Source organism: Zeus faber (genome assembly GCF_960531495.2).
Source record: "Zeus faber genome assembly, chromosome: 3".
Taxonomy (NCBI): Eukaryota; Metazoa; Chordata; class Actinopteri; order Zeiformes; family Zeidae; genus Zeus; species Zeus faber.
The window spans coordinates 39,459,321-39,603,499 of record NC_137190.1 but is presented as its reverse complement, the minus strand read 5'-3'; positions in this window follow the sequence as shown (position 1 = coordinate 39,603,499).

The window sequence follows — 144,179 nt, the reverse complement described above, 5'->3', positions numbered from 1 at the left end:
TTGGATGGAGTAATTTTTTGGAGAAGCTTCCGCATTGCGGGAGGAGAACGTCTGAGAGAAGCACACTATATTTACCCTATCTCCTCATGCCGTGACTGTGCCCAATATTGAAACAGCAGAAGAAGAACGGGGGCAATAAAATGGATATAGAGTAAGTGCACGAAAAAAAAATGTTTTAGAAAGTTAACTTTTCAATTGTTACACGTTTTTGCTGTTAAATGCTAGCAGTTTTGTGTTATAACACGATATAACACGGAGAGATTATGCATGCAAAAGTTAATGACTTTGTTTTATTTTATAAAGCCGTTTTTAACATGCACAGTATCTAGCTTTAGTTAAATGTGTGTTGGAGTGGAGTGTTAACTAGCATTTAGATTTAGTTTACTGTGTGTTGGGGCAGGGAGACGGTACTGTGAGAGAGAGACGGTTTTCAAACAGACAGACGGACCCGCTAGCTAAGTTTCACTTGATCGGTTCTCCACCAAAGCGTGCTGAGAGAGTCCGGACTGTTTTTTGCCAGTTTAGACTTTATTTGAAGGTACAATGGTACCTCGACTTATGACTGCATCTACTTACTAATCCAAGATACGATAGTCGCGAAAATTAGCATCGTCTTACGACTGACTGCTCCAAGATACGACCGTGGAAATTTGTAGTTGGCGCGTCGGCGTCAGTCAGCGGGCGACCTACATCGTGTGTGCACGTTGTTCGTGGCTTATCGATTTTTTTTTCATATTTACTGTGTTTGTGCTGTGCATTTTGTTTTTTTGTTTTTTAACTTATGAAAGCAATATGTGCTCTCTGTCATTTGGGTGGGCCGGCTGTACAAGTGGTTGCCTGCTGAAATAGAATATTTTCTGCAATGATATCTGTTATCCTCGGGCAGTGCCTGACTTTAAGGATAAACAGTAAAAGATAACATTTATAAAGTCGCGATCATGTGGGACATCTGGAACAATCACAGCATCCCATTTTGCTGGTTCATACACATTGCTGTATGGAGGTGATTTAGCAGCATGAGAAATGTACCACTGAATTTTGGAGTCCTAAATAGTTGTAACTGGTTCTAATGTTGTGGCTGATCGGTGTGTATGTTGTTGTATGATGTTGTTGTGATTTTATTTTTTCCTATTGAAATAAAAAAAAATGAAAGTCAAACCTGATTTTAAATTTCACTCATCCTTTGGTCATGAAATGGAAAAATAATTTTTCAATTTTGATTTTTGTATCTCCAAAAAAGCAAAATTTGAAAACCACTCATACCCCATTTTTTCCATTTCTGATTCTGAATTGAGAATAGAGTAACCAAAAGATACAGCGATTGAAAGACCTGGTCTACACTCCTAATTGTATTTGTCCTTTTACATTTCTATTTCTATCTTAGAAATCTCTGAGAGAAGGAGGTGGTTACCTGAGGAGGTCCATGCGGTGGAAAAGAACCTGAAGGCTTTCATTGAAAGTGGTAAAGTGCCGGGAAGGACTGAGTGTGATGCATGTATTAGAGCTTCACCTGAAGCTCTAAACCAGCGAAGCTGGACTGCATTGAAGTACTATGTAAAAAATCGTATCACTGCCATCCAATGCGAAAGTGCGAGAAGAATTTATTAATAGAGTTGTTAAAGCATTTGCTCAAACATGTTGGTTCACGTTGCTCAAAAATGTTGGTTCATTTGATGCAACTTCATTTTTGATGATGTTTGTGTTGTTCGTTGGCATCCTGAGTACCCAGGTATACACTGGAGTTCAACTAGTTATTGATTTTATCAGGCGAAAACATTGATAATTAGTAGTTAGGTGCAGTCAAAGGCCGCAAGTCAATTCATCTGCTGATAACAACTGACTCTACGGTGGCCAACGGGAAAACTCTGCAACTAAAGAAAATACATGTAAATAGACAAAACGCAAGCAAATTTAGAAAATGTCATCATCAATTTGACAACACAGGCAACAACACAATGGAAAAGTTCACGAAGGAACAAACTTAAAATAAAAACATCAAGAAATGTTTGTGTATCATATCTGATATATTCCCCAAATGAAGTGTCCGTGGTGAATTGCTTTTAAGTTTGTTTCTGTGCAAATGTTTCCATTGTTTTGCCTCTCTTGCCTGTGTTGTCAAATTGATGATGATGTTTTCTGAATTTGCTTGTGTTTTGTCTATTTGCAGTGAGTTTTCGTGCCGACCACCGTAGGGTAGGTTTTTATCAGCAGATTAATTGAAAATGGATAGTTAGGTGCAGGCAAAGGCCAAAGGTCAGGGTTTACCACCATACTACTCTTCCCCTGCGTGAATACATTGCACTTTTTCTTTGTTACAAAGCATATCAGGAGACTTACTAAGCCCTGTGTGAGCCCTTGTTTGTTTTCTTGTGCCATCTGCTCCTTTTTATTTTATAATAAATAATTGTAATTTTTTATCTACCTTTTGTACAGTGGGTGTAGGTTTATTCCCCGTTCGATTAAGTTTGGAAGAAAATATTATACTGTCAAAACCATCAAATTCAATAACAATTGATTCTGTGCTCTCTTTTAAAGTATATGTGGTATTTGTCATACTTATCTGGAAATCAATTGATGAACCGGTATTTAAGTCGAAAATGATCTGCATAATATGCTCAAATTTACTACATTTACTTACAGCGTGCTTAGGTAGAAAAATAATCTTTACTTTCCAATTTTTGATATGTTTAAGTGGTGTTGGCCTGAGGCCTGATTTCTTAAATTGGTTGTATATCCTTTCAAATTAATAATTATACTTTTGGAAGGTTTATATTTTTCAATCAGAATCTGACCTATTGATTAAAAAAAGTGTTCAGTGTCAAAGTTTGCATGTCAATAGACCATAACATGGTGGGTCCCCTGTGTAATCAAAAAGTCAGGTGGGGTTCCCATGAGGCTCAAAAATTCAGGTCTAAAATCTTTTTGAGGGTTATCATTTTTTAAAGTAGTTTTTGTATCATCAAAAAATGATCCGTGATTTATGTACTCAACACTAAACATTTTACGAGACACAAGGACGCGTTAGCATGGGCTATGCCACGTGAAAACCCCAGCATGCAATGGGGGGCGTACCTTCGTATTCCTGTCTATTATTTGTCCGCATTTTGTTAATTGTTTATATTCTTGTTATTTACATTTACATTTACATTTAGTCATTTAGCAGATGCTTTTATCCAAAGCGACTTACAAGGGAGAATAACATTCAAGCTACAGCTATTTCTCTACATTCTGCTGGTACTTGTAGAGTTAATTGACTAACCGATATGATGGTCTATAGACCAATCAATAGAAAAAATAGTTTCACCTTTACAGCCAGCAGTAAGGTTTTTGGATGCTTTAAATTGCAGTACACTTGTTCTAGAAAATGATCAGTTTCTAAGTTATGGAGCCATTTCAAAATGTTATTGTCGAATTAGTGTCTTGTGCTGTTCTTATTTATCTATTGTGCCTCAACACTTTTAGAAGCCTCGTGGAAAGTCAGTAGTATTTATTTTGGGTTTTTGTCTGTTAAGAAACAGGTGATCACCAGAAAGTGCGCCTGTAGCCAATTTCCACCGTGACTGGACGAAGCCACAAGCTGGTCATTACAGCAGAGTCTCCAGATAAGAAGGTATTTTTGTTTGATTATTTATGAACAATACTTGAAGACAAAAGTTGTGATTTTCATGAAAAAAAAAGACTTTCTATGTTTCTAGTTTGTACTTCTTGTTGGTGACTCCCATCTACGGAGCATTGTGGATGGATTTGTGAAGATGCCAGGGGACCGAGGTACTGAATGCTTTTTTGTCTCGGAGACCTGACGCAGTTTGTGTTGTAGCCCCTAGCAGCGACTTGACGGCCAGCAGGACCATCGACGAGGCAGCAGTAGACTTTCGCAGCCTCCTGGTCAGTGTCTGCAGTCGCTGGCCAAAGTTACGCTTCATGTTTAGTACATTTTTGGTAGTATTGGTACTATTAATACTTTTGCTTTGTGAGCTCTGCAGAACATATTTTACATTTTGAAAACAAATGTACTGTAATAAACACCTTTTTTTTTTTGTGTGTTTGTATAGGTGTTTGTCCTGGACTTCCTTCCGCGTCTGACTATTTGCTCCGTGAGGAATACCATCCTGTGGCGGCATGCATGGGAAGCATATTTTAATTTTAGTACAGTTAAATGTATAACGGAGTATATATTTTTAGACAAACCAATTCAATAAATATTTCTAATGAACAAAGTTGACATCTATGTATGCATATTTCTATTCGTCCTAATCGTTGTTTTAAGGCATCAAGTACTTTTCTGCAGCCAACCACTTCCCATTGAACCACCCAGAGCTGTGAAGCAGAGATGGTGTAAGTACAATTGTACAATTTGTTGTCATGTCACGTGATGGCTATTTTATGAATAACTTTGCTATGTTGTGAAACCATGGCCCTGTGACATTGCTGTGAAATGCTGCTTATCGCCAACTGGAGACAACAGCGCCGCCAACAGCACGAAAGTCAAAGGTTTCTCCCGGCAGGTCACTTCCAACATTCTCTCCAAAAGTGGTTGTGAAGGGAGAGCTCATCGTGCCTCATCCTTCACCTAACCCTTTTGAGTGGAGACTGGTTGGAAGGGGCAGAAAGATAATCGGTTGCACACTGTTATTGTTGGGGTAAGACCCTCTGGAAACTGTGATAGTCTCTGATATTCACTCAAAGTGTACCGATTTTCATTAAACAATTTTAATATGTTTGTTATGTGTGTAGTTGGCCTTTTGTCAAGACATTGTCTTAAATCGACATTTTGCTCTATGATTTCACAGGTGGACACAACACCAGTAGCGTCGCCGGAATGATCCATCCCGTTATCAACTTGTTCCATCGCATCTTTCTAGCGCTGTCCAGTGTGGAGAATTTTATATTGTTTTTATATCAACAATTGTATATCAATTTTATATCAAGAAAATTTTGCTTTGCTTACATGGGAAAGCCACGGTGGGACATTGGCAGAAAGCTACTGCCTCCAAGAGGACACTGGGAACGGAGCAGGTTTGCTTTGTTCGTTGTTTTTCTTCTTTTTTCAATGACATTTTTGATAGTAGTACTTCATTTTAGTTTTATTTTGTCCATGCATTTCATTCTCTTGCTTTTTTTTAGGGGAAGGCAGCACCAACCGTTGTGGAGGTGTCTTCAAAGCCACACCTGCCAGTGATGTGCCAGTTCTTGTGAAGGAATAGCAGCGCTCTCAAACATTTGTCAAAGGTCAGAGTGATGCTGCTCCTTATTATCCTGATATGGAGAGTGCTACAGTGTTTTCTGATGTTGCAGCAGAGCTTGACGCTAGCAGTTCTGTCATGGGAACAATTGATGTCACTTCTATCAGCGGAACATGTGATAGCTGAGAACATTTTTTAACAAAGAAAAACGTAGAACACTTTCAGTGCCGGGAAAGCATACGTTGAGTGTTTACACAAATGGTCCTTTTACGATCTAGAAAAACTGAGATAACGACTAAAACTTTCGTGACAGTGATATACAGGAATGTAAGATCTCCTGTGAAAGAGTCGGGCGTCACCAAACAAACATATGCCTCAGCATTCAGACATCACTTGGTGGTAGAATTATATCATTCATTAACATTGATCATCATTTTTCTCTCACACTCCCTTCTGTTGTTCCCAGTGGAATGATACAAAAGGAAAATGCAATAATGCTTAAGTATAATATAATTGAGGCAAAGGGATCAGAAAATGATGTATAAATTGAGTACAATACATTTATACAGAGATATTGTTTTATCTGTGTCCTTTTGATGGAGGGGCCAAGGAAAATGATGACCATATAACAAGGTGGGAAGTGGCCAGGTGTAATCAAATGTGGAGCAGAAGTCCAGCGGTGGAGCCGTCTGTGGGGCGCCAATGTTGGTGTAGAAAGCCCCTTCGATAACTGCTTCCAAAACACACATTTCTTCGGCTGTGGTAAGGGGAATGGCAGTAACCCAAGTAGCCTATGTAGGTATGGTTGAAGTGGTTCCATCGCAGTTGCAGGGTGAGCAGCGTTCAGCGTACACTCACGTTGTCTCCTCAACGAGTACCTAGAGGGGAGTAGGAACTTTCTTGCGATGAGATACGTGTATCCATATTGGTCGTTCTACCACCTTAACTGCTGCTGCAGTGGTCCCTAACCCTGCTGGAAAGGTCCTAGGAATCTGGCAGAGTTCCAGCTTTTCCTCTGTAAGTCGCGATCACCACCCATTCACCTGGTCAGCGGCCGTGTAGAGGTCCTTCAAGTGGGACGGGTAGGGCTGCTTTGACCTGGGCACATAGACTTAAACACTTGGGTGAGAGACACATTTTGACAACATTGTTTGGTATAGGTCCAAGATTGTTAAATGGGCGTTAAATAGTTGAATAGCAGACTACAGGCTCAGTACAAAAATGAATGTATGCACACTCGTGTAACAACAGAATAATATTATCACAATGTCTAATATGTAGGAGATAATAGGCGGCCATTTTGACACGCCCATGCATGGCACCACTAGAATATCAAATGACACACTGGGACTGACGAGTGTGCAAAGATTTGTGAATTTCCAAGTATCTTTTGGAACATGAAATTGTACGTGTTGCCACGCCCACACCGTGTGCCAAAATATATATGTATTTTAATAAGTTTTAGCTGTGAAGGTGTCTTGTAGACACTCGTCAAGTTTGAAGTCGATCCGATAAATCGCCAAGGAGGAGTTTCGCGAAAGTACAAAGCATAAATATGACTAAAAAGTCAGGAAAATTCAAAATGGCCGACTTCCTGTTGGGTTTCCGTCATGGCGGAAATATATATTTTTTCCAAGTCTAGAGAGGTTACAAATGTGTACCGAATTTTGGGAGTTTACGTGGAAAAAGGTGAATAGGTCAGAAAATTATTATTTTATTTTCTAGGGTGGCGTGGCAACACGTAAAATTTCATGTTCCAAACATACTAATTCACGAAACTTTGCGCACTTGTTAGTCCCAGTGTGGCAATTGATATTGTATGAGTTGCCTGCATGGGCGTGGCAAAATGGCCCGACACACCCTGTTGAAAATTTCAAAACATCAAACCTATTCACTTTTTACCATGAAATTCACAAAATTCGGGACACTTTTGTAACTTCTTGGATTAAATGTGTAATTTTAGTCACTTTCCGTTCATTTTCTCGCTTTGTACTTTCGTAAACTCCTCCGAGGCCATTTATCTGGCTTCAAACTTGGCGAGTGTCTACAAGACACCTTCACGATTAAAAGATATTAAAAAAAATAATAATTGTCACACGATGTGGCCGTGGCAAAGCGTTGGATTTCGTGTTCCAAAAAAAGCTGTGTTTTTGTAATATTTTATCCACTTTTTATGCTTTGTACTTTCGTGAACTTCTCCTGGGGGATTTTTTGGATTGAGACTCATTGGGGATTTAAAAGTTATTAAAACATTTTTTTTTTCGTCACGATGCGGGTGTGGCAACGCGTTGAATTTTATGTTCAAAAAAACAGTTTACGTGACTTTTGGGGCCTTGAGAAACTACAAAATTATTGCAAAACTTTGCACACTCTTCAGTCCCAGTGTGGCATTTAATATTCTATGGGTCCTATACATGGGCGTGTCAAAATGATCAACTAGATGCAGTTATCGTGGATGAGGATGTCGGGGTCCTGGTGCTGGGGAAAGGAGGCCCATACCTATAGCAACATAGGTGTCGCCACATTCCTTCTGTCTCAATGCCATGTACGCTTGTATTTCTGGTTTTCCCAACGCAGTCATGATGCATTTTTCACTAGAGTACAAATGCATGGTATACAACAACATCCACATACAATTAACAGAGCAGCAATGATAGCAACGTTGATTATGCATGATAAAATGAGGCCTTTTCATTTGGAAAACATAGAGTCCAACCAACCAGTGATGTGATCATCCATTCCTGCATTTTCTTTTAGTTCTACGCTCCGTGAGTGGAGTAGCAATTCCTCCTACTGGTTCCTGTGTTTATAAGCACATTACTCCATGCCCCACAATCAATATGGGTACCTTAAACCTCGTCCAGCCACCAGTCACTTGTTAGTCTAGGGTTGGTGGACCACGCATATTTCTCATTCCACTGGTACTGCTCCTACCCTGTGGAATCACACTTTATTATGGAACAGAAATCAACATTGAATGCCAGGATTTGTCCTTCATAGGCATAAATGACAAGAACTGTTTCTTTCATTCGGCCCCACTCTTTGACCTTTGTCATATACTGGTCATACGATAATTGGGGTCCCACTTGGTAAGAATATGTATACTGTGTAGGGTCCAGGACTTCTCCTAGGGCAAACAAAAAAAATATTATTTTTTTTTTACATGGTTAATTACAGAATGCTTACGTCTTTCAGCTGGATCCTTGTTTCTGTGAGAGTTCTTGCGGGTGGGGTGACAGGGGCGCAGTGGGAGAGGTGGTGACAGGGAGCACCAGTTTTATTTTTGAGCTTTACTGCATGTGAGGTGGCCAACACTACCTCCCAAGGTCCAGTCCACCTTGGCTCAGGCCACTTCTGTTTGTGGACCTTGATGTGGACCCAGTCTCCGGGGCTGACCACCAGGGTGTGGGGCAGTCTGGGGCAGTGTTCTTGACCTGTGAATACAAAACTCGAGATACTGCGGTTAGTGCTTTGACATATTCAGGTAAACCTTCCTGGAAATCATCAAAAGCGGGTGATTTAGCTGGTAGGTTGTGAGGACCTGGCATGGGGCGGCCTGTTAATATCTCGTGTGGGCTAAGATGTGTTTGACTATGGGGAGAGGTCTCGCATGGACATTAATGCTAGGGGTAGGGCATCTACCCACGTTAGTTTAGTCGTTTTTGTGATGTTCTGTAGAGACATACTGAGTTGCTGTTTTGTCTCTATCAGCACCTTGGCCATTTTTTCTTTCAACGTCTGGTTTGCACTTTCAACTAGGCCTTTTGACTGGGGGTGATAGACTGAACCAGATCTATGGGAGATACCTAATGCCTGTTCTACCTGGCTGAGTTTTTTATCGCTGGTAAAATAAGATCCATTGTCCGAGCAGATAACTGTGGGGTAACCCCACCTAGGAATGCGTTTTTTCCATAACCATTTAATCACAGATACTGCTTCCTCTCTTTTGCAAGGGACTGCTTCTACCCATTTGGAGAATCGATCTACCATCACGAGTAGGTATCTGTACCCTTGTACTCTGTTGTCCCTGCCCATGCCGGTGTAATCTATGCATATTTCTCTGAAGGGGTAGGGGGGCACTGAGAATGTTCCCAAAGGTCTTTGGTAGACTGTCTTCTTATTTAGCTCGTGACAGACGACGCATTCTGCAATATGGTTGGCCACCATTTCCTCCAGGTAGGGATGCCACCAGTCCTGTTTGAGCCTGTTGGTGGTTCTTTTGGGTCCTTCATGAGTCTGTCCATGTGCATCCTTGATGAGGTAGACCAGGAGTGCGGCTGGTGCTACTGGGCGCCCATCGTGGCTTCTCCATAGGCCGCTGGTGCATGTGGCTCCTTTCTTCTGCCACTGCGAGTGTTCGTTCCATTTCGCTTCTTTCTGCACTTCTTTCAGATGTTCCTCTGACAAATTGAGGGCGTTGTCTTCAGTAAATACAATCATCATTGCTGCGCTTTCTTTTAGGTTCCCTCCTGCTTCTTTTGCTGCTGTGTCGGCTGCGTTTGAATTTCCTTTGGAGTGTCCTTTGCATTTGATGATCTGGATTTTTCGGGGGAGATGTATAGCTTCCAGGAGGGCGAGTATGAGGTCTTTGTGTTTTACCGGGGCTCCTGCTGACGTTTGGAGTCCTCTTTTCATCCATATGGCTACATCCACGTGAGCTGCAGCGTGTGCGTATGCTGAGTCGGTGAATATGTTTGCATTTTTGTTTTTTGAGATTTTTAATGCTTTCACCGAGGCGTCGAGTTCTGCTTTTTGTGCTGATGCTGGTTGTTCTATCATCCCACTTCTTAGGGTGACGTGGTGTCCATTAATTTGTTGAATGGCTGCGTATGATGCTCTATTTCCCTCTTCTTCTTTGAAACAACAACCATCTATAAACAGGACAATTTCTGCATCGGGGTCAGATGTTCCATCCAAGTCTGTGCGGCCCTTTGCTTCCAGTTTCATGAGCTGTACGCAGTCATGGGTGCCATCTGCATACTGTAGTCCGCCGGCCAAGTTGATTCCATCGGCTGTGTACAAGACATTGTCTCTTTCCAGGGTGACATGCAAGCGCATCTTGTGTTTTGGTGTGGTAAAGGTGAAATCCGTTTGATCGAGGTAGGATTTGACTCCATGAGTGGTATGCACGATGGTGGGGTGGTAGAAAGTAATGTGGTCGGTTCTCGTAGGGCGTGTGCGATGGCAGCCGTGTGTCGTCCACATCCGGAGAGTCCATGTTCCACTGTGTCGAGTTTGCAACTGTGGTGAGCCAGGATCGCGCGCTCACCGTGTCGAGGCTGCCAGAGCACAGCTTGACAATTCCGTGCTTTTCAGTAACGTCCAAATGGAACGAGGAAGAGATGTCTGGGGTGCATAGGTGTTCGGCCTTCCCCATGAGTTGTTTCAATCTTATGAACGCTTCCTCCGCACTTGTGGTCCAGTTGAGTGGTGCCTTGACGTTCCGATGGCCAGCTTCCGCAATGGGTTCGCGTGGGGGAACAGTGTGGTCCACATAATCAGCTATGTGGTGTCTGCTATAGCCAGTGAGTCCCAGGAATGCTAGCATTTGCTGCACGGTGGTGGGTTTAGGGTACTGGAGCATTGCCTGTTGTCTTTCCGGGTTGATGTATCTCTTATCTCCCGTGATCCTTTTTCCCAGGAATACCACTTCTGTGCGGCAGACCTGTGCTTTTTCCTTCCTGATTTTGTAGCCACATTTTGCGATGCGCCGTAGCAGGGATTTGGTGGCCGTGAGGCAATTTTCTACTGTGGTGATGTCCATGAGGATGTCGTCGACATACTGGATGAGTAGGAGTTCCTTGAGATCTGCCTTCAGGCAGGCGTTGAATATGGTTGGCGTGCATGTGAATCCTCGTAGCATTCTTGTGTAGGTCTAAGAGCATTTTTTAAATGTGAATGCAAACATATCTTGACTTTCTTTGGCCAAGGGGAGGCAAAAAAATGCGTTGGCCAGGTCGATGACGGTGAAAAATTGATGACTCGGGGAGCCTGCATGCAGGGCGACATGGGGGTTGGGCACTTTTTCAGTAATGGGTTGGACCACCTGGTTGATACGTCGCAGATCGTGGACCAGGCGCCATGAGTGTCCTCCAGCCTTGGGTACTGGTAGAATTTGTGTGTTCCACGGTGAATCCGCTGGTCGTAGAACTCCTGCTTGTAAGAGGCCTTCAATGGTGGAGGCTATTCGAGCAGCTGCCTCGGGCTTGACCTTGTACTGACCTTGCCAAATGGGCACAGCGTGGGCTTTCACTTTGATGTGTATATTGTGGTGTGGTGTGCAGCCAACGTGATAGGGGCCGGTGGTCCAGAGGGTTGGCGGTAGTTGGGCGAACATTTCTGCTGCCAGGGGGTGTTCTTCGATGCTTCCTTGATAAGTTCTTTCCAGGACATTTCTTTCATATATGCCTTGTTCGTAGCTGTTGTGTCCTATTCTCCAAACCGATTTGTCTGGCGTGTGTTGCAACAGGGGGTTTGTTGTGTGGCGAGGGCTCTTTTGACCATGGGGCCCAATTGTTTGGCTGCATGGTTGGCTTCTACGGCTAGGGTCACATGTGGAACTGCGGTGTCGTGAAGTAGATACCAGGATTGTTGGTCTGGTGTCAGGCGGACCGCTGCTGCAACTCCTTCGTGGCCCAGATAGAAGTCTGTTGTCTGGAGTCGTTCTTGTCGTCCCTCCTTTTTCGCTTCCCAGCCTTCGTCATAGATGTCATCACGGTGGCGTGTGAAACAGAGAGTGCAGTGTACGGGTCCAGCATCGACTTTTTCCAGAGTTGGTAGGTTTACAAAATGCCACCAGCCGGTGAGTGTGGGGTCGGGGGTGGTATCAGGAGTTCCACCTAAGACGAGTATACGTTCGAGGGGTATTAGCTCTTCTTTTGGCTCAGAGAAACTAACTTCCAGACCGTGGAGGTTACATATCACAGATGCCCCTGTTCTTCGGAGAAGGTCCCTTCCCATTAGGTTGGTGGGGCAGCTTGGTGAGTAGAGGTATTGGTGTCTGACTTTGTGAGGACCTATCTTGGTAGGGAGGGGTGCGGTGAAGGGTTGGACTTGTGTCGTCCCAGAGAATCCAACAGTCCGTAATTTCCGAGTGGATAGTTGTATGTAGTACGTAGTATGTTGCCGGCCAGGTTCTTCAAGCAAGACACGTGACAGTGACAGTGACAGTAATTCCTTGGATTGACAGTGATTCCTTGGATTGTACATGGCACTACTGGTTCGGCATTTATTTTTGTCTGTACCACCACTTCCATGTCCCCTGGGCGCCTCTATGCTCCATGCCATGGCGGGGTGTCCATGCGGGGTCCTCCCTTTCCTCTCGAGGAAGCTCCTCTTCCTCTCTGAGGGGGGCGGTAGGATCCTCTATATAATTGCTGGGGTTGTTGGTTCTGGGGGCATTCCCTTGCCCAGTGGTCACTTTGGCCACAGATGAAACATCCTGTAGTTTTCTCGGGTCCTCCCCATCCTCTAGAGGATTGGAATTGTCCTCTCCCTCTCAGTTGCTGCCATTGGGGGGGGCCTTGGGGGTATGAGGGTGCGGGGGCCCCGGGATACTGCCGCTGGGGATATTCATAGGGAGTCCAGGCCTGCTGCCATTGGGGTAGGTGCTGGGCTGGTGGGTAGGCGGGGGTTACAGTTAGGGGCTGTGGTCCTGTCCATTGTAGTGGCGCGGTTTGGGGCGGGGCCTGTGCTTCAGGGGTGGTGACTACTGCTTGCACAGTTGCTTTCTTTTTGTCCGTATTGACTTCATCTTCCAGTTTTTTTACCTGCATTTTTAGTAGTCTGGTTTGTATGGAATCTTTCTCCAGGAATTCGTCTTCTTGCTTTTTGATGTGTCTTTCCAGGTGATGGATGAGATGGCTCTCCCACTGTCTCTCGGTCATGTCTGACAGTCAAACTGTGTCTGCGAGCTACAGCCTGACATCTCCTGGGAGGCCATTTTGGCATTTGGCATCTGCATGTACATGGGGAGACCCACTAGGCAGGGGTCATGACGTTCTACAGTGCTATCACTCCAGAGCTCCTTTGCTCATGTGAGATAGGCGTGTGGTTCTTCCCCATTTTTAAATCTCAGGCCTGCCAGGGCCACTGTGTTGCGTCTGGTCGGCCAGGTTTCTCTCATGGCTGTCCATATGTCATTCCGCATGTGGTCGAATGGGTGCTCGTGTGCCATGGTGAGGGTTCTAACTTCTCTTTCCAGGGAGGTCAGGGTGATGTTTCCTGCTGTGGCGCGGAGAATGGCTCGCACATCTCTTAGGGCTAGTGTGTCAGCCGCTGTGTGGTTTTCGAAGATTCGGATCCATGCTGCAGCTCCTTTGTCCAACGCTGATAGGTTGCCTTTGAGGGCCTGCATGTCGCGGTGGTACCAGGGAACAAATGTTTCTCTTTTGGCGGACTGCTTTTGTTCCTCCTCTCGTTGTCTAATTTTCGAGCGGGTAACTATCCCTATTGCTGACGATCTTCTGGCCTGGCTTTTGGATGATGCTATAAGGGTTCCTTTTCTTCTGTTGTCGTTTGTGTACTCTCCCCGGGAGCTGCCACTGTTTTTGAATGACCACTTTTTTGTCTTAGTCTCGTGGTCTGACATGGGTTCTTCTTCCCAGGAGCGGAGGGGGGTGGGGTGTCTTTGTTTTGTTTTCTTAAAGGTGTATTTGGGGACTACAGGGGTAGGTGAAGGTGTGGGCTGGCTTCGGGTCTTTTGTTTTTCTTTGGGTTGTTGTTTGGCTGTAGCGTCTGCAGGAGGTGCTATGAGATGAACATGGGTTGTGTTGGCATCCTCTGGTAGTGGGCCACATTGTCCAGTCAGTGTGACAGTTGCGTGGCTAACCCTTGTGGTACATTTCTTTTTCCTTTCTTGATGTCTTTTCGTGGTTTGTAGGACTGGCAAGTGCATTCGTCGTCCTCTGTATTAGAGGAGAGAAACTCTTTGTGTCTGTTTGATCGTTAGGGGGCGATGTCTGATCATTGTCCTTGTTCTCACTGTCAGATGGCTTTGGGGAGGGCTGTACTCGGAAATGGATTTGGATCGGGCCTTCCATTACTAATACGGGTGCTTGTATTTCTGGCGGGGGTGGGGTGGCTATTTTCTGGTTGCTCAGCACAGGGGGCGCTGTTGCTTCAGGTGTGTGCTCGGTCTTAGGGTTGTACGGAGAGGGGGGGTGCCGATGTGTTTCTTCATCGGCCAGCAGGGAGGGGTAGAGGGATGGGGTGGTGTGTGGTTGGAGTGGGGTGTGACCTTGGGGGATGGGTTCGGGGAGGGGTGGTAACTTGTCTTCTTGTGGGGGGTAGGGTTCCTTCTGGGCTTCTACCACTGCCTTGGTTGCGGCATTTCTGATTTTATTGCGACGTTCGACAATCATTTCCGCTCGAATCCATGCCGTCATTATGTGCTGAACCAGCGCCCATTGTGCACGCTGCTTGTTTAACTTGCGCTTTCAAGCCCCCATTAATCCAGGGTTGTTTTTTGCATCCACTCCTGCTTCAGCCAGCAGTCTTTTTTCTTCCTCTATCACCTTGGTGCGGTTTTCTGCTGTCGGGGTAGTGTCTTTCGACCACCACCCTGCTTTGATCCATTTTTGTTCATATTTATGGAATTTCCAAGTTTCTCAAGCATGGAACTTTGGCTCTGTTCTGTTCTTGAGCTCAGCTACAGCTTCAATACGAATCTCACTGGTGCCGGGTCTGGGGGATGGGGTCTTTTCCATTATGTTTTTGAATGGCAGGAGAACAAAAGACATGGGAAGAAGTGGGAGGGGGAAACCTCAAATGTTCGGATCTCAATGTGTTTCTGGTGCAGCTACGCCACTAGTGGTCTTTTAGGTTATTACAGGTCAACTTTTTTTTTAATTTGTATTTTTTTTTTATATATTGCCCTTTTATCTAGGGCAATTTGAGGAGGTTGTTCATACACATACACACACAAAACCTCTAGCACACATGCACAGACTCTATCAAACACACACTCTCTTAAACACAAAGACTGTCTCAAACACACACACGCCCGCGGTCTCTCTCACATTCACACACACGCATGGTACCTCTCTTTCCACACACACAAGGTACCTCGTTGCGCACACTCTCACTCACACAGCCGGCAATACAATTTTACGCTAAGTCACGTGAATTGGGCCTTTAACCCTTTAATATTTGGTTTCTCTAAGAACCGGGCCTTTAACCCCTAAATGCTTGGCTTCCTTTTTACTTTAAAAATGATTCCGGGCCTTTCACCCTTAAATGAAATTACCGACTATCGACTACCCTTCTGAAGGCTGAGTTTAACATTTTTCATCGCCAGACATCACTTAGTTTAGGCATTTCGGAGGTCTTTTCAACAACCGGGCCTAAACGGGATTCGGAATTACTTCACGAGTTAAACATTGTTCATCACCAAAACGTCGCTCAGTTTAGGCATACTGGATGTATTCTCTACACACGGGCCCAAACGTTACGTGGAATTACTACGCAATTTAAACACACAGCCGCTTCGAAGGGGGGTTTCCTAACCCGTTCCCTTAACTTACCTTACTACCGTTCTCATCAAACAATCCAATTTCTCCTCTCCACAATATTTAACAATTATTATTCATGCATCATTCAACAATACATCCCCAAAACCACAAAGTTGTTCGTCCAGCCTTAAACAGTACAACACTTCCACCTAAAATATTCCTATCTAATCTATGCAGACTTCATGAAATGGCTCTGCTCACCTTTTAGCGGGTACCCATGGAAGTATCGCAACCGTTCAGGCTTTCGGAACTCCTCTGCAGTCTTGTAATGGGATCACGTCGGGGTCACCAATTTGTCGTGTTCAAAATTTCCAAATCCGGAATGATGGGATGAAACTGGAACTTTGAGCTACGGAGAGTTTATAGGACGGTTTGAGAATCTACCAAAAAATAAAAAACGTTTTACGTCGACGTGGTTAGTCCTAAGCTGCGTGTCTCATCTAGCATACATTTCACCCAGGAGTCTGCAGAAACTTTGTTTCCTCGTCACTTTGTTACAAACGACAGACCCCCCTTTGCGAGGCGGTCCCGCCTTTGTTATTTCCCATCTCCCGAGTATCTAGTTTCAGACTCCCCGCTGTGTGTGCGCCAGATTAACCGTTTCAGTGCCGGTTTCTAACTGGTTGCGTAGTTACACCCAGTGTCTTTAGACATGTTTTAATTTTGGCTCTGACTGATCAATAAAACTGTATTTCATAATTACCCACTATATGAATGATAGTAATGTACATGAATAAATTTATTTAATGTATACTGTAGTATACACACATATAGTTTTGCTATCGAGGATTAGTTCAATCTGTAATGTTATAGTTATAGTAGTATAGTTATATGTAGTACGTAATAGTTATAGTATATGTATATATATATATATTTTTTTTTTTCTCACAAAACCCAACAGGAAGTCGGCCATTTTTAATTTTCCTGACTTTTTAGTCATATTTATGTTTTGTACTTTAGCGAAACTCCTCCTTGGCGATTTATCGGATCGGCTTCAAACTTGACGAGTGTCTACAAGACACCTTCACAGCTTAACATTATCAAAATATATATATTTTTTGGCACACGGTGTGGGCGTGGCAACACGTTAAATTTCATGTTCCAAAAGATACTTGGAAATTCACGAAACTTTGTGCACTCGTCAGTCCCAGTGTGGCAATTGATATTCTATGGGTTCCGTGCTTGGGCATGGCAAAATGACCGGACACGCCCTGTTGAAAATTTCAAAACATCAAACCTATTCACTTTTTAACATGAAATTGGGTATATTAATGTAACATCACTAGACTCAAAAAAAATTATATTGCCGCCATGACCGACACCCAACCAACAGGAAGGTGGCCATATTGGATTTAATGTGCGCAAACTCCTAGGGGATTCATCAGATCAACTTCAAAGTTCGCGAGTGTCTACAAGACACTTTGGGGATTAAATTTATTAAAACATTGGGTTTTCGTCACACAATGTGGGCATGGCACTGTGTTGAATTGAAGTGTTAACCTGACTTTTGGGGCCTTAAGAAACTCGAAAAATCACAAAACTTTACACACTCAAGATCAAACCTATTCACTTTTTTAGTATCTCCTCCGAGATCTGCATAGAATTCCGGCAGGTTTTCCTCTTGTCTTTCTCCTCCGTCGGCGTATTGGTAAACACAGTGGCGGCAGGACAAAGAGATCTTAGTACGTACTCCGGTAAGTTGCGAAAAAGTCCGTATGAGGTGTCGAACAGACGTCCAGGAGTGCTTGTCATTCATATTGTAATAGCGACAGTGCACTGTATGCAAAAATAAGAACAATACAAATAGTAATAAACACAAAACTAAGAGTTGAATGCAGAGCCGGTGTGTCCATACTACGGCGCACCCGGAAGTTAGTCCGGGTTAACTCATAAGTTAGCTAGCTTCCTCTGCTGAACCAATATTTTACTAAAATGACTTTTACAACTCTCTTTGCTCCAACTTCCATCCTTAACAAAGAATCCCAAATGCATCATTTGCTAACTTTCCCACTTTCATTGTCTTTCACATCAACTTCCATAATCATTTCAGCCTGTCAACTAACTTTACAGCTCTCTCGCCTTGTTATATTTTTTTCAAATAAATTTAAAGCCTTACAGTATCCTTTCCAGAAATCCTACCAGATATTTAGATTATAACGCTACTTTTAAACCAAGGACTCATGTGGGAAACTAGTTTGACATGTTGTGTACAACACACATACTATGCTTACTGTATCTCACATTTATACATTTGCTTGTTTTTAATCGCGATTTTCATCAGCCATGTAGCTAAACATACCCCGAGACACTGATAAAATGTCTCCGAACTCATCTCATCCATACGTGCTCCAGAGTGATCCATCGGCCAGGCGGTCACACGCCTCAAACACCATTTCAATCACCCAAGGATTCATTCATTCAACGCTTTTGCTAGGATGGGTCAAGAATAATCTATAATAATCATGTATTTAATAATGTCGATTTTATTATTGGATAACATAAAGCAAATAAACAGACAAAAACCACGATTCTCTTGATCAATGCAAAATTGGCTACTTCATAAGTAAGGCATACATTTTTAATGTACAACACATCTCTGAGTACTTAAAAAAGCCCTCTATATAATACATTTCTCTTTATTCTTCTTCATAATATTGTTCTTATACTGTAGCTAACCAATAATAAATGAAATACTTTTTACCATTAATGCAACTTCTGGTGCTCCTTCGTTTTGCTGATGGCCTTCTAGTCTGGATCATACGTTGTGAGGTTAAGCTTAATGCAGGCGTTGAGGCTTCCATCAGTTAAACTTAAGCGTAGGATGGTCTTAATGTTTCTCAGATGCGAGAAAGACTGCTCACATGCATTTGTAAAGCCAAACATGGTCAATACGGCATTACTCACACGCTGCATTGTGTGCTGTGTGACGGGACGCTCGTTCCAAGTTTTAAGAATCAGCTGGTCTTCAGTTTCAAGTTCAAGTTCAAGTTCAAGAGATTATTTGTCACATACATATTGAAGTTTTTTCGACTTCTGTCCACTTTTGTTCAGCTGATTGGTCCGACTCGAGGCAGGGAGTTTTCTTAATGTTTGTCTGTCTTACAGAGGGGATCGGCGCATGGGCTCGTAAGCAGTCCAGCAGTGGAACGCCATTCCTCCTGCTCCCAAGAGGATCATTATTATCCACAATTATTATAATGATCCTCAGTGATACATATAATTGTGGCCTGCGTGCCGCAAGTTGAAATGAACAGTAAAACTTTCACTATGTCGGCGCACCACAGCCATCTCCTTCCCTAAGCCCTTACCTGTGGGCAGAGACTTCCACAAGTTGCGCCTGAGCAGAGACCCGGTAGGGGCAGGGCGCCGAGTAAATGGCGCCCCGGAGTCTTTATGTTGTCCGCAGCCGGTGCTTGACTACTTTGTCCGCCACATTTATATTTTGAATTTTATTTTCAAGTTGTAATTTCTCTTACCTGTTTTACTTTAAAATGACACAGAATAATAATTTATTACTTGTTAATTGTGATGAAAAATTTTAGCTCAAAATTGTATGCGAGCCATATACCGTCATCAAAAGAGCCGTAATTGGCTCGCGAGCCATAGGTTCCCGACCCCTGCTCTAGATTGATTCAATCTTTAAGCTTACTCAGATCTTCCCTGATCGGAACAATATCTCAGTGAGTCGTCACCTTCACTTTTCGGGAATCTTGTGTTGCCTTTGCTGGACCTGTCCAGACGACTCCTTGTTGGATATCTTACGGCCGGTCTCTGACTGCCGCTGGGCACACAACCTGGACATGAAGAGAGTCTCATCATCGTCGCCAGATTGTTGGATAAATTATCCTAGGTGGTCGGTGAGGTTAATCTGCCCGCTACAGGAAAACAAAACTGAGAGTATTAAAGATATTTATTCTGCAAAATAAAGAGAAAGATACCGTCATGCTTCAAAGCAGTGTCTGATCAGTCTACCCCTATTACTGACGAAGAGGGCTTTATACCAAAGAGAGGTTGTGTGTCAGGTGTCATTTACAACTCTGATCCTCAGTCATATCCCTGGGTGTTCCCCCAAACAGTGATTTAACAGTCAAACTTCGGTCACAGACACAATCCTACTGTACCATAAAACAAACACACAACGCTCTTTTAAGTCCCTCTTGTCCTTATCCTTATCTCCACACAAGGTTAAGTGAAGGATGGAATGTGGTCTGGTTTTTCCAATACTACAACTGAAATGTTTTAGACAGTTTTTACACACAGACACACACAGACAATTTTTTTGTCTCTTTATATTAACTCTGAGTGACTCATAAAAACCCATAGACAATGAGTTTTATAACTAAGTAACATACAAAAGGCTGTTGTCCTGTATAAAACATGTAAAACCTCATTCAAATAGTTGATCATGTGCATTTTTCTCTCACAGCCTACATACGTGCAACTGCGGCTCTAGCGCATGCCACTGTGATTGCACAGACGTTTCACCTTCTGGACTTGATAGACCTGCTGGCTAATTTAAGGGTCTTATTGGCCCGACTTAATGGCCTTGTTGGCCGACTTGAAGGACCTGCTGGATGCGTTGCCAAGCCCGCTTTGCGCACTCAAAGTTGTACTGCCACTGCGGTCCAGGCCTTTTGCCTGTTCCTCCAAGCCTGGCTGTCTGTTTGGGCCCACGAGTTCTGCGGAGCCTCAGCCTTCCGAGGGGTCTGAGGGTTCCGTGGGCCCTGGGTGTTCTGACATCATTGCTCTCAGCAATGCCTTGAGGTGAGGCCAATCTTTTTACTCTTAAGCCCTCACCACATGTAGCTGTACTTGGCTATACAGCGAGCTAAACACTCTTGCAATAAGTACCCAGAGACAGGAGCGCACTTTTGGTATCGTTAATGAAAGCGGTGTAAAACTGTGGAACAGTAGAGAAATATGCAGATAAACGATCAATCTCTATGCAGATGTAGATAACGTGTTAATACGTTGTCATAGCTCCCACATTGTATACATACAACAATAACATGAATTATCTCACAAATTGTGCTTTCTCAAGGGCAGTGAAGAGGCTGATGGAAGAGATGTTAATCCGGGTCTGGGACATGATCAGATTGGCTGAGTGTGCCTTGATCTGTTTATGCCTGTTCTGATTTTACTATTATATTATTATACTATCATCCAAATGCTATGATGTTGCAATACTGACTGCCCGGGGGGCGCACCGGGAGGCAGAACAACCGTGTTTTGGTTGCATCTAAATTTTTTAGTATGGCTTTTAAGTTGGTTTTTAACTGTATTTCTGTGTTTGTATTGGAACTGATTTTTTTAATCTGGCTTTTAAATCAGTTTTGAAACTGTATTTCTGTATCAGGATTGGGTCTGAATTTTTGGGACACATCATCAGTAGTGGACCCCAGGACCATGGGGTGTTTGACCATTATCACTAGACACCCTCGCCTGAGGAAGGCCCTCCCGTGGTTGATCAAGCCTCGGAGTGTGTCCCATAGCCAATTGGAGTTCAATTTGGGTTATGCTCGATTGTGGGTAGGCAAAGAGTTTTGCTAAGCATTAATTTAGAATGATTTATGTTAAGAGTTTTGCTAAACATTAATTTTGAATGACCAATTTACTAATGCTTCATGCAATTATGCCATGTCAAGGTTGGTATGGTAAATTATAAAAAAAAAATAAAAGGTTACGTTTAATAGGTAAGTATTTAGAGGTGTCTTGTGTTCCTACTTTGTGTCAGGGTCTTCTGTAGGTTCAGAATGAAGTTAGCTCCTCGGCACATCTGAATTTATGGGGCATAGCTCCACCCATTTTTTGGAATAAACTCCTTTTATTTTCTTTGTTTTCTTCCAATAAAAATCCTAATTGGTTTTAACCAATTGGGGATGGGGGGATGGGTTTTAACCAACTTCATCTTTCATTTTCATAAACGTCCTTTACTTACTCAACTTACTACGCCGGATCGAGCTGTACACTCTACCTTCATCCACTCCCTCATTTTCATGAGGGAAAGGAGGATAGAAGAGAGAAGATAGAAGATAACGTATTGTCAGACGATTTAAAATGCTGAAAAGGCGGTTAGGTTAAAAGCTTGTATGTGCGCCCCACACTGTGTTGGTGTGGGGCGTGGTTGTGTGTTTGGGCGCCGCGCCCCTGCATCGATCTGGTCGCGATTCGCCTATCTCTCCCAGTGCCAAAACTTATATTCACAAATACACCACACAATAGGCCTAGGGCTTGCGGGATGGGTGGGGTGCAAGCTATATAGGTGGGGATGCAGCGGGCAGCTGCCATCTTGCCTGTCACGCTCCTGCCCCAGCGTGCTTCTCGTCCGTTACGAAATGTTAATCCGACTCATATTGGCTTAGAATGCATACACTCGCACACGAATCCTACTCCAAGCAACACTCCACCAGACCAGGGTCTGCGGGGCAGGAGGGGTGTGAGTGATTCAGGGTCGACCTGCCTGAAGGACTTGCATCCCCAACCCGGCAATTTTGACTGCAATAGGCAACAGTACACATTTAGCACTGGGGTTTTCCGGGATGGACAGACAGGCGGTCCTATCACACACACACACACATGCACACACCACCACACCTTCTTTGAATGCACCCCAGCAGCCTTCTGGTTGCATTACTCTCCTTTTCTCCCTCATTTACTGCCATAACTATGACAGGAAGAGGCCAGGTGACCATTTGTCATTCCAGTTTTCCTGGACCTAATCAACTGTTTTTCATTACATGTTGTCGTCCAATGTTAATTTTTTTGTGTAAATGTTTTCAGGTTCTATGTTTAATTGTCTCACCGGCCATGATTCTCTCCCTCTTGGGGTAGTGATCAGTTGTTTATAGACCCAAACATGATAAATAGTTTTCCAAAGAGGGGGGTTGGTGGTGGTTCTCTTTGACCAAAAACTGTGCTCTTGTCATCCTACAGGTCATCCACTGGACAGAATTATTGCAGCAGTTCTTGATGATTTAAGAATTAATAAAGTGTTGCATTGCAGGTGGAGAACTTGAGCTACACTTGCGGACTAACTCTGTCCTAGATGCAATGGCATGCAAATACTCTTTGTTGTATGCCCAGCATGCTGACAGGATGGGTTGAAAATAAATAAATAAAAAATAAAATCTCCACGAATTACTCTGTGTGGCAGGATCAGACAAAAGGTCAAACATGTATTTGTCGAGTTAAAAAACGCATTTTCAGCCCATTTAAACGTCGAAAAGGCGGATCGGTTAAACGCTACAGTCATTACTCTGTGTGACAGTGTCAGGCAGTTTAAATACTATAATGAACTAGTATGTGCTGCTAAAGTGTTGTTTGTCAAACAGTTGTAGGTCCTTCTAACATTTATTTTTCGAGTTATGATCATTTTCATCATAGTGTGCACATGTGGGAAAAAACGCATTTTCAGCCGATTTAAACGCCGAAAAGGCGGATCGGTTAAACGCTACAGTCATTACTCTGTGCGACAGTGTCAGACAGTTTAAATACAATGATGAACTAGTATGTGCTGCTAAAGTGTTGTTTGTCAACCAGTTTCAGGCCCATATAAAATGTATTTTTCGAGTTATGATCATTTTCAGAAATTTGGACGATTTGCTGTCTAGCTGAATTTGAGAAACACTGAACCATTGCCTCTTTGTAGGTGCATGATTTAGAATGCTGCAGTACACCATATAACTTTAATTAATATGAGGAACAATTATGTGCTTCTTATGTCTTTCGCAAAGACAGTTTAAATACAATGATAAACTAGTATGTGCTGCTAAAGTGTTGTTTGTCAACCAGTTTTAGGCCCATATAAAATGTATTTTTCGAGTTATGATAATTTTCATCAAAGTCTACACATGTGGGAAAAAACGCATTTTCAGCCGATTTAAACGTCGAAAAGGCGGATCGGTTAAACGCTTCAGCCATTACTCTGTGACAGTGTCAGACAGTTTAAATACAATGATAAACTAGTATGTGCTACTAAAGTCTTGTTTGTCAACCAGTTTTAGGCCCATATAAAATGTATTTTTCGAGTTCTGATAATTTTCATCAAAGTCTACACGTGGGAAAAAACGCATTTTCAGCCGATTTTAACGTCGATTTGGCGGAACGGTTAAACGCTTCAGTCATTACTCCATGTGACAGTGTCAGACAGTTTAAATACAATGATGAACTAGTATGTGCTGCTAAAGTGTTGTTTGACAACCAGTTTTAGGCCCATATAAAATGTATTTTTCGAGTTCTGATAATTTTCATCAAAGTCTACACGTGGGAAAAAACGCATTTTCAGCCGATTTTAACGTCGATTTGGCGGAACGGTTAAACGCTTCAGTCATTACTCTATGTGACAGTGTCAGACAGTTTAAATACAATGATAAACTAGTATGTGCTGCTAAAGTCTTGTTTGTCAACCAGTTTTAGGCCCATATAAAATGTATTTTTCGAGTTCTGATAATTTTCATCAAAGTCTACACGTGGGAAAAAACGCATTTTCAGCCGATTTTAACGTCGATTTGGCGGAACGGTTAAACGCTTCAGTCATTACTCCATGTAACAGTGTCAGACAGTTTAAATACAATGATAAACTAGTATGTGCTGCTAAAGTGTTGTTTGTCAAACAGTTTTAGGTCCATATAAAATGTATTTTTCGAGTTTTGATCATTTTCAGAACTTTGGACGATTTGCTGTCTAGCTGAATTAGAGAAACACCGAACAATTGTCTCTTTGTAGGTGCATGATTTTGAATGCTGCAGTACACCATATAACTTTAATTACTATGAGGAACAATTATGTGCTTCTTAAGTCTTTCCTAAAGACAGTTTAAATACAATGGTGAACTAGTATATGCTGCTAAAGCGTTGTTTGTCAAACAGTTTTAGGCCCATACAACATGTATTTGTCGAGGTATGAGCATTTTCAGAACATTGGACGGTTTGCTGTCTAGCTGAATTAGAGAAACACCGAACCATTGTCTCTTCAGAGGTGAATGATTCAGAATGCTGCAATACAGCATTGAAATTTAATTAATGTGATGAACTATTATGTGCTTCCTAAGTTTTTCTCTCAGATTTCTATGCCCATCTAACATGTATTTCTGGAGTTATGATCATTTTCAGAACTTGTGACGGTTTGCTGTCTAGCTGAATTAGAGAAACACCGAACCATTGTCTCTTCAGAGGTGAATGATTCAGAATGCTGCAGTACAGCATAGAAATTTAATTAATATGATAAACTATTATGTGCTTCTTAAGTGTTTCTCACAGATTTCTAGGCCCATCTAACATGTATTTGTGGAGTTATGATCATTTTCATCATTATGTGCACATGTGGGAAAAAACGCATTTTCAGCCGATTTAAACGTCGAAAAGGGGAATTGGTTAAACGCTTCAGTCATTACTCTGTGTGACAGTGTCAGACAGTTTAAATACAATGGTGAACTAGTATATGCTGCTAAAGTGTTGTTTGTCAAACAGTTTTAGGCCAATCTAACATGTATTTGTCGAGTTATGATCATTTTCATCATTATGTGCACATGTGGGAAAAAACGCATTTTCAGCCGATTTAAACGTCGAAAAGGGGAATTGCTTAAACGCTTCAGTCATTACTCTGTGTGACAGTGTCAGACAGTTTAAATACAAAGGTGAACTAGTATATGCTGCTAAAGCGTTGTTTGTCAAACAGTTTTAGGCCTATACAACATGTATTTGTCGAGGTATGAGCATTTTCAGAACATTGGACGGTTTGCTGTCTAGCTGAATTAGAGAAACACCGAACCATTGTCTCTTTAGAGGTGAATGATTCAGAATGCTGCAGTACAGCATTGAAATTTAATTAATGTGATGAACTATTATGTGCTTCCTAAGTTTTTCTCTCAGATATCTATGCCCATCTAACATGTATTTCTGGAGTTATGATCATTTTCAGAACTTGTGACGGTTTGCTGTCTAGCTGAATTAGAGAAACACCGAACCATTGTCTCTTCAGAGGTGAATGATTCAGACTGCTGCAGTACAGCATAGAAATTTAATTAATGTGATGAACTATTATGTGCTTCCTAAGTTTTTCTCTCAGATTTCTATGCCCATCTAACATGTATTTGTGGAGTTAGGATCATTTTCATCATAGTTTGCACATGTGGGAAAAAACGCATTTTCAGCCGATTTAAACGTCGAAAAGGGGAATTGGTTAAACGCTTCAGACATTACTCTGTGTGACAGTGTCAGACAGTTTAAATACAATGGTGAACTAGTATATGCTGCTAAAGTGTTGTTTGTCAACCAGTTTTAGGCCCATCTAACATGTATTTCTGGAGTTATGATCATTTTCATCATTATGTGCACATGTGGGAAAAAACGCATTTTCAGCCGATTTAAACGTCGAAAAGGAGAATTGGTTAAACGCTTCAGTCATTACTCTGTGTGACAGTGTCAGACAGTTTAAATACAATGGTGAACTAGTATATGCTGCTAAAGTGTTGTTTGTCAACCAGTTTTAGGCCCATCTAACATGTATTTCTGGAGTTATGATCATTTTCATCATTATGTGTACATGTGGGAAAAAACGCATTTTCAGCCGATTTAAACGTCGAAAAGGGGAATTGCTGAAACGCTTCAGTCATTTCTCTGTGTGACAGTGTCAGACAGTTTAAATACAATGGTGAACTAGTATATGCTGCTAAAGCGTTGTTTGTCAAACAGTTTTAGGCCCATACAACATGTATTTGACGAGGTATGAGCATTTTCAGAACATTGGACGGTTTGCTGTCTAGCTGAATTAGAGAAACACCGAACCATTGTCTCTTCAGAGGTGAATGATTCAGAATGCTGCAGTACAGCATAGAAATTTTATTAATATGATGAACTATTATGTGCTTCTTAAGTGTTTCTCACAGATTTCTAGGCCCATCTAACATGTATTTGTGGAGTTATGATCATTTTCATCATTGTGTGCACATGTGGGAAAAAACGCATTTTCAGCCGATTTAAACGTCGAAAAGGGGAATTGGTTAAACGCTTCAGTCATTACTCTGTGTGACAGTGTCAGACAGTTTAAATACAATGGTGAACTAGTATATGCTGCTAAAGTGTTGTTTGTCAAACAGTTTTAGGCCAATCTAACATGTATTTGTCGAGTTATGATCATTTTCATCATTATGTGCACATGTGGGAAAAAACGCATTTTCAGCCGATTTAAACGTCGAAAAGGGGAATTGCTTAAACGCTTCAGTCATTACTCTGTGTGACAGTGTCAGACAGTTTAAATACAAAGGTGAACTAGTATATGCTGCTAAAGCGTTGTTTGTCAAACAGTTTTAGGCCTATACAACATGTATTTGTCGAGGTATGAGCATTTTCAGAACATTGGACGGTTTGCTGTCTAGCTGAATTAGAGAAACACCGAACCATTGTCTCTTTAGAGGTGAATGATTCAGAATGCTGCAGTACAGCATTGAAATTTAATTAATGTGATGAACTATTATGTGCTTCCTAAGTTTTTCTCTCAGATATCTATGCCCATCTAACATGTATTTCTGGAGTTATGATCATTTTCAGAACTTGTGACGGTTTGCTGTCTAGCTGAATTAGAGAAACACCGAACCATTGTCTCTTCAGAGGTGAATGATTCAGACTGCTGCAGTACAGCATAGAAATTTAATTAATGTGATGAACTATTATGTGCTTCCTAAGTTTTTCTCTCAGATTTCTATGCCCATCTAACATGTATTTGTGGAGTTAGGATCATTTTCATCATAGTTTGCACATGTGGGAAAAAACGCATTTTCAGCCGATTTAAACGTCGAAAAGGGGAATTGGTTAAACGCTTCAGACATTACTCTGTGTGACAGTGTCAGACAGTTTAAATACAATGGTGAACTAGTATATGCTGCTAAAGTGTTGTTTGTCAACCAGTTTTAGGCCCATCTAACATGTATTTCTGGAGTTATGATCATTTTCATCATTATGTGCACATGTGGGAAAAAACGCATTTTCAGCCGATTTAAACGTCGAAAAGGAGAATTGGTTAAACGCTTCAGTCATTACTCTGTGTGACAGTGTCAGACAGTTTAAATACAATGGTGAACTAGTATATGCTGCTAAAGTGTTGTTTGTCAACCAGTTTTAGGCCCATCTAACATGTATTTCTGGAGTTATGATCATTTTCATCATTATGTGTACATGTGGGAAAAAACGCATTTTCAGCCGATTTAAACGTCGAAAAGGGGAATTGCTGAAACGCTTCAGTCATTTCTCTGTGTGACAGTGTCAGACAGTTTAAATACAATGGTGAACTAGTATATGCTGCTAAAGCGTTGTTTGTCAAACAGTTTTAGGCCCATACAACATGTATTTGACGAGGTATGAGCATTTTCAGAACATTGGACGGTTTGCTGTCTAGCTGAATTAGAGAAACACCGAACCATTGTCTCTTCAGAGGTGAATGATTCAGAATGCTGCAGTACAGCATAGAAATTTTATTAATATGATGAACTATTATGTGCTTCTTAAGTGTTTCTCACAGATTTCTAGGCCCATCTAACATGTATTTGTGGAGTTATGATCATTTTCATCATTGTGTGCACATGTGGGAAAAAATGCATTTTCAGCCGATTTAAACGTCGAAAAGGGGAATTGGTTAAACGCTTCAGTCATTACTCTGTGTGACAGTGTCAGACAGTTTAAATACAATGGTGAACTAGTATATGCTGCTAAAGCGTTGTTTGTCAAACAGTTTTAGGCCCATACAACATGTATTTGACGAGGTATGAGCATTTTCAGAACATTGGACGGTTTGCTGTCTAGCTGAATTAGAGAAACACCGAACCATTGTCTCTTCAGAGGTGAATGATTCAGAATGCTGCAGTACAGCATAGAAATTTTATTAATATGATAAACTATTATGTGCTTCCTAAGTTTTTCTCTCAGATTTCTATGCCCATCTAACATGTATTTCTGGAGTTATGATCATTTTCAGAACTTGTGACGGTTTGCTGTCTAGCTGAATTAGAGAAACACCGAACCATTGTCTCTTCAGAGATGAATGATTCAGAATGCTGCAGTACAGCATAGAAATTTAATTAATATGATGAACTATTATGTGCTTCTTAAGTGTTTCTCACAGATTTCTAGGCCCATCTAACATGTATTTGTGGAGTTATGATCATTTTCATCATTGTGTGCACATGTGGGAAAAAACGCATTTTCAGCCGATTTAAACGTCGAAAAGGGGAATTGGTTAAACGCTTCAGTCATTACTCTGTGTGACAGTGTAAGACAGTTTAAATACAATGGTGAACTAGTATATGCTGCTAAATAGTTGTTTGTCAAACAGTTTTAGGCCCATGTAAAATGTATTTGTCGAGTTATGATCATTTTCATCATTGTGTGCACATGTGGGAAAAAACGCATTTTCAGCCGATTTAAACGTCGAAAAGGGGAATTGGTTAAACGCTTCAGTCATTACTCTGTGTGACAGTGTCAGACAGTTTAAATACAATGGTGAACTAGTATATGCTGCTAAAGTGTTGTTTGTCAACCAGTTTTAGGCCCATCTAACATGTATTTGTCGAGTTTTGATCATTTTCATCATTATGTGTACATGTGGGAAAAAACGCATTTTCAGCCGATTTAAACGTCGAAAAGGGGAATTGCTTAAACGCTTCAGTCATTACTCTGTTTGACAGTGTCAGACAGTTTAAATACAATGGTGAACTAGTATATGCTGCTAAAGTGTTGTTTGTCAACCAGTTTTAGGCCCATCTAACATGTATTTGTCGAGTTATGATCATTTTCATCATTGTGTGCACATGTGGGAAAAAACGCATTTTCAGCCGATTTAAACGTCGAAAAGGGGAATTGGTTAAACGCTTCAGTCATTACTCTGTGTGACAGTGTCAGACAGTTTAAATACAATGGTGAACTAGTATATGCTGCTAAAGCGTTGTTTGTCAAACAGTTTTAGGCCCATACAACATGTATTTGTCGAGGTGTGAGCATTTTCAGAACATTGGACGGTTTGCTGTCTAGCTGAATTAGAGAAACACCGAACCATTGTCTCTTCAGAGGTGAATGAATCAGAATGCTGCAGTACAGCATAGAAATTTTATTAATATGATGAACTATTATGTGCTTCCTAAGTTTTTCTCTCAGATTTCTATGCCCATCTAACATGTATTTCTGGAGTTATGATCATTTTCAGAACTTGTGACGGTTTGCTGTCTAGCTGAATTAGAGAAACACCGAACCATTGTCTCTTTAGAGGTGAATGATTCAGAATGCTGCAGTACAGCATAGAAATTTAATTAATATGATGAACTATTATGTGCTTCTTAAGTGTTTCTCACAGATTTCTAGGCCCATCTAACATGTATTTGTGGAGTTATGATCATTTTCATCATTGTGTGCACATGTGGGAAAAAACGCATTTTCAGCCGATTAAAACGTCGAAAAGGGGAATTGGTTAAACGCTTCAGTCATTACTCTGTGTGACAGTGTCAGACAGTTTAAATACAATGGTGAACTAGTATATGCTGCTAAAGCGTTGTTTGTCAAACAGTTTTAGGCCCATACAACATGTATTTGTCGAGTTATGATCATTTTCATCATTATGTGCACATGTGGGAAAAAATGCATTTTCAGCCGATTTAAACATCGAAAAGGGGAATTGGTTAAACGCTTCAGTCATTACTCTGTGTGACAGTGTCAGACAGTTTAAATACAATGGTGAACTAGTATATGCTGCTAAAGCGTTGTTTGTCAAACAGTTTTAGGCCCATACAACATGTATTTGTCGAGGTGTGAGCATTTTCAGAACATTGGACGGTTTGCTGTCTAGCTGAATTAGAGAAACACCGAACCATTGTCTCTTCAGAGGTGAATGATTCAGAATGCTGCAGTACAGCATAGAAATTTAATTAATATGATGAACTATTATGTGCTTCTTAAGTGTTTCTCACAGATTTCTAGGCCCATCTAACATGTATTTCTGGAGTTATGATCATTTTCATCATTGTGTGCACATGTGGGAAAAAACGCATTTTCAGCCGATTTAAACGTCGAAAAGGGGAATTGGTTAAACGCTTCAGTCATTACTCTGTGTGACAGTGTCAGACAGTTTAAATACAATGGTGAACTAGTATATGCTGCTAAAGTGTTGTTTGTCAACCAGTTTTAGGCCCATCTAACATGTAATTGTGGAGTTATGATCATTTTCATCATTATGTGTACATGTGGGAAAAAACGCATTTTCAGCCGATTTAAACGTCGAAAAGGGGAATTGCTTAAACGCTTCAGTCATTACTCTGTGTGACAGTGTCAGACAGTTTAAATACAATGGTGAACTAGTATATGCTGCTAAAGTGTTGTTTGTCAACCAGTTTTTGGCCCATCTAACATGTATTTGTCGAGTTATGATCATTTTCGTCATTATGTGTACATGTGGGAAAAAACGCATTTTCAGCCGATTTAAACGTCGAAAAGGGGAATTGCTTAAACGCTTCAGTCATTACTCTGTGTGACAGTGTCAGACAGTTTAAATACAATGGTGAACTAGTATATGCTGCTAAAGCGTTGTTTGTCAAACAGTTTTAGGCCCATACAACATGTATTTGTCGAGGTGTGAGCATTTTCAGAACATTGGACGGTTTGCTGTCTAGCTGAATTAGAGAAACACCGAACCATTGTCTCTTCAGAGGTGAATGATTCAGAATGCTGCAGTACAGCATAGAAATTTAATTAATATGATGAACTATTATGTGCTTCTTAAGTGTTTCTCACAGATTTCTAGGCCCATCTAACATGTATTTCTGGAGTTATGATCATTTTCATCATTGTGTGCACATGTGGGAAAAAACGCATTTTCAGCCGATTTAAACGTCGAAAAGGGGAATTGGTTAAACGCTTCAGTCATTACTCTGTGTGACAGTGTCAGACAGTTTAAATACAATGGTGAACTAGTATATGCTGCTAAAGTGTTGTTTGTCAACCAGTTTTAGGCCCATCTAACATGTATTTGTCGAGTTATGATCATTTTCATCATTGTGTGCACATGTGGGAAAAAACGCATTTTCAGCCGATTTAAACGTCGAAAAGGGGAATTGGTTAAACGCTTCAGTCATAACTCTGTGTGACAGTGTCAGACAGTTTAAATACAATGGTGAACTAGTATATGCTGCTAAAGCGTTGTTTGTCAAACAGTTTTAGGCCCAAACAACATGTATTTGTCGAGGTATGAGCATTTTCAGAACATTGGACGGTTTGCTGTCTAGCTGAATCAGAGAAACACCGAACCATTGTCTCTTCAGAGGTGAATGGTTCAGAATGCTGCAGTACAGCATTGAAATTGTATTAATATGATGAACTATTATGTGCTTCCTAAGTTTTTATCTCAGATTTCTATGCCCATCTAACATGTATTTCTGGAGTTATGATCATTTTCAGAACGTGTGACGGTTTGCTGTCTAGCTGAATTTGAGAAACACCGAACCATTGTCTCTTCAGAGGTGAATGATTCAGAATGCTGCAGTACAGCGTAGAAATTAAATTAATATGATGAACTATTATGTGCTTCTTAAGTGTTTCTCACAGATTTCTAGGCCCATCTAACATGTATTTGTGGAGTTATGATCATTCTCATCATTGTGTGCACATGTGGGAAAAAACGCATTTTCAGCCGATTTAAACGTCGAAAAGGAGAATTGGTTAAACGCTTCAGTCATTACTCTGTGTGACAGTGTCAGACAGTTTAAATACAATGGTGAACTAGTATATGCTGCTAAAGCGTTGTTTGTCAAACAGTTTTAGGCCCATACAACATGTATTTGTCGAGTTATGATTATTTTCATCATTGTGTGCACATGTGGGAAAAAACGCATTTTCAGCCGATTTAAACGTCGAAAAGGGGAATTGGTTAAACGCTTCAGTCATTACTCTGTGTGACATTGTCAGACAGTTTAAATACAATGGTGAACTAGTATATGCTGCTAAAGTGTTGTTTGTCAACAAGTTTTAGGCCCATCTAACATGTATTTGTCGAGTTATGATCATTTTCATCATTATGTGTACATGTGGGAAAAAACGCATTTTCAGCCGATTTAAACGTCGAAAAGGGGAATTGCTTGAACGCTTCAGTCAGTACTCTGTGTGACAGTGTCAGACAGTTTAAATACATTGGTGAACTAGTATATGCTGCTAAAGTGTTGTTTGTCAACCAGTTTTAGGCCCATCTAACATGTATTTGTCGAGTTATGATCATTTTCATCATTATGTGTACATGTGGGCAAAAACGCATTTTCAGCCGATTTAAACGTCGAAAAGGGGAATTGCTGAAACGCTTCAGTCATTTCTCTGTGTGACAGTGTCAGACAGTTTAAATACAATGGTGAACTAGTATATGCTGCTAAAGCGTTGTTTGTCAAACAGTTTTAGGCCCATACAACATGTATTTGACGAGGTATGAGCATTTTCAGAACATTGGACGGTTTGCTGTCTAGCTGAATTAGAGAAACACCGAACCATTGTCTCTTCAGAGGTGAATGATTCAGAATGCTGCAGTACAGCATAGAAATTTTATTAATATGATGAACTATTATGTGCTTCTTAAGTGTTTCTCACAGATTTCTAGGCCCATCTAACATGTATTTGTGGAGTTATGATCATTTTCATCATTGTGTGCACATGTGGGAAAAAATGCATTTTCAGCCGATTTAAACGTCGAAAAGGGGAATTGGTTAAACGCTTCAGTCATTACTCTGTGTGACAGTGTCAGACAGTTTAAATACAATGGTGAACTAGTATATGCTGCTAAAGCGTTGTTTGTCAAACAGTTTTAGGCCCATACAACATGTATTTGACGAGGTATGAGCATTTTCAGAACATTGGACGGTTTGCTGTCTAGCTGAATTAGAGAAACACCGAACCATTGTCTCTTCAGAGGTGAATGATTCAGAATGCTGCAGTACAGCATAGAAATTTTATTAATATGATGAACTATTATGTGCTTCCTAAGTTTTTCTCTCAGATTTCTATGCCCATCTAACATGTATTTCTGGAGTTATGATCATTTTCAGAACTTGTGACGGTTTGCTGTCTAGCTGAAATAGAGAAACACCGAACCATTGTCTCTTCAGAGATGAATGATTCAGAATGCTGAAGTACAGCATAGAAATTTAATTAATATGATGAACTATTATGTGCTTCTTAAGTGTTTCTCACAGATTTCTAGGCCCATCTAACATGTATTTGTGGAGTTATGATCATTTTCATCATTGTGTGCACATGTGGGAAAAAACGCATTTTCAGCCGATTTAAACGTCGAAAAGGGGAATTGGTTAAACGCTTCAGTCATTACTCTGTGTGACAGTGTCAGACAGTTTAAATACAATGGTGAACTAGTATATGCTGCTAAAGTGTTGTTTGTCAACCAGTTTTTGGCCCATCTAACATGTATTTGTCGAGTTATGATCATTTTCGTCATTATGTGTACATGTGGGAAAAAACGCATTTTCAGCCGATTTAAACGTCGAAAAGGGGAATTGCTTAAACGCTTCAGTCATTACTCTGTGTGACAGTGTCAGACAGTTTAAATACAATGGTGAACTAGTATATGCTGCTAAAGCGTTGTTTGTCAAACAGTTTTAGGCCCATACAACATGTATTTGTCGAGGTGTGAGCATTTTCAGAACATTGGACGGTTTGCTGTCTAGCTGAATTAGAGAAACACCGAACCATTGTCTCTTCAGAGGTGAATGATTCAGAATGCTGCAGTACAGCATAGAAATTTAATTAATATGATGAACTATTATGTGCTTCTTAAGTGTTTCTCACAGATTTCTAGGCCCATCTAACATGTATTTCTGGAGTTATGATCATTTTCATCATTGTGTGCACATGTGGGAAAAAACGCATTTTCAGCCGATTTAAACGTCGAAAAGGGGAATTGGTTAAACGCTTCAGTCATTACTCTGTGTGACAGTGTCAGACAGTTTAAATACAATGGTGAACTAGTATATGCTGCTAAAGTGTTGTTTGTCAACCAGTTTTAGGCCCATCTAACATGTATTTGTCGAGTTATGATCATTTTCATCATTGTGTGCACATGTGGGAAAAAACGCATTTTCAGCCGATTTAAACGTCGAAAAGGGGAATTGGTTAAACGCTTCAGTCATTACTCTGTGTGACAGTGTCAGACAGTTTAAATACATTGATGAACTAGTATATGCTGCTAAAGTGTTGTTTGTCAACCAGTTTTAGGCCCATATAACATGTATTTGTCGAGTTATGATCATTTTCATCATTATGTGTACATGTGGGAAAAAACGCATTTTCAGCCGATTTAAACGTCGAAAAGGGGAATTGCTGAAACGCTTCAGTCATTACTCTGTGTGACAGTGTCAGACAGTTTAAATACAATGGTGAACTAGTATATGCTGCTAAAGCGTTGTTTGTCAAACAGTTTTAGGCCCAAACAACATGTATTTGTCGAGGTATGAGCATTTTCAGAACATTGGACGGTTTGCTGTCTAGCTGAATCAGAGAAACACCGAACCATTGTCTCTTCAGAGGTGAATGGTTCAGAATGCTGCAGTACAGCATTGAAATTGTATTAATATGATGAACTATTATGTGCTTCCTAAGTTTTTCTCTCAGATTTCTATGCCCATCTAACATGTATTTCTGGAGTTATGATCATTTTCAGAACGTGTGACGGTTTGCTGTCTAGCTGAATTTGAGAAACACCGAACCATTGTCTCTTCAGAGGTGAATGATTCAGAATGCTGCAGTACAGCGTAGAAATTAAATTAATATGATGAACTATTATGTGCTTCTTAAGTGTTTCTCACAGATTTCTAGGCCCATCTAACATGTATTTGTGGAGTTATGATCATTCTCATCATTGTGTGCACATGTGGGAAAAAACGCATTTTCAGCCGATTTAAACGTCGAAAAGGAGAATTGGTTAAACGCTTCAGTCATTACTCTGTGTGACAGTGTCAGACAGTTTAAATACAATGGTGAACTAGTATATGCTGCTAAAGCGTTGTTTGTCAAACAGTTTTAGGCCCATACAACATGTATTTGTCGAGTTATGATTATTTTCATCATTGTGTGCACATGTGGGAAAAAACGCATTTTCAGCCGATTTAAACGTCGAAAAGGGGAATTGCTTGAACGCTTCAGTCAGTACTCTGTGTGACAGTGTCAGACAGTTTAAATACATTGGTGAACTAGTATATGCTGCTAAAGTGTTGTTTGTCAACCAGTTTTAGGCCCATCTAACATGTATTTGTCGAGTTATGATCATTTTCATCATTATGTGTACATGTGGGCAAAAACGCATTTTCAGCCGATTTAAACGTCGAAAAGGGGAATTGCTGAAACGCTTCAGTCATTTCTCTGTGTGACAGTGTCAGACAGTTTAAATACAATGGTGAACTAGTATATGCTGCTAAAGCGTTGTTTGTCAAACAGTTTTAGGCCCATACAACATGTATTTGACGAGGTATGAGCATTTTCAGAACATTGGACGGTTTGCTGTCTAGCTGAATTAGAGAAACACCGAACCATTGTCTCTTCAGAGGTGAATGATTCAGAATGCTGCAGTACAGCATAGAAATTTTATTAATATGATGAACTATTATGTGCTTCTTAAGTGTTTCTCACAGATTTCTAGGCCCATCTAACATGTATTTGTGGAGTTATGATCATTTTCATCATTGTGTGCACATGTGGGAAAAAATGCATTTTCAGCCGATTTAAACGTCGAAAAGGGGAATTGGTTAAACGCTTCAGTCATTACTCTGTGTGACAGTGTCAGACAGTTTAAATACAATGGTGAACTAGTATATGCTGCTAAAGCGTTGTTTGTCAAACAGTTTTAGGCCCATACAACATGTATTTGACGAGGTATGAGCATTTTCAGAACATTGGACGGTTTGCTGTCTAGCTGAATTAGAGAAACACCGAACCATTGTCTCTTCAGAGGTGAATGATTCAGAATGCTGCAGTACAGCATAGAAATTTTATTAATATGATGAACTATTATGTGCTTCCTAAGTTTTTCTCTCAGATTTCTATGCCCATCTAACATGTATTTCTGGAGTTATGATCATTTTCAGAACTTGTGACGGTTTGCTGTCTAGCTGAATTAGAGAAACACCGAACCATTGTCTCTTCAGAGATGAATGATTCAGAATGCTGCAGTACAGCATAGAAATTTAATTAATATGATGAACTATTATGTGCTTCTTAAGTGTTTCTCACAGATTTCTAGGCCCATCTAACATGTATTTGTGGAGTTATGATCATTTTCATCATTGTGTGCACATGTGGGAAAAAACGCATTTTCAGCCGATTTAAACGTCGAAAAGGGGAATTGGTTAAACGCTTCAGTCATTACTCTGTGTGACAGTGTCAGACAGTTTAAATACAATGGTGAACTAGTATATGCTGCTAAATAGTTGTTTGTCAAACAGTTTTAGGCCCATGTAAAATGTATTTGTCGAGTTATGATCATTTTCATCATTGTGTGCACATGTGGGAAAAAACGCATTTTCAGCCGATTTAAACGTCGAAAAGGGGAATTGGTTAAACGCTTCAGTCATTACTCTGTGTGACAGTGTCAGACAGTTTAAATACAATGGTGAACTAGTATATGCTGCTAAAGTGTTGTTTGTCAACCAGTTTTAGGCCCATCTAACATGTATTTGTCGAGTTTTGATCATTTTCATCATTATGTGTACATGTGGGAAAAAACGCATTTTCAGCCGATTTAAACGTCGAAAAGGAGAATTGGTTAAACGCTTCAGTCATTACTCTGTGTGACAGTGTCAGACAGTTTAAATACAATGGTGAACTAGTATATGCTGCTAAAGCGTTGTTTGTCAAACAGTTTTAGGCCCATACAACATGTATTTGTCGAGTTATGATTATTTTCATCATTGTGTGCACATGTGGGAAAAAACGCATTTTCAGCCGATTTAAACGTCGAAAAGGGGAATTGGTTAAACGCTTCAGTCATTACTCTGTGTGACAGTGTCAGACAGTTTAAATACATTGATGAACTAGTATATGCTGCTAAAGTGTTGTTTGTCAACCAGTTTTAGGCCCATCTAACATGTATTTGTCGAGTTATGATCATTTTCATCATTATGTGTACATGTGGGAAAAAACGCATTTTCAGCCGATTTAAACGTCGAAAAGGGGAATTGCTGAAACGCTTCAGTCATTTCTCTGTGTGACAGTGTCAGACAGTTTAAATACAATGGTGAACTAGTATATGCTGCTAAAGCGTTGTTTGTCAAACAGTTTTAGGCCCATACAACATGTATTTGTCGAGGTATGAGCATTTTCAGAACATTGGACGGTTTGCTGTCTAGCTGAATTAGAGAAACACCGAACCATTGTCTCTTCAGAGGTGAATGATTCAGAATGCTGCAGTACAGCATAGAAATTTTATTAATATGATGAACTATTATGTGCTTCCTAAGTTTTTCTCTCAGATTTCTATGCCCATCTAACATGTATTTCTGGAGTTATGATCATTTTCAGAACTTGTGACGGTTTGCTGTCTAGCTGAAATAGAGAAACACCGAACCATTGTCTCTTCAGAGATGAATGATTCAGAATGCTGAAGTACAGCATAGAAATTTAATTAATATGATGAACTATTATGTGCTTCTTAAGTGTTTCTCACAGATTTCTAGGCCCATCTAACATGTATTTGTGGAGTTATGATCATTTTCATCATTGTGTGCACATGTGGGAAAAAACGCATTTTCAGCCGATTTAAACGTCGAAAAGGGGAATTGGTTAAACGCTTCAGTCATTACTCTGTGTGACAGTGTCAGACAGTTTAAATACAATGGTGAACTAGTATATGCTGCTAAAGTGTTGTTTGTCAACCAGTTTTTGGCCCATCTAACATGTATTTGTCGAGTTATGATCATTTTCGTCATTATGTGTACATGTGGGAAAAAACGCATTTTCAGCCGATTTAAACGTCGAAAAGGGGAATTGCTTAAACGCTTCAGTCATTACTCTGTGTGACAGTGTCAGACAGTTTAAATACAATGGTGAACTAGTATATGCTGCTAAAGCGTTGTTTGTCAAACAGTTTTAGGCCCATACAACATGTATTTGTCGAGGTGTGAGCATTTTCAGAACATTGGACGGTTTGCTGTCTAGCTGAATTAGAGAAACACCGAACCATTGTCTCTTCAGAGGTGAATGATTCAGAATGCTGCAGTACAGCATAGAAATTTAATTAATATGATGAACTATTATGTGCTTCTTAAGTGTTTCTCACAGATTTCTAGGCCCATCTAACATGTATTTCTGGAGTTATGATCATTTTCATCATTGTGTGCACATGTGGGAAAAAACGCATTTTCAGCCGATTTAAACGTCGAAAAGGGGAATTGGTTAAACGCTTCAGTCATTACTCTGTGTGACAGTGTCAGACAGTTTAAATACAATGGTGAACTAGTATATGCTGCTAAAGTGTTGTTTGTCAACCAGTTTTAGGCCCATCTAACATGTATTTGTCGAGTTATGATCATTTTCATCATTGTGTGCACATGTGGGAAAAAACGCATTTTCAGCCGATTTAAACGTCGAAAAGGGGAATTGGTTAAACGCTTCAGTCATTACTCTGTGTGACAGTGTCAGACAGTTTAAATACATTGATGAACTAGTATATGCTGCTAAAGTGTTGTTTGTCAACCAGTTTTAGGCCCATATAACATGTATTTGTCGAGTTATGATCATTTTCATCATTATGTGTACATGTGGGAAAAAACGCATTTTCAGCCGATTTAAACGTCGAAAAGGGGAATTGCTGAAACGCTTCAGTCATTACTCTGTGTGACAGTGTCAGACAGTTTAAATACAATGGTGAACTAGTATATGCTGCTAAAGCGTTGTTTGTCAAACAGTTTTAGGCCCAAACAACATGTATTTGTCGAGGTATGAGCATTTTCAGAACATTGGACGGTTTGCTGTCTAGCTGAATCAGAGAAACACCGAACCATTGTCTCTTCAGAGGTGAATGGTTCAGAATGCTGCAGTACAGCATTGAAATTGTATTAATATGATGAACTATTATGTGCTTCCTAAGTTTTTCTCTCAGATTTCTATGCCCATCTAACATGTATTTCTGGAGTTATGATCATTTTCAGAACGTGTGACGGTTTGCTGTCTAGCTGAATTTGAGAAACACCGAACCATTGTCTCTTCAGAGGTGAATGATTCAGAATGCTGCAGTACAGCGTAGAAATTAAATTAATATGATGAACTATTATGTGCTTCTTAAGTGTTTCTCACAGATTTCTAGGCCCATCTAACATGTATTTGTGGAGTTATGATCATTCTCATCATTGTGTGCACATGTGGGAAAAAACGCATTTTCAGCCGATTTAAACGTCGAAAAGGAGAATTGGTTAAACGCTTCAGTCATTACTCTGTGTGACAGTGTCAGACAGTTTAAATACAATGGTGAACTAGTATATGCTGCTAAAGCGTTGTTTGTCAAACAGTTTTAGGCCCATACAACATGTATTTGTCGAGTTATGATTATTTTCATCATTGTGTGCACATGTGGGAAAAAACGCATTTTCAGCCGATTTAAACGTCGAAAAGGGGAATTGCTTGAACGCTTCAGTCAGTACTCTGTGTGACAGTGTCAGACAGTTTAAATACATTGGTGAACTAGTATATGCTGCTAAAGTGTTGTTTGTCAACCAGTTTTAGGCCCATCTAACATGTATTTGTCGAGTTATGATCATTTTCATCATTATGTGTACATGTGGGCAAAAACGCATTTTCAGCCGATTTAAACGTCGAAAAGGGGAATTGCTGAAACGCTTCAGTCATTTCTCTGTGTGACAGTGTCAGACAGTTTAAATACAATGGTGAACTAGTATATGCTGCTAAAGCGTTGTTTGTCAAACAGTTTTAGGCCCATACAACATGTATTTGACGAGGTATGAGCATTTTCAGAACATTGGACGGTTTGCTGTCTAGCTGAATTAGAGAAACACCGAACCATTGTCTCTTCAGAGGTGAATGATTCAGAATGCTGCAGTACAGCATAGAAATTTTATTAATATGATGAACTATTATGTGCTTCTTAAGTGTTTCTCACAGATTTCTAGGCCCATCTAACATGTATTTGTGGAGTTATGATCATTTTCATCATTGTGTGCACATGTGGGAAAAAATGCATTTTCAGCCGATTTAAACGTCGAAAAGGGGAATTGGTTAAACGCTTCAGTCATTACTCTGTGTGACAGTGTCAGACAGTTTAAATACAATGGTGAACTAGTATATGCTGCTAAAGCGTTGTTTGTCAAACAGTTTTAGGCCCATACAACATGTATTTGACGAGGTATGAGCATTTTCAGAACATTGGACGGTTTGCTGTCTAGCTGAATTAGAGAAACACCGAACCATTGTCTCTTCAGAGGTGAATGATTCAGAATGCTGCAGTACAGCATAGAAATTTTATTAATATGATGAACTATTATGTGCTTCCTAAGTTTTTCTCTCAGATTTCTATGCCCATCTAACATGTATTTCTGGAGTTATGATCATTTTCAGAACTTGTGACGGTTTGCTGTCTAGCTGAATTAGAGAAACACCGAACCATTGTCTCTTCAGAGATGAATGATTCAGAATGCTGCAGTACAGCATAGAAATTTAATTAATATGATGAACTATTATGTGCTTCTTAAGTGTTTCTCACAGATTTCTAGGCCCATCTAACATGTATTTGTGGAGTTATGATCATTTTCATCATTGTGTGCACATGTGGGAAAAAACGCATTTTCAGCCGATTTAAACGTCGAAAAGGGGAATTGGTTAAACGCTTCAGTCATTACTCTGTGTGACAGTGTCAGACAGTTTAAATACAATGGTGAACTAGTATATGCTGCTAAATAGTTGTTTGTCAAACAGTTTTAGGCCCATGTAAAATGTATTTGTCGAGTTATGATCATTTTCATCATTGTGTGCACATGTGGGAAAAAACGCATTTTCAGCCGATTTAAACGTCGAAAAGGGGAATTGGTTAAACGCTTCAGTCATTACTCTGTGTGACAGTGTCAGACAGTTTAAATACAATGGTGAACTAGTATATGCTGCTAAAGTGTTGTTTGTCAACCAGTTTTAGGCCCATCTAACATGTATTTGTCGAGTTTTGATCATTTTCATCATTATGTGTACATGTGGGAAAAAACGCATTTTCAGCCGATTTAAACGTCGAAAAGGGGAATTGCTTAAACGCTTCAGTCATTACTCTGTTTGACAGTGTCAGACAGTTTAAATACAATGGTGAACTAGTATATGCTGCTAAAGTGTTGTTTGTCAACCAGTTTTAGGCCCATCTAACATGTATTTGTCGAGTTATGATCATTTTCATCATTGTGTGCACATGTGGGAAAAAACGCATTTTCAGCCGATTTAAACGTCGAAAAGGGGAATTGGTTAAACGCTTCAGTCATTACTCTGTGTGACAGTGTCAGACAGTTTAAATACATTGATGAACTAGTATATGCTGCTAAAGTGTTGTTTGTCAACCAGTTTTAGGCCCATCTAACATGTATTTGTCGAGTTATGATCATTTTCATCATTATGTGTACATGTGGGAAAAAACGCATTTTCAGCCGATTTAAACGTCGAAAAGGGGAATTGCTGAAACGCTTCAGTCATTTCTCTGTGTGACAGTGTCAGACAGTTTAAATACAATGGTGAACTAGTATATGCTGCTAAAGCGTTGTTTGTCAAACAGTTTTAGGCCCATACAACATGTATTTGTCGAGGTATGAGCATTTTCAGAACATTGGACGGTTTGCTGTCTAGCTGAATTAGAGAAACACCGAACCATTGTCTCTTCAGAGGTGAATGATTCAGAATGCTGCAGTACAGCATAGAAATTTAATTAATATGAAGAACTATTATGTGCTTCTTAAGTGTTTCTCACAGATTTCTAGGCCCATCTAACATGTATTTGTGGAGTTATGATCATTTTCATCATTGTGTGCACATGTGGGAAAAAACGCATTTTCAGCCGATTTAAACGTCGAAAAGGGGAATTGGTTAAACGCTTCAGTCATTACTCTGTGTGACAGTGTCAGACAGTTTAAATACAATGGTGAACTAGTATATGCTGCTAAAGTGTTGTTTGTCAACCAGTTTTAGGCCCATCTAACATGTATTTGTCGAGTTATGATCATTTTCATCATTGTGTGCACATGTGGGAAAAAACGCATTTTCAGCCGATTTAAACGTCGAAAAGGGGAATTGGTTAAACGCTTCAGTCATTACTCTGTGTGACAGTGTCAGACAGTTTAAATACAATGGTGAACTAGTATATGCTGCTAAAGTGTTGTTTGTCAACCAGTTTTAGGCCCATCTAACATGTATTTGTCGAGTTATGATCATTTTCATCATTGTGTGCACATGTGGGAAAAAACGCATTTTCAGCCGATTTAAACGTCGAAAAGGGGAATTGGTTAAACGCTTCAGTCATAACTCTGTGTGACAGTGTCAGACAGTTTAAATACAATGGTGAACTAGTATATGCTGCTAAAGCGTTGTTTGTCAAACAGTTTTAGGCCCAAACAACATGTATTTGTCGAGGTATGAGCATTTTCAGAACATTGGACGGTTTGCTGTCTAGCTGAATCAGAGAAACACCGAACCATTGTCTCTTCAGAGGTGAATGGTTCAGAATGCTGCAGTACAGCATTGAAATTGTATTAATATGATGAAATATTATGTGCTTCCTAAGTTTTTCTCTCAGATTTCTATGCCCATCTAACATGTATTTCTGGAGTTATGATCATTTTCAGAACGTGTGACGGTTTGCTGTCTAGCTGAATTTGAGAAACACCGAACCATTGTCTCTTCAGAGGTGAATGATTCAGAATGCTGCAGTACAGCGTAGAAATTAAATTAATATGATGAACTATTATGTGCTTCTTAAGTGTTTCTCACAGATTTCTAGGCCCATCTAACATGTATTTGTGGAGTTATGATCATTCTCATCATTGTGTGCACATGTGGGAAAAAACGCATTTTCAGCCGATTTAAACGTCGAAAAGGAGAATTGGTTAAACGCTTCAGTCATTACTCTGTGTGACAGTGTCAGACAGTTTAAATACAATGGTGAACTAGTATATGCTGCTAAAGCGTTGTTTGTCAAACAGTTTTAGGCCCATACAACATGTATTTGTCGAGTTATGATTATTTTCATCATTGTGTGCACATGTGGGAAAAAACGCATTTTCAGCCGATTTAAACGTCGAAAAGGGGAATTGCTTGAACGCTTCAGTCAGTACTCTGTGTGACAGTGTCAGACAGTTTAAATACATTGGTGAACTAGTATATGCTGCTAAAGTGTTGTTTGTCAACCAGTTTTAGGCCCATCTAACATGTATTTGTCGAGTTATGATCATTTTCATCATTATGTGTACATGTGGGCAAAAACGCATTTTCAGCCGATTTAAACGTCGAAAAGGGGAATTGCTGAAACGCTTCAGTCATTTCTCTGTGTGACAGTGTCAGACAGTTTAAATACAATGGTGAACTAGTATATGCTGCTAAAGCGTTGTTTGTCAAACAGTTTTAGGCCCATACAACATGTATTTGACGAGGTATGAGCATTTTCAGAACATTGGACGGTTTGCTGTCTAGCTGAATTAGAGAAACACCGAACCATTGTCTCTTCAGAGGTGAATGATTCAGAATGCTGCAGTACAGCATAGAAATTTTATTAATATGATGAACTATTATGTGCTTCTTAAGTGTTTCTCACAGATTTCTAGGCCCATCTAACATGTATTTGTGGAGTTATGATCATTTTCATCATTGTGTGCACATGTGGGAAAAAATGCATTTTCAGCCGATTTAAACGTCGAAAAGGGGAATTGGTTAAACGCTTCAGTCATTACTCTGTGTGACAGTGTCAGACAGTTTAAATACAATGGTGAACTAGTATATGCTGCTAAAGCGTTGTTTGTCAAACAGTTTTAGGCCCATACAACATGTATTTGACGAGGTATGAGCATTTTCAGAACATTGGACGGTTTGCTGTCTAGCTGAATTAGAGAAACACCGAACCATTGTCTCTTCAGAGGTGAATGATTCAGAATGCTGCAGTACAGCATAGAAATTTTATTAATATGATGAACTATTATGTGCTTCCTAAGTTTTTCTCTCAGATTTCTATGCCCATCTAACATGTATTTCTGGAGTTATGATCATTTTCAGAACTTGTGACGGTTTGCTGTCTAGCTGAATTAGAGAAACACCGAACCATTGTCTCTTCAGAGATGAATGATTCAGAATGCTGCAGTACAGCATAGAAATTTAATTAATATGATGAACTATTATGTGCTTCTTAAGTGTTTCTCACAGATTTCTAGGCCCATCTAACATGTATTTGTGGAGTTATGATCATTTTCATCATTGTGTGCACATGTGGGAAAAAACGCATTTTCAGCCGATTTAAACGTCGAAAAGGGGAATTGGTTAAACGCTTCAGTCATTACTCTGTGTGACAGTGTCAGACAGTTTAAATACAATGGTGAACTAGTATATGCTGCTAAATAGTTGTTTGTCAAACAGTTTTAGGCCCATGTAAAATGTATTTGTCGAGTTATGATCATTTTCATCATTGTGTGCACATGTGGGAAAAAACGCATTTTCAGCCGATTTAAACGTCGAAAAGGGGAATTGGTTAAACGCTTCAGTCATTACTCTGTGTGACAGTGTCAGACAGTTTAAATACAATGGTGAACTAGTATATGCTGCTAAAGTGTTGTTTGTCAACCAGTTTTAGGCCCATCTAACATGTATTTGTCGAGTTTTGATCATTTTCATCATTATGTGTACATGTGGGAAAAAACGCATTTTCAGCCGATTTAAACGTCGAAAAGGGGAATTGCTTAAACGCTTCAGTCATTACTCTGTTTGACAGTGTCAGACAGTTTAAATACAATGGTGAACTAGTATATGCTGCTAAAGTGTTGTTTGTCAACCAGTTTTAGGCCCATCTAACATGTATTTGTCGAGTTATGATCATATTCATCATTGTGTGCACATGTGGGAAAAAACGCATTTTCAGCCGATTTAAACGTCGAAAAGGGGAATTGGTTAAACGCTTCAGTCATTACTCTGTGTGACAGTGTCAGACAGTTTAAATACATTGATGAACTAGTATATGCTGCTAAAGTGTTGTTTGTCAACCAGTTTTAGGCCCATCTAACATGTATTTGTCGAGTTATGATCATTTTCATCATTATGTGTACATGTGGGAAAAAACGCATTTTCAGCCGATTTAAACGTCGAAAAGGGGAATTGCTGAAACGCTTCAGTCATTTCTCTGTGTGACAGTGTCAGACAGTTTAAATACAATGGTGAACTAGTATATGCTGCTAAAGCGTTGTTTGTCAAACAGTTTTAGGCCCATACAACATGTATTTGTCGAGGTATGAGCATTTTCAGAACATTGGACGGTTTGCTGTCTAGCTGAATTAGAGAAACACCGAACCATTGTCTCTTCAGAGGTGAATGATTCAGAATGCTGCAGTACAGCATAGAAATTTTATTAATATGATGAACTATTATGTGCTTCCTAAGTTTTTCTCTCAGATTTCTATGCCCATCTAACATGTATTTCTGGAGTTATGATCATTTTCAGAACTTGTGACGGTTTGCTGTCTAGCTGAATTAGAGAAACACCGAACCATTGTCTCTTTAGAGGTGAATGATTCAGAATGCTGCAGTACAGCATAGAAATTTAATTAATATGATGAACTATTATGTGCTTCTTAAGTGTTTCTCACAGATTTCTAGGCCCATCTAACATGTATTTGTGGAGTTATGATCATTTTCATCATTGTGTGCACATGTGGGAAAAAACGCATTTTCAGCCGATTAAAACGTCGAAAAGGGGAATTGGTTAAACGCTTCAGTCATTACTCTGTGTGACAGTGTCAGACAGTTTAAATACAATGGTGAACTAGTATATGCTGCTAAAGCGTTGTTTGTCAAACAGTTTTAGGCCCATACAACATGTATTTGACGAGGTATGAGCATTTTCAGAACATTGGACGGTTTGCTGTCTAGCTGAATTAGAGAAACACCGAACCATTGTCTCTTCAGAGGTGAATGATTCAGAATGCTGCAGTACAGCATAGAAATTTTATTAATATGATGAACTATTATGTGCTTCCTAAGTTTTTCTCTCAGATTTCTATGCCCATCTAACATGTATTTCTGGAGTTATGATCATTTTCAGAACTTGTGACGGTTTGCTGTCTAGCTGAATTAGAGAAACACCGAACCATTGTCTCTTCAGAGATGAATGATTCAGAATGCTGCAGTACAGCATAGAAATTTAATTAATATGATGAACTATTATGTGCTTCTTAAGTGTTTCTCACAGATTTCTAGGCCCATCTAACATGTATTTGTGGAGTTATGATCATTTTCATCATTGTGTGCACATGTGGGAAAAAACGCATTTTCAGCCGATTTAAACGTCGAAAAGGGGAATTGGTTAAACGCTTCAGTCATTACTCTGTGTGACAGTGTCAGACAGTTTAAATACAATGGTGAACTAGTATATGCTGCTAAATAGTTGTTTGTCAAACAGTTTTAGGCCCAAGTAAAATGTATTTGTCGAGTTATGATCATTTTCATCATTGTGTGCACATGTGGGAAAAAACGCATTTTCAGCCGATTTAAACGTCGAAAAGGGGAATTGGTTAAACGCTTCAGTCATTACTCTGTGTGACAGTGTCAGACAGTTTAAATACAATGGTGAACTAGTATATGCTGCTAAAGTGTTGTTTGTCAACCAGTTTTAGGCCCATCTAACATGTATTTGTCGAGTTTTGATCATTTTCATCATTATGTGTACATGTGGGAAAAAACGCATTTTCAGCCGATTTAAACGTCGAAAAGGGGAATTGCTTAAACGCTTCAGTCATTTCTATGTGTGACAGTGTCAGACAGTTTAAATACAATGGTGAACTAGTATATGCTGCTAAAGCGTTGTTTGTCAAACAGTTTTAGGCCCACACAACATGTATTTGTGGAGGTATGAGCATTTTCAGAACATTGGACGGTTTGCTGTCTAGCTGAATTAGAGAAACACCGAACCATTGTCTCTTCAGAGGTGAATAATTCAGAATGCTGCAGTACAGCATAGAAATTTAATTAATATGAAGAACTATTATGTGCTTCTTAAGTGTTTCTCACAGATTTCTAGGCCCATCTAACATGTATTTGTGGAGTTATGATCATTTTCATCATTGTGTGCACATGTGGGAAAAAACGCATTTTCAGCCGATTTAAACGTCGAAAAGGGGAATTGGTTAAACGCTTCAGTCATTACTCTGTGTGACAGTGTCAGACAGTTTAAATACATTGGTGAACTAGTATATGCTGCTAAAGTGTTGTTTGTCAACCAGTTTTAGGCCCATCTAACATGTATTTGTCGAGTTATGATCATTTTCATCATTATGTGTACATGTGGGAAAAAACGCATTTTCAGCCGATTTAAACGTCGAAAAGGGGAATTGCTTAAACGCTTCAGTCATTTCTATGTGTGACAGTGTCAGACAGTTTAAATACAATGGTGAACTAGTATATGCTGCTAAAGCGTTGTTTGTCAAACAGTTTTAGGCCCATACAACATTGTATTTGACGAGGTATGAGCATTTTCAGAACATTGGACGGTTTGCTGTCTAGCTGAATTAGAGAAACACCGAACCATTGTCTCTTCAGAGGTGAATGATTCAGAATGCTGCAGTACAGCATAGAAATTTTATTAATATGATGAACTATTATGTGCTTCTTAAGTGTTTCTCACAGATTTCTAGGCCCATCTAACATGTATTTGTGGAGTTATGATCATTTTCATCATTGTGTGCACATGTGGGAAAAAACGCATTTTCAGCCGATTTAAACGTCGAAAAGGGGAATTGGTTAAACGCTTCAGTCATTACTCTGTGTGACAGTGTCAGACAGTTTAAATACAATGGTGAACTAGTATATGCTGCTAAAGTGTTGTTTGTCAACCAGTTTTAGGCCCATCTAACATGTATTTGTCGAGTTATGATCATTTTCATCATTATGTGTACATGTGGAAAAAACGCATTTTCAGCCGATTTAAACGTCGAAAAGGCGAATTGCTTAAACGCTTCAGTCATTACTCTGTGTGACAGTGTCAGACAGTTTAATTACAATGGTGAACTAGTATATGCTGCTAAAGCGTTGTTTGTCAAACAGTTTTAGGCCCATACAACATGTATTTGTCGAGGTATGAGCATTTTCAGAACATTGGACGGTTTGCTGTCTAGCTGAATTAGAGAAACACCGAACCATTGTCTCTTCAGAGATGAATGATTCAGAATGCTGCAGTACAGCATAGAGATTTTATTAATATGATGAACTATTATGTGCTTCCTAAGTCTTTCTCTCAGATTTCTATGCCCATCTAACATGTATTTCTGATGTTATGATCATTTTCAGAACTTGTGACGGTTTGCTGTCTAACTGAATTAGAGAAACACCGAACCATTGTCTCTTCAGAGGTGAATGATTCAGAATGCTGCAGTACAGCATAGAAATTTAATTAATATGAAGAACTATTATGTGCTTCTTAAGTGTTTCTCACAGATTTCTAGGCCCATCTAACATGTATTTGTGGAGTTATGATCATTTTCATCATTGTGTGCACATGTGGGAAAAAACGCATTTTCAGCCGATTTAAACGTCGAAAAGGGGAATTGGTTAAACGCTTCAGTCATTACTCTGTGTGACAGTGTCAGACAGTTTAAATACAATGGTGAACTAGTATATGCTGCTAAAGCGTTGTTTGTCAAACAGTTTTCGGCCCATCTAACATGTATTTGTCGAGTTATGATCATTTTCATCATTATGTGCACATGTGGGAAAAAAAGCATTTTCAGCCGATTTAAACATCGAAAAGGAGAATTGGTTAAACGCTTCAGTCATTACTCTGTGTGACAGTGTCAGACAGTTTAAATACAATGGTGAACTAGTATATGCTGCTAAAGCGTTGTTTGTCAAACAGTTTTAGGCCCATACAACATGTATTTGTCGAGGTATGAGCATTTTCAGAACATTGGACGGTTTGCTGTCTAGCTGAATTAGAGAAACACCGAACCATTGTCTCTTCAGAGGTGAATGATTCAGAATGCTGCAGTACAGCATAGAAATTTAATTACTATGATGAACTATTATGTGCTTCTTAAGTGTTTCTCACAGATTTCTAGGCCCATCTAACATGTATTTGTGGAGTTATGATCATTTTCATCATTGTGTGCACATGTGGGAAAAAACGCATTTTCAGCCGATTTAAACGTCGAAAAGGGGAATTGGTTAAACGCTTCAGTCATTACTCTGTGTGACAGTGTCAGACAGTTTAAATACATTGGTGAACTAGTATATGCTGCTAAAGTGTTGTTTGTCAACCAGTTTTAGGCCCATCTAACATGTATTTGTGGAGTTATGATCATTTTCATCATTGTGTGCACATGTGGGAAAAAACGCATTTTCAGCCGATTTAAACGTCGAAAAGGGGAATTGGTTAAACGCTTCAGTCATTACTCTGTGTGACAGTGTCAGACAGTTTAAATACATTGGTGAACTAGTATATGCTGCTAAAGTGTTGTTTGTCAACCAGTTTTAGGCCCATCTAACATGTATTTGTCGAGTTATGATCATTTTCATCATTGTGTGCACATGTGGGAAAAAACGCATTTTCAGCCGATTTAAACGTCGAAAAGGGGAATTGGTTAAACGCTTCAGTCATTACTCTGTGTGACAGTGTCAGACAGTTTAAATACAATGGTGAACTAGTATATGCTGCTAAAGTGTTGTTTGTCAACCAGTTTTAGGCCCATCTAACATGTATTTGTCGAGTTATGATCATTTTCATCATTGTGTGCACATGTGGGAAAAAACGCATTTTCAGCCGATTTAAACGTCGAAAAGGGGAATTGCTTAAACGCTTCAGTCATTACTCTGTGTGACAGTGTCAGACAGTTTAAATACAATGGTGAACTAGTATATGCTGCTAAAGCGTTGTTTGTCAAACAGTTTTAGGCCCATCTAACATGTATTTGTCGAGTTATGATCATTTTCATCATTATGTGCACATGTGGGAAAAAAAGCATTTTCAGCCGATTTAAACATCGAAAAGGAGAATTGGTTAAACGCTTCAGTCATTACTCTGTGTGACAGTGTCAGACAGTTTAAATACAATGGTGAACTAGTATATGCTGCTAAAGCGTTGTTTGTCAAACAGTTTTAGGCCCATACAACATGTATTTGTCGAGGTATGAGCATTTTCAGAACATTGGACGGTTTGCTGTCTAGCTGAATTAGAGAAACACCGAACCATTGTCTCTTCAGAGGTGAATGATTCAGAATGCTGCAGTACAGCATAGAAATTTAATTACTATGATGAACTATTATGTGCTTCTTAAGTGTTTCTCACAGATTTCTAGGCCCATCTAACATGTATTTGTGGAGTTATGATCATTTTCATCATTGTGTGCACATGTGGGAAAAAACGCATTTTCAGCCGATTTAAACGTCGAAAAGGGGAATTGGTTAAACGCTTCAGTCATTACTCTGTGTGACAGTGTCAGACAGTTTAAATACATTGGTGAACTAGTATATGCTGCTAAAGTGTTGTTTGTCAACCAGTTTTAGGCCCATCTAACATGTATTTGTGGAGTTATGATCATTTTCATCATTGTGTGCACATGTGGGAAAAAACGCATTTTCAGCCGATTTAAACGTCGAAAAGGGGAATTGGTTAAACGCTTCAGTCATTACTCTGTGTGACAGTGTCAGACAGTTTAAATACATTGGTGAACTAGTATATGCTGCTAAAGTGTTGTTTGTCAACCAGTTTTAGGCCCATCTAACATGTATTTGTCGAGTTATGATCATTTTCATCATTGTGTGCACATGTGGGAAAAAACGCATTTTCAGCCGATTTAAACGTCGAAAAGGGGAATTGGTTAAACGCTTCAGTCATTACTCTGTGTGACAGTGTCAGACAGTTTAAATACAATGGTGAACTAGTATATGCTGCTAAAGTGTTGTTTGTCAACCAGTTTTAGGCCCATCTAACATGTATTTGTCGAGTTATGATCATTTTCATCATTGTGTGCACATGTGGGAAAAAACGCATTTTCAGCCGATTTAAACGTCGAAAAGGGGAATTGCTTAAACGCTTCAGTCATTACTCTGTGTGACAGTGTCAGACAGTTTAAATACAATGGTGAACTAGTATATGCTGCTAAAGTGTTGTTTGTCAACCAGTTTTAGGCCCATCTAACATGTATTTGTCGAGTTATGATCATTTTCATCATTATGTGTACATGTGGGAAAAAACGCATTTTCAGCCGATTAAAACGTCGAAAAGGGGAATTGCTTAAACGCTTCAGTCATTACTCTGTGTGACAGTGTCAGACAGTTTAAATACAATGGTGAACTAGTATATGCTGCTAAAGCGTTGTTTGTCAAACAGTTTTAGGCCCATACAACATGTATTTGTCGAGGTATGAGCATTTTCAGAACATTGGACGGTTTGCTGTCTAGCTGAATTAGAGAAACACCGAACCATTGTCTCTTCAGAGGTGAATGATTCAGAATGCTGCAGTACAGCATAGAGATTTTATTAATATGATGAACTATTATGTGCTTCCTAAGTTTTTCTCTCAGATTTCTATGCCCATCTAACATGTATTTCTGATGTTATGATCATTTTCAGAACTTGTGACGGTTTGCTGTCTAACTGAATTAGAGAAACACCGAACCATTGTCTCTTCAGAGGTGAATGATTCAGAATGCTGCAGTACAGCATAGAAATTTTATTAATATGATGAACTATTATGTGCTTCCTATGTTTTTCTCTCAGATTTCTATGCCCATCTTACATGTATTTGTGGAGTTAGGATCATTTTCATCATAGTGTGCACATGTGGGAAAAAATGCATTTTCAGCCGATTTAAACGTCGAAAAGGGGAATTGGTTAAACGCTTCAGTCATTACTCTGTGTGACAGTGTCAGACAGTTTAAATACAATGGTGAACTAGTATATGCTGCTAAAGTGTTGTTTGTCAAACAGTTTTAGGCCCATCTAACATGTATTTGTGGAGTTATGATCATTTTCATCATAGTGTGCACATGTGGGAAAAAACGCATTTTCAGCCGATTGAAACGTCGAAATGGGGAATTGGTTAAACGCTTCAGTCATTTCTCTGTGTGACAGTGTCAGACAGTTTAAATACAATGGTGAACTAGTATATGCTGCTAAAGCGTTGTTTGTCAAACAGTTTTAGGCCCACACAACATGTATTTGTCGAGGTATGAGCATTTTCAGAACATTGGACGGTTTGCTGTCTAGCTGAATTAGAGAAACACCGAACCATTGTCTCTTCAGAGGTGAATGATTCAGAATGCTACAGTACAGCATAGAAATTTTATGAATATGATGAACTATTATGTGCTTCCTAAGTTTTTCTCTCAGATTTCTATGCCCATCTAACATGTATTTGTGGAGTTAGGATCATTTTCATCATAGTGTGCACATGTGGGAAAAAACGCATTTTCAGCCGATTTAAACGTCGAAAAGGGGAATTGCTTAAACGCTTCAGTCATTACTCTGTGTGACAGTGTCAGACAGTTTAAATACAATGGTGAACTAGTATATGCTGCTAAAGTGTTGTTTGTCAACCAGTTTTAGGCCCATCTAACATGTATTTGTCGAGTTTTGATCATTTTCATCATTGTGTGCACATGTGGGAAAAAACGCATTTTCAGCCGATTTAAACGTCGAAAAGGGGAATTGGTTAAACGCTTCAGTCATTACTCTGTGTGACAGTGTCAGACAGTTTAAATACAATGGTGAACTAGTATATGCTGCTAAAGTGTTGTTTGTCAACCAGTTTTAGGCCCATCTAACATGTATTTGTCGAGTTATGATCATTTTCATCATTATGTGTACATGTGGGAAAAAACGCATTTTCAGCCGATTTAAACGTCGAAAAGGGGAATTGCTTAAACGCTTCAGTCATTTCTATGTGTGACAGTGTCAGACAGTTTAAATACAATGGTGAACTAGTATATGCTGCTAAAGCGTTGTTTGTCAAACAGTTTTAGGCCCATACAACATTGTATTTGACGAGGTATGAGCATTTTCAGAACATTGGACGGTTTGCTGTCTAGCTGAATTAGAGAAACACCGAACCATTGTCTCTTCAGAGGTGAATGATTCAGAATGCTGCAGTACAGCATAGAGATTTTATTAATATGATGAACTATTATGTGCTTCCTAAGTTTTTCTCTCAGATTTCTATGCCCATCTAACATGTATTTCTGATGTTATGATCATTTTCAGAACTTGTGACGGTTTGCTGTCTAACTGAATTAGAGAAACACCGAACCATTGTCTCTTCAGAGGTGAATGATTCAGAATGCTGCAGTACAGCATTGAAATTTAATTAATATGATGAACTATTATGTGCTTCCTAAGTTTTTCTCTCAGATTTCTATGCCCATCTAACATGTATTTCTGGAGTTATGATCATTTTCAGAACTTGTGACGGTTTGCTGTCTAACTGAATTAGAGAAACACCGAACCATTGTCTCTTCAGAGGTGAATGATTCAGAATGCTGCAGTACAGCATAGAAATTTAATTAATATGATGAACTATTATGTGCTTCTTAAGTGTTTCTCACAGATTTCTAGGCCCATCTAACATGTATTTGTGGAGTTATGATCATTTTCATCATTGTGTGCACATGTGGGAAAAAACGCATTTTCAGCCGATTTAAACGTCGAAAAGGGGAATTGGTTAAACGCTTCAGTCATTACTCTGTGTGACAGTGTCAGACAGTTTAAATACAATGGTGAACTAGTATATGCTGCTAAAGTGTTGTTTGTCAACCAGTTTTAGGCCCATCTAACATGTATTTGTCGAGTTATGATCATTTTCATCATTATGTGTACATGTGGGAAAAAACGCATTTTCAGCCGATTTAAACGTCGAAAAGGGGAATTGCTTGAACGCTTCAGTCAATACTCTGTGTGACAGTGTCAGACAGTTTAAATACAATGGTGAACTAGTATATGCTGCTAAAGCGTTGTTTGTCAAACAGTTTTAGGCCCATACAACATGTATTTGTCGAGGTATGAGCATTTTCAGAACATTGGACGGTTTGCTGTCTAGCTGAATTAGAGAAACACCGAACCATTGTCTCTTCAGAGGTGAATGATTCAGAATGCTGCAGTACAGCATTGAAATTTTATTAATATGATGAACTATTATGTGCTTCTTAAGTGTTTCTCACAGATTTCTAGGCCCATCTAACATGTATTTGTGGAGTTATGATCATTTTCTTCATTGTGTGCACATGTGGGAAAAAACGCATTTTCAGCCGATTTAAACGTCGAAAAGGGGAATTGGTTAAACGCTTCAGTCATTACTCTGTGTGACAGTGTCAGACAGTTTAAATACAATGGTGAACTAGTATATGCTGCTAAAGTGTTGTTTGTCAACCAGTGCGCATGCGCGACTGGCATCCGACAGCACCAGGAAGTGGAACACCGCGGGTGGAACACGGAAGGGAGTTTTTTCGGGACTCCAGAACGTCTTTACGGAATCTTTTTCATTTTTATGTGACTGATCCTCCAGCAGTGGTTGTTTTCAGTGCGTGGGGGGTCCCCCCCCCCACACACCCCAACCACCCTTTTTCTTCGGGTGTGCGATGACCGATCACATTGAAACAAACTCTGCGACCGGGAAAATGGATCACGTACGGCTGAATGAAGAAGCAAACGCACCAAAAGGTGGCGGCGAAGCAGACAGAAGCTATGGAAAAGAGCTTACAGTCTGTGTGGAACTGCAAGGGGAGGAAAGTATTACGACGACGGAATTGATGAAGAACGTGCGAGTGCTCTGCGGCGGTTTACTAGCTTGCCGCACCACCGGAGATCGACGATACGAACTTACAATGAGTGACCAAAGAGGGAAAGATCGCCTGCTGGAGGGATTCAAGATTGGAGAGGTAAGAATAATAGCCAGAGAATTGAGGAATGACGAGATGGTCGTTTCCTTCCTCAACCTCCCGGCTTATATTACTGACGACGAAATACTGGGGAAGCTACATGGTTGGGGCGTGTCGGCCACCTCGCCGATTAAGCGCAGAATGTGGCCAGGAACCCGTATTGCGGACGGTACACGGTTTATGAGAGTAAAATTCAATAAATTAGTTCAGAGTCTTCCATACTCTGCAAAGTTTCACACTGCCATAGGGCCAGAGTACTTCCGCGTCATTCACGATAGACAATCAAAGGTCTGCCGCCTCTGTATACAGCCTGGACATATCCTACGGGAATGTCCGGAGTTCTTCTGTCGCAAATGTGGATTGCAAGGACACTTTGCGAGAGAGTGCAAAAGTGCCAAGAAATGTGACCTGTGTCATAACACTTGGAATGAATGTGACTGCAATAAGAGCGAGGAGGACGGCGGCGCTCCGCTGGTGACGACGGCCGCTTCAACCGATAGGCAAGGCGAACTGCATAGCGAGGATGAAAATAAAATGGAGACTGAGACGGGGCAGGCGGATGTGAGGGATGAAACTCAACCTGCAGTGGCGGGTAGTATGAACCAAGCAAGCGAGGTGAGGCTAGATCTGAGCCCCGGCTCTGACGAGGAGAGCGGAGCGAGATGAGGAGCGAGGCTGAAGGCGGAGGTGGGAGGGGAGGTGCTAGCCTTGGGAGTGGGCCCCACCCCCGCTCCTACCCCGCTGCTGCTGAAGCAAATCAGAGATCCTGCATCTGAGATGGGAATGATGAATAGGTCATCATCTCAGTCCCAGCCCCTCCAGCGACTGCCTCTTGATAACCTGATCTCAAGTGCAAGTGAGGCCGAATCCGAGATAGACTTGTCTCATATGAACAGAATTGGGAAAAGGCTAAGTGAAAAGCAGATGAGAAGGAGAAGCAAGAGAAACAAAGACAGACTTAATAACTAAATGTCGAAAATCATACTCTCTTCTCAGTGTGACTCTTATGATTAGCTTCACTACTCTAAATGCTAACGGCCTGCGCTCAAAATCGAAAATAGATTCTGTACTGCAAACTTTGAACTCGGATGTAGTCTGCCTGCAAGAAACTTGGTGGGACCAGGAGCATCACGACTATGTGGCGAACCAGAGAAACAAGCAGGTATTTTCAAACCACGGGTCAGCAAGATCATGCGGGGTGGCAAGCATATCTAAGATTGCTTTAGGCATGAGTGCTGAAGAGATATACAAAGACGATCAAGGCAGAGTATTAATTGTAGATTTTTCACTTAATAAACAACGATATAGAATAATTAACATATATGCACCAAACAATGAAAATCATAGAAAGCAGTTTTTTATTGAATTAAAGAAATGGTACGGAAACAATGTAATAATAACTGGAGACTTTAATGTGGCTCTAACAAAAATGGACGTGTCAGTAAACAATACCTTCAAGAGTGACGCCAGTCGAACAACCCTAATGAATTTGATAAATCACCATAACCTAGTAGAAATGTGGAGAATCTCAAACCCTTTGAAGCGGGACTTCTCGAGAAGGCAGATTGTAAAGGGGGTCCTCAAACAGTCCAGAATCGATCTCTGTCTGGCTTCCTCCAGCATTATCAGAGACATTAACAAAATTAAATATGAGTTCAATAGCTGGAGCGATCACGCATCTTTATATTGGCAATTAGGGGACGATGGAAGGCCCAGAGGTGGGGGCATCTGGTGCTTCAATGCCAGTCTCCTTGAGGACCAAACCTTCAAAAAAAAGATAAGGAATCTACTGAGCAATATAACAGATGAATTAGCTATAGAAGGAAACTACATTAAATCATGGGACGATGTAAAAAGACGAATTAAGAGAGCCTGTATAAATTATAGTAAAGAGAAAGGATGGCGGGAAGGAATGGAGGAGAGAACATTAAGGGACCTCCTCGCAAAAGAAATTACATTACTTGACCATGACCCTGACAGAAGTTGTGCAAAATTTGAAGAATATGAAGCTAAACTTCACTCTTTTGAAAAGAAAAGATGCATAGGAGCAGCTGTTAGAAGTAGATTTAAAAATATCACAGAGGGGGAGAAATGTACAGCTTTTTTCCTTGGCCTAGAAAAAAAAAAACAAAACAAAGCCAGAATGGGTCCGATTGAAAATAGTAAGGGGGAAATAATAGTTGAGCAGGAAGACATACTGGACGAAATACATAGGTATTACGAGAACCTCTTTACTAGTAACAGCTCCAATCCAAAACAAACTAAAGAAATACTGGAATGTATTGATAGGGAAATAAATCACATCGACAAAGAAGAGTGCGACACGGTAATCACATTAGCGGAAGTAGAACTGGCAATAGATGGACTAAATAAGAACAAAAGCCCAGGCCCAGACGGAATCTCGACAGAGTTCTACCAGTGCTTCAAAGCCCAGCTGGCCCCCTTGCTGCTAAAACTTTACACTAGTATTAGAGTAAACCAGACAACTCCGGACTCCCTCACAAAAGGTATCATCACAATTGTATTTAAGAATAAAGGATGCCGGAACCAACTGAAAAACTATAGGCCAATTAGCCTACTCAATTCAGATTATAAGATTCTGGCAAAAATTCTGGCTAATAGACTTAAAGCAGTAATAGGCTCAATCATCAGCAATACGCAAACTTACAGTATCCCAGGCAGAGATATTACAGACTCCATCAATACAATTAGAGATACAGTAAAAACAATGACTATGCAGAGGGGCCTGCTGCTTGGAGTAGACCTAGAAAAAGCTTTTGACAGGGTTGAGCATCCGTTCCTCTGGTCCGTAATGGAAAAGTTCGGCTTCGGAGCAAAGTTCATCGATTGGATCAAGGTGTTATATCGAAGTGCGAGTAGCAGGGTGAAATGCAACGGACTTCTCACCAGGGACATTCGGATCGAGAGGTCTGTGAGACAGGGATGCCCCCTTTCAGCTCTGCTATACACCCTGGTCGCAGAACCCCTCGCACTCCTAATACTGAAAGACAAAAATATAAAAGGTATCTTAACGCCAAATGGCAACAAAACCAAAATAGTCCAATATGCAGACGACATTAATATCATGGTCTCGGATGGTGACAGCATAGACCATGTCTTCAAACACCTAGGGGCCTATGAGAAAGCCTCTGGCGCAAGAATCAATAAAGAAAAATCTGCAATAATGTTCTGCGGTAAGAATCAAAAAACGATAAACAAATGGGGCCTTAAAGAGACCACAGGGTGCAGAGAAATCTTGGGTGTGTACATTGGGAAAGACGAGAGTGAAGCAAGAGATAAAACATGGAAGAGTGTGATAATTAAAATACAGTGTACCTTGAACCTGTGGAGGGCGAGGGGGCTTAGTCTAAAAGGAAAGGTAATAGTATCTAATGCCTTAGTGCTGTCAAAAATTAATCATGCTTTGGGAACCTGTGAGCTGCCCGATTGGGCACTAAATTCATTGAACGGTGAGATATCCTCCTTTCTTTGGAAGGGTAAGGGAAATATGATCGCCCACAGGACGTTAATTGCTAATAAACGGGAGGGGGGATTAGGGCTGATTGACATTGGTGCCAAAAGAGACGCACTGAGGGTTAAATTGATAGGGAAATTCTTGGATTCGACCAGGCAGTATCCCTGGGAGGACGCACTCGCAGGCTACCTGGCGGAGTTTGGGGAGAGGAGCAAATACAATCTCTGTACCCACTACCCCAGAAAAACCTACAGTGGCCTGCCGGGCTTCTACCAGGAGGTGCTGGAGGCATGGGGAAGGATACTCCCCCACCTCAGACCCGAGTGCAGTAAAAAAGAGCATGTGCTGCAGTTACCTTTCCTCTCGAATCCATGCTTCACCTATAATGGGAGAAACCTCGTCAGCAGTCACTTGACGGCAGCAGGCCTAACAAGAGTGGGACAGGTGACCGACCACAAAGGGAACTTTGATATAGGGAATGTACTTTGGGAATTAGACAGATGGAAGGTGCAATACAGGGAAAAACTGATTGTCTCTTTCGGGGAAAAATTTGATCAAAGCCTACGACCTGAGTGGCGAGGCATGCTCAAAGAGAAAGGACCCAAGGTGCAGGATGATGCCCTGAACTTCCTCCTGTGCCTTAGAGGAAAATTCCCCACCATCCAATCAGTGAAAACCAGAGACTGGTATAGATTACTCATTTCAAAGATTGTGACAATTCCAGCTTCAGAAAAGGCCTGGTCAAGGATATTTCCTGGCTATTCAATTAGAAATATATGGAACAACATGGAAATCCCTTTTGCCACATCAGCCATCTTCCACCTGGATTTCAAGATAAGGCACAGGAGGATTTTTACTGGCATCATCCTGCATCAAATACACAAAGACTTGCACAAGAGGGAGTGTGCGGTCTGCATGGAAGAAGCAGAAGACATTGAGCACCTGTTCCTTAGGTGAACGGCCCTCACGAACTATAGGGAGAGGGTCAAGAGCCTACTGGTGGAACATTGTGGCCTTAGGAGACTAACAGGGCTTACATGGGACTGGGCCTACATGTTTGGCCCCCCCCCCAAAACAAAGAGTCCAACGGAAAACTTACTGATAAACACTGTGCTGGCATTTGCCAGGCGCGCAACATGGACAAGAAGGAACTTGGCACTATATGAGGGTAGAGACGTAAGCATACAAAGCCTCTTTGGAAACTCACTAAAAGCCCACCTATCGTTGGTATATGGAGGAAACAAAGACCTTTTTGTAAGCCAATTCATGCAACAAACTACCCTACTCCAGGAAACTGAATGCCACTCTCTCTCCTTCGCATTCTGATAGGATAGAGAATGGGAGAAAAAGGGAAAACATGTATTTCCCAAGTGTTTAAAAATGTTTTCTTGGCATAATTGTTACTGTTGATGATTCTGTATTTTTATATTAAAAAAAAAAAAAAACATGTATTTGTAGAGTTATGATCATTTTCATCATTATGTGTACATGTGGGAAAAAACGCATTTTCAGCCGATTTAAACGTCGAAAAGGGGAATTGCTTAAACGCTTCAGTCATTTCTATGTGTGACAGTGTCAGACAGTTTAAATACAATGGTGAACTAGTATATGCTGCTAAAGCGTTGTTTGTCAAACAGTTTTAGGCCCATACAACATTGTATTTGACGAGGTATGAGCATTTTCAGAACATTGGACGGTTTGCTGTCTAGCTGAATTAGAGAAACACCGAACCATTGTCTCTTCAGAGGTGAATGATTCAGAATGCTGCAGTACAGCATAGAGATTTTATTAATATGATGAACTATTATGTGCTTCCTAAGTTTTTCTCTCAGATTTCTATGCCCATCTAACATGTATTTCTGATGTTATGATCATTTTCAGAACTTGTGACGGTTTGCTGTCTAACTGAATTAGAGAAACACCGAACCATTGTCTCTTCAGAGTTGAATGATTCAGAATGCTGCAGTACAGCATTGAAATTTAATTAATATGATGAACTATTATGTGCTTCCTAAGTTTTTCTCTCAGATTTCTATGCCCATCTAACATGTATTTCTGGAGTTATGATCATTTTCAGAACTTGTGACGGTTTGCTGTCTAACTGAATTAGAGAAACACCGAACCATTGTCTCTTCAGAGGTGAATGATTCAGAATGCTGCAGTACAGCATAGAAATTTAATTAATATGATGAACTATTATGTGCTTCTTAAGTGTTTCTCACAGATTTCTAGGCCCATCTAACATGTATTTGTGGAGTTATGATCATTTTCATCATTGTGTGCACATGTGGGAAAAAACGCATTTTCAGCCGATTAAAACGTCGAAAAGGGGAATTGGTTAAACGCTTCAGTCATTACTCTGTGTGACAGTGTCAGACAGTTTAAATACAATGGTGAACTAGTATATGCTGCGAAAGCGTTGTTTGTCAAACAGTTTTAGGCCCATACAACATGTATTTGTCGAGTTATGATCATTTTCATCATTATGTGCACATGTGGGAAAAAATGCATTTTCAGCCGATTTAAACATCGAAAAGGGGAATTGGTTAAACGCTTCAGTCATTACTCTGTGTGACAGTGTCAGACAGTTTAAATACAATGGTGAACTAGTATATGCTGCAAAAGCGTTGTTTGTCAAACAGTTTTAGGCCCATACAACATGTATTTGTCGAGGTATGAGCATTTTCAGAACATTGGACGGTTTGCTGTCTAGCTGAATTAGAGAAACACCGAACCATTGTCTCTTCAGTGGTGAATGATTCAGAATGCTGCAGTACAGCATAGAGATTTTATTAATATGATGAACTATTATGTGCTTCCTAAGTTTTTCTCTCAGATTTCTATGCCCATCTAACATGTATTTCTGATGTTATGATCATTTTCAGAACTTGTGACGGTTTGCTGTCTAACTGAATTAGAGAAACACCGAACCATTGTCTCTTCAGAGGTGAATGATTCAGAATGCTGCAGTACAGCATAGAAATTTAATTAATATGAAGAACTATTATGTGCTTCTTAAGTGTTTCTCACAGATTTCTAGGCCCATCTAACATGTATTTGTGGAGTTATGATCATTTTCATCATTGTGTGCACATGTGGGAAAAAACGCATTTTCAGCCGATTTAAACGTCGAAAAGGGGAATTGGTTAAACGCTTCAGTCATTACTCTGTGTGACAGTGTCAGACAGTTTAAATACAATGGTGAACTAGTATATGCTGCTAAAGTGTTGTTTGTCAACCAGTTTTAGGCCCATCTAACATGTATTTGTCGAGGTATGAGCATTTTCAGAACATTGGACGGTTTGCTGTCTAGCTGAATTAGAGAAACACCGAACCATTGTCTCTTCAGAGGTGAATGATTCAGAATGCTGCAGTACAGCATAGAAATTTTATGAATATGATGAACTATTATGTGCTTCCTAAGTTTTTCTCTCAGATTTCTATGCCCATCTAACATGTATTTCTGGAGTTATGATCATTTTCAGAACTTGTGACGGTTTGCTGTCTAACTGAATTAGAGAAACACCGAACCATTGTCTCTTCAGAGGTGAATGATTCAGAATGCTGCAGTACAGCATAGAAATTTAATTAATATGATGAACTATTATGTGCTTCTTAAGTGTTTCTCACAGATTTCTAGGCCCATCTAACATGTATTTGTGGAGTTATGATCATTTTCATCATTGTGTGCACATGTGGGAAAAAACGCATTTTCAGCCGATTTAAACGTCGAAAAGGGGAATTGGTTAAACGCTTCAGTCATTTCTCTGTGTGACAGTGTCAGACAGTATAAATACATTGGTGAACTAGTATATGCTGCTAAAGTGTTGTTTGTCAACCAGTTTTAGGCCCATCTAACATGTATTTGTCGAGTTATGATCATTTTCATCATTATGTGTACATGTGGGAAAAAACGCATTTTCAGCCGATTTAAACGTCGAAAAGGGGAACTGCTTAAACGCTTCAGTCATTTCTCTGTGTGACAGTGTCAGACAGTTTAAATACAATGGTGAACTAGTATATGCTGCTAAAGCGTTGTTTGTCAAACAGTTTTAGGCCCATACAACATGTATTTGACGAGGTATTAGCATTTTCAGAACATTGGACGGTTTGCTGTCTAGCTGAGTTAGAGAAACACCGAACCATTGTCTCTTCAGAGGTGAATGATTCAGAATGCTGCAGTACAGCATTGAAATTTAATTAATGTGATGAACTATTATGTGCTTCCTAAGTTTTTGTCTCAGATTTCTATGCCCATCTAACATGTATTTCTGGAGTTATGATCATTTTCAGAACTTGTGACGGTTTGCTGTCTAACTGAATTAGAGAAACACCGAACCATTGTCTCTTCAGAGGTGAATGATTCAGAATGCTGCAGTACAGCATAGAAATTTAATTACTATGATGAACTATTATGTGCTTCTTAAGTGTTTCTCACAGATTTCTAGGCCCATCTAACATGTATTTGTGGAGTTATGATCATTTTCATCATTGTGTGCACATGTGGGAAAAAACGCATTTTCAGCCGATTTAAACGTCGAAAAGGGGAATTGGTTAAACGCTTCAGTCATTACTCTGTGTGACAGTGTCAGACAGTTTAAATACAATGGTGAACTAGTATATGCTGCTAAATTGTTGTTTGTCAAACAGTTTTAGGCCCATGTAAAATGTATTTGTCGAGTTATGATTATTTTCATCATTGTGTGCACATGTGGGAAAAAACGCATTTTCAGCCGATTTAAACGTCGAAAAGGGGAATTGGTTAAACGCTTCAGTCATTACTCTGTGTGACAGTGTCAGACAGTTTAAATACAATGGTGAACTAGTATATGCTGCTAAAGCGTTGTTTGTCAAACAGTTTTAGGCCCATACAACATGTATTTGTCGAGGTATGAGCATTTTCAGAACATTGGACGGTTTGCTGTCTAGCTGAATTAGAGAAACACCGAACCATTGTCTCTTCAGTGGTGAATGATTCAGAATGCTGCAGTACAGCATAGAGATTTTATTAATATGATGAACTATTATGTGCTTCCTAAGTTTTTCTCTCAGATTTCTATGCCCATCTAACATGTATTTCTGATGTTATGATCATTTTCAGAACTTGTGACGGTTTGCTGTCTAACTGAATTAGAGAAACACCGAACCATTGTCTCTTCAGAGGTGAATGATTCAGAATGCTGCAGTACAGCATAGAAATTTAATTAATATGAAGAACTATTATGTGCTTCTTAAGTGTTTCTCACAGATTTCTAGGCCCATCTAACATGTATTTGTGGAGTTATGATCATTTTCATCATTGTGTGCACATGTGGGAAAAAACGCATTTTCAGCCGATTTAAACGTCGAAAAGGGGAATTGGTTAAACGCTTCAGTCATTACTCTGTGTGACAGTGTCAGACAGTTTAAATACAATGGTGAACTAGTATATGCTGCTAAAAAGTTGTTTGTCAAACAGTTTTCGGCCCATCTAACATGTATTTGTCGAGTTATGATCATTTTCATCATTATGTGCACATGTGGGAAAAAAAGCATTTTCATCCGATTTAAACGTCGAAAAGGAGAATTGGTTAAACGCTTCAGTCATTACTCTGTGTGACAGTGTCAGACAGTTTAAATACAATGGTGAACTAGTATATGCTGCTAAAGCGTTGTTTGTCAAACAGTTTTAGGCCCATACAACATGTATTTGTCGAGGTATGAGCATTTTCAGAACATTGGACGGTTTGCTGTCTAGCTGAATTAGAGAAACACCGAACCATTGTCTCTTCAGAGGTGAATGATTCAGAATGCTGCAGTACAGCATAGAAATTTTATTAACATGATGAACTATTATGTGCTTCCTAAGTTTTTCTCTCAGATTTCTATGCCCATCTAACATGTATTTCTGGAGTTATGATCATTTTCAGAACTTGTGACGGTTTGCTGTCTAACTGAATTAGAGAAACACCGAACCATTGTCTCTTCAGAGGTGAATGATTCAGAATGCTTCAGTACAGCATAGAAATTTTATTAATATGATGAACTATTATGTGCTTCCTAAGTTTTTCTCTCAGATTTCTATGCCCATCTAACATGTATTTGTGGAGTTAGGATCATTTTCATCATAGTGTGCACATGTGGGAAAAAACGCATTTTCAGCCGATTTAAACGTCGAAAAGGGGAATTGGTTAAACGCTTCAGTCATTACTCTGTGTGACAGTGTCAGACAGTTTAAATACAATGGTGAACTAGTATATGCTGCTAAAGTGTTGTTTGTCAACCAGTTTTAGGCCCATCTAACATGTATTTGTCGAGTTATGATCATTTTCATCATTATGTGTACATGTGGGAAAAAACGCATTTTCAGCCGATTTAAACGTCGAAAAGGGGAATTGCTTGAACGCTTCAGTCAGTACTCTGTGTGACAGTGTCAGACTGTTTAAATACAATGGTGAACTAGTATATGCTGCTAAAGCGTTGTTTGTCAAACAGTTTTAGGCCCACACAACATGTATTTGTCGAGGTATGAGCATTTTCAGAACATTGGACGGTTTGCTGTCTAGCTGAATTAGAGAAACACCGAACCATTGTCTCTTCAGAGGTGAATGATTCAGAATGCTGCAGTACAGCATAGAAATTTTATGAATATGATGAACTATTATGTGCTTCCTAAGTTTTTCTCTCAGATTTCTATGCCCATCTAACATGTATTTGTGGAGTTAGGATCATTTTCAGAACTTGTGACGGTTTGCTGTCTAACTGAATTAGAGAAACACCGAACCATTGTCTCTTCAGAGGTGAATGATTCAGAATGCTGCAGTACAGCATAGAAATTTAATTAATATGAAGAACTATTATGTGCTTCTTAAGTGTTTCTCACAGATTTCTAGGCCCATCTAACATGTATTTGTGGAGTTATGATCATTTTCATCATTGTGTGCACATGTGGGAAAAAACGCATTTTCAGCCGATTTAAACGTCGAAAAGGGGAATTGGTTAAACGCTTCAGTCATTACTCTGTGTGACAGTGTCAGACAGTTTAAATACAATGGTGAACTAGTATATGCTGCTAAAGCGTTGTTTGTCAAACAGTTTTCGGCCCATCTAACATGTATTTGTCGAGTTATGATCATTTTCATCATTATGTGCACATGTGGGAAAAAAAGCATTTTCATCCGATTTAAACGTCGAAAAGGAGAATTGGTTAAACGCTTCAGTCATTACTCTGTGTGACAGTGTCAGACAGTTTAAATACAATGGTGAACTAGTATATGCTGCTAAAGCGTTGTTTGTCAAACAGTTTTAGGCCCATACAACATGTATTTGTCGAGGTATGAGCATTTTCAGAACATTGGACGGTTTGCTGTCTAGCTGAATTAGAGAAACACCGAACCATTGTCTCTTCAGAGGTGAATGATTCAGAATGCTGCAGTACAGCATAGAAATTTTATTAACATGATGAACTATTATGTGCTTCCTAAGTTTTTCTCTCAGATTTCTATGCCCATCTAACATGTATTTCTGGAGTTATGATCATTTTCAGAACTTGTGACGGTTTGCTGTCTAACTGAATTAGAGAAACACCGAACCATTGTCTCTTCAGAGGTGAATGATTCAGAATGCTTCAGTACAGCATAGAAATTTTATTAATATGATGAACTATTATGTGCTTCCTAAGTTTTTCTCTCAGATTTCTATGCCCATCTAACATGTATTTGTGGAGTTAGGATCATTTTCATCATAGTGTGCACATGTGGGAAAAAACGCATTTTCAGCCGATTTAAACGTCGAAAAGGGGAATTGGTTAAACGCTTCAGTCATTACTCTGTGTGACAGTGTCAGACAGTTTAAATACAATGGTGAACTAGTATATGCTGCTAAAGTGTTGTTTGTCAACCAGTTTTAGGCCCATCTAACATGTATTTGTCGAGTTATGATCATTTTCATCATTATGTGTACATGTGGGAAAAAACGCATTTTCAGCCGATTTAAACGTCGAAAAGGGGAATTGCTTGAACGCTTCAGTCAGTACTCTGTGTGACAGTGTCAGACTGTTTAAATACAATGGTGAACTAGTATATGCTGCTAAAGCGTTGTTTGTCAAACAGTTTTAGGCCCACACAACATGTATTTGTCGAGGTATGAGCATTTTCAGAACATTGGACGGTTTGCTGTCTAGCTGAATTAGAGAAACACCGAACCATTGTCTCTTCAGAGGTGAATGATTCAGAATGCTGCAGTACAGCATAGAAATTTTATGAATATGATGAACTATTATGTGCTTCCTAAGTTTTTCTCTCAGATTTCTATGCCCATCTAACATGTATTTGTGGAGTTAGGATCATTTTCAGAACTTGTGACGGTTTGCTGTCTAACTGAATTAGAGAAACACCGAACCATTGTCTCTTCAGAGGTGAATGATTCAGAATGCTGCAGTACAGCATAGAAATTTAATTACTATGATGAACTATTATGTGCTTCTTAAGTGTTTCTCACAGATTTCTAGGCCCATCTAACATGTATTTGTGGAGTTATGATCATTTTCATCATTGTGTGCACATGTGGGAAAAAACGCATTTTCAGCCGATTTAAACGTCGAAAAGGGGAATTGGTTAAACGCTTCAGTCATTACTCTGTGTGACAGTGTCAGACAGTTTAAATACATTGGTGAACTAGTATATGCTGCTAAAGTGTTGTTTGTCAACCAGTTTTAGGCCCATCTAACATGTATTTGTCGAGTTATGATCATTTTCATCATTGTGTGCACATGTGGGAAAAAACGCATTTTCAGCCGATTTAAACGTCGAAAAGGGGAATTGGTTAAACGCTTCAGTCATTACTCTGTGTGACAGTGTCAGACAGTTTAAATACAATGGTGAACTAGTATATGCTGCTAAAGCGTTGTTTGTCAAACAGTTTTAGGCCCATACAACATGTATTTGTGGAGTTATGATCATTTTCATCATAGTGTGCACATGTGGGAAAAAACGCATTTTCAGCCGATTTAAACGTCGAAAAGGGGAATTGGTTAAACGCTTCAGTCATTACTCTGTGTGACAGTGTCAGACAGTTTAAATACAATGGTGAACTAGTATATGCTGCTAAAGTGTTGTTTGTCAAACAGTTTTAGGCCCATGTAAAATGTATTTGTCGAGTTATGATCATTTTCATCATTGTGTGCACATGTGGGAAAAAACGCATTTTCAGCCGATTTAAACGTCGAAAAGGGGAATTGGTTAAACGCTTCAGTCAGTACTCTGTGTGACAGTGTCAGACAGTTTAAATACAATGGTGAACTAGTATATGCTGCTGACGCGTTGTTTGTCAAACAGTTTTTGGCCCATACAACATGTATTTGTCGAGGTATGAGCATTTTCAGAACATTGGACGGTTTGCTGTCTAGCTGAATTAGAGAAACACAGAACCATTGTCTCTTCAGAGGTGAATGATTCAGAATGCTGCAGTACAGCATAGAAATTTTATTAATATGATGAACTATTATGTGCTTCCTATGTTTTTCTCTCAGATTTCTATGCCCATCTTACATGTATTTCTGATGTTATGATCATTTTCAGAACTTGTGACGGTTTGCTGTCTAACTGAATTAGAGAAACACCGAACCATTGTCTCTTCAGAGGTGAATGATTCAGAATGCTGCAGTACAGCATAGAAATTTAATTAATACGATGAACTATTATGTGCTTCTTAAGTGTTTCTCACAGATTTCTAGGCCCATCTAACATGTATTTGTGGAGTTATGATCATTTTCATCATTGTGTGCACATGTGGGAAAAAACGCATTTTCAGCCGATTTAAACGTCGAAAAGGGGAATTGGTTAAACGCTTCAGTCATTACTCTGTGTGACAGTGTCAGACAGTTTAAATACAATGGTGTACTAGTATATGCTGCTAAAGTGTTGTTTGTCAACCAGTTTTAGGCCCATCTAACATGTATTTGTCGAGTTATGATCATTTTCATCATTATGTGTACATGTGGGAAAAAACGCATTTTCAGCCGATTTAAACGTCGAAAAGGGGAATTGCTTAAACGCTTCAGTCATTTCTATGTGTGACAGTGTCAGACAGTTTAAATACAATGGTGAACTAGTATATGCTGCTAAAGCGTTGTTTGTCAAACAGTTTTAGGCCCATACAACATTGTATTTGACGAGGTATGAGCATTTTCAGAACATTGGACGGTTTGCTGTCTAGCTGAATTAGAGAAACACCGAACCATTGTCTCTTCAGAGGTGAATGATTCAGAATGCTGCAGTACAGCATAGAGATTTTATTAATATGATGAACTATTATGTGCTTCCTAAGTTTTTCTCTCAGATTTCTATGCCCATCTAACATGTATTTCTGATGTTATGATCATTTTCAGAACTTGTGACGGTTTGCTGTCTAACTGAATTAGAGAAACACCGAACCATTGTCTCTTCAGAGGTGAATGATTCAGAATGCTGCAGTACAGCATAGAAATTTAATTAATATGATGAACTATTATGTGCTTCTTAAGTGTTTCTCACAGATTTCTAGGCCCATCTAACATGTATTTGTGGAGTTATGATCATTTTCATCATTGTCTGCACATGTGGGAAAAAACGCATTTTCAGCCGATTTAAACGTCGAAAAGGGGAATTGGTTAAACGCTTCAGTCATTACTCTGTGTGACAGTGTCAGACAGTTTAAATACAATGGTGAACTAGTATATGCTGCTAAAGTGTTGTTTGTCAACCAGTTTTAGGCCCATCTAACATGTATTTGTCGAGTTATGATCATTTTCATCATTATGTGTACATGTGGGAAAAAACGCATTTTCAGCCGATTTAAACGTCGAAAAGGGGAATTGCTTGAACGCTTCAGTCAATACTCTGTGTGACAGTGTCAGACAGTTTAAATACAATGGTGAACTAGTATATGCTGCTAAAGCGTTGTTTGTCAAACAGTTTTAGGCCCATACAACATGTATTTGTCGAGGTATGAGCATTTTCAGAACATTGGACGGTTTGCTGTCTAGCTGAATTAGAGAAACACCGAACCATTGTCTCTTCAGAGGTGAATGATTCAGAATGCTGCAGTACAGCATTGAAATTTTATTAATATGATGAACTATTATGTGCTTCTTAAGTGTTTCTCACAGATTTCTAGGCCCATCTAATATGTATTTGTGGAGTTATGATCATTTTCTTCATTGTGTGCACATGTGGGAAAAAACGCATTTTCAGCCGATTTAAACGTCGAAAAGGGGAATTGGTTAAACGCTTCAGTCATTACTCTGTGTGACAGTGTCAGACAGTTTAAATACAATGGTGAACTAGTATATGCTGCTAAAGTGTTGTTTGTCAACCAGTTTTAGGCCCATCTAACATGTATTTGTCGAGTTATGATCATTTTCATCATTATGTGTACATGTGGGAAAAAACGCATTTTCAGCCGATTTAAACGTCGAAAAGGGGAATTGCTTAAACGCTTCAGTCATTTCTATGTGTGACAGTGTCAGACAGTTTAAATACAATGGTGAACTAGTATATGCTGCTAAAGCGTTGTTTGTCAAACAGTTTTAGGCCCATACAACATTGTATTTGACGAGGTATGAGCATTTTCAGAACATTGGACGGTTTGCTGTCTAGCTGAATTAGAGAAACACCGAACCATTGTCTCTTCAGAGGTGAATGATTCAGAATGCTGCAGTACAGCATAGAGATTTTATTAATATGATGAACTATTATGTGCTTCCTAAGTTTTTCTCTCAGATTTCTATGCCCATCTAACATGTATTTCTGATGTTATGATCATTTTCAGAACTTGTGACGGTTTGCTGTCTAACTGAATTAGAGAAACACCGAACCATTGTCTCTTCAGAGGTGAATGATTCAGAATGCTGCAGTACAGCATTGAAATTTAATTAATATGATGAACTATTATGTGCTTCCTAAGTTTTTCTCTCAGATTTCTATGCCCATCTAACATGTATTTCTGGAGTTATGATCATTTTCAGAACTTGTGACGGTTTGCTGTCTAACTGAATTAGAGAAACACCGAACCATTGTCTCTTCAGAGGTGAATGATTCAGAATGCTGCAGTACAGCATAGAAATTTAATTAATATGATGAACTATTATGTGCTTCTTAAGTGTTTCTCACAGATTTCTAGGCCCATCTAACATGTATTTGTGGAGTTATGATCATTTTCATCATTGTGTGCACATGTGGGAAAAAACGCATTTTCAGCCGATTTAAACGTCGAAAAGGGGAATTGGTTAAACGCTTCAGTCATTACTCTGTGTGACAGTGTCAGACAGTTTAAATACAATGGTGAACTAGTATATGCTGCTAAAGTGTTGTTTGTCAACCAGTTTTAGGCCCATCTAACATGTATTTGTCGAGTTATGATCATTTTCATCATTGTGTGCACATGTGGGAAAAAACGCATTTTCAGCCGATTTAAACGTCGAAAAGGGGAATTGGTTAAACGCTTCAGTCATTACTCTGTGTGACAGTGTCAGACAGTTTAAATACAATGGTGAACTAGTATATGCTGCTAAAGCGTTGTTTGTCAAACAGTTTTCGGCCCATCTAACATGTATTTGTCGAGTTATGATCATTTTCATCATTATGTGCACATGTGGGAAAAAAAGCATTTTCAGCCGATTTAAACGTCGAAAAGGAGAATTGGTTAAACGCTTCAGTCATTACTCTGTGTGACAGTGTCAGACAGTTTAAATACAATGGTGAACTAGTATATGCTGCTAAAGCGTTGTTTGTCAAACAGTTTTAGGCCCATACAACATGTATTTGTCGAGGTATGAGCATTTTCAGAACATTGGACGGTTTGCTGTCTAGCTGAATTAGAGAAACACCGAACCATTGTCTATTCAGAGGTGAATGATTCAGAATGCTGTAGTAGAGCATAGAAATTTTATTAATATGATGAACTATTATGTGCTTCCTAAGTTTTTCTCTCAGATTTCTATGCCCATCTAACATGTATTTGTGGAGTTAGGATCATTTTCATCATAGTGTGCACATGTGGGAAAAAACGCATTTTCAGCCGATTTAAACGTCGAAAAGGGGAATTGGTTAAACGCTTCAGTCATTACTCTGTGTGACAGTGTCAGACAGTTTAAATACAATGGTGAACTAGTATATGCTCCTAAAGTGTTGTTTGTCAAACAGTTTTAGGCCCATGTAAAATGTATTTGTCGAGTTATGATTATTTTCATCATTGTGTGCACATGTGGGAAAAAAACGCATTTTCAGCCGATTTAAACGTCGAAAAGGGGAATTGGTTAAACGCTTCAGTCATTACTCTGTGTGACAGTGTCAGACAGTTTAAATACAATGGTGAACAAGTATATGCTGCTAAAGTGTTGTTTGTCAAACAGTTTTAGGCCCATGTAAAATGTATTTGTCGAGTTATGATCATTTTCCTCATTGTGTGCACATGTGGGAAAAAACGCATTTTCAGCCGATTTAAACGTCGAAAAGGGGAATTGGTTAAACGCTTCAGTCATTACTCTGTGTGACAGTGTCAGACAGTTTAAATACAATGGTGAACTAGTATATGCTGCTAAAGCGTTGTTTGTCAAACAGTTTTCGGCCCATCTAACATGTATTTGTCGAGTTATGATCATTTTCATCATTATGTGCACATGTGGGAAAAAAAGCATTTTCAGCCGATTTAAACGTCGAAAAGGAGAATTGGTTAAACGCTTCAGTCATTACTCTGTGTGACAGTGTCAGACAGTTTAAATACAATGGTGAACTAGTATATGCTGCTAAAGCGTTGTTTGTCAAACAGTTTTAGGCCCATACAACATGTATTTGTCGAGGTATGAGCATTTTCAGAACATTGGACGGTTTGCTGTCTAGCTGAATTAGAGAAACACCGAACCATTGTCTCTTCAGAGGTGAATGATTCAGAATGCTGCAGTACAGCATAGAAATTTTATTAATATGATGAACTATTATGTGCTTCCTACGTTTTTCTCTCAGATTTCTATGCCCATCTAACATGTATTTCTGGAGTTATGATCATTTTCAGAACTTGTGACGGTTTGCTGTCTAACTGAATTAGAGAAACACCGAACCATTGTCTCTTCAGAGGTGAATGATTCAGAATGCTTCAGTACAGCATAGAAATTTAATTAATATGATGAACTATTATGTGCTTCTTAAGTGTTTCTCACAGATTTCTAGGCCCATCTAACATGTATTTGTGGAGTTATGATCATTTTCATCATTGTGTGCACATGTGGGAAAAAACGCATTTTCAGCCGATTTAAACGTCGAAAAGGGGAATTGGTTAAACGCTTCAGTCATTACTCTGTGTGACAGTGTCAGACAGTTTAAATACAATGGTGAACTAGTATATGCTGCTAAATTGTTGTTTGTCAAACAGTTTTAGGCCCATGTAAAATGTATTTGTCGAGTTATGATTATTTTCATCATTGTGTGCACATGTGGGAAAAAATGCATTTTCAGCCGATTTAAACGTCGAAAAGGGGAATTGGTTAAACGCTTCAGTCATTACTCTGTGTGACAGTGTCAGACAGTTTAAATACAATGGTGAACTAGTATATGCTGCTAAAGCGTTGTTTGTCAAACAGTTTTCGGCCCATCTAACATGTATTTGTCGAGTTATGATCATTTTCATCATTATGTGCACATGTGGGAAAAAAAGCATTTTCAGCCGATTTAAACGTCGAAAAGGAGAATTGGTTAAACGCTTCAGTCATTACTCTGTGTGACAGTGTCAGACAGTTTAAATACAATGGTGAACTAGTATATGCTGCTAAAGCGTTGTTTGTCAAACAGTTTTAGGCCCATACAACATGTATTTGTCGAGGTATGAGCATTTTCAGAACATTGGACGGTTTGCTGTCTAGCTGAATTAGAGAAACACCGAACCATTGTCTATTCAGAGGTGAATGATTCAGAATGCTGCAGTACAGCATAGAAATTTAATTAATATGATGAACTATTATGTGCTTCTTAAGTGTTTCTCACAGATTTCTAGGCCCATCTAACATGTATTTGTGGAGTTATGATCATTTTCATCATTGTGTGCACATGTGGGAAAAAACGCATTTTCAGCCGATTTAAACGTCGAAAAGGGGAATTGGTTAAACGCTTCAGTCATTACTCTGTGTGACAGTGTCAGACAGTTTAAATACAATGGTGAACTAGTATATGCTGCTAAAGCGTTGTTTGTCAAACAGTTTTCGGCCCATCTAACATGTATTTGTCGAGTTATGATCATTTTCATCATTATGTGCACATGTGGGAAAAAATGCATTTTCAGCCGATTTAAACGTCGAAAAGGAGAATTGGTTAAACGCTTCAGTCATTACTCTGTGTGACAGTGTCAGACAGTTTAAATACAATGGTGAACTAGTATATGCTGCTAAAGCGTTGTTTGTCAAACAGTTTTAGGCCCATACAACATGTATTTGTCGAGGTATGAGCATTTTCAGAACATTGGACGGTTTGCTGTCTAGCTGAATTAGAGAAACACCGAACCATTGTCTATTCAGAGGTGAATGATTCAGAATGCTGCAGTACAGCATAGAAATTTAATTAATATGATGAACTATTATGTGCTTCTTAAGTGTTTCTCACAGATTTCTAGGCCCATCTAACATGTATTTGTGGAGTTATGATCATTTTCATCATTGTGTGCACATGTGGGAAAAAACGCATTTTCAGCCGATTTAAACGTCGAAAAGGGGAATTGGTTAAACGCTTCAGTCATTACTCTGTGTGACAGTGTCAGACAGTTTAAATACAATGGTGAACTAGTATATGCTGCTAAATTGTTGTTTGTCAAACAGTTTTAGGCCCATGTAAAATGTATTTGTCGAGTTATGATTATTTTCATCATTGTGTGCACATGTGGGAAAAAATGCATTTTCAGCCGATTTAAACGTCGAAAAGGGGAATTGGTTAAACGCTTCAGTCATTACTCTGTGTGACAGTGTCAGACAGTTTAAATACAATGGTGAACTAGTATATGCTGCTAAAGTGTTGTTTTTCAACCAGTTTTAGGCCCATCTAACATGTATTTGCCGAGTTATGATCATTTTCATCATTATGTGTACATGTGGGAAAAAACGCATTTTCAGCCGATTTAAACGTCGAAAAGGAGAATTGGTTAAACGCTTCAGTCATTACTCTGTGTGACAGTGTCAGACAGTTTAAATACAATGGTGAACTAGTATATGCTGCTAAAGCGTTGTTTGTCAAACAGTTTTAGGCCCATACAACATGTATTTGTCGAGGTATGAGCATTTTCAGAACATTGGACGGTTTGCTGTCTAGCTGAATTAGAGAAACACCGAACCATTGTCTATTCAGAGGTGAATGATTCAGAATGCTGCAGTACAGCATAGAAATTTAATTAATATGATGAACTATTATGTGCTTCTTAAGTGTTTCTCACAGATTTCTTGGCCCATCTAACATGTATTTGTGGAGTTATGATCATTTTCATCATTGTGTGCACATGTGGGAAAAAACGCATTTTCAGCCGATTTAAACGTCGAAAAGGGGAATTGGTTAAACGCTTCAGTCATTTCTCTGTGTGACAGTGTCAGACAGTATAAATACATTGGTGAACTAGTATATGCTGCTAAAGTGTTGTTTGTCAACCAGTTTTAGGCCCATCTAACATGTATTTGTCGAGTTATGATCATTTTCATCATTATGTGTACATGTGGGAAAAAACGCATTTTCAGCCGATTTAAACGTCGAAAAGGGGAATTGCTTAAACGCTTCAGTCATTTCTCTGTGTGACAGTGTCAGACAGTTTAAATACAATGGTGAACTAGTATATGCTGCTAAAGCGTTGTTTGTCAAACAGTTTTAGGCCCATACAACATGTATTTGACGAGGTATTAGCATTTTCAGAACATTGGACGATTTGCTGTCTAGCTGAATTAGAGAAACACCGAACCATTGTCTCTTCAGAGGTGAATGATTCAGAATGCTGCAGTACAGCATAGAAATTTAATTACTATGATGAACTATTATGTGCTTCTTAAGTGCTTCTCACAGATTTCTAGGCCCATCTAACATGTATTTGTGGAGTTATGATCATTTTCATCATTGTGTGCACATGTGGGAAAAAACGCATTTTCAGCCGATTTAAACGTCGAAAAGGGGAATTGGTTAAACGCTTCAGTCATTACTCTGTGTGACAGTGTCAGACAGTTTAAATACAATGGTGAACTAGTATATGCTGCTAAATTGTTGTTTGTCAAACAGTTTTAGGCCCATGTAAAATGTATTTGTCGAGTTATGATTATTTTCATCATTGTGTGCACATGTGGGAAAAAACGCATTTTCAGCCGATTTAAACGTCGAAAAGGGGAATTGGTTAAACGCTTCAGTCATTACTCTGTGTGACAGTGTCAGACAGTTTAAATACAATGGTGAACTAGTATATGCTGCTAAAGTGTTGTTTTTCAACCAGTTTTAGGCCCATCTAACATGTATTTGTCGAGTTATGATCATTTTCATCATTATGTGTACATGTGGGAAAAAACGCATTTTCAGCCGATTTAAACGTCGAAAAGGAGAATTGGTTAAACGCTTCAGTCATTACTCTGTGTGACAGTGTCAGACAGTTTAAATACAATGGTGAACTAGTATATGCTGCTAAAGCGTTGTTTGTCAAACAGTTTTAGGCCCATACAACATGTATTTGTCGAGGTATGAGCATTTTCAGAACATTGGACGGTTTGCTGTCTAGCTGAATTAGAGAAACACCGAACCATTGTCTATTCAGAGGTGAATGATTCAGAATGCTGCAGTACAGCATAGAAATTTAATTAATATGATGAACTATTATGTGCTTCTTAAGTGTTTCTCACAGATTTCTAGGCCCATCTAACATGTATTTGTGGAGTTATGATCATTTTCATCATTGTGTGCACATGTGGGAAAAAACGCATTTTCAGCCGATTTAAACGTCGAAAAGGGGAATTGGTTAAACGCTTCAGTCATTTCTCTGTGTGACAGTGTCAGACAGTATAAATACATTGGTGAACTAGTATATGCTGCTAAAGTGTTGTTTGTCAACCAGTTTTAGGCCCATCTAACATGTATTTGTCGAGTTATGATCATTTTCATCATTATGTGTACATGTGGGAAAAAATGCATTTTCAGCCGATTTAAACGTCGAAAAGGGGAATTGCTTAAACGCTTCAGTCATTTCTCTGTGTGACAGTGTCAGACAGTTTAAATACAATGGTGAACTAGTATATGCTGCTAAAGCGTTGTTTGTCAAACAGTTTTAGGCCCATACAACATGTATTTGACGAGGTATTAGCATTTTCAGAACATTGGACGATTTGCTGTCTAGCTGAATTAGAGAAACACCGAACCATTGTCTCTTCAGAGGTGAATGATTCAGAATGCTGCAGTACAGCATAGAAATTTAATTACTATGATGAACTATTATGTGCTTCTTAAGTGCTTCTCACAGATTTCTAGGCCCATCTAACATGTATTTGTGGAGTTATGATCATTTTCATCATTGTGTGCACATGTGGGAAAAAACGCATTTTCAGCCGATTTAAACGTCGAAAAGGGGAATTGGTTAAACGCTTCAGTCATTACTCTGTGTGACAGTGTCAGACAGTTTAAATACAATGGTGAACTAGTATATGCTGCTAAATTGTTGTTTGTCAAACAGTTTTAGGCCCATGTAAAATGTATTTGTCGAGTTATGATTATTTTCATCATTGTGTGCACATGTGGGAAAAAACGCATTTTCAGCCGATTTAAACGTCGAAAAGGGGAATTGGTTAAACGCTTCAGTCATTACTCTGTGTGACAGTGTCAGACAGTTTAAATACAATGGTGAACTAGTATATGCTGCTAAAGTGTTGTTTTTCAACCAGTTTTAGGCCCATCTAACATGTATTTGTCGAGTTATGATCATTTTCATCATTATGTGTACATGTGGGAAAAAACGCATTTTCAGCCGATTTAAACGTCGAAAAGGAGAATTGGTTAAACGCTTCAGTCATTACTCTGTGTGACAGTGTCAGACAGTTTAAATACAATGGTGAACTAGTATATGCTGCTAAAGCGTTGTTTGTCAAACAGTTTTAGGCCCATACAACATGTATTTGTCGAGGTATGAGCATTTTCAGAACATTGGACGGTTTGCTGTCTAGCTGAATTAGAGAAACACCGAACCATTGTCTATTCAGAGGTGAATGATTCAGAATGCTGCAGTACAGCATAGAAATTTAATTAATATGATGAACTATTATGTGCTTCTTAAGTGTTTCTCACAGATTTCTAGGCCCATCTAACATGTATTTGTGGAGTTATGATCATTTTCATCATTGTGTGCACATGTGGGAAAAAACGCATTTTCAGCCGATTTAAACGTCGAAAAGGGGAATTGGTTAAACGCTTCAGTCATTTCTCTGTGTGACAGTGTCAGACAGTATAAATACATTGGTGAACTAGTATATGCTGCTAAAGTGTTGTTTGTCAACCAGTTTTAGGCCCATCTAACATGTATTTGTCGAGTTATGATCATTTTCATCATTATGTGTACATGTGGGAAAAAACGCATTTTCAGCCGATTTAAACGTCGAAAAGGGGAATTGCTTAAACGCTTCAGTCATTTCTCTGTGTGACAGTGTCAGACAGTTTAAATACAATGGTGAACTAGTATATGCTGCTAAAGCGTTGTTTGTCAAACAGTTTTAGGCCCATACAACATGTATTTGACGAGGTATTAGCATTTTCAGAACATTGGACGATTTGCTGTCTAGCTGAATTAGAGAAACACCGAACCATTGTCTCTTCAGAGGTGAATGATTCAGAATGCTGCAGTACAGCATAGAAATTTAATTACTATGATGAACTATTATGTGCTTCTTAAGTGCTTCTCACAGATTTCTAGGCCCATCTAACATGTATTTGTGGAGTTATGATCATTTTCATCATTGTGTGCACATGTGGGAAAAAACGCATTTTCAGCCGATTTAAACGTCGAAAAGGGGAATTGGTTAAACGCTTCAGTCATTACTCTGTGTGACAGTGTCAGACAGTTTAAATACAATGGTGAACTAGTATATGCTGCTAAAGTGTTGTTTGTCAAACAGTTTTAGGCCCATGTAAAATGTATTTGTCGAGTTATGATCATTTTCATCATTATGTGTACATATGGGAAAAAACGCATTTTCAGCCGATTTAAACGTCGAAAAGGGGAATTGCTTGAACGCTTCAGTCAGTACTCTGTGTGACAGTGTCAGACAGTTTAAATACAATGGTGAACTAGTATATGCTGCTGACGCGTTGTTTGTCAAACAGTTTTTGGCCCATACAACATGTATTTGTCGAGGTATGAGCATTTTCAGAACATTGGACGGTTTGCTGTCTAGCTGAATTAGAGAAACACCGAACCATTGTCTCTTCAGAGGTGAATGATTCAGAATGCTGCAGTACAGCATAGAAATTTTATTAATATGATGAACTATTATGTGCTTCCTATGTTTTTCTCTCAGATTTCTATGCCCATCTTACATGTATTTGTGGAGTTAGGATCATTTTCATCATACTGTGCACATGTGGGAAAAAACGCATTTTCAGCCGATTTAAACGTCGAAAAGGGGAATTGGTTAAACGCTTCAGTCATTACTCTGTGTGACAGTGTCAGACAGTTTAAATACAATGGTGAACTAGTATATGCTGCTAAAGTGTTGTTTGTCAAACAGTTTTAGGCCCATCTAACATGTATTTGTGGAGTTATGATCATTTTCATCATAGTGTGCACATGTGGGAAAAAACGCATTTTCAGCCGATTTAAACGTCGAAATGGGGAATTGGTTAAACGCTTCAGTCATTTCTCTGTGTGACAGTGTCAGACAGTTTAAATACAATGGTGAACTAGTATATGCTGCTAAAGCGTTGTTTGTCAAACAGTTTTAGGCCCACACAACATGTATTTGTCGAGGTATGAGCATTTTCAGAACATTGGACGGTTTGCTGTCTAGCTGAATTAGAGAAACACCGAACCATTGTCTCTTCAGAGGTGAATGATTCAGAATGCTGCAGTACAGCATAGAAATTTTATGAATATGATGAACTATTATGTGCTTCCTAAGTTTTTCTCTCAGATTTCTATGCCCATCTAACATGTATTTGTGGAGTTAGGATCATTTTCATCATAGTGTGCACATGTGGGAAAAAACGCATTTTCAGCCGATTTAAACGTCGAAAAGGGGAATTGCTTAAACGCTTCAGTCATTACTCTGTGTGACAGTGTCAGACAGTTTAAATACAATGGTGAACTAGTATATGCTGCTAAAGCGTTGTTTGTCAAACAGTTTTAGGCCCACACAACATGTATTTGTCGAGGTATGAGCATTTTCAGAACATTGGACGGTTTGCTGTCTAGCTGAATTAGAGAAACACCGAACCATTGTCTCTTCAGAGGTGAATGATTCAGAATGCTGCAGTACAGCATAGAAATTTTATGAATATGATGAACTATTATGTGCTTCCTAAGTTTTTCTCTCAGATTTCTATGCCCATCTAACATGTATTTCTGGAGTTATGATCATTTTCAGAACTTGTGACGGTTTGCTGTCTAACTGAATTAGAGAAACACCGAACCATTATCTCTTCAGAGGTGAATGATTCAGAATGCTGCAGTACAGCATAGAAATTTAATTAATATGATGAACTATTATGTGCTTCTTAAGTGTTTCTCACAGATTTCTAGGCCCATCTAACATGTATTTGTGGAGTTATGATCATTTTCATCATTGTGTGCACATGTGGGAAAAAACGCATTTTCAGCCGATTTAAACGTCGAAAAGGGGAATTGGTTAAACGCTTCAGTCATTTCTCTGTGTGACAGTGTCAGACAGTATAAATACATTGGTGAACTAGTATATGCTGCTAAAGTGTTGTTTTTCAACCAGTTTTAGGCCCATCTAACATGTATTTGTCGAGTTATGATCATTTTCATCATTATGTGTACATGTGGGAAAAAACGCATTTTCAGCCGATTTAAACGTCGAAAAGGGGAATTGCTTAAACGCTTCAGTCATTTCTCTGTGTGACAGTGTCAGACAGTTTAAATACAATGGTGAACTAGTATATGCTGCTAAAGCGTTGTTTGTCAAACAGTTTTAGGCCCATACAACATGTATTTGACGAGGTATTAGCATTTTCAGAACATTGGACGGTTTGCTGTCTAGCTGAATAAGAGAAACACCGAACCATTGTCTCTTCAGAGGTGAATGATTCAGAATGCTGCAGTACAGCATTGAAATTTAATTAATGTGATGAACTATTATGTGCTTCCTAAGTTTTTGTCTCAGATTTCTATGCCCATCTAACATGTATTTCTGGAGTTATGATCATTTTCAGAACTTGTGACGGTTTGCTGTCTAACTGAATTAGAGAAACACCGAACCATTGTCTCTTCAGAGGTGAATGATTCAGAATGCTGCAGTACAGCATAGAAATTTAATTACTATGATGAACTATTATGTGCTTCTTAAGTGTTTCTCACAGATTTCTAGGCCCATCTAACATGTATTTGTGGAGTTATGATCATTTTCATCATTGTGTGCACATGTGGGAAAAAACGCATTTTCAGCCGATTTAAACGTCGAAAAGGGGAATTGGTTAAAAGCTTCAGTCATTACTCTGTGTGACAGTGTCAGACAGTTTAAATACATTGGTGAACTAGTATATGCTGCTAAAGTGTTGTTTGTCAACCAGTTTTAGGCCCATCTAACATGTATTTGTCGAGTTATGATCATTTTCATCATTGTGTGCACATGTGGGAAAAAACGCATTTTCAGCCGATTTAAACGTCGAAAAGGGGAATTGGTTAAACGCTTCAGTCATTACTCTGTGTGACAGTGTCAGACAGTTTAAATACAATGGTGAACTAGTATATGCTGCTAAAGCGTTGTTTGTCAAACAGTTTTAGGCCCATACAACATGTATTTGTGGAGTTATGATCATTTTCATCATAGTGTGCACATGTGGGAAAAAACGCATTTTCAGCCGATTTAAACGTCGAAAAGGGGAATTGGTTAAACGCTTCAGTCATTACTCTGTGTGACAGTGTCAGACAGTTTAAATACAATGGTGAACTAGTATATGCTGCTAAAGTGTTGTTTGTCAAACAGTTTTAGGCCCATGTAAAATGTATTTGTCGAGTTATGATCATTTTCATCATTATGTGTACATGTGGGAAAAAACGCATTTTCAGCCGATTTAAACGTCGAAAAGGGGAATTGCTTGAACGCTTCAGTCAGTACTCTGTGTGACAGTGTCAGACAGTTTAAATACAATGGTGAACTAGTATATGCTGCTGACGCGTTGTTTGTCAAACAGTTTTTGGCCCATACAACATGTATTTGTCGAGGTATGAGCATTTTCAGAACATTGGACGGTTTGCTGTCTAGCTGAATTAGAGAAACACCGAACCATTGTCTCTTCAGAGGTGAATGATTCAGAATGCTGCAGTACAGCATAGAAATTTTATTAATATGATGAACTATTATGTGCTTCCTATGTTTTTCTCTCAGATTTCTATGCCCATCTTACATGTATTTGTGGAGTTATGATCATTTTCATCATAGTGTGCACATGTGGGAAAAAACGCATTTTCAGCCGATTTAAACGTCGAAAAGGGGAATTGGTTAAACGCTTCAGTCATTACTCTGTGTGACAGTGTCAGACAGTTTAAATACAATGGTGAACTAGTATATGCTGCTAAAGTGTTGTTTGTCAAACAGTTTTAGGCCCATCTAACATGTATTTGTGGAGTTATGATCATTTTCATCATAGTGTGCACATGTGGGAAAAAACGCATTTTCAGCCGATTTAAACGTCGAAATGGGGAATTGGTTAAACGCTTCAGTCATTTCTCCGTGTGACAGTGTCAGACAGTTTAAATACAATGGTGAACTAGTATATGCTGCTAAAGCGTTGTTTGTCAAACAGTTTTAGGCCCACACAACATGTATTTGTCGAGGTATGAGCATTTTCAGAACATTGGACGGTTTGCTGTCTAGCTGAATTAGAGAAACACCGAACCATTGTCTCTTCAGAGGTGAATGATTCAGAATGCTGCAGTACAGCATAGAAATTTTATGAATATGATGAACTATTATGTGCTTCCTAAGTTTTTCTCTCAGATTTCTATGCCCATCTAACATGTATTTCTGGAGTTATGATCATTTTCAGAACTTGTGACGGTTTGCTGTCTAACTGAATTAGAGAAACACCGAACCATTGTCTCTTCAGAGGTGAATGATTCAGAATGCTGCAGTACAGCATAGAAATTTAATTAATATGATGAACTATTATGTGCTTCTTAAGTGTTTCTCACAGATTTCTAGGCCCATCTAACATGTATTTGTGGAGTTATGATCATTTTCATCATTATGTGTACATGTGGGAAAAAACGCATTTTCAGCCGATTTAAACGTCGAAAAGGGGAATTGCTTAAACGCTTCAGTCATTACTCTGTGTGACAGTGTCAGACAGTTTAAATACAATGGTGAACTAGTATATGCTGCTAAAGAGTTGTTTGTCAAACAGTTTTAGGCCCATACAACATGTATTTGTCGAGGTATGAGCATTTTCAGAACATTGGACGGTTTGCTGTCTAGCTGAATTAGAGAAACACCGAACCATTGTCTCTTCAGAGGTGAATGATTCAGAATGCTGCAGTACAGCATAGAGATTTTATTAATATGATGAACTATTATGTGCTTCCTAAGTTTTTCTCTCAGATTTCTATGCCCATCTAACATGTATTTCTGATGTTATGATCATTTTCAGAACTTGTGACGGTTTGCTGTCTAACTGAATTAGAGAAACACCGAACCATTGTCTCTTCAGAGGTGAATGATTCAGAATGCTGCAGTACAGCATAGAAATTTAATTAATATGATGAACTATTATGTGCTTCTTAAGTGTTTCTCACAGATTTCTAGGCCCATCTAACATGTATTTGTGGAGTTATGATCATTTTCATCATTGTGTGCACATGTGGGAAAAAACGCATTTTCAGCCGATTTAAACGTCGAAAAGGGGAATTGGTTAAACGCTTCAGTCATTACTCTGTGTGACAGTGTCAGACAGTTTAAATACAATGGTGAACTAGTATATGCTGCTAAAGTGTTGTTTGTCAACCAGTTTTAGGCCCATCTAACATGTATTTGTCGAGTTATGATCATTTTCATCATTATGTGTACATGTGGGAAAAAACGCATTTTCAGCCGATTTAAACGTCGAAAAGGGGAATTGCTTGAACGCTTCAGTCAATACTCTGTGTGACAGTGTCAGGCAGTTTAAATACAATGGTGAACTAGTATATGCTGCTAAAGCGTTGTTTGTCAAACAGTTTTAGGCCCATACAACATGTATTTGTCGAGGTATGAGCATTTTCAGAACATTGGACGGTTTGCTGTCTAGCTGAATTAGAGAAACACCGAACCATTGTCTCTTCAGAGGTGAATGATTCAGAATGCTGCAGTACAGCATTGAAATTTTATTAATATGATGAACTATTATGTGCTTCTTAAGTGTTTCTCACAGATTTCTAGGCCCATCTAACATGTATTTGTGGAGTTATGATCATTTTCATCATTGTGTGCACATGTGGGAAAAAACGCATTTTCAGCCGATTTAAACGTCGAAAAGGGGAATTGGTTAAACGCTTCAGTCATTACTCTGTGTGACAGTGTCAGACAGTTTAAATACAATGGTGAACTAGTATATGCTGCTAAAGTGTTGTTTGTCAACCAGTTTTAGGCCCATCTAACATGTATTTGTCGAGTTATGATCATTTTCATCATTATGTGTACATGTGGGAAAAAACGCATTTTCAGCCGATTTAAACGTCGAAAAGGGGAATTGCTTGAACGCTTCAGTCAATACTCTGTGTGACAGTGTCAGACAGTTTAAATACAATGGTGAACTAGTATATGCTGCTAAAGCGTTGTTTGTCAAACAGTTTTAGGCCCATACAACATGTATTTGTCGAGGTATGAGCATTTTCAGAACATTGGACGGTTTGCTGTCTAGCTGAATTAGAGAAACACCGAACCATTGTCTCTTCAGAGGTGAATGATTCAGAATGCTGCAGTACAGCATAGAGATTTTATTAATATGATGAACTATTATGTGCTTCCTAAGTTTTTCTCTCAGATTTCTATGCCCATCTAACATGTATTTCTGATGTTATGATCATTTTCAGAACTTGTGACGGTTTGCTGTCTAACTGAATAAGAGAAACACCGAACCATTGTCTCTTCAGAGGTGAATGATTCAGAATGCTGCAGTACAGCATTGAAATTTAATTAATGTGATGAACTATTATGTGCTTCCTAAGTTTTTGTCTCAGATTTCTATGCCCATCTAACATGTATTTCTGGAGTTATGATCATTTTCAGAACTTGTGACGGTTTGCTGTCTAACTGAATTAGAGAAACACCGAACCATTGTCTCTTCAGAGGTGAATGATTCAGAATGCTGCAGTACAGCATAGAAATTTAATTACTATGATGAACTATTATGTGCTTCTTAAGTGTTTCTCACAGATTTCTAGGCCCATCTAACATGTATTTGTGGAGTTATGATCATTTTCATCATTGTGTGCACATGTGGGAAAAAACGCATTTTCAGCCGATTTAAACGTCGAAAAGGGGAATTGGTTAAAAGCTTCAGTCATTACTCTGTGTGACAGTGTCAGACAGTTTAAATACATTGGTGAACTAGTATATGCTGCTAAAGTGTTGTTTGTCAACCAGTTTTAGGCCCATCTAACATGTATTTGTCGAGTTATGATCATTTTCATCATTGTGTGCACATGTGGGAAAAAACGCATTTTCAGCCGATTTAAACGTCGAAAAGGGGAATTGGTTAAACGCTTCAGTCATTTCTCTGTGTGACAGTGTCAGACAGTATAAATACATTGGTGAACTAGTATATGCTGCTAAAGTGTTGTTTGTCAACCAGTTTTAGGCCCATCTAACATGTATTTGTCGAGTTATGATCATTTTCATCATTATGTGTACATGTGGGAAAAAACGCATTTTCAGCCGATTTAAACGTCGAAAAGGGGAATTGCTTAAACGCTTCAGTCATTTCTCTGTGTGACAGTGTCAGACAGTTTAAATACAATGGTGAACTAGTATATGCTGCTAAAGCGTTGTTTGTCAAACAGTTTTAGGCCCATACAACATGTATTTGACGAGGTATTAGCATTTTCAGAACATTGGACGATTTGCTGTCTAGCTGAATTAGAGAAACACCGAACCATTGTCTCTTCAGAGGTGAATGATTCAGAATGCTGCAGTACAGCATAGAAATTTAATTACTATGATGAACTATTATGTGCTTCTTAAGTGCTTCTCACAGATTTCTAGGCCCATCTAACATGTATTTGTGGAGTTATGATCATTTTCATCATTGTGTGCACATGTGGGAAAAAACGCATTTTCAGCCGATTTAAACGTCGAAAAGGGGAATTGGTTAAACGCTTCAGTCATTACTCTGTGTGACAGTGTCAGACAGTTTAAATACAATGGTGAACTAGTATATGCTGCTAAATTGTTGTTTGTCAAACAGTTTTAGGCCCATGTAAAATGTATTTGTCGAGTTATGATTATTTTCATCATTGTGTGCACATGTGGGAAAAAACGCATTTTCAGCCGATTTAAACGTCGAAAAGGGGAATTGGTTAAACGCTTCAGTCATTACTCTGTGTGACAGTGTCAGACAGTTTAAATACAATGGTGAACTAGTATATGCTGCTAAAGTGTTGTTTTTCAACCAGTTTTAGGCCCATCTAACATGTATTTGTCGAGTTATGATCATTTTCATCATTATGTGTACATGTGGGAAAAAACGCATTTTCAGCCGATTTAAACGTCGAAAAGGAGAATTGGTTAAACGCTTCAGTCATTACTCTGTGTGACAGTGTCAGACAGTTTAAATACAATGGTGAACTAGTATATGCTGCTAAAGCGTTGTTTGTCAAACAGTTTTAGGCCCATACAACATGTATTTGTCGAGGTATGAGCATTTTCAGAACATTGGACGGTTTGCTGTCTAGCTGAATTAGAGAAACACCGAACCATTGTCTATTCAGAGGTGAATGATTCAGAATGCTGCAGTACAGCATAGAAATTTAATTAATATGATGAACTATTATGTGCTTCTTAAGTGTTTCTCACAGATTTCTAGGCCCATCTAACATGTATTTGTGGAGTTATGATCATTTTCATCATTGTGTGCACATGTGGGAAAAAACGCATTTTCAGCCGATTTAAACGTCGAAAAGGGGAATTGGTTAAACGCTTCAGTCATTTCTCTGTGTGACAGTGTCAGACAGTATAAATACATTGGTGAACTAGTATATGCTGCTAAAGTGTTGTTTGTCAACCAGTTTTAGGCCCATCTAACATGTATTTGTCGAGTTATGATCATTTTCATCATTATGTGTACATGTGGGAAAAAACGCATTTTCAGCCGATTTAAACGTCGAAAAGGGGAATTGCTTAAACGCTTCAGTCATTTCTCTGTGTGACAGTGTCAGACAGTTTAAATACAATGGTGAACTAGTATATGCTGCTAAAGCGTTGTTTGTCAAACAGTTTTAGGCCCATACAACATGTATTTGACGAGGTATTAGCATTTTCAGAACATTGGACGATTTGCTGTCTAGCTGAATTAGAGAAACACCGAACCATTGTCTCTTCAGAGGTGAATGATTCAGAATGCTGCAGTACAGCATAGAAATTTAATTACTATGATGAACTATTATGTGCTTCTTAAGTGCTTCTCACAGATTTCTAGGCCCATCTAACATGTATTTGTGGAGTTATGATCATTTTCATCATTGTGTGCACATGTGGGAAAAAACGCATTTTCAGCCGATTTAAACGTCGAAAAGGGGAATTGGTTAAACGCTTCAGTCATTACTCTGTGTGACAGTGTCAGACAGTTTAAATACAATGGTGAACTAGTATATGCTGCTAAAGTGTTGTTTGTCAAACAGTTTTAGGCCCATGTAAAATGTATTTGTCGAGTTATGATCATTTTCATCATTATGTGTACATGTGGGAAAAAACGCATTTTCAGCCGATTTAAACGTCGAAAAGGGGAATTGCTTGAACGCTTCAGTCAGTACTCTGTGTGACAGTGTCAGACAGTTTAAATACAATGGTGAACTAGTATATGCTGCTAAAGCGTTGTTTGTCAAACAGTTTTAGGCCCATACAACATGTATTTGACGAGGTATTAGCATTTTCAGAACATTGGACGATTTGCTGTCTAGCTGAATTAGAGAAACACCGAACCATTGTCTCTTCAGAGGTGAATGATTCAGAATGCTGCAGTACAGCATAGAAATTTAATTACTATGATGAACTATTATGTGCTTCTTAAGTGCTTCTCACAGATTTCTAGGCCCATCTAACATGTATTTGTGGAGTTATGATCATTTTCATCATTGTGTGCACATGTGGGAAAAAACGCATTTTCAGCCGATTTAAACGTCGAAAAGGGGAATTGGTTAAACGCTTCAGTCATTACTCTGTGTGACAGTGTCAGACAGTTTAAATACAATGGTGAACTAGTATATGCTGCTAAATTGTTGTTTGTCAAACAGTTTTAGGCCCATGTAAAATGTATTTGTCGAGTTATGATTATTTTCATCATTGTGTGCACATGTGGGAAAAAACGCATTTTCAGCCGATTTAAACGTCGAAAAGGGGAATTGGTTAAACGCTTCAGTCATTACTCTGTGTGACAGTGTCAGACAGTTTAAATACAATGGTGAACTAGTATATGCTGCTAAAGTGTTGTTTTTCAACCAGTTTTAGGCCCATCTAACATGTATTTGTCGAGTTATGATCATTTTCATCATTATGTGTACATGTGGGAAAAAACGCATTTTCAGCCGATTTAAACGTCGAAAAGGAGAATTGGTTAAACGCTTCAGTCATTACTCTGTGTGACAGTGTCAGACAGTTTAAATACAATGGTGAACTAGTATATGCTGCTAAAGCGTTGTTTGTCAAACAGTTTTAGGCCCATACAACATGTATTTGTCGAGGTATGAGCATTTTCAGAACATTGGACGGTTTGCTGTCTAGCTGAATTAGAGAAACACCGAACCATTGTCTATTCAGAGGTGAATGATTCAGAATGCTGCAGTACAGCATAGAAATTTAATTAATATGATGAACTATTATGTGCTTCTTAAGTGTTTCTCACAGATTTCTAGGCCCATCTAACATGTATTTGTGGAGTTATGATCATTTTCATCATTGTGTGCACATGTGGGAAAAAACGCATTTTCAGCCGATTTAAACGTCGAAAAGGGGAATTGGTTAAACGCTTCAGTCATTTCTCTGTGTGACAGTGTCAGACAGTATAAATACATTGGTGAACTAGTATATGCTGCTAAAGTGTTGTTTGTCAACCAGTTTTAGGCCCATCTAACATGTATTTGTCGAGTTATGATCATTTTCATCATTATGTGTACATGTGGGAAAAAACGCATTTTCAGCCGATTTAAACGTCGAAAAGGGGAATTGCTTAAACGCTTCAGTCATTTCTCTGTGTGACAGTGTCAGACAGTTTAAATACAATGGTGAACTAGTATATGCTGCTAAAGCGTTGTTTGTCAAACAGTTTTAGGCCCATACAACATGTATTTGACGAGGTATTAGCATTTTCAGAACATTGGACGATTTGCTGTCTAGCTGAATTAGAGAAACACCGAACCATTGTCTCTTCAGAGGTGAATGATTCAGAATGCTGCAGTACAGCATAGAAATTTAATTACTATGATGAACTATTATGTGCTTCTTAAGTGCTTCTCACAGATTTCTAGGCCCATCTAACATGTATTTGTGGAGTTATGATCATTTTCATCATTGTGTGCACATGTGGGAAAAAACGCATTTTCAGCCGATTTAAACGTCGAAAAGGGGAATTGGTTAAACGCTTCAGTCATTACTCTGTGTGACAGTGTCAGACAGTTTAAATACAATGGTGAACTAGTATATGCTGCTAAAGTGTTGTTTGTCAAACAGTTTTAGGCCCATGTAAAATGTATTTGTCGAGTTATGATCATTTTCATCATTATGTGTACATGTGGGAAAAAACGCATTTTCAGCCGATTTAAACGTCGAAAAGGGGAATTGCTTGAACGCTTCAGTCAGTACTCTGTGTGACAGTGTCAGACAGTTTAAATACAATGGTGAACTAGTATATGCTGCTGACGCGTTGTTTGTCAAACAGTTTTTGGCCCATACAACATGTATTTGTCGAGGTATGAGCATTTTCAGAACATTGGACGGTTTGCTGTCTAGCTGAATTAGAGAAACACCGAACCATTGTCTCTTCAGAGGTGAATGATTCAGAATGCTGCAGTACAGCATAGAAATTTTATTAATATGATGAACTATTATGTGCTTCCTATGTTTTTCTCTCAGATTTCTATGCCCATCTTACATGTATTTGTGGAGTTAGGATCATTTTCATCATACTGTGCACATGTGGGAAAAAACGCATTTTCAGCCGATTTAAACGTCGAAAAGGGGAATTGGTTAAACGCTTCAGTCATTACTCTGTGTGACAGTGTCAGACAGTTTAAATACAATGGTGAACTAGTATATGCTGCTAAAGTGTTGTTTGTCAAACAGTTTTAGGCCCATCTAACATGTATTTGTGGAGTTATGATCATTTTCATCATAGTGTGCACATGTGGGAAAAAACGCATTTTCAGCCGATTTAAACGTCGAAATGGGGAATTGGTTAAACGCTTCAGTCATTTCTCTGTGTGACAGTGTCAGACAGTTTAAATACAATGGTGAACTAGTATATGCTGCTAAAGCGTTGTTTGTCAAACAGTTTTAGGCCCACACAACATGTATTTGTCGAGGTATGAGCATTTTCAGAACATTGGACGGTTTGCTGTCTAGCTGAATTAGAGAAACACCGAACCATTGTCTCTTCAGAGGTGAATGATTCAGAATGCTGCAGTACAGCATAGAAATTTTATGAATATGATGAACTATTATGTGCTTCCTAAGTTTTTCTCTCAGATTTCTATGCCCATCTAACATGTATTTGTGGAGTTAGGATCATTTTCATCATAGTGTGCACATGTGGGAAAAAACGCATTTTCAGCCGATTTAAACGTCGAAAAGGGGAATTGCTTAAACGCTTCAGTCATTACTCTGTGTGACAGTGTCAGACAGTTTAAATACAATGGTGAACTAGTATATGCTGCTAAAGCGTTGTTTGTCAAACAGTTTTAGGCCCACACAACATGTATTTGTCGAGGTATGAGCATTTTCAGAACATTGGACGGTTTGCTGTCTAGCTGAATTAGAGAAACACCGAACCATTGTCTCTTCAGAGGTGAATGATTCAGAATGCTGCAGTACAGCATAGAAATTTTATGAATATGATGAACTATTATGTGCTTCCTAAGTTTTTCTCTCAGATTTCTATGCCCATCTAACATGTATTTCTGGAGTTATGATCATTTTCAGAACTTGTGACGGTTTGCTGTCTAACTGAATTAGAGAAACACCGAACCATTATCTCTTCAGAGGTGAATGATTCAGAATGCTGCAGTACAGCATAGAAATTTAATTAATATGATGAACTATTATGTGCTTCTTAAGTGTTTCTCACAGATTTCTAGGCCCATCTAACATGTATTTGTGGAGTTATGATCATTTTCATCATTGTGTGCACATGTGGGAAAAAACGCATTTTCAGCCGATTTAAACGTCGAAAAGGGGAATTGGTTAAACGCTTCAGTCATTTCTCTGTGTGACAGTGTCAGACAGTATAAATACATTGGTGAACTAGTATATGCTGCTAAAGTGTTGTTTGTCAACCAGTTTTAGGCCCATCTAACATGTATTTGTCGAGTTATGATCATTTTCATCATTATGTGTACATGTGGGAAAAAACGCATTTTCAGCCGATTTAAACGTCGAAAAGGGGAATTGCTTAAACGCTTCAGTCATTTCTCTGTGTGACAGTGTCAGACAGTTTAAATACAATGGTGAACTAGTATATGCTGCTAAAGCGTTGTTTGTCAAACAGTTTTAGGCCCATACAACATGTATTTGACGAGGTATTAGCATTTTCAGAACATTGGACGGTTTGCTGTCTAGCTGAATAAGAGAAACACCGAACCATTGTCTCTTCAGAGGTGAATGATTCAGAATGCTGCAGTACAGCATTGAAATTTAATTAATGTGATGAACTATTATGTGCTTCCTAAGTTTTTGTCTCAGATTTCTATGCCCATCTAACATGTATTTCTGGAGTTATGATCATTTTCAGAACTTGTGACGGTTTGCTGTCTAACTGAATTAGAGAAACACCGAACCATTGTCTCTTCAGAGGTGAATGATTCAGAATGCTGCAGTACAGCATAGAAATTTAATTACTATGATGAACTATTATGTGCTTCTTAAGTGTTTCTCACAGATTTCTAGGCCCATCTAACATGTATTTGTGGAGTTATGATCATTTTCATCATTGTGTGCACATGTGGGAAAAAACGCATTTTCAGCCGATTTAAACGTCGAAAAGGGGAATTGGTTAAAAGCTTCAGTCATTACTCTGTGTGACAGTGTCAGACAGTTTAAATACATTGGTGAACTAGTATATGCTGCTAAAGTGTTGTTTGTCAACCAGTTTTAGGCCCATCTAACATGTATTTGTCGAGTTATGATCATTTTCATCATTGTGTGCACATGTGGGAAAAAACGCATTTTCAGCCGATTTAAACGTCGAAAAGGGGAATTGGTTAAACGCTTCAGTCATTACTCTGTGTGACAGTGTCAGACAGTTTAAATACAATGGTGAACTAGTATATGCTGCTAAAGCGTTGTTTGTCAAACAGTTTTAGGCCCATACAACATGTATTTGTGGAGTTATGATCATTTTCATCATAGTGTGCACATGTGGGAAAAAACGCATTTTCAGCCGATTTAAACGTCGAAAAGGGGAATTGGTTAAACGCTTCAGTCATTACTCTGTGTGACAGTGTCAGACAGTTTAAATACAATGGTGAACTAGTATATGCTGCTAAAGTGTTGTTTGTCAAACAGTTTTAGGCCCATGTAAAATGTATTTGTCGAGTTATGATCATTTTCATCATTATGTGTACATGTGGGAAAAAACGCATTTTCAGCCGATTTAAACGTCGAAAAGGGGAATTGCTTGAACGCTTCAGTCAGTACTCTGTGTGACAGTGTCAGACAGTTTAAATACAATGGTGAACTAGTATATGCTGCTGACGCGTTGTTTGTCAAACAGTTTTTGGCCCATACAACATGTATTTGTCGAGGTATGAGCATTTTCAGAACATTGGACGGTTTGCTGTCTAGCTGAATTAGAGAAACACCGAACCATTGTCTCTTCAGAGGTGAATGATTCAGAATGCTGCAGTACAGCATAGAAATTTTATTAATATGATGAACTATTATGTGCTTCCTATGTTTTTCTCTCAGATTTCTATGCCCATCTTACATGTATTTGTGGAGTTATGATCATTTTCATCATAGTGTGCACATGTGGGAAAAAACGCATTTTCAGCCGATTTAAACGTCGAAAAGGGGAATTGGTTAAACGCTTCAGTCATTACTCTGTGTGACAGTGTCAGACAGTTTAAATACAATGGTGAACTAGTATATGCTGCTAAAGTGTTGTTTGTCAAACAGTTTTAGGCCCATCTAACATGTATTTGTGGAGTTATGATCATTTTCATCATAGTGTGCACATGTGGGAAAAAACGCATTTTCAGCCGATTTAAACGTCGAAATGGGGAATTGGTTAAACGCTTCAGTCATTTCTCCGTGTGACAGTGTCAGACAGTTTAAATACAATGGTGAACTAGTATATGCTGCTAAAGCGTTGTTTGTCAAACAGTTTTAGGCCCACACAACATGTATTTGTCGAGGTATGAGCATTTTCAGAACATTGGACGGTTTGCTGTCTAGCTGAATTAGAGAAACACCGAACCATTGTCTCTTCAGAGGTGAATGATTCAGAATGCTGCAGTACAGCATAGAAATTTTATGAATATGATGAACTATTATGTGCTTCCTAAGTTTTTCTCTCAGATTTCTATGCCCATCTAACATGTATTTCTGGAGTTATGATCATTTTCAGAACTTGTGACGGTTTGCTGTCTAACTGAATTAGAGAAACACCGAACCATTGTCTCTTCAGAGGTGAATGATTCAGAATGCTGCAGTACAGCATAGAAATTTAATTAATATGATGAACTATTATGTGCTTCTTAAGTGTTTCTCACAGATTTCTAGGCCCATCTAACATGTATTTGTGGAGTTATGATCATTTTCATCATTATGTGTACATGTGGGAAAAAACGCATTTTCAGCCGATTTAAACGTCGAAAAGGGGAATTGCTTAAACGCTTCAGTCATTACTCTGTGTGACAGTGTCAGACAGTTTAAATACAATGGTGAACTAGTATATGCTGCTAAAGAGTTGTTTGTCAAACAGTTTTAGGCCCATACAACATGTATTTGTCGAGGTATGAGCATTTTCAGAACATTGGACGGTTTGCTGTCTAGCTGAATTAGAGAAACACCGAACCATTGTCTCTTCAGAGGTGAATGATTCAGAATGCTGCAGTACAGCATAGAGATTTTATTAATATGATGAACTATTATGTGCTTCCTAAGTTTTTCTCTCAGATTTCTATGCCCATCTAACATGTATTTCTGATGTTATGATCATTTTCAGAACTTGTGACGGTTTGCTGTCTAACTGAATTAGAGAAACACCGAACCATTGTCTCTTCAGAGGTGAATGATTCAGAATGCTGCAGTACAGCATAGAAATTTAATTAATATGATGAACTATTATGTGCTTCTTAAGTGTTTCTCACAGATTTCTAGGCCCATCTAACATGTATTTGTGGAGTTATGATCATTTTCATCATTGTGTGCACATGTGGGAAAAAACGCATTTTCAGCCGATTTAAACGTCGAAAAGGGGAATTGGTTAAACGCTTCAGTCATTACTCTGTGTGACAGTGTCAGACAGTTTAAATACAATGGTGAACTAGTATATGCTGCTAAAGTGTTGTTTGTCAACCAGTTTTAGGCCCATCTAACATGTATTTGTCGAGTTATGATCATTTTCATCATTATGTGTACATGTGGGAAAAAACGCATTTTCAGCCGATTTAAACGTCGAAAAGGGGAATTGCTTGAACGCTTCAGTCAATACTCTGTGTGACAGTGTCAGGCAGTTTAAATACAATGGTGAACTAGTATATGCTGCTAAAGCGTTGTTTGTCAAACAGTTTTAGGCCCATACAACATGTATTTGTCGAGGTATGAGCATTTTCAGAACATTGGACGGTTTGCTGTCTAGCTGAATTAGAGAAACACCGAACCATTGTCTCTTCAGAGGTGAATGATTCAGAATGCTGCAGTACAGCATTGAAATTTTATTAATATGATGAACTATTATGTGCTTCTTAAGTGTTTCTCACAGATTTCTAGGCCCATCTAACATGTATTTGTGGAGTTATGATCATTTTCATCATTGTGTGCACATGTGGGAAAAAACGCATTTTCAGCCGATTTAAACGTCGAAAAGGGGAATTGGTTAAACGCTTCAGTCATTACTCTGTGTGACAGTGTCAGACAGTTTAAATACAATGGTGAACTAGTATATGCTGCTAAAGTGTTGTTTGTCAACCAGTTTTAGGCCCATCTAACATGTATTTGTCGAGTTATGATCATTTTCATCATTATGTGTACATGTGGGAAAAAACGCATTTTCAGCCGATTTAAACGTCGAAAAGGGGAATTGCTTAAACGCTTCAGTCATTTCTATGTGTGACAGTGTCAGACAGTTTAAATACAATGGTGAACTAGTATATGCTGCTAAAGCGTTGTTTGTCAAACAGTTTTAGGCCCATACAACATTGTATTTGACGAGGTATGAGCATTTTCAGAACATTGGACGGTTTGCTGTCTAGCTGAATTAGAGAAACACCGAACCATTGTCTCTTCAGAGGTGAATGATTCAGAATGCTGCAGTACAGCATAGAGATTTTATTAATATGATGAACTATTATGTGCTTCCTAAGTTTTTCTCTCAGATTTCTATGCCCATCTAACATGTATTTCTGATGTTATGATCATTTTCAGAACTTGTGACGGTTTGCTGTCTAACTGAATAAGAGAAACACCGAACCATTGTCTCTTCAGAGGTGAATGATTCAGAATGCTGCAGTACAGCATTGAAATTTAATTAATGTGATGAACTATTATGTGCTTCCTAAGTTTTTGTCTCAGATTTCTATGCCCATCTAACATGTATTTCTGGAGTTATGATCATTTTCAGAACTTGTGACGGTTTGCTGTCTAACTGAATTAGAGAAACACCGAACCATTGTCTCTTCAGAGGTGAATGATTCAGAATGCTGCAGTACAGCATAGAAATTTAATTACTATGATGAACTATTATGTGCTTCTTAAGTGTTTCTCACAGATTTCTAGGCCCATCTAACATGTATTTGTGGAGTTATGATCATTTTCATCATTGTGTGCACATGTGGGAAAAAACGCATTTTCAGCCGATTTAAACGTCGAAAAGGGGAATTGGTTAAAAGCTTCAGTCATTACTCTGTGTGACAGTGTCAGACAGTTTAAATACATTGGTGAACTAGTATATGCTGCTAAAGTGTTGTTTGTCAACCAGTTTTAGGCCCATCTAACATGTATTTGTCGAGTTATGATCATTTTCATCATTGTGTGCACATGTGGGAAAAAACGCATTTTCAGCCGATTTAAACGTCGAAAAGGGGAATTGGTTAAACGCTTCAGTCATTACTCTGTGTGACAGTGTCAGACAGTTTAAATACAATGGTGAACTAGTATATGCTGCTAAAGCGTTGTTTGTCAAACAGTTTTAGGCCCATACAACATGTATTTGTGGAGTTATGATCATTTTCATCATAGTGTGCACATGTGGGAAAAAACGCATTTTCAGCCGATTTAAACGTCGAAAAGGGGAATTGGTTAAACGCTTCAGTCATTACTCTGTGTGACAGTGTCAGACAGTTTAAATACAATGGTGAACTAGTATATGCTGCTAAAGTGTTGTTTGTCAAACAGTTTTAGGCCCATGTAAAATGTATTTGTCGAGTTATGATCATTTTCATCATTGTGTGCACATGTGGGAAAAAACGCATTTTCAGCCGATTTAAACGTCGAAAAGGGGAATTGGTTAAACGCTTCAGTCATTACTCTGTGTGACAGTGTCAGACAGTTTAAATACAATGGTGAACTAGTATATGCTGCTAAAGTGTTGTTTGTCAAACAGTTTTAGGCCCATGTAAAATGTATTTGTCGAGTTATGATCATTTTCATCATTATGTGTACATGTGGGAAAAAACGCATTTTCAGCCGATTTAAACGTCGAAAAGGGGAATTGCTTGAACGCTTCAGTCAGTACTCTGTGTGACAGTGTCAGACAGTTTAAATACAATGGTGAACTAGTATATGCTGCTGACGCGTTGTTTGTCAAACAGTTTTTGGCCCATACAACATGTATTTGTCGAGGTATGAGCATTTTCAGAACATTGGACGGTTTGCTGTCTAGCTGAATTAGAGAAACACCGAACCATTGTCTCTTCAGAGGTGAATGATTCAGAATGCTGCAGTACAGCATAGAAATTTTATTAATATGATGAACTATTATGTGCTTCCTATGTTTTTCTCTCAGATTTCTATGCCCATCTTACATGTATTTGTGGAGTTATGATCATTTTCATCATAGTGTGCACATGTGGGAAAAAACGCATTTTCAGCCGATTTAAACGTCGAAAAGGGGAATTGGTTAAACGCTTCAGTCATTACTCTGTGTGACAGTGTCAGACAGTTTAAATACAATGGTGAACTAGTATATGCTGCTAAAGTGTTGTTTGTCAAACAGTTTTAGGCCCATCTAACATGTATTTGTGGAGTTATGATCATTTTCATCATAGTGTGCACATGTGGGAAAAAACGCATTTTCAGCCGATTTAAACGTCGAAATGGGGAATTGGTTAAACGCTTCAGTCATTTCTCCGTGTGACAGTGTCAGACAGTTTAAATACAATGGTGAACTAGTATATGCTGCTAAAGCGTTGTTTGTCAAACAGTTTTAGGCCCACACAACATGTATTTGTCGAGGTATGAGCATTTTCAGAACATTGGACGGTTTGCTGTCTAGCTGAATTAGAGAAACACCGAACCATTGTCTCTTCAGAGGTGAATGATTCAGAATGCTGCAGTACAGCATAGAAATTTTATGAATATGATGAACTATTATGTGCTTCCTAAGTTTTTCTCTCAGATTTCTATGCCCATCTAACATGTATTTCTGGAGTTATGATCATTTTCAGAACTTGTGACGGTTTGCTGTCTAACTGAATTAGAGAAACACCGAACCATTGTCTCTTCAGAGGTGAATGATTCAGAATGCTGCAGTACAGCATAGAAATTTAATTAATATGATGAACTATTATGTGCTTCTTAAGTGTTTCTCACAGATTTCTAGGCCCATCTAACATGTATTTGTGGAGTTATGATCATTTTCATCATTATGTGTACATGTGGGAAAAAACGCATTTTCAGCCGATTTAAACGTCGAAAAGGGGAATTGCTTAAACGCTTCAGTCATTACTCTGTGTGGCAGTGTCAGACAGTTTAAATACAATGGTGAACTAGTATATGCTGCTAAAGAGTTGTTTGTCAAACAGTTTTAGGCCCATACAACATGTATTTGTCGAGGTATGAGCATTTTCAGAACATTGGACGGTTTGCTGTCTAGCTGAATTAGAGAAACACCGAACCATTGTCTCTTCAGAGGTGAATGATTCAGAATGCTGCAGTACAGCATAGAGATTTTATTAATATGATGAACTATTATGTGCTTCCTAAGTTTTTCTCTCAGATTTCTATGCCCATCTAACATGTATTTCTGATGTTATGATCATTTTCAGAACTTGTGACGGTTTGCTGTCTAACTGAATTAGAGAAACACCGAACCATTGTCTCTTCAGAGGTGAATGATTCAGAATGCTGCAGTACAGCATAGAAATTTAATTAATATGATGAACTATTATGTGCTTCTTAAGTGTTTCTCACAGATTTCTAGGCCCATCTAACATGTATTTGTGGAGTTATGATCATTTTCATCATTGTGTGCACATGTGGGAAAAAACGCATTTTCAGCCGATTTAAACGTCGAAAAGGGGAATTGGTTAAACGCTTCAGTCATTACTCTGTGTGACAGTGTCAGACAGTTTAAATACAATGGTGAACTAGTATATGCTGCTAAAGTGTTGTTTGTCAACCAGTTTTAGGCCCATCTAACATGTATTTGTCGAGTTATGATCATTTTCATCATTATGTGTACATGTGGGAAAAAACGCATTTTCAGCCGATTTAAACGTCGAAAAGGGGAATTGCTTGAACGCTTCAGTCAATACTCTGTGTGACAGTGTCAGACAGTTTAAATACAATGGTGAACTAGTATATGCTGCTAAAGCGTTGTTTGTCAAACAGTTTTAGGCCCATACAACATGTATTTGTCGAGGTATGAGCATTTTCAGAACATTGGACGGTTTGCTGTCTAGCTGAATTAGAGAAACACCGAACCATTGTCTCTTCAGAGGTGAATGATTCAGAATGCTGCAGTACAGCATTGAAATTTTATTAATATGATGAACTATTATGTGCTTCTTAAGTGTTTCTCACAGATTTCTAGGCCCATCTAACATGTATTTGTGGAGTTATGATCATTTTCATCATTGTGTGCACATGTGGGAAAAAACGCATTTTCAGCCGATTTAAACGTCGAAAAGGGGAATTGGTTAAACGCTTCAGTCATTACTCTGTGTGACAGTGTCAGACAGTTTAAATACAATGGTGAACTAGTATATGCTGCTAAAGTGTTGTTTGTCAACCAGTTTTAGGCCCATCTAACATGTATTTGTCGAGTTATGATCATTTTCATCATTATGTGTACATGTGGGAAAAAACGCATTTTCAGCCGATTTAAACGTCGAAAAGGGGAATTGCTTGAACGCTTCAGTCAATACTCTGTGTGACAGTGTCAGACAGTTTAAATACAATGGTGAACTAGTATATGCTGCTAAAGCGTTGTTTGTCAAACAGTTTTAGGCCCATACAACATGTATTTGTCGAGGTATGAGCATTTTCAGAACATTGGACGGTTTGCTGTCTAGCTGAATTAGAGAAACACCGAACCATTGTCTCTTCAGAGGTGAATGATTCAGAATGCTGCAGTACAGCATTGAAATTTTATTAATATGATGAACTATTATGTGCTTCTTAAGTGTTTCTCACAGATTTCTAGGCCCATCTAACATGTATTTGTGGAGTTAGGATCATTTTCTTCATTGTGTGCACATGTGGGAAAAAACGCATTTTCAGCCGATTTAAACGTCGAAAAGGGGAATTGGTTAAACGCTTCAGTCATTACTCTGTGTGACAGTGTCAGACAGTTTAAATACAATGGTGAACTAGTATATGCTGCTAAAGTGTTGTTTGTCAACCAGTTTTAGGCCCATCTAACATGTATTTGTCGAGTTATGATCATTTTCATCATTATGTGTACATGTGGGAAAAAACGCATTTTCAGCCGATTTAAACGTCGAAAAGGGGAATTGCTTAAACGCTTCAGTCATTTCTATGTGTGACAGTGTCAGACAGTTTAAATACAATGGTGAACTAGTATATGCTGCTAAAGCGTTGTTTGTCAAACAGTTTTAGGCCCATACAACATTGTATTTGACGAGGTATGAGCATTTTCAGAACATTGGACGGTTTGCTGTCTAGCTGAATTAGAGAAACACCGAACCATTGTCTCTTCAGAGGTGAATGATTCAGAATGCTGCAGTACAGCATAGAGATTTTATTAATATGATGAACTATTATGTGCTTCCTAAGTTTTTCTCTCAGATTTCTATGCCCATCTAACATGTATTTCTGATGTTATGATCATTTTCAGAACTTGTGACGGTTTGCTGTCTAACTGAATTAGAGAAACACCGAACCATTGTCTCTTCAGAGGTGAATGATTCAGAATGCTGCAGTACAGCATTGAAATTTAATTAATATGATGAACTATTATGTGCTTCCTAAGTTTTTCTCTCAGATTTCTATGCCCATCTAACATGTATTTCTGGAGTTATGATCATTTTCAGAACTTGTGACGGTTTGCTGTCTAACTGAATTAGAGAAACACCGAACCATTGTCTCTTCAGAGGTGAATGATTCAGAATGCTGCAGTACAGCATAGAAATTTAATTAATATGATGAACTATTATGTGCTTCTTAAGTGTTTCTCACAGATTTCTAGGCCCATCTAACATGTATTTGTGGAGTTATGATCATTTTCATCATTGTGTGCACATGTGGGAAAAAACGCATTTTCAGCCGATTTAAACGTCGAAAAGGGGAATTGGTTAAACGCTTCAGTCATTACTCTGTGTGACAGTGTCAGACAGTTTAAATACAATGGTGAACTAGTATATGCTGCTAAATTGTTGTTTGTCAAACAGTTTTAGGCCCATGTAAAATGTATTTGTCGAGTTATGATTATTTTCATCATTGTGTGCACATGTGGGAAAAAAGCATTTTCAGCCGATTTAAACGTCGAAAAGGGGAATTGGTTAAACGCTTCAGTCATTACTCTGTGTGACAGTGTCAGACAGTTTAAATACAATGGTGAACTAGTATATGCTGCTAAAGCGTTGTTTGTCAAACAGTTTTAGGCCCATACAACATGTATTTGTCGAGGTATGAGCATTTTCAGAACATTGGACGGTTTGCTGTCTAGCTGAATTAGAGAAACACCGAACCATTGTCTCTTCAGAGGTGAATGATTCAGAATGCTGCAGTACAGCATAGAGATTTTATTAATATGATGAACTATTATGTGCTTCCTAAGTTTTTCTCTCAGATTTCTATGCCCATCTAACATGTATTTCTGATGTTATGATCATTTTCAGAACTTGTGACGGTTTGCTGTCTAACTGAATTAGAGAAACACCGAACCATTGTCTCTTCAGAGGTGAATGATTCAGAATGCTGCAGTACAGCATAGAAATTTAATTAATATGATGAACTATTATGTGCTTCTTAAGTGTTTCTCACAGATTTCTAGGCCCATCTAACATGTATTTGTGGAGTTATGATCATTTTCATCATTGTGTGCACATGTGGGAAAAAACGCATTTTCAGCCGATTTAAACGTCGAAAAGGGGAATTGGTTAAACGCTTCAGTCATTACTCTGTGTGACAGTGTCAGACAGTTTAAATACAATGGTGAACTAGTATATGCTGCTAAAGTGTTGTTTGTCAAACAGTTTTAGGCCCATGTAAAATGTATTTGTCGAGTTATGATCATTTTCATCATTATGTGTACATGTGGGAAAAAACGCATTTTCAGCCGATTTAAACGTCGAAAAGGGGAATTGCTTGAACGCTTCAGTCAGTACTCTGTGTGACAGTGTCAGACAGTTTAAATACAATGGTGAACTAGTATATGCTGCTGACGCGTTGTTTGTCAAACAGTTTTTGGCCCATACAACATGTATTTGTCGAGGTATGAGCATTTTCAGAACATTGGACGGTTTGCTGTCTAGCTGAATTAGAGAAACACCGAACCATTGTCTCTTCAGAGGTGAATGATTCAGAATGCTGCAGTACAGCATAGAAATTTTATTAATATGATGAACTATTATGTGCTTCCTATGTTTTTCTCTCAGATTTCTATGCCCATCTTACATGTATTTGTGGAGTTATGATCATTTTCATCATAGTGTGCACATGTGGGAAAAAACGCATTTTCAGCCGATTTAAACGTCGAAAAGGGGAATTGGTTAAACGCTTCAGTCATTACTCTGTGTGACAGTGTCAGACAGTTTAAATACAATGGTGAACTAGTATATGCTGCTAAAGTGTTGTTTGTCAAACAGTTTTAGGCCCATCTAACATGTATTTGTGGAGTTATGATCATTTTCATCATAGTGTGCACATGTGGGAAAAAACGCATTTTCAGCCGATTTAAACGTCGAAATGGGGAATTGGTTAAACGCTTCAGTCATTTCTCCGTGTGACAGTGTCAGACAGTTTAAATACAATGGTGAACTAGTATATGCTGCTAAAGCGTTGTTTGTCAAACAGTTTTAGGCCCACACAACATGTATTTGTCGAGGTATGAGCATTTTCAGAACATTGGACGGTTTGCTGTCTAGCTGAATTAGAGAAACACCGAACCATTGTCTCTTCAGAGGTGAATGATTCAGAATGCTGCAGTACAGCATAGAAATTTTATGAATATGATGAACTATTATGTGCTTCCTAAGTTTTTCTCTCAGATTTCTATGCCCATCTAACATGTATTTCTGGAGTTATGATCATTTTCAGAACTTGTGACGGTTTGCTGTCTAACTGAATTAGAGAAACACCGAACCATTGTCTCTTCAGAGGTGAATGATTCAGAATGCTGCAGTACAGCATAGAAATTTAATTAATATGATGAACTATTATGTGCTTCTTAAGTGTTTCTCACAGATTTCTAGGCCCATCTAACATGTATTTGTGGAGTTATGATCATTTTCATCATTATGTGTACATGTGGGAAAAAACGCATTTTCAGCCGATTTAAACGTCGAAAAGGGGAATTGCTTAAACGCTTCAGTCATTACTCTGTGTGGCAGTGTCAGACAGTTTAAATACAATGGTGAACTAGTATATGCTGCTAAAGAGTTGTTTGTCAAACAGTTTTAGGCCCATACAACATGTATTTGTCGAGGTATGAGCATTTTCAGAACATTGGACGGTTTGCTGTCTAGCTGAATTAGAGAAACACCGAACCATTGTCTCTTCAGAGGTGAATGATTCAGAATGCTGCAGTACAGCATAGAGATTTTATTAATATGATGAACTATTATGTGCTTCCTAAGTTTTTCTCTCAGATTTCTATGCCCATCTAACATGTATTTCTGATGTTATGATCATTTTCAGAACTTGTGACGGTTTGCTGTCTAACTGAATTAGAGAAACACCGAACCATTGTCTCTTCAGAGGTGAATGATTCAGAATGCTGCAGTACAGCATAGAAATTTAATTAATATGATGAACTATTATGTGCTTCTTAAGTGTTTCTCACAGATTTCTAGGCCCATCTAACATGTATTTGTGGAGTTATGATCATTTTCATCATTGTGTGCACATGTGGGAAAAAACGCATTTTCAGCCGATTTAAACGTCGAAAAGGGGAATTGGTTAAACGCTTCAGTCATTACTCTGTGTGACAGTGTCAGACAGTTTAAATACAATGGTGAACTAGTATATGCTGCTAAAGTGTTGTTTGTCAACCAGTTTTAGGCCCATCTAACATGTATTTGTCGAGTTATGATCATTTTCATCATTATGTGTACATGTGGGAAAAAACGCATTTTCAGCCGATTTAAACGTCGAAAAGGGGAATTGCTTGAACGCTTCAGTCAATACTCTGTGTGACAGTGTCAGACAGTTTAAATACAATGGTGAACTAGTATATGCTGCTAAAGCGTTGTTTGTCAAACAATTTTAGGCCCATACAACATGTATTTGTCGAGGTATGAGCATTTTCAGAACATTGGACGGTTTGCTGTCTAGCTGAATTAGAGAAACACCGAACCATTGTCTCTTCAGAGGTGAATGATTCAGAATGCTGCAGTACAGCATTGAAATTTTATTAATATGATGAACTATTATGTGCTTCTTAAGTGTTTCTCACAGATTTCTAGGCCCATCTAACATGTATTTGTGGAGTTATGATCATTTTCATCATTGTGTGCACATGTGGGAAAAAACGCATTTTCAGCCGATTTAAACGTCGAAAAGGGGAATTGGTTAAACGCTTCAGTCATTACTCTGTGTGACAGTGTCAGACAGTTTAAATACAATGGTGAACTAGTATATGCTGCTAAAGTGTTGTTTGTCAACCAGTTTTAGGCCCATCTAACATGTATTTGTCGAGTTATGATCATTTTCATCATTATGTGTACATGTGGGAAAAAACGCATTTTCAGCCGATTTAAACGTCGAAAAGGGGAATTGCTTGAACGCTTCAGTCAATACTCTGTGTGACAGTGTCAGACAGTTTAAATACAATGGTGAACTAGTATATGCTGCTAAAGCGTTGTTTGTCAAACAGTTTTAGGCCCATACAACATGTATTTGTCGAGGTATGAGCATTTTCAGAACATTGGACGGTTTGCTGTCTAGCTGAATTAGAGAAACACCGAACCATTGTCTCTTCAGAGGTGAATGATTCAGAATGCTGCAGTACAGCATTGAAATTTTATTAATATGATGAACTATTATGTGCTTCTTAAGTGTTTCTCACAGATTTCTAGGCCCATCTAACATGTATTTGTGGAGTTAGGATCATTTTCTTCATTGTGTGCACATGTGGGAAAAAACGCATTTTCAGCCGATTTAAACGTCGAAAAGGGGAATTGGTTAAACGCTTCAGTCATTACTCTGTGTGACAGTGTCAGACAGTTTAAATACAATGGTGAACTAGTATATGCTGCTAAAGTGTTGTTTGTCAACCAGTTTTAGGCCCATCTAACATGTATTTGTCGAGTTATGATCATTTTCATCATTATGTGTACATGTGGGAAAAAACGCATTTTCAGCCGATTTAAACGTCGAAAAGGGGAATTGCTTAAACGCTTCAGTCATTTCTATGTGTGACAGTGTCAGACAGTTTAAATACAATGGTGAACTAGTATATGCTGCTAAAGCGTTGTTTGTCAAACAGTTTTAGGCCCATACAACATTGTATTTGACGAGGTATGAGCATTTTCAGAACATTGGACGGTTTGCTGTTTAACTGAATTAGAGAAACACCGAACCATTGTCTCTTCAGAGGTGAATGATTCAGAATGCTGCAGTACAGCATTGAAATTTAATTAATATGATGAACTATTATGTGCTTCCTAAGTTTTTCTCTCAGATTTCTATGCCCATCTAACATGTATTTCTGGAGTTATGATCATTTTCAGAACTTGTGACGGTTTGCTGTCTAACTGAATTAGAGAAACACCGAACCATTGTCTCTTCAGAGGTGAATGATTCAGAATGCTGCAGTACAGCATAGAAATTTAATTAATATGATGAACTATTATGTGCTTCTTAAGTGTTTCTCACAGATTTCTAGGCCCATCTAACATGTATTTGTGGAGTTATGATCATTTTCATCATTGTGTGCACATGTGGGAAAAAACGCATTTTCAGCCGATTTAAACGTCGAAAAGGGGAATTGGTTAAACGCTTCAGTCATTACTCTGTGTGACAGTGTCAGACAGTTTAAATACAATGGTGAACTAGTATATGCTGCTAAATTGTTGTTTGTCAAACAGTTTTAGGCCCATGTAAAATGTATTTGTCGAGTTATGATTATTTTCATCATTGTGTGCACATGTGGGAAAAAACGCATTTTCAGCCGATTTAAACGTCGAAAAGGGGAATTGGTTAAACGCTTCAGTCATTACTCTGTGTGACAGTGTCAGACAGTTTAAATACAATGGTGAACTAGTATATGCTGCTAAAGCGTTGTTTGTCAAACAGTTTTAGGCCCATACAACATGTATTTGTCGAGGTATGAGCATTTTCAGAACATTGGACGGTTTGCTGTCTAGCTGAATTAGAGAAACACCGAACCATTGTCTCTTCAGAGGTGAATGATTCAGAATGCTGCAGTACAGCATTGAAATTTAATTAATATGATGAACTATAATGTGCTTCCTAAGTTTTTCTCTCAGATTTCTATGCCCATCTAACATGTATTTCTGGAGTTATGATCATTTTCAGAACTTGTGACGGTTTGCTGTCTAGCTGCATTAGAGAAACACCGAACCATTGTCTCTTCAGAGGTGAATGATTCAGAATGCTGCAGTACAGCATAGAAATTTTATTAATATGATGAACTATTATGTGCTTCTTAAGTGTTTCTCACAGATTTCTAGGCCCATCTAACATGTATTTGTGGAGTTATGATCATTTTCATCATTGTGTGCACATGTGGGAAAAAACGCATTTTCAGCCGATTTAAACGTCGAAAAGGGGAATTGGTTAAACGCTTCAGTCATTACTCTGTGTGACAGTGTCAGACAGTTTAAATACATTGGTGAACTAGTATATGCTGCTAAAGTGTTGTTTGTCAACCAGTTTTAGGCCCATCTAACATGTATTTGTCGAGTTATGATCATTTTCATCATTATGTGTACATGTGGGAAAAAACGCATTTTCAGCCGATTTAAACGTCGAAAAGGGGAATTGCTTAAACGCTTCAGTCATTTCTCTGTGTGACAGTGTCAGACAGTTTAAATACAATGGTGAACTAGTATATGCTGCTAAAGCGTTGTTTGTCAAACAGTTTAGGCCCATACAACATTGTATTTGACGAGGTATGAGCATTTTCAGAACATTGGACGGTTTGCTGTCTAGCTGAATTAGAGAAACACCGAACCATTGTCTCTTCAGAGGTGAATGATTCAGAATGCTGCAGTACAGCATAGAAATTTTATTAATATGATGAACTATTATGTGCTTCTTAAGTGTTTCTCACAGATTTCTAGGCCCATCTAACATGTATTTGTGGAGTTATGATCATTTTCATCATTGTGTGCACATGTGGGAAAAAACGCTTTTTCAGCCGATTTAAACGTCGAAAAGGGGAATTGGTTAAACGCTTCAGTCATTACTCTGTGTGACAGTGTCAGACAGTTTAAATACAATGGTGAACTAGTATATGCTGCTAAAGTGTTGTTTGTCAAACAGTTTTAGGCCCATCTAACATGTATTTGTCGAGTTATGATCATTTTCATCATTATGTGTACATGTGGGAAAAAACGCATTTTCAGCCGATTTAAACGTCGAAAAGGGGAATTGGTTAAACGCTTCAGTCATTACTCTGTGTGACAGTGTCAGACAGTTTAAATACAATGGTGAACTAGTATATGCTGCTAAAGCGTTGTTTGTCAAACAGTTTTAGGCCCATACAACATGTATTTGTCGAGGTATGAGCATTTTCAGAACATTGGACGGTTTGCTGTCTAGCTGAATTAGAGAAACACCGAACCATTGTCTCTTCAGAGGTGAATGATTCAGAATGCTGCAGTACAGCATTGAAATTTAATTAATATGATGAACTATTATGTGCTTCCTAAGTTTTTCTCTCAGATTTCTATGCCCATCTAACATGTATTTCTGGAGTTATGATCATTTTCAGAACTTGTGACGGTTTGCTGTCTAGCTGAATTAGAGAAACACCGAACCATTGTCTCTTCAGATGTGAATGATTCAGAATGCTGCAGTACAGCATAGAAATTTTATTAATATGATGAACTATTATGTGCTTCTTAAGTGTTTCTCACAGATTTCTAGGCCCATCTAACATGTATTTGTGGAGTTATGATCATTTTCATCATTGTGTGCACATGTGGGAAAAAACGCATTTTCAGCCGATTTAAACGTCGAAAAGGGGAATTGGTTAAACGCTTCAGTCATTACTCTGTGTGACAGTGTCAGACAGTTTAAATACAATGGTGAACTAGTATATGCTGCTAAAGTGTTGTTTGTCAAACAGTTTTCGGCCCATCTAACATGTATTTGTCGAGTTATGATTATTTTCATCATTATGTGTACATGTGGGAAAAAACGCATTTTCAGCCGATTTAAACGTCGAAAAGGAGAATTGGTTAAACGCTTCAGTCATTACTCTGTGTGACAGTGTCAGACAGTTTAAATACAATGGTGAACTAGTATATGCTGCTAAAGCGTTGTTTGTCAAACAGTTTTAGGCCCATACAACATGTATTTGTCGAGGTATGAGCATTTTCAGAACATTGGACGGTTTGCTGTCTAGCTGAATTAGAGAAACACCGAACCATTGTCTCTTCAGAGGTGAATGATTCAGAATGCTGCAGTACAGCATTGAAATTTAATTAATATGATGAACTATTATGTGCTTCCTAAGTTTTTCTCTCAGATTTCTATGCCCATCGAACATGTATTTCTGGAGTTATGATCATTTTCAGAACTTGTGACGGTTTGCTGTCTAGCTGAATTAGAGAAACACCGAACCATTGTCTCTTCAGAGGTGAATGATTGAGAATGCTGCAGTACAGCATAGAAATTTAATTAATATGATGAACTATTATGTGCTTCCTATGTTTTTCTCTCAGATTTCTATGCCCATCTCACATGTATTTGTGGAGTTAGGATCATTTTCATCAATGTGTGCACATGTGGGAAAAAATGCATTTTCAGCCGATTTTAACGTCGAAAAGGGGAATTGGTTAAACGCTTCAGTCATTACTCTGTGTGACAGTGTCAGACAGTTTAAATACAATGGTGAACTAGTATATGCTGCTAAAGTGTTGTTTGTCAAACAGTTTTAGTCCCATACAACATGTATTTGTCGAGTCGAAAAACTTCAAAATATACAACGCCGAAAAATATCACAAATACTTCAAAATTTACAACCCAGATAAATATCCCAAAAACGACTTACGGAAAATGTCGAAAAACGTCAAAATACACAACGCCAAAAAATGTCCCAAAAACGTCAAAATATACAACCCAGGTAATATCCCAAAAACGATATAAAACTATGTCGAAAAACGTCAAAATATACAACGCCAAAAAATATCCCACCACTACATAATACTATGTCGAACAACATCAAAATATACCACGTCGAAAAATATCACAATAACGTAAAAATATACAACCCAGATAAATATCCCAAAAAACGACATAATATACGATGTCGAAAAAAGTCAACATATACAACACCAAAAAATGTCCCAAAAACGTCAAAATATACAACCCAGAAAAAAATCCCAAAAACGATATATTACTATGTCGAAAAACGTCAAAATATACAACGCCAAAAAATATCCCAGAAACTACATTATACTCTGTCGAAAAAAGTCAAAATATACAACGCCAAATATGTCCCAAAAACGTCAAAATATACAACCCAGAGAAATATCCCAAAAACGACATAATACTATGTCAAAAAACGTCCAAATATACAACACGAAAAAATTTCCCAAAAACGACATAATACTATGTTGAAAAACGTCAAAATATACCACGTCGAAAAATATCACAATAACGTAAAAATATACAACCCAGATAAATATTCCAAAAACGACATACTTGTTACGTCGAAAAAAGTCAAAATATACAATGCCAAAATATGTCCAAAGATGTCAAAATATACAACCCAGATAAATATCCCAAGAACGACATACTTGTTACGTCGAAAAAAGGCAAAATATACAACACCAAAAAATATCCCAAAAACTACATAATACTATGTCGAAAAACGTCAAAATATACAACGCCAAAATATGTCCCAAAAACGTCAAAATATACAACCCAGATAAATATCCCAAAAACAATATATTACTATGTCGAAAAACGTCAAAAAATACAACGCCAAAAAATATCCCAAAAACTACATAATACTATGTCGAAGAACGTCAAAATATACAACACCAAAAAATATCCCAAAAACTACATAATACTCTGTCGAAAAACGTCAAAATATACAACGCCGAAAAATATCACAAATACTTCAAAATTTACAACCCAGATAAATATTCCAAAAATGACATGATACTATGCCGAAAAACGTCAAAATATACAACGCCGAAAAATATCCCAAAAACGACATACTATACTATGTCAAAAAAAGTCAAAATATACAACACCAAAAAATATCCCAAAAACTACATAATACTATGTCGAAAAACATCAAAATATACCACGTCGAAAAATATCACAATAACGTAAAAATATACAACCCAGATAAATATCCCAAAAAACGACATAATGTACTATGTCGAAAAAAGTCAAAATATACAGTGCCAAAAAATGTCCCAAAAACGTCAAAATATACAACCCAGATAAAAATCCCAAAAACGACATACTATACTATGTCGAAAAACGTCAAAATATACAACGCCAAAAATTATCCCAAAAACTACATAATACTATGTCGAAAAACGTCAAAATATACAACGTCGAAAAATATCACAAAAACTTCAAAATACCAATTCCCCTTTTCGACGTTAAAATCGGCTGAAAATGCGTTTTTTCCCACATGTGCACACATTGATGAAAATGATCCTAACTCCACAAATACATGTGAGATGGGCATAGAAATCTGAGAGAAAAACATAGGAAGCACATAATAGTTCATCATATTAATTAAATTTCTATGCTGTACTGCAGCATTCTGAATCATTCACCTCTGAAGAGACAATGGGTCGGTGTTTCTCTAATTCAGTTAGACAGCAAACCGTCCAAAGTTCTGAAAATTATCATAACTCGAAAAATTCATGTTAGATGGGCTTAAAACTCTGTGAGAAACACTTATGGACCACATAATAGTTCATCATATTAATCAAATTTCTATGCTGTACTGCAGCATTCTGAACCATTCACCTATGATGAGACAATGGTTCAGTGTTTCTCTAATTCAGCTAGACAGCAAACCGTCCAAAGTTCTGACGTGATCAAAACTCCACAAATACATGTTAGATGGGCCTAGAGGTCTGTGAGAAACACTTAAGAAGCACATAATAGTTCCTCATATTAGATTTCAATGGTGTACGGCAGCATTCTGAATCATTCACCTATAAAGATACAAAGGTTCGGTGTTTCTCTAATTCAGCTAGACCGCAAATCGTCCAAAGTTCTGAAAATGATCATAACTCGAAAAATCCATTTTATATGGGCCTAAAACGGTTTGACCAACAACACTTTAGCAGCATATACTAGTTCATCATTGTATTTAAACTGTCTGTCACTGTCACACAGAGTAATGACTGAAGCGTTTAACCAATTCGCCTTTTCGACGTTTAAATCGGCTGAAAATGCGTTTTTTCCCACATGTGCACACTATGATGAAAATGATCATAACTCGACAAATACATTTTATTTGGGCCTAAAACTGTTTGACAAACAACACTTTAGCAGCATATACTAGTTCACTATTGTATTTAAACTGTCTGGCACTGTCACACAGAGTAATGACTGAAGTGTTTAACCAATTCGCCTTTTCGACGTTTAAATCGGCTGAAAATGCGTATTTTCCCACATGTGCACACTATGATCAAAATGATCAAACCTCGACAAATACATTTTAAATGGGCCTAAAACTGTTTGACATACAACACTTTAGCAGCACATACTAGTTATTCATTGTATTTAAACTGTCTGACACTGTCACACAGAGTAATGACTGAAGCTTTAAACCAAATCGCCTTTTCGACGTTTAAATCGGCTGAAAACGCATTTTTTCCCACATGTGCACACTATGATGAAAATGATCATAACTCAACAAATACATATTAGATGGGCCTAGAACTCTGTGAGAAACACTTAAGAAGGACATAATAGTTCATCATATTAATTACATTTCTATGCTGTACTGCAGCATTCTGAATCATTCACCGCTGAAGAGACAATGGTTCGGTGTTTCTCTAATTCAGCTAGACAGCAAACCGTTCAAAGTTCTGAAAATGCTCATAACTCGACAAATACATGTTGTATGGGACTAAAACTGTTTGACAAGCAACACTTTAGCAGCACAGACTAGTTCATCATATTAATTAAATTTCTATGCTGTACTGCAGCATTCTGAATCATTCACCTCTGAAGAGACAATGGTTTGGTGTTTCTCTAATTCAGCTAGATACCAAACCGTCCAAAGTTCTGAAAATGATCATAACTCGAAAAATACATGTTAGATGGGCCTAAAACTCTGTGAGAAACACTTATGGGGCTCATAATAGTTCATCATATTAATCAAATTTCTATGCTGTACTGTAGCATTGTGAATCATTCACTTATGAAGAGACAATGGTTCGGTGTTTCTCTAATTCAGCTAGACAGCAAACCGTCCAAAGTTCTGAAAATGATCATAACTCCACAAATACATGTTAGATGGGTCTAGAACTCTGTGAGAAAAACTGAAGAAGCACATAAAAGTTCATCAAATTAATTAAATTCATATGCTGTACTGCAGCATTCTGAATCATTCACCTCTGAAGAGACAATGGTTCGGTGTTTCTCTAATTCAGCTAGACAGCAAACCGTCCCAAGTTCTGAAAATGCTCATAGCTCGACAAATACATGTTAGATGGGCCTAAAACTCTGTGAGAAACACTTATGGAGCACATAATAGTTCATCATATTGATCAAATTGATCAAATTTCTATGCTGTACTGCACCATTCTGAACCATTCACCTCTGAAGAGACAATGGTTCGGTGTTTCTCTAATTCAGCTAGACAGCAAACCGTCCAAAGTTCTGAAAATGCTCATAACTCTACAAATACATGTTGTATGGGACTAAAACTGTTTGACAAACAACACTTTAGCAGCACATACTTGTTCATCATAGTATTTAAACTGTCTGACACTGTCACACAGAGTAATGACTGAAGCGTTTAACGAATTCGCCTTTTCGACGTTTAAATCGGCTGAAAATGCGTTTTTTCCCACATGTGCACACTATGATGAAAATGATCATAACTCGACAAATACATTTTATATGGGCCTAAAACTGTTTGACATACAACACTTTAGCAGCTTATACTAGTTCATCATTGTATTTAAACTGTCTGACACTGCCACCGAGAGTAATGACTGAAGCTTTTAACCAATTCGCCTTTTCGACGTTTAAATCGGCTGAAAATGCATTTTTCCCCACATGTGCACACTATGATGAAAATTATCATAACTCCACAAAAAAATGTTAGATGGGTCTAGAAGTCTGTGAGAAACACTTAAGAAGCACATAATAGTTCATCATATTAATTAAATTTCTATGCTGTACTGCAGCATTCTGAACCATTCACCATTGATGAGACAATGGTTCAGTGTTTCTCTAATTCAGCTAGAAAGCAAACCGTTCAAAGTTCTGAAACTGCTCATAACTCGACAAATAGATGTTGTATGGGACTAAAACTGTTTGACAAACAACACTTTAGCAGCACAGACTAGTTCATCATATTAATTAGATTTCTATGCTGTACTGCAGCATTCTGAATCATTCACCTCTGAAGAGACAATGGTTCGGTGTTTCTCTAATTCAGTTAGACAGCAAACCGTCCACAGTTCTGAAAATGATCATAACTCCACAGATACATGTTAGATGGTTCTAGAACTCTGTGAGAAAAAACATAAGAAGCAAATAATAGTTCATCAAATTAATCAAATATCTATGCTGTACTGCACCATTCTGAATCATTCACCGCTGAAGAGACAATGGTTCGGTGTTTCTCTAATTCAGCTAGACAGCAAACCATCAAATGTTCTGAAAATGATCGTAACTCCACAAATACATGTTATATGGGACTAAAACTGTTTGACAAACAACACTTTAGCAGCACAGACTAGTTAGTCATCGTATTCAAACTGTCTGACACTGTCACACAGAGTAATGACTGAAGCGTTTAACCTATTCGCCTTTTCGACGTTAAAATCGGTTGAAAATTTGTTTTTTCCCACATGTGCACACTATGATGAAAATGATCATAACTCGACAAATACATGTTGTATGGGACTAAAACTGTTTGACAAGCAACACTTTAGCAGCACATACTATTTCATCATAGTATTTAAACTGTCTGACACTGTCACACAGAGTAATGATTGTCTGAAAATGATCATAACTCGAAAAATACATGTTAGATGGGCCTAAAACTCTGTGAGAAACACTTATGGAGCACATAATAGTTCATCATATTAATCATCATATTATGTACTGCAGCATTCTGAACCATTCACCTTTGATGAGACAATGGTTCGGTATTGAAAGAAAGATTGAATGATTGAAAGAAATGTAGATTGAAATAAAGAATGAAAGAAAGATTTGAAGTAAGAATGAAATATTGAAAGAAAGATTTTAGGAAAGGTTGAAAGACTGAAAGAAAGAATGAAAGATTGAAAGAAAGATTGAAAGATTGAAAGAAATATTGAAAGAAAGAGAATTTGAAAGTAAGAAAGATTGAAAGAAAGATTGAAAGTAATAAAGATTGAAAGAAAGAATAAAAGAAAAATTGAAAGATTGAAAGATTGAAAGATTGAAAGAAAGATTGAAAGAAAGATTTAACGAAAATTGAAAGACTGAAAGTAAGAATGAAAGAAAGATTGAAAGTTTGAAAGAAAGAATGAAAGAATTAAAGAAAGATTGAAAGAAATATTGAAAGAAAGAATGAAAGATTGAAAGAAAGAATGAAAGAATGAAAGAAATACTGAAAGAAAGAAAGATTGAAAGTAAGAACGATTGAAAGAAAGATTTATAGAAAGATTGAAAGACTGAAAGAAAGAATGAAAGATTGAAAGAAATATTGAAAGAAAGAGAGATTGAAAGATTAAAAGATTGAAAGAAAGATTGAAAGTAATAAAGATTGAAAGAAAGAATGGAGGAATAATTGAAAGATTGAAAGAAAAAATGAAAGAATTAAAGAAAGATTGTAAGAAATATTGAAAGAAAGATTGAAAGAAAGAATGAAAGAAAGATTGTAAGAAAGAATGAAAGTAAGAAAGAAATATTGAAAGATTGAAAGAAATATTGAAAGAAAGAAAGATTGAAAGTAAGAACGATTGAAAGAAAGATTGAAAGAAAGACTGAAAGCTTGAAAGAAAGAATGAAAGAAAGATTTTAAGAAAGGTTGAAAGACTGAAAGAAAGAATGAAAGATTGAAAGAAAGAATGAAAGAACGATTGAAAGAAAAAATGAAAGAATGATAGAAAGATTGAAAGATTGAAAGAAAGATTGAATGTTTGAAAGAAAGATTGAAAGTATTAAAGATCGAAAGAAATATTTAAAGAAAGATTGAAAGATTGAAAGAAAGAATGAAATAACGATTGCAAGAAAGAATGAAAGAATGAAAGAAAAATTGAAAGATTGAAAGAAATATTGAAAGAAAGAGAGATTGAAAGATTAAAAGATTGAAAGAAAGATTGAAAGTGATGAAGTTTGAAAGAAAGAATGAAGGAAAAACTGAAAGATTGAAAGACTGAAAGAATGAATGAAAGAAAGATTGAAAGATTGAATGAAAAAATGAAAAACTTAAAGAAAGATTGAAAGAAATATTGAAAGATAGATTAAAAGATTGAAAGAAAGAAAGATTGAAAGAAAGAATGAAAGAAAGATTGTAAGAAAGAATGAAAGTAAGAAAGAAAGATTGAAAGATTGAAAGAAATATTGAAAGAAAGAAAGATTGAAACTAAGAACGATTGAAAGAAAGATTGAAAGAAAGATTGAAAGCTTGAAAGAAAGATTGAAAGAAAGATTTTAAGAAAGGTTGAAAGACTGAAAGAAAGAATGAAAGATTGAAAGAAAGAATGAAAGAATGAAAGAAAGATTGAAAGATTGAAAGAAATATTGAAAGAAAGAGAGAATGAAAATAAGAAAGATTGAAAGAAAGATTGAAAGTAATAAAAATTGAAAGAAAGAATGAACGAAAAATTGAAAGATTGATAGATTGAAAGAAAGATTGAAAGAAAGATTTAAAGAAAGATTGAAAGACTGAAAGAAAGAATGAATAAAATAATCAAAGAAAGATTGAAGGTTTGAAAGATTGAAAGAAAGATTGAAAGAAAGATTGAAAAAAAGATTGAAAAAAAGAAAAATTGAAAGAAAGATTGAAAGAAATATTGAAAGACTGAAGGAAAGAATGAAAGAAAGATGGAAAGAAAGATTGAAAGAAAGAAAGATTGAAAGTAAGAAAGATTGAAAGAAATATTGAAAGAAAGATTGAAAGAAAGATTGAAAGATTGAAAGATTGAAAGATTGAAAGAAAGAATGAAAGAAAGACTGAAAGATTGAAAGAAAAATTGAAAGAAATATTGAAAGATTGAAAGATTGAAAGAAAAATTGAAAGTTTGAAAGAAATATTGAAAGACTGAAAGAAAGATTGCAAGAAAGATTGAAAAAAAAGAAAGATTTAAAGATAGAATAAAAGAAAGATTGAAAGAAATATTGAAAGACAGAAATATTGAAAGAAACAATGAAAGAAATATTGAAAGATTAAAAGAAAGAATGAAAGAAAGATTGAAAAATTGAAAGATTGAAAGAAAGACTAAAAGAAAGAAAGAACGATTGAAAGAAAGATTGAAAGAAAGATTGAAAGAAAGAAAGATTGTAAGAGAGAATGAAACAAAGATTGAAATAAAGAATGAAAGAAAGATTGAAAGAAAAAATGAAAGAAAGATTGAAAGAAAGATGGAAAGAAAGTTTGAAAGAAAGAAAGATTGAAAGAAATAACAAAAGAAAGATTGAAAGAAATAATGAAAGAAAGATTGAACGATTGGAAGAAATATTGAAAGATAGAAAAATTGAAAGTAAGAAAGATTGAAAGAAAGAATGAAAGAAAGATTGAAAGATTGAAAGATTGAAAGAAAGAATGAAAGAAAGATTGAAAGATTGAAATATTGAAAGAAAGAATGAAAGAAAGATTGAAAGTTTGAAAGATAGAATGAAAGAATTAAAGAAAGATTGAAAGAAATATTGAAAGAAAGAATGAAAGATTGAAAGAAAGAATGAAAGAATGAAAGAAATACTGAAAGAAAGAAAGATTGAAAGTAAGAACGATTGAAAGAAAGATTTATAGAAAGATTGAAAGACTGAAAGAAAGAATGAAAGATTGAAAGAAATATTGAAAGAAAGAGAGATTGAAAGATTAAAAGATTGAAAGAAAGATTGAAAGTAATAAAGATTGAAAGAAAGAATGGAGGAATAATTGAAAGATTGAAAGAAAAAATGAAAGAATTAAAGAAAGATTGTAAGAAATATTGAAAGAAAGATTGAAAGATTGAAATAAAGAAAGATTGAAAGAAAGAATGAAAGAAAGATTGTAAGAAAGAATGAAAGTAAGAAAGAAATATTGAAAGATTGAAAGAAATATTGAAAGAAAGAAAGATTGAAAGTAAGAACGATTGAAAGAAAGATTGAAAGAAAGACTGAAAGCTTGAAAGAAAGAATGAAAGAAAGATTTTAAGAAAGGTTGAAAGACTGAAAGAAAGAATGAAAGTTTGAAAGAAAGGATGAAAGAACGATTGAAAGAAAAAATGAAAGAATGATAGAAAGATTGAAAGATTGAAAGAAATATTGAAAGAAAGAGAGAATGAAAATAAGAAAGATTGAAAGAAAGATTGAAAGTAATAAAGATTGAAAGAAATAACAAAAGAAAGATTGAAAGAAAGAATGAAAGAAAGATTGAACGATTGGAAGAAATTTTGAAAGATAGAAAAATTTAAAGTAAGAAAGATTGAAAGAAAGAATGAAAGAAAGATTGAAAGATTGAAAGATTGAAAGAAAGATTGAATGTTTGAAAGAAAGATTGAAAGTATTAAAGATCGAAAGAAATATTTAAAGAAAGATTGAAAGATTAAAAGAAAGAATGAAATAACGATTGAAAGAAAGAATGAAAGAATGAAAGAAAAATTGAAAGATTGAAAGAAATATTGAAAGAAAGCGAGATTGAAAGATTAAAAGATTGAAAGAAAGATTGAAAGTTATGAAGATTGAAAGAAAGAATGAAGGAAAAACTGAAAGATTGAAAGACTGAAAGAATGAATGAAAGAAAGATTGAAAGATTGAAAGAAAAAATTAAAAACTTAAAGAAAGATTGAAAGAAATATTGAAAGACAGATTGAAAGATTGAAAGAAAGAAAGATTGAAAGAAAGAATGAAAGAAAGATTGTAAGAAAGAATGAAATATTGAAAGAAAAAATGAAAGAAAGACTGAAAAAAACAAAGAAAGATTGAAAGAAATAAAGATTTAAAGAAAAAAAGATTTAAAGAAAGATTGAAAGACTAAAAGTAAGAATGAAAAAAAAGATTGAAAGAAAGATTGAAAAAAGAAAGAAAGATTGAAAGAAAGATTGAAAGAAAGATTGACAGAAAGAATGAAAGTTTGAAAGAAAGATTGAAAGAAAGATTGAAAGAAAGATTGAAAGACTGAAAGAAAAAATGAAAGAAAGATTAAAAGAGAGATTGAAAGATTGAAAGATTGAAAGAAGGAATGAAAGAAAGATTGAATGATTGAAAGATTGAAATAAAGAATGAAAGATTGAAAGAAAGAATAAAAGAACGATTGAAAGAAAGATTGAAAGATTGAAAGAAAGAATGAAAGAAAGACTGAAAGATTGAAAGAAAAATTGAAAGAAATATTGAAAGATTGAAAGATTGAAAGAAAAATTGAAAGTTTGAAAGAAATATTGAAAGACTGAAAGAAAGATTGCAAGAAAGATTGAAAAAAAAGAAAGATTTAAAGATAGAATAAAAGAAAGATTGAAAGAAATATTGAAAGACAGAAATATTGAAAGAAACAATGAAAGAAATATTGAAAGATTAAAAGAAAGAATGAAAGAAAGATTGAAAAATTGAAAGATTGAAAGAAAGACTAAAAGAAAGAAAGATTGTAAGAGAGAATGAAACAAAGATTGAAATAAAGAATGAAAGAAAGATTGAAAGAAAAAATGAAAGAAAGATTGAAAGAAAGATGGAAAGAAAGTTTGAAAGAAAGAAAGATTGAAAGAAATAACAAAAGAAAGATTGAAAGAAATAATGAAAGAAAGATTGAACGATTGGAAGAAATATTGAAAGATAGAAAAATTGAAAGTAAGAAAGATTGAAAGAAAGAATGAAAGAAAGATTGAAAGAAAGAATAAAAGAACGATTGAAAGAAAGAATGAAAGAATGAAAGAAAGATTGAAAGATTGAAAGAAATATTGAAAGAAAGAGAGAATGAAAATAAGAAAGATTGAAAGAAAGATTGAAAGTAATAAAGATTGAAAGAAAGAATGAACGAAAAATTGAAAGATTGATAGATTGAAAGAAAGATTGAAAGAAAGATTTAAAGAAAGATTGAAAGACTGAAAGAAAGAATGAATAAAATAATCAAAGAAAGATTGAAGGTTTGAAAGATTGAAAGAAAGATTGAAAGAAAGATTGAAAAAAAGATTGAAAAAAAGAAAAATTGAAAGAAAGATTGAAAGAAATATTGAAAGACTGAAGGAAAGAATGAAAGAAAGATGGAAAGAAAGATTGAAAGAAAGAAAGATTGAAAGTAAGAAAGATTGAAAGAAATATTGAAAGAAAGATTGAAAGAAAGATTGAAAGATTGAAAGATTGAAAGATTGAAAGAAAGAATGAAAGAAAGACTGAAAGATTGAAAGAAAAATTGAAAGAAATATTGAAAGATTGAAAGATTGAAAGAAAAATTGAAAGTTCGAAAGAAATATTGAAAGACTGAAAGAAAGATTGCAAGAAAGATTGAAAAAAAAGAAAGATTTAAAGATAGAATAAAAGAAAGATTGAAAGAAATATTGAAAGACAGAAATATTGAAAGAAACAATGAAAGAAATATTGAAAGATTAAAAGAAAGAATGAAAGAAAGATTGAAAAATTGAAAGATTGAAAGAAAGACTAAAAGAAAGAAAGAACGATTGAAAGAAAGATTGAAAGAAAGATTGAAAGAAAGAAAGATTGTAAGAGAGAATGAAACAAAGATTGAAATAAAGAATGAAAGAAAGATTGAAAGAAAAAATGAAAGAAAGATTGAAAGAAAGATGGAAAGAAAGTTTGAAAGAAAGAAAGATTGAAAGAAATAACAAAAGAAAGATTGAAAGAAATAATGAAAGAAAGATTGAACGATTGGAAGAAATATTGAAAGATAGAAAAATTGAAAGTAAGAAAGATTGAAAGAAAGAATGAAAGAAAGATTGAAAGATTGAAAGATTGAAAGAAAGAATGAAAGAAAGATTGAAAGATTGAAATATTGAAAGAAAGAATGAAAGAAAGATTGAAAGTTTGAAAGATAGAATGAAAGAATTAAAGAAAGATTGAAAGAAATATTGAAAGAAAGAATGAAAGATTGAAAGAAAGAATGAAAGAATGAAAGAAATACTGAAAGAAAGAAAGATTGAAAGTAAGAACGATTGAAAGAAAGATTTATAGAAAGATTGAAAGACTGAAAGAAAGAATGAAAGATTGAAAGAAATATTGAAAGAAAGAGAGATTGAAAGATTAAAAGATTGAAAGAAAGATTGAAAGTAATAAAGATTGAAAGAAAGAATGGAGGAATAATTGAAAGATTGAAAGAAAAAATGAAAGAATTAAAGAAAGATTGTAAGAAATATTGAAAGAAAGATTGAAAGATTGAAATAAAGAAAGATTGAAAGAAAGAATGAAAGAAAGATTGTAAGAAAGAATGAAAGTAAGAAAGAAATATTGAAAGATTGAAAGAAATATTGAAAGAAAGAAAGATTGAAAGTAAGAACGATTGAAAGAAAGATTGAAAGAAAGACTGAAAGCTTGAAAGAAAGAATGAAAGAAAGATTTTAAGAAAGGTTGAAAGACTGAAAGAAAGAATGAAAGTTTGAAAGAAAGGATGAAAGAACGATTGAAAGAAAAAATGAAAGAATGATAGAAAGATTGAAAGATTGAAAGAAATATTGAAAGAAAGAGAGAATGAAAATAAGAAAGATTGAAAGAAAGATTGAAAGTAATAAAGATTGAAAGAAATAACAAAAGAAAGATTGAAAGAAAGAATGAAAGAAAGATTGAACGATTGGAAGAAATTTTGAAAGATAGAAAAATTTAAAGTAAGAAAGATTGAAAGAAAGAATGAAAGAAAGATTGAAAGATTGAAAGATTGAAAGAAAGATTGAATGTTTGAAAGAAAGATTGAAAGTATTAAAGATCGAAAGAAATATTTAAAGAAAGATTGAAAGATTGAAAGAAAGAATGAAATAACGATTGAAAGAAAGAATGAAAGAATGAAAGAAAAATTGAAAGATTGAAAGAAATATTGAAAGAAAGCGAGATTGAAAGATTAAAAGATTGAAAGAAAGATTGAAAGTTATGAAGATTGAAAGAAAGAATGAAGGAAAAACTGAAAGATTGAAAGACTGAAAGAATGAATGAAAGAAAGATTGAAAGATTGAAAGAAAAAATTAAAAACTTAAAGAAAGATTGAAAGAAATATTGAAAGACAGATTGAAAGATTGAAAGAAAGAAAGATTGAAAGAAAGAATGAAAGAAAGATTGTAAGAAAGAATGAAATATTGAAAGAAAAAATGAAAGAAAGACTGAAAAAAACAAAGAAAGATTGAAAGAAATAAAGATTTAAAGAAAAAAAGATTTAAAGAAAGATTGAAAGACTAAAAGTAAGAATGAAAAAAAAGATTGAAAGAAAGATTGAAAAAAGAAAGAAAGATTGAAAGAAAGATTGAAAGAAAGATTGACAGAAAGAATGAAAGTTTGAAAGAAAGATTGAAAGAAAGATTGAAAGAAAGATTGAAAGACTGAAAGAAAAAATGAAAGAAAGATTAAAAGAGAGATTGAAAGATTGAAAGATTGAAAGAAGGAATGAAAGAAAGATTGAATGATTGAAAGATTGAAATAAAGAATGAAAGATTGAAAGAAAGAATAAAAGAACGATTGAAAGAAAGATTGAAAGATTGAAAGAAAGAATGAAAGAAAGACTGAAAGATTGAAAGAAAAATTGAAAGAAATATTGAAAGATTGAAAGATTGAAAGAAAAATTGAAAGTTTGAAAGAAATATTGAAAGACTGAAAGAAAGATTGCAAGAAAGATTGAAAAAAAAGAAAGATTTAAAGATAGAATAAAAGAAAGATTGAAAGAAATATTGAAAGACAGAAATATTGAAAGAAACAATGAAAGAAATATTGAAAGATTAAAAGAAAGAATGAAAGAAAGATTGAAAAATTGAAAGATTGAAAGAAAGACTAAAAGAAAGAAAGATTGTAAGAGAGAATGAAACAAAGATTGAAATAAAGAATGAAAGAAAGATTGAAAGAAAAAATGAAAGAAAGATTGAAAGAAAGATGGAAAGAAAGTTTGAAAGAAAGAAAGATTGAAAGAAATAACAAAAGAAAGATTGAAAGAAATAATGAAAGAAAGATTGAACGATTGGAAGAAATATTGAAAGATAGAAAAATTGAAAGTAAGAAAGATTGAAAGAAAGAATGAAAGAAAGATTGAAAGATTGAAAGATTGAAAGAAAGAATGAAAGAAAGATTGAAAGATTGAAATATTGAAAGAAAGAATGAAAGAAAGATTGAAAGTTTGAAAGATAGAATGAAAGAATTAAAGAAAGATTGAAAGAAATATTGAAAGAAAGAATGAAAGTTTGAAAGAAAGAATGAAAGAATGAAAGAAATACTGAAAGAAAGAAAGATTGAAAGTAAGAACGATTGAAAGAAAGATTTATAGAAAGATTGAAAGACTGAAAGAAAGAATGAAAGATTGAAAGAAATATTGAAAGAAAGAGAGATTGAAAGATTAAAAGATTGAAAGAAAGATTGAAAGTAATAAAGATTGAAAGAAAGAATGGAGGAATAATTGAAAGATTGAAAGAAAAAATGAAAGAATTAAAGAAAGATTGTAAGAAATATTGAAAGAAAGATTGAAAGATTGAAATAAAGAAAGATTGAAAGAAAGAATGAAAGAAAGATTGTAAGAAAGAATGAAAGTAAGAAAGAAATATTGAAAGATTGAAAGAAATATTGAAAGAAAGAAAGATTGAAAGTAAGAACGATTGAAAGAAAGATTGAAAGAAAGACTGAAAGCTTGAAAGAAAGAATGAAAGAAAGATTTTAAGAAAGGTTGAAAGACTGAAAGAAAGAATGAAAGTTTGAAAGAAAGGATGAAAGAACGATTGAAAGAAAAAATGAAAGAATGATAGAAAGATTGAAAGATTGAAAGAAATATTGAAAGAAAGAGAGAATGAAAATAAGAAAGATTGAAAGAAAGATTGAAAGTAATAAAGATTGAAAGAAATAACAAAAGAAAGATTGAAAGAAAGAATGAAAGAAAGATTGAACGATTGGAAGAAATTTTGAAAGATAGAAAAATTTAAAGTAAGAAAGATTGAAAGAAAGAATGAAAGAAAGATTGAAAGATTGAAAGATTGAAAGAAAGATTGAATGTTTGAAAGAAAGATTGAAAGTATTAAAGATCGAAAGAAATATTTAAAGAAAGATTGAAAGATTGAAAGAAAGAATGAAATAACGATTGAAAGAAAGAATGAAAGAATGAAAGAAAAATTGAAAGATTGAAAGAAATATTGAAAGAAAGAGAGATTGAAAGATTAAAAGATTGAAAGAAAGATTGAAAGTTATGAAGATTGAAAGAAAGAATGAAGGAAAAACTGATAGATTGAAAGACTGAAAGAATGAATGAAAGAAAGATTGAAAGATTGAAAGAAAAAATTAAAAACTTAAAGAAAGATTGAAAGAAATATTGAAAGACAGATTGAAAGATTGAAAGAAAGAAAGATTGAAAGAAAGAATGAAAGAAAGATTGTAAGAAAGAATGAAATATTGAAAGAAAAAATGAAAGAAAGACTGAAAAAAACAAAGAAAGATTGAAAGAAATAAAGATTTAAAGAAAAAAAGATTTAAAGAAAGATTGAAAGACTTAAAGTAAGAATGAAAAAAAAGATTGAAAGAAAGATTGAAAAAAGAAAGAAAGATTGAAAGAAAGATTGAAAGAAAGATTGACAGAAAGAATGAAAGTTTGAAAGAAAGATTGAAAGAAAGATTGAAAGAAAGATTGAAAGACTGAAAGAAAAAATGAAAGAAAGATTAAAAGAGAGATTGAAAGATTGAAAGATTGAAAGAAGGAATGAAAGAAAGATTGAATGATTGAAAGATTGAAATAAAGAATGAAAGATTGAAAGAAAGAATAAAAGAACGATTGAAAGAAAGAATGAAAGAATGAAAGAAAGATTGAAAGATTGAAAGAATATTGAAAGAAAGAGAGAATGAAAGTAAGAAAGATTGAAAGAAAGATTGAAAGTAAAAAAGATTGAAAGAAAGAATGAAAGAAAAATTGAAAGATTGAAAGATTGAAAGAAAGATTTAAAGAAAGATTGAAAGAAAGATTGAAAGACTGGATGAAAGAATGAATAAAAGAATTAAAGAAGGATTGAAAGATTGAAAGATTGAAAGATTGAAAGAAAGATTGAAAAAAGAATGATTGAAAGAAAGAAAGATTTAAAGAATGAAAGATTTAAAGAAAGATTGAAAGACTAAAAGTAAGAATGAAAAAAAAGAATGAAAGCAAGATTGAAAGATTGAAAGATTGAAATAAAGAATGAAAGATTGAAAGAAAGAATGAAAGAATGAAAGATAGATTGAAAGACTGAAAGAAATATTGAAAGAAGGAGAGAATGAAAGTAAGAAAGATTGAATGAAAAATTGAAAGATTGAAAGATTGAAAGAAAGAATGAAAGAAAGATTGAAAGATTGAAAGAAATACTGAAAGAAAGAAAGAAAGATTGAAAGTAAGAACGATTGAAAGAAAGCTTGAAACGAAAGATTGAAAGAAAGAATGAAAGAAAGATTGAAAGATTGAACGATTGAAAGAAAGAATGAAAGATTGAAAGATAGAATAAAAGAACGATTGAAAGAAAGAATGAAAGAATGAAAGAAAGATTGAAAGATTGAAAGAATATTGAAAGAAAGAGAGAATGAAAGTAAGAAAGATTGAAAGAAAGATTGAAAGTAAAAAAGATTGAAAGAAAGAATGAAAGAAAAATTGAAAGATTGAAAGATTGAAAGAAAGATTTAAAGAAAGATTTAAAGAAAGATTGAAAGACTGAAAGAAAGAATGAATAAAAGAATTAAAGAAAGATTGAAAGATCGAAAGATTGAAAGATTGAAAGAAAGATTGAAAAAAGAATGATTGAAAGAAAGAAAGATTTAAAGAATGAAAGATTTAAAGAAAGATTGAAAGACTAAAAGTAAGAATGAAAAAAAAGAATGAAAGAAAGATTGAAAGATTGAAAGATTGAAAGAAAGAATGAAAGATTGAAAGAAAGAATGAAAGAACGATTGAAAGAAAGAATGAAAGAATTAAAGAAAGATTGAAAGAAATATTGAAAGAAAGAGAGAATGAAAGTAAGAAAGATGGAAAGAAAAATTGAAAGATTGAAAGATTGAAAGAAAGAATTAAAGAAAGATTGAATGATTGAAAGATTGAAAGAAAGATTGAAAGAAAGATTGAAGAAAGAAAGATTTAAAGAAAAAAAGATTTAAAGAAAGATTGAAAGACTAAAAGTAAGAATGAAAAAAAAGATTGAAAGAAAGATTGAAAAAAGAAAGAAAGACTGAAAGAAAGATTGAAAGAAAGATTGAAAGAAAGAATGAAAGTTTGAAAGAAAGATTGAAAGAAAGATTGAAAGAAAGATTGAAAGAAAGATTGAAAGAAAGATTGAAAGAAAGATTGAAAGACTGAAAGAAAAAATGAAAGAAAGATTAAAAGAGAGATTGAAAGATTGAAAGATTGAAAGAAAGAATGAAAGATTGAAAGAAAGAATGAAAGAATGAATGAAAGATTAAAAGATTGAAAGAAATATTGAAAAAAAGAAAGATTGAAAGTAAGAAAAATTGAAAGAATGAATGAAAGAAACAAAAAAAGACTGATAAAAAGAAAGAATGTTTGAGAGATCAAAATATTTAAAGAAAGAAAGATTGAAAGAAAGGTTGAAAGATAGAATGAAAGAAAGATGGAAAGATTGAAAGTTGTAAAGAAAGATTGAAAGAAAGATTTAAAGAAAGATTGAAAGACTAAAAAAAAGAATGAAAGAAAGATTGAAAGGTTGAAAGAAAGAATGAAAGAATGAAAGAAAGATTGAAAGATTGAAAGAAAGATTGGAAGAAAGAATGAAAGTATGAAAGAAAGATTGAAAGATCGAAGGAAAGATTGAAAGAACGATTGAAAGAAAGAATGAAAGAATGAAAGAAAGATTGAAAGATTGAAAGAAAGATTGAAAGTAATAAAGATTGAAAGAAGGAATGAAGGAAAAATTGAATGTTTGAAAGACTGAAAGAATGAATGAAAGAAAGCTTGAAAGAAAGATTGAAAGAAAGATTTTAAGAAAGGTTGAAAGACTGAAAGAAAGAATGAAAGAAAGAATGATTGAAAGATTGAAAGAAAGAATGAAAGATTGAAAGAAAGAATATAAGAACGATTGAAAGAAAGATTGAAAGTAAGATTGAAAGTTTGAAAGAAAGATTGAAAGAAAAATTGAAAGAAAGATTGAAAGACTGAAGGAAAGAATGAGTGAAAGATTGAAAGAAAGATTAAAAGAAAAAAAGATTGAAAGTATTAAAGACTGAAAAAAATATTGAAAGAAAGATTGAAAGATTGAAAGATAGAATGAAAGAAAGATTGAAAGATTGAAAGATTGAAAGAAAGAATTAAAGAAAGATTGAAAGACTGAAAAAAATATTGAAAGAAAGATTGAAAGATTGAAAGATAGAATGAAAGAAAGATTGAAATATTGAAAGATTGAAAGAAAGAATGAAAGAAAGATTGAAAGACTGAAAGAAAGAATGAAAGAAAGATTGAAAGTGCGAAAGAAAGAATGAAAGAATTAAAGAAAGATTGAAAGAAATATTGAAAGAAAGAATGAAAGATTGAAAGAAAGAATGAAAAAAAGATTGTAAGAAAGAATGAAAGAAAGATTGAATGATTGAAAGAAAGATTGAAAGAAAGATTGAATGTTTGAAAGAAAGATTGAAAGAAAGATTTAAAGAAAGATTGAAAGATTGAAAGAAAGATTGAAAGATAGATTTAAAGAAAGATTGAAAGACTGAAAGAAAGATTGAAAGAAAGAAAGATTTATAGAAAGAATGAAAGAAAGATTGAAAAAAGAAAGATAGATTGAAAGAAAGATTGAAAGATTGAAAGAAAGAATGAAAGAAAGATTTAAAAAAAGATTGAAAAAAAGAAAGATTGAAAGAAAGATTGAAAGACAGATTGAAAGACTGAAGGAAAGAATGAAAGAAAGATGGAAAGAAAGATGGAAAGAAAGATTGAAAGAAAGAAAGATTGAAAGAAATATTGAAAGAAAGATTGAAAGATTGAAAGAAAGAATGAAAGAAAGATTAGAAGATTGAAAGAAAGAATGAAAGAAAGATTGAAAGAAAGATGGAAAGAAAGATTGAAAGAAAGAAAGATTGAAAGAAATAATGAAAGAAAGATTGAACGATTGGAAGAAATTTTGAAAGATAGAAAAATTGAAAGTAGGAAAGATTGAAAGAAAGAATGAAAGAAAGATTGAAAGATTGAAAGAAAGAATGAAAGAAAGATTGAAAGATTGAAATATTGAAAGAAAGAATGAAAAAAAGATTGAAAGACTGAAAAAAAGAATGAAAGAAAGATTGAAAGATTAAACAATTGAAAGAAAGTTTGCAAGAAAGTTTGAAAAAAGAAAGTTTGAAAGAAAGAATGAAAGAAAGATTGAAAGATAGATGGATAGAAAGATTGAAAGAAAGAAAGATTGAAAGAATAACAAAAGAAAGATTGAAAGATTGGAAGAAATATTGAAAGATAGAAAAATTGAAAGTAAGAAAGATTGAAAGAAAGAATTAAAGAAAGATTGAAAGATTGAAAAAAAGAATGAAAGAAAGATTGAAATATTGAAAGAAAGAATGAAAGAAAGATTGAAAGATTGAAATAAAGATTGAAAGAAAGATTGAACGATTGAAAGATTGAAATAAAGATTGAAAGTTTGAAAGAAAGATTGAAAGAACGATTCAAAGAGAGAAAGATTGAAAGAAATATTGAAAGAAAGATTGAAAGATTGAAAGAAAGATTGAAAGAAAGAATGAAAGAAAGATTGAAAGATTGAAATAAAGATTGAAAGAAAGATTGAAAGATTGAAAGATTGAAATAAAGAATGAAAGTTTGAAAGAAAAATTGAAAGAAAGATTTAAAAAAAGAAAGATTGAAAGTAAGAAAGATTGAAAGACATATTGAAAGAAAGATTGAAAGATTGAAAGAAAGATTGAAAGAAAGAATGAAAGAAATATTGAAAGAAAGATTGAAAGAAAGATTGAAAGACTGAAGGAAAGAATGAAAGAAAGATTGAAAGAAAGATTGAAAGAAAGAAAGATTGAAAGAATGAATGATTGAAAGATTGAATGATTGAAAGATTGAAAGAAAGATTGAAAGAAAGATTGAAAGTAAAAAAGATTGAAAGAAAGAATGAAAGAAAAATTGAAAGATTGAAAGATTGAAAGAAAGATTTAAAGAAAGATTGAAAGAAAGATTGAAAGACTGGAAGAAAGAATGAATAAAAGAATTAAAGAAAGATTGAAAGATTGAAAGATTGAAAGATTGAAAGAAAGATTGAAAAAAGAATGATTGAAAGAAAGAAAGATTTAAAGAATGAAAGATTTAAAGAAAGATTGAAAGACTAAAAGTAAGAATGAAAAAAAAGAATGAAAGCAAGATTGAAAGATTGAAAGATTGAAATAAAGAATGAAAGATTGAAGGAAAGAATGAAAGAATGAAAGATAGATTGAAAGACTGAAAGAAATATTGAAAGAAGGAGAGAATGAAAGTAAGAAAGATTGAATGAAAAATTGAAAGATTGAAAGATTGAAAGAAAGATTGAATGTTTGAAAGAAAGATTGAAAGTATTAAAGATCGAAAGAAATATTTAAAGAAAGATTGAAAGATTGAAAGAAAGAATGAAATAACGATTGAAAGAAAGAATGAAAGAATGAAAGAAAAATTGAAAGATTGAAAGAAATATTGAAAGAAAGAGAGATTGAAAGATTAAAAGATTGAAAGAAAGATTGAAAGTTATGTAGATGGAAAGAAAGAATGAAGGAAAAACTGAAAGATTGAAAGACTGAAAGAATGAATGAAAGAAAGATTGAAAGATTGAAAGAAAAAATTAAAAACTTAAAGAAAGATTGAAAGAAATATTGAAAGACAGATTGAAAGATTGAAAGAAAGAAAGATTGAAAGAAAGAATGAAAGAAAGATTGTAAGAAAGAATGAAATATTGAAAGAAAAAATGAAAGAAAGACTGAAAAAAACAAAGAAAGATTGAAAGAAATAAAGATTTAAAGAAAAAAAGATTTAAAGAAAGATTGAAAGACTAAAAGTAAGAATGAAAAAAAAGATTGAAAGAAAGATTGAAAAAAGAAAGAAAGATTGAAAGAAAGATTGAAAGAAAGATTGACAGAAAGAATGAAAGTTTGAAAGAAAGATTGAAAGAAAGATTGAAAGAAAGATTGAAAGACTGAAAGAAAAAATGAAAGAAAGATTAAAAGAGAGATTGAAAGATTGAAAGATTGAAAGAAGGAATGAAAGAAAGATTGAATGATTGAAAGATTGAAATAAAGAATGAAAGATTGAAAGAAAGAATAAAAGAACGATTGAAGGAAAGAATGAAAGAATGAAAGAAAGATTGAAAGATTGAAAGAATATTGAAAGAAAGAGAGAATGAAAGTAAGAAAGATTGAAAGAAAGATTGAAAGTAAAAAAGATTGAAAGAAAGAATGAAAGAAAAATTGAAAGATTGAAAGATTGAAAGAAAGATTTAAAGAAAGATTGAAAGAAAGATTGAAAGACTGGAAGAAAGAATGAATAAAAGAATTAAAGAAAGATTGAAAGATTGAAAGATTGAAAGATTGAAAGAAAGATTGAAAAAAGAATGATTGAAAGAAAGAAAGATTTAAAGAATGAAAGATTTAAAGAAAGATTGAAAGACTAAAAGTAAGAATGAAAAAAAAGATTGAAAGAAAGATTGAAAAAAGAAAGAAACACTGAAAGAAAGATTGAAAGAAAGATTGAAAGAAAGAATGAAAGTTTGAAAGAAAGATTGAAAGAAAGATTGAAAGAAAGATTGAAAGAAAGATTGAAAGAAAGATTGAAAGACTGAAAGAAAAAATGAAAGAAAGATTAAAAGAGAGATTGAAAGATTGAAAGATTGAAAGAAAGAATGAAAGATTGAAAGAAAGAATGAAAGAATGAATGAAAGATTAAAAGATTGAAAGAAATATTGAAAAAAAGAAAGATTGAAAGTAAGAAAAATTGAAAGAATGAATGAAAGAAACAAAAAAAGACTGATAAAAAGAAAGAATGTTTGAGGGATCAAAATATTTAAAGAAAGAAAGATTGAAAGAAAGGTTGAAAGATAGAATGAAAGAAAGATTGAAAGATTGAAAGTTGTAAAGAAAGATTGAAAGAAAGATTTAAAGAAAGATTGAAAGACTAAAAAAAAGAATGAAAGAAAGATTGAAAGGTTGAAAGAAAGAATGAAAGAATGAAAGAAAGATTGAAAGATTGAAAGATTGAAAGAAAGATTGGAAGAAAGAATGAAAGTATGAAAGAAAGATTGAAAGATCGAAGGAAAGATTGAAAGAACGATTGAAAGAAAGAATGAAAGAATGAAAGAAAGATTGAAAGATTGAAAGAAAGATTGAAAGTAATAAAGATTGAAAGAAGGAATGAAGGAAAAATTGAATGTTTGAAAGACTGAAAGAATGAATGAAAGAAAGCTTGAAAGAAAGATTGAAAGAAAGATTTTAAGAAAGGTTGAAAGACTGAAAGAAAGAATGAAAGAAAGAATGATTGAAAGATTGAAAGAAAGAATGAAAGATTGAAAGAAAGAATATAAGAACGATTGAAAGAAAGATTGAAAGTAAGATTGAAAGTTTGAAAGAAAGATTGAAAGAAAAATTGAAAGAAAGATTGAAAGACTGAAGGAAAGAATGAGTGAAAGATTGAAAGAAAGATTAAAAGAAAAAAAGATTGAAAGTATTAAAGACTGAAAAAAATATTGAAAGAAAGAATGAAAGATTGAAAGATAGAATGAAAGAAAGATTGAAAGATTGAAAGATTGAAAGAAAGAATTAAAGAAAGATTGAAAGACTGAAAAAAATATTGAAAGAAAGATTGAAAGATTGAAAGATAGAATGAAAGAAAGATTGAAAGATTGAAAGATTGAAAGAAAGAATGAAAGAAAGATTGAAAGACTGAAAGAAAGAATGAAAGAAAGATTGAAAGTGCGAAAGAAAGAATGAAAGAATTAAAGAAAGATTGAAAGAAATATTGAAAGAAAGAATGAAAGATTGAAAGAAAGAATGAAAGTAATAAAGATTAAAAGAAGGAATGAAGGAAAAATTGAATGTTTGAAAGACTGAAAGAATGAATGAAAGAAAGCTTGAAAGAAAGATTGAAAGAAAGATTTTAAGAAAGGTTGAAAGAATGAAAGAAAGAATGAAAGAAAGAATGATTGAAAGATTGAAAGAAAGAATGAAAGATTGAAAGAAAGAATATAAGAACGATTGAAAGAAAGATTGAAAGTAAGATTGAAAGTTTGAAAGAAAGATTGAAAGACTGAAGGAAAGAATGAGTGAAAGATTGAAAGAAAGATTAAAAGAAAAAAAGATTGAAAGTATTAAAGACTGAAAAAAATATTGAAAGAAAGATTGAAAGATTGAAAGATAGAATGAAAGAAAGATTGAAAGATTGAAAGATTGAAAGAAAGAATGAAAGAAAGATTGAAAGACTGAAAAAAATATTGAAAGAAAGATTGAAAGATTGAAAGATAGAATGAAAGAAAGATAGAAAGATTGAAAGATTGAAAGAAAGAATGAAAGAAAGATTGAAAGACTGAAAGAAAGAATGAAAGAAAGATTGAAAGTGCGAAAGAAAGAATGAAAGAATTAAAGAAAGATTGAAAGAAATATTGAAAGAAAGAATGAAAGATTGAAAGAAAGAATGAAGAAAAGATTGTAAGAAAGAATGAAAGAAAGATTGAAAGATTGAAAGAAAGATTGAAAGAAAGATTGAATGTTTGAAAGAAAGATTGAAAGAAAGATTTAAAGAAAGATTGAAAGATTGAAAGAAAGATTGAAAGATAGATTTAAAGAAAGATTGAAAGACTGAAAGAAAGATTGAAAGAAAGAAAGATTTATAGAAAGAATGAAAGAAAGATTGAAAAAAGAAAGATAGATTGAAAGAAAGATTGAAAGATTGAAAGAAAGAATGAAAGAAAGATTTAAAAAAAGATTGAAAAAAAGAAAGATTGAAAGAAAGATTGAAAGACAGATTGAAAGACTGAAGGAAAGAATGAAAGAAAGATGGAAAGAAAGATGGAAAGAAAGATTGAAAGAAAGAAAGATTGAAAGAAATATTGAAAGAAAGATTGAAAGATTGAAAGAAAGAATGAAAGAAAGATTGAAAGAAAGATGGAAAGAAAGATTGAAAGAAAGAATGAAAGAAAGATTGAACGATTGGAAGAAATTTTGAAAGATAGAAAAATTGAAAGTAGGAAAGATTGAAAGAAAGAATGAAAAAAAGATTGAAAGATTGAAAGAAAGAATGAAAGAAAGATTGAAAGATTGAAATATTGAAAGAAAGAATGAAAAAAAGATTGAAAGATTAAACAATTGAAAGAAAGTTTGCAAGAAAGTTTGAAAAAAGAAAGATTGAAAGAAAGAATGAAAGAAAGATTGAAAGATAGATGGATAGAAAGATTCAAAGAAAGAAAGATTGAAAGAATAACAAAAGAAAGATTGAAAGATTGGAAGAAATATTGAAAGATAGAAAAATTGAAAGTAAGAAAGATTGAAAGAAATATTGAAAGAAAGATTGAAAGAATGAAAGAAAGATTGAAAGAAAGAATGAAAGAAAGATTGAAAGAAAGATTGAAAGACTGAAGGAAAGAATGAAAGAAAGATTGAAAGAAAGATTGAAAGAAAGAAAGATTGAAAGAATGAATGATTGAAAGATTGAATGATTGAAAGATTGAAAGAAAGATTGATAGAAAGATTGAAAGAAAGATTGAACGACTGAAAGATTGAAAGAAAGATTGAAAGTTTGAAAGAGAGATTGAAAGACTGAAAGATAGATTGAAAGATTGAAGATTGAAAGATTGAAAGAAAGATTGAAAGAATGATTGAACGACTGAAAGATTGAAAGAAAGATTGAAAGTTTGAAAGAAAGATTGAAAGACTGAAAGAAATAATGAAAGAAAGATTGAAAGAAAGAATGAAAGAAAGATTGAAAGAAAGATGGATAGAAAGATTGAATGAAAGAAAGATTGAAAGAAATAACAAAAGAAAGATTGAAAGAAATAATGAGAGAAAGATTGAACGATTGGAAGAAATATTAAAAGATAGAAAAATTGAAAGTAAGAAAGATTGAAAGAAAGAATGAAAGAAAGATTGAAAGATTGAAAGAAAGAATGAAAGAAAGATTGAAAGATTGAAATATTGAAAGAAAGAATGAAAGAAAGACTGAAAGATTGAAAGAAAGATTGAAAGAAAGATTGAAAGATTGAAATATTTAAAGAAAGATTGAAAGAAAGAATGAAAGAACAATTGAAAGAAAGAATGAAAGAATGAAAGAAAAATTGAAAGATTGAAAGAAAGAATGAAAGAACGATTGAAAGATTGAAAGATTGAAAGATTGAAAGAAACAATGAAAGAAAGATTGAAAGAAAGATGGAAAGAAAGATTGAAAGAAAGAAAGATTGAAAGAAAGAATGAAAGATTGAAAGAAAGAATATAAGAACGATTGAAAGAAAGATTGAAAGTAAGATTGAAAGTTTGAAAGAAAGATTGAAAGAAAAATTGAAAGAAAGATTGAAAGACTGAAGGAAAGAATGAGTGAAAGATTGAAAGAAAGATTAAAAGAAAAAAAGATTGAAAGTATTAAAGACTGAAAAAAATATTGAAAGAAAGATTGAAAGATTGAAAGATAGAATGAAAGAAAGATTGAAAGATTGAAAGAAAGATTGAAAGAAAGAATGAAAGAAATATTGAAAGAAAGATTGAAAGAAAGATTGAAAGACTGAAGGAAAGAATGAAAGAAAGATTGAAAGAAAGATTGAAAGAAAGAAAGATTGAAAGAATGAATGATTGAAAGATTGAATGATTGAAAGATTGAAAGAAAGATTGAAAGAAAGATTGAAAGTAAAAAAGATTGAAAGAAAGAATGAAAGAAAAATTGAAAGATTGAAAGATTGAAAGAAAGATTTAAAGAAAGATTGAAAGAAAGATTGAAAGACTGGAAGAAAGAATGAATAAAAGAATTAAAGAAAGATTGAAAGATTGAAAGATTGAAAGATTGAAAGAAAGATTGAAAACAGAATGATTGAAAGAAAGAAAGATTTAAAGAATGAAAGATTTAAAGAAAGATTGAAAGACTAAAAGTAAGAATGAAAAAAAAGAATGAAAGCAAGATTGAAAGATTGAAAGATTGAAATAAAGAATGAAAGATTGAAGGAAAGAATGAAAGAATGAAAGATAGATTGAAAGACTGAAAGAAATATTGAAAGAAGGAGAGAATGAAAGTAAGAAAGATTGAATGAAAAATTGAAAGATTGAAAGATTGAAAGAAAGATTGAATGTTTGAAAGAAAGATTGAAAGTATTAAAGATCGAAAGAAATATTTAAAGAAAGATTGAAAGATTGAAAGAAAGAATGAAATAACGATTGAAAGAAAGAATGAAAGAATGAAAGAAAAATTGAAAGATTGAAAGAAATATTGAAAGAAAGAGAGATTGAAAGATTAAAAGATTGAAAGAAAGATTGAAAGTTATGTAGATGGAAAGAAAGAATGAAGGAAAAACTGAAAGATTGAAAGACTGAAAGAATGAATGAAAGAAAGATTGAAAGATTGAAAGAAAAAATTAAAAACTTAAAGAAAGATTGAAAGAAATATTGAAAGACAGATTGAAAGATTGAAAGAAAGAAAGATTGAAAGAAAGAATGAAAGAAAGATTGTAAGAAAGAATGAAATATTGAAAGAAAAAATGAAAGAAAGACTGAAAAAAACAAAGAAAGATTGAAAGAAATAAAGATTTAAAGAAAAAAAGATTTAAAGAAAGATTGAAAGACTAAAAGTAAGAATGAAAAAAAAGATTGAAAGAAAGATTGAAAAAAGAAAGAAAGATTGAAAGAAAGATTGAAAGAAAGATTGACAGAAAGAATGAAAGTTTGAAAGAAAGATTGAAAGAAAGATTGAAAGAAAGATTGAAAGACTGAAAGAAAAAATGAAAGAAAGATTAAAAGAGAGATTGAAAGATTGAAAGATTGAAAGAAGGAATGAAAGAAAGATTGAATGATTGAAAGATTGAAATAAAGAATGAAAGATTGAAAGAAAGAATAAAAGAACGATTGAAAGAAAGAATGAAAGAATGAAAGAAAGATTGAAAGATTGAAAGAATATTGAAAGAAAGAGAGAATGAAAGTAAGAAAGATTGAAAGAAAGATTGAAAGTAAAAAAGATTGAAAGAAAGAATGAAAGAAAAATTGAAAGATTGAAAGATTGAAAGAAAGATTTAAAGAAAGATTGAAAGAAAGATTGAAAGACTGGAAGAAAGAATGAATAAAAGAATTAAAGAAAGATTGAAAGATTGAAAGATTGAAAGATTGAAAGAAAGATTGAAAAAAGAATGATTGAAAGAAAGAAAGATTTAAAGAATGAAAGATTTAAAGAAAGATTGAAAGACTAAAAGTAAGAATGAAAAAAAAGATTGAAAGAAAGATTGAAAAAAGAAAGAAACACTGAAAGAAAGATTGAAAGAAAGATTGAAAGAAAGAATGAAAGTTTGAAAGAAAGATTGAAAGAAAGATTGAAAGAAAGATTGAAAGAAAGATTGAAAGAAAGATTGAAAGACTGAAAGAAAAAATGAAAGAAAGATTAAAAGAGAGATTGAAAGATTGAAAGATTGAAAGAAAGAATGAAAGATTGAAAGAAAGAATGAAAGAATGAATGAAAGATTAAAAGATTGAAAGAAATATTGAAAAAAAGAAAGATTGAAAGTAAGAAAAATTGAAAGAATGAATGAAAGAAACAAAAAAAGACTGATAAAAAGAAAGAATGTTTGAGGGATCAAAATATTTAAAGAAAGAAAGATTGAAAGAAAGGTTGAAAGATAGAATGAAAGAAAGATTGAAAGATTGAAAGTTGTAAAGAAAGATTGAAAGAAAGATTTAAAGAAAGATTGAAAGACTAAAAAAAAGAATGAAAGAAAGATTGAAAGGTTGAAAGAAAGAATGAAAGAATGAAAGAAAGATTGAAAGATTGAAAGATTGAAAGAAAGATTGGAAGAAAGAATGAAAGTATGAAAGAAAGATTGAAAGATCGAAGGAAAGATTGAAAGAACGATTGAAAGAAAGAATGAAAGAATGAAAGAAAGATTGAAAGATTGAAAGAAAGATTGAAAGTAATAAAGATTGAAAGAAGGAATGAAGGAAAAATTGAATGTTTGAAAGACTGAAAGAATGAATGAAAGAAAGCTTGAAAGAAAGATTGAAAGAAAGATTTTAAGAAAGGTTGAAAGACTGAAAGAAAGAATGAAAGAAAGAATGATTGAAAGATTGAAAGAAAGAATGAAAGATTGAAAGAAAGAATATAAGAACGATTGAAAGAAAGATTGAAAGTAAGATTGAAAGTTTGAAAGAAAGATTGAAAGAAAAATTGAAAGAAAGATTGAAAGACTGAAGGAAAGAATGAGTGAAAGATTGAAAGAAAGATTAAAAGAAAAAAAGATTGAAAGTATTAAAGACTGAAAAAAATATTGAAAGAAAGATTGAAAGATTGAAAGATAGAATGAAAGAAAGATTGAAAGATTGAAAGATTGAAAGAAAGAATTAAAGAAAGATTGAAAGACTGAAAAAAATATTGAAAGAAAGATTGAAAGATTGAAAGATAGAATGAAAGAAAGATTGAAAGATTGAAAGATTGAAAGAAAGAATGAAAGAAAGATTGAAAGACTGAAAGAAAGAATGAAAGAAAGATTGAAAGTGCGAAAGAAAGAATGAAAGAATTAAAGAAAGATTGAAAGAAATATTGAAAGAAAGAATGAAAGATTGAAAGAAAGAATGAAAGTAATAAAGATTAAAAGAAGGAATGAAGGAAAAATTGAATGTTTGAAAGACCGAAAGAATGAATGAAAGAAAGCTTGAAAGAAAGATTGAAAGAAAGATTTTAAGAAAGGTTGAAAGAATGAAAGAAAGAATGAAAGAAAGAATGATTGAAAGATTGAAAGAAAGAATGAAAGATTGAAAGAAAGAATATAAGAACGATTGAAAGAAAGATTGAAAGTAAGATTGAAAGTTTGAAAGAAAGATTGAAAGACTGAAGGAAAGAATGAGTGAAAGATTGAAAGAAAGATTAAAAGAAAAAAAGATTGAAAGTATTAAAGACTGAAAAAAATATTGAAAGAAAGATTGAAAGATTGAAAGATAGAATGAAAGAAAGATTGAAAGATTGAAAGATTGAAAGAAAGAATGGAAGAAAGATTGAAAGACTGAAAAAAATATTGAAAGAAAGATTGAAAGATTGAAAGATAGAATGAAAGAAAGATAGAAAGATTGAAAGATTGAAAGAAAGAATGAAAGAAAGATTGAAAGACTGAAAGAAAGAATGAAAGAAAGATTGAAAGTGCGAAAGAAAGAATGAAAGAATTAAAGAAAGATTGAAAGAAATATTGAAAGAAAGAATGAAAGATTGAAAGAAAGAATGAAGAAAAGATTGTAAGAAAGAATGAAAGAAAGATTGAAAGATTGAAAGAAAGATTGAAAGAAAGATTGAATGTTTGAAAGAAAGATTGAAAGAAAGATTTAAAGAAAGATTGAAAGATTGAAAGAAAGATTGAAAGATAGATTTAAAGAAAGATTGAAAGACTGAAAGAAAGATTGAAAGAAAGAAAGATTTATAGAAAGAATGAAAGAAAGATTGAAAAAAGAAAGATAGATTGAAAGAAAGATTGAAAGATTGAAAGAAAGAATGAAAGAAAGATTTAAAAAAAGATTGAAAAAAAGAAAGATTGAAAGAAAGATTGAAAGACAGATTGAAAGACTGAAGGAAAGAATGAAAGAAAGATGGAAAGAAAGATGGAAAGAAAGATTGAAAGAAAGAAAGATTGAAAGAAATATTGAAAGAAAGATTGAAAGATTGAAAGAAAGAATGAAAGAAAGATTGAAAGAAAGATGGAAAGAAAGATTGAAAGAAAGAATGAAAGAAAGATTGAACGATTGGAAGAAATTTTGAAAGATAGAAAAATTGAAAGTAGGAAAGATTGAAAGAAAGAATGAAAAAAAGATTGAAAGATTGAAAGAAAGAATGAAAGAAAGATTGAAAGATTGAAATATTGAAAGAAAGAATGAAAAAAAGATTGAAAGATTAAACAATTGAAAGAAAGTTTGCAAGAAAGTTTGAAAAAAGAAAGATTGAAAGAAAGAATGAAAGAAAGATTGAAAGATAGATGGATAGAAAGATTCAAAGAAAGAAAGATTGAAAGAATAACAAAAGAAAGATTGAAAGATTGGAAGAAATATTGAAAGATAGAAAAATTGAAAGTAAGAAAGATTGAAAGAAATATTGAAAGAAAGATTGAAAGAATGAAAGAAAGATTGAAAGAAAGAATGAAAGAAAGATTGAAAGAAAGATTGAAAGACTGAAGGAAAGAATGAAAGAAAGATTGAAAGAAAGATTGAAAGAAAGAAAGATTGAAAGAATGAATGATTGAAAGATTGAATGATTGAAAGATTGAAAGAAAGATTGATAGAAAGATTGAAAGAAAGATTGAACGACTGAAAGATTGAAAGAAAGATTGAAAGTTTGAAAGAGAGATTGAAAGACTGAAAGATAGATTGAAAGATTGAAGATTGAAAGATTGAAAGAAAGATTGAAAGAATGATTGAACGACTGAAAGATTGAAAGAAAGATTGAAAGTTTGAAAGAAAGATTGAAAGACTGAAAGAAATAATGAAAGAAAGATTGAAAGAAAGAATGAAAGAAAGATTGAAAGAAAGATGGATAGAAAGATTGAATGAAAGAAAGATTGAAAGAAATAACAAAAGAAAGATTGAAAGAAATAATGAGAGAAAGATTGAACGATTGGAAGAAATATTAAAAGATAGAAAAATTGAAAGTAAGAAAGATTGAAAGAAAGAATGAAAGAAAGATTGAAAGATTGTTAGAAAGAATGAAAGAAAGATTGAAAGATTGAAATATTGAAAGAAAGAATGAAAGAAAGACTGAAAGATTGAAAGAAAGATTGAAAGAAAGATTGAAAGATTGAAATATTTAAAGAAAGATTGAAAGAAAGAATGAAAGAACAATTGAAAGAAAGAATGAAAGAATGAAAGAAAAATTGAAAGATTGAAAGAAAGAATGAAAGAACGATTGAAAGATTGAAAGATTGAAAGATTGAAAGAAACAATGAAAGAAAGATTGAAAGAAAGATGGAAAGAAAGATTGAAAGAAAGAAAGATTGAAAGAAAGAATGAAAGATTGAAAGAAAGAATATAAGAACGATTGAAAGAAAGATTGAAAGTAAGATTGAAAGTTTGAAAGAAAGATTGAAAGAAAAATTGAAAGAAAGATTGAAAGACTGAAGGAAAGAATGAGTGAAAGATTGAAAGAAAGATTAAAAGAAAAAAAGATTGAAAGTATTAAAGACTGAAAAAAATATTGAAAGAAAGATTGAAAGATTGAAAGATAGAATGAAAGAAAGATTGAAAGATTGAAAGATTGAAAGAAAGAATTAAAGAAAGATTGAAAGACTGAAAAAAATATTGAAAGAAAGATTGAAAGATTGAAAGATAGAATGAAAGAAAGATTGAAAGATTGAAAGATTGAAAGAAAGAATGAAAGAAAGATTGAAAGTGCGAAAGAAAGAATGAAAGAATTAAAGAAAGATTGAAAGAAATATTGAAAGAAAGAATGAAAGATTGAAAGAAAGAATGAAAAAAAGATTGTAAGAAAGAATGAAAGAAAGATTGAAAGATTGAAAGAAAGATTGAAAGAAAGATTGAATGTTTGAAAGAAAGATTGAAAGAAAGATTTAAAGAAAGATTGAAAGATTGAAAGAAAGATTGAAAGATAGATTTAAAGAAAGATTGAAAGACTGAAAGAAAGATTGAAAGAAAGAAAGATTTATAGAAAGAATGAAAGAAAGATTGAAAAAAGAAAGATAGATTGAAAGAAAGATTGAAAGATTGAAAGAAAGAATGAAAGAAAGATTTAAAAAAAGATTGAAAAAAAGAAAGATTGAAAGAAAGATTGAAAGACAGATTGAAAGACCGAAGGAAAGAATGAAAGAAAGATGGAAAGAAAGATGGAAAGAAAGATTGAAAGAAAGAAAGATTGAAAGAAATATTGAAAGAAAGATTGAAAGATTGAAAGAAAGAATGAAAGAAAGATTGAAAGATTGAAAGAAAGAATGAAAGAAAGATTGAAAGAAAGATGGAAAGAAAGATTGAAAGAAAGAAAGATTGAAAGAAATAATGAAAGAAAGATTGAACGATTGGAAGAAATTTTGAAAGATAGAAAAATTGAAAGTAGGAAAGATTGAAAGAAAGAATGAAAGAAAGATTGAAAGATTGAAAGAAAGAATGAAAGAAAGATTGAAAGATTGAAATATTGAAAGAAAGAATGAAAAAAAGATTGAAAGACTGAAAGAAAGAATGAAAGAAAGATTGAAAGATTAAACAATTGAAAGAAAGTTTGCAAGAAAGTTTGAAAAAAGAAAGTTTGAAAGAAAGAATGAAAGAAAGATTGAAAGATAGATGGATAGAAAGATTGAAAGAAAGAAAGATTGAAAGAATAACAAAAGAAAGATTGAAAGATTGGAAGAAATATTGAAAGATAGAAAAATTGAAAGTAAGAAAGATTGAAAGAAAGAATTAAAGAAAGATTGAAAGATTGAAAAAAAGAATGAAAGAAAGATTGAAATATTGAAAGAAAGAATGAAAGAAAGATTGAAAGATTGAAATAAAGATTGAAAGAAAGATTGAACGATTGAAAGATTGAAATAAGATTGAAAGTTTGAAAGAAAGATTGAAAGAACGATTCAAAGAGAGAAAGATTGAAAGAAATATTGAAAGAAAGATTGAAAGATTGAAAGAAAGATTGAAAGAAAGAATGAAAGAAAGATTGAAAGATTGAAATAAAGATTGAAAGAAAGATTGAAAGATTGAAAGATTGAAATAAAGAATGAAAGTTTGAAAGAAAGATTGAAAGAAAGATTTAAAAAAAGAAAGATTGAAAGTAAGAAAGATTGAAAGACATATTGAAAGAAAGATTGAAAGATTGAAAGAAAGATTGAAAGAAAGAATGAAAGAAATATTGAAAGAAAGATTGAAAGAAAGATTGAAAGACTGAAGGAAAGAATGAAAGAAAGATTGAAAGAAAGATTGAAAGAAAGAAAGATTGAAAGAATGAATGATTGAAAGATTGAATGATTGAAAGATTGAAAGAAAGATTGAAAGAAAGATTGAACGACTGAAAGATTGAATTAAAGATTGAAAGTTTGAAAGAAAGATTGAAAGACTGAAAGAAATAATGAAAGAAAGATTGAAAGAAAGAATGAAAGAAAGATTGAAAGAAAGATGGATAGATAGATTGAAAGAAAGAAAGATTGAAAGAAATAACAAAACAAAGATTGAAAGAAATAATGAAAGAAAGATTGAACGATTGGAAGAAATATTGAAGGATAGAAAAATTGAAAGTAAGAAAGATTGAAAGAAAGAATGAAAGAAAGATTGAAAGATTGAAAGAAAGAATGAAAGAAAGATTGAAAGATTGAAATATTGAAAGAAAGAATGAAAGAAAGACTGAAAGATTGAAAGAAAGATTGAAAGATTGAAATATTTAAAGAAAGATTGAAAGAAAGAATGAAAGAACAATTGAAAGAAAGAATGAAAGACTGAAAGAAAAATTGAAAGATTGAAAGAAAGAATGAAAGAACGATTGAAAGATTGAAAGATTGAAAGATTGAAAGAAAGAATGAAAGAAAGATTGAAAGAAAGATGGAAAGAAAGATTGAAAGAAAGAAAGATTGAAGGAAATAATAAAAGAAAGATTGAACGATTGGAAGAAATTTTGAAAGATAGAAAAATTGAAAGTAAGAAAGATTGAAAGAAAGAATGAAAGAAAGATTGAAAGATTGACAGAAAGAATGACAGAAAGATTGAAAGATTGAAATATTGAAAGAAAGAATGAAAAAAAGATTGAAAGACTGAAAGAAAGAATGAAAGAAAGATTGAAAGATTAAACAATTGAAAGAAAGTTTGCAAGAAAGATTGAAAAAAGAAAGATTGAAAGAAAGAATGAAAAAAAGATTGATAGATAGATGGATAGAAAGATTGAAAGAAAGAAAGATTGAAAGAATAACAAAAGAAAGATTGAAAGATTGGAAGAAATATTGAAAGATAGAAAAATTGAAAGTAAGAAAGATTGAAAGAAAAAATTAAAGAAAGATTGAAAGATTGAAAGAAAGAATGAAAGAAAGGTTGAAAGATTGAAATATTGAAAGAAAGAATGAAAGAAAGATTGAAAGATTGAAAGAAAGATTGAAAGAAAGATTGAAAGATTGAAAGATTGAAATAAAGATTGAAAGTTTGAAAGAAAGATTGAAAGAAAGATTTAAAGAAAGAAAGATTGAAAGAAATATTGAAAGAAAGATTGAAAGATTGAAAGAAAGATTGAAAGAAAGAATGAAAGAAAGATTGAAAGATTGAAATAAAGAATGAAAGTTTGAAAGAAAGATTGAAAGAAAGATTTTAAGAAAGAAAGATTGAAAGATTGAAAGATTGAAAGATTGTAAGAAATATTGAAAGAAAGATTGAAAGATTGAAAGAAAGATTGAAAGAAAGAATGAAAGAAAGATTGAAAGAAAGATTGAAAGAAAGATTGAAAGAAAGATTGAAAGACTGAAGGAAAGAATGAAAGAAAGATTGAAAGAAAGATTGAAAGAAAGAAATATTGAAAGTAAGATTGAAAGATTGAATGATTGAAAGAAAGACTGAAAGATAGATTGAAAGATTGAAGATTGAAAGATTGAAAGAAAGATTGAAAGAAAGATTGAACGACTGAAAGATTGAAAGAAAGATTGAAAGTTTGAAACAAATTTTCAAAGA